The following is a 118,905-nucleotide window of genomic DNA, read 5'->3' as shown; positions in this document are numbered from 1 at the left end:
TTAAAAGCAGTGAGGTACTGCAGGCCTGGCCCACATAATTGTGGCCTGAAAGGCCCGGTGTGTGGGCCGTACCAGGATATGATTTAAATCAAAGTATCCACATTCGATCAGTACTGTTAGCCTCCTAGCTCCCTCTGCCTGGCTCCCATCAGACTTTGGAGCTGACTGAAAAAATTCTTGTTGGGGTCAAATCCCCAAGCCAGCTGCCTCCTTTTCTTCTTTCTTTTTCTGGCGTCCTGACTTTGTAATTTTCAAAAACTAGCTTGATATTAAAAGTAGCATTCCCTCAGTGCTCCGTCTACACCCCCTCCCCTCTGTGCTCCCTCATAAGCCACGCCCCCTCGCTTATATGAATGAGCGTTGTCTCTCCAGAAGTGGACCTCAGATCATCTCTTGCATTGTGTAGAAACTACGTCCTCTCATGTCTCATTCAGCGGTAAGTAAACTCACAGTATAAACTCCTAAAGTCATCGGTGACGCGCTTTGAGTGTGGGCTACAGCACGCAAGAGGTAGAGAGCGAACAGGGAGACAGGGAGGCGTGTGATTGGTTCATCAGTTTGGTACCTCGTTGCAGACATTGGTCAAAGTTTTTACAGACTTACAACTGATACAGATGACGGATTTTCTTTGTTCCTTTTTCAGAGAACATGAGTTATTAATTTCTGTCAGGACCTAAAGACAATTTCAACCAAAATCTTAAAAAGTGGATCTGGTGGAAACTACCATTACTTTAAAGTGACTGGGCCCGCTTACGTCAGTGACATTACAAAAACAAAAATGCTCATTTCATTTTAAGAAGAGACGGGCTACATTTGAGTAAAGAAACAATAAATAAAATTTGTGTTTGTTAGTTGAGGTGATGGTGATGGTGAGTATCAAGGTGTAACATTTAAATTGGTGATTGTTGCTTTAAATGAGGATGGACTTTGTTTTCTTTGCTAACCTCCACAGGCCCTCCCCCCATGAAACTGGGCCCCAGAAAGCTTTCCCCTTTTTCCCCCATTATGGGCGGCCGCCCTGGGTACATGTATGAAACGCTGTGCGATTGTTTGTTGTTCCAGAGGGTGGGGTGGTGGGGAGTGGGGCCCTGATGGAGAAGGCCCGGTCACTCTTGGCCCTTGATTGAGGAATGGCGAGCAGAGCCTTGGCTGAGGCCCTCAGGTTATGACCGTGAGGAGATCAGGTATGTACAAAAAAAAAAAAAGGCACACAGAACAGAGGAGGGTGCGTTTTTATTGTCTGTGAACAAGGTTTAAAGTTTTTATTGAAGTTCAGGCAGAAACATACATGATAATCCTTTATTGCTCATGGCATATCAGGTCGCCATCTGTGTCTCATTCTCACGTCTACACCAACGAGTGGAATCACATCATCATGTCTTCTTTTCAACTGTTTGACTTTATTCACCACACTGTGAGAGTACAGAGGGTGGACCGGAGGGGGAGGGAGGGGGGGCTGTTTCTCTTCACATGACACAAACACACATCTATCCCCAACCGTATCTGACAAATCAAAGCTGTAGATGTTTTTATTTATTCACTCAGACTCATTCAGTATCCGTTCCCAAGTAGTAGATCCTGATAGTACGAGTATATATTCTGTAGGTTCTGGTTTTATGGCTGAAAGCTTAAGGTTTTGGCTGTCGTAGGAACGGTGACACGGTCATTCTTCATCCAAAAACAACGAAAAACAACATGAAAGAAAAGTCTAAAAACCCTGCAAATTAAACATCCTGAATGCATTAGTATCGTTGTCTTTTTTTTTTTTTTCGTCTACTCATATCACTAACAGTTATATCGACATGGAGGTGACACACTCAAACTTAGGAGTTATTGCCTTAATATTTTTTGCATGACAAAGAAGAGGAGAAAGGAGGAGGGGGGAGGGGGGGTGAGTTTGTACATTTCCACACAACAAACTTGTCCAGACAAATGGCATGCAAGACATGAGAAGGAGACGCACTGAACGGGGGGAGTAGAAACATTTCAAACACTAGACTACATGGAGGTCGACCACACTTTATGTCGGGGGCATTACGGGGGGGGGGCGCATCGGGCAGACGGACGACAGGTCTGACACAGAAAAGTGTAACACTGTGTGCAAAAAGTTTGACATAAACATGAGACATGGTCGAACACAAAACGGCACACGACAGCAGTCTTTACATTTCTTTTTAAAATATGGCTTATCAAGTTATCACATGTATTTTTTTTGTTCTTTTAGAGACAGACACACAGTTAGCATAATAATTTCATATAATATCTTATGATTGTTCGCCCACCTCGAGGCTCGTAACGTATTTTATTTATTTTATGTACAAATAAGAGTGAAAGGGGAGATTATTTTTCAGTGCTGCGAGAAAGCTCGGCAGCTCTTCGCAGAGGACAGAAAAAGGAGTTTAAAACTGCTCAGACTAGAAGGATAAACCATCCAACGTTGTGTTTTTTTTTAGCCCCTCTGCTTTCACTGTTAGCTTCATCAGTGTAACAGAGCTAACGTTAGCATCAGTCAAGCTAACGTCCACCTAGCCTAGCTTAGTCTAACGGCTTCCATTCACACAGCTGGTTCACGCCTGGCTCATTCCCCCGCCATTAAAACTCGTGATTTGTCCAAACGTAAAAAAAAGACCAAAACAATGTTTTTATTTGAAGTAGCGGAGCTCAAAGTTCAGATCAAGTCATGTGGATGAAAAACAAACCCCTGATTTAAGCCAGCGCTGTGAATGTAGCCCTTGAACTAAGCTAGTTAGCGTTAGCATTCGTTGGCTCTCGCCTACTTCTTCAGCATGTCTTGCAGCGGGCCTGGCAGGTATTTCATCACTTGGTCCATGATGCTCTCCTCCTCCTCCTCGTCGCCGCAGCCGGCCGGCACGGCTTTCTTAGGCCGGGTCAAGCTGCCCTCAGCGGGCTGCTCTGCAGCTGCGGCGGCCTCAGCTTCGGCCTCCTCGCGCTTTTTCAAGCCATACTGTTGGTCAAACACAGAAAAGGAAATACTGCACACTTAGACAGATGCAGAGGGAATGTGCTCGAAACAGATAAGGATTGGTATGATATTGATAAATGATTTTGGTGTCAGGATTCATTTCAAAATTTTCAAAGGGTTAGGGTTAGTTTAAGAATATCGCCACGTTGTGCAGTGGTAAGTGCTGCTGCCTCACAGCGAGGAGGTTCCTGGTTTGAATCCCCGTCTGACAGGAGCCTCTCTGTGTGGAGTCTGCATGTTCTCCCCGTGCATGTGTGGGTTCTCTCCGGGTACTCCGGCTTCCTCACACAGTCCAAAGACATGCTCGTTAGGTTAACTGCTGACTCTAAATTGCTCGTAGGTGTGAATGTGAGTGTGGCTGGATGTCTGTCTCTATGGGTGCATCTCATGTCTCTTATTTTTTGTTTCCTTGCTCCTCAATCCTCGCTTGGACCAGAAGTCATTCCGTGCCGCCATGATGAAGGATGGTCTCCTATTTCGGCGCACAGGATGGAGGATGGAGGAACCATGAGACTACTTACAGAAAGCCCACCCTATTGAACATCACTCATTGATTGGACGCTGCAGAGGATCGGACTTCAGTGAAACTCATCAATAGTCCACCAGATATGTGAAATATATGAAAGAATTGTGCTTTTGACGATAAAAGCATGAAACTTGCCATTTTCAAAATGGCCGCCATTGGACAAAATTGTGATGGCCCTATAGCCAAAAAACCCACTTAGGCCATACTCTAACAGTGTGCCAAGTTTCATGCTTTTATCGTCAAAAGCATAATTCTTTCATATATTTCACATATCTGCTGGACACAACATTAGCGTAGTTTAATAGCGGAGAAAAGACAGACATTAAAAAAAGCTCTAAAGTCGCATGAAGGGTCGTAAGTACATCTCAGTATAACATACGTTCAGCTCCTCATCTGTCCTTTTGATCGTTTTACTGGTTTTGTGTTGTTAGCCCTCGTCTTTGTGTCTGTTTCTCTTTATGTGGTTTCCATCTGTGTCGTTCAAAGCGATTCTTTGGAATATGTCAAAAACCGAGGACACATGCTTTGGTTACATCTCTCTCTCGCTCTCTCTCTCTTTCTCTCGCTCTCTCTCTCTCTCGGGTTCACACTTTGTCAGTGTCTGTCAAAAAAAATGTGCTGGCCGGCGTTAGTTTGACAAGGGCACAAGTAAAAAAAAAAAAAAAAAAAAATCAGACCACCTTTGAAAAACTGTTGACACCAAAGCTGCAAAGAGAAAAGGATGCACTCTGTTTGCCTTTCACTTTCTCATTGACAGCCTGCAGGAGGGAGTGGAGCGAAAAACTTGGTTATTGTCAGAGCCGTTAAATTCCCCCAATAACATCTTTCTACATTATCATATTTGCTCTGTCATTCTCCTGTGTGAACATCCATAAAGACACAGAATAGACTATATACTGGAATAACACATTATATGGACATTTCTCACAGTATCTGCCACAGAGGGACGGAGCTGTGGAGGAGGCTGACGGAACAGAAACCTTTTGGTAACGAGCATGCTGGGAGTTGTTCCTCGCTCGCCGTTCTCCTCTGGGAGGACTTAAGGAGAATGAAGGAGTCGAGGAGCCCGGGGGGTGGGGGGGGGGGGGGGGGGCTGCTTTTTCATCCCGCTGATTCACCGTATTTCCCTAAGAGCCGCCCCACCCACAGACTATCTCTCTCTCTCTCTCTCCCTCTCTCTCTCTCTCTCGCTCTGTGTGTGTCTGCAGCCCGCCGGCCTCACGTGAGTGCAGAGGGGACTTAAAGCAAACACGATGCCATTAGATAAAGGATTCAGCAAGGATGCAAACACATGTATGGAGAATAAAGAGAGAGATATACGAAGTAAAAAAAAGACAAAAAAAAAGTCCAGGTTTGGGATTAGTAAAAAAAAGAAGAAAAGATGACTTAATACATCGTTTGAAGTTTGGTGTTTTGCATTCAAAGACCTAACAGAGGACATCTCTCTCTCTCTCTCTCTCTCTCCTACGACATATTTGAGGGGTACAGAGTGAGGGAGATCGATAACCTGCTCGTTAAATGGTCTTAAATGCCGATCATATGGGCGGAAAATATACCTAGACGGAGCACCTAGCATAACGGCTACATCGCTAGATCCCACAGCTCGAGGGTTGCCAAACCCCGCCCTACTCTGTTTCTGAATGTCTAGTAACGCTTCTTATGACAAAAAAAACGTATTCCGTAAGTCCGACTAAAGAGGGGGTCTAAGGCACAATTCATGTGTACTCCAGCAGCTTCTGCAAAGAACATTCAGGTTTTATCGATTTTAGCGACCCCTGTGGACAAACGTGATCCCCTCCTGTTCAAGCAACAGAAATATCATCCTTCTTTATTTTAAAGACAGGGTTGGTCATTTTCTAAAACTACCATGATTTTGAAAGTAGCATTCCCTCAGTGCTCCGTCTGCACCCACCACCTCCCCTCTGTGCTCCCTCATAAGCCACGCCCCCTCACTTACATGAACGAGCGCCGTCTCTCCAGAAGTGGACCTCAGCTCATCTCTTACATTGTGTAGAAACTACGTCCTCTCATGTCTCATTCAGCGGTAAGTAAACTCACAGTATAAACTCCTAAAGTCATCGGTGACGCGCTTTGAGTGTGAGCTTGAGCACGCAAGAGGTAGAGAGCGAGCAGGGAGACAGGGAGGCTTCTGATTGGTTCATCAGATTGGTACCTCGTGGCAGACATTGGTCGAAGTTTTTACAGACTGATACAGATGACAGATTTCCTTTGTTCCCTTTTCAGAGAACATGAGTTATTCATTTCTGTCAGGACATAAAGACAATTTCTACCAAAATCTTAAAAAGTGGATCTGGAGAAAATGACAGCCTTTAACTGTCTGTCACACAGCTCACAATGAATCTCTGTTGGTGTAAAAGTCTTAAAGGGCGGTTTTTGTCACATCGTCTGATAACTGCTCACCAGCAGAGGTTTCAGGAAATAAAAATAACAACGTAGAAATCCTGTCGCTGAAGGTCTCATTTGCTTTTATAGGCATCAGTATTAATTTCTAAGTGTTTGATGAGCACTTCACAGGAGCTTCAACAACGCTCTCTGTAAGGACCTATTATTGGATAGCTGTTTACATTTTTACCACAACACTCTGCCTGACCCCGACATTTCTGTCTGAATATTCAAACATATTCTTTTTCATCAAGGCCAAATATGTTCTTCGTCTGCTGCTTTCTACCCGTCTCTCTCTCTCACTCTTTTCTGCAGCTCCTTCCTCGTGCTCCACTGATCTATTTTATAACGGCTAAAAATAACATGAAAGAAAAACTAAGCAGTCTCTCTTCAAACACGCGTCTGCTATGAAAAGAGTCTCGCTGTCATGAAGCAAAGACGTGACGTCTCGTGGATAAAACACAAATCTATGAAATCATTTTTCATCTTTGCTTGTCAACTTTCCCATTTCTGTTAGCACTGATTAAGAATTCACTTTAGAAAGATTCCCTGTTTGTCTTTCTGTGTCTTGCTGGCTGATTTCCCGGCAGTGACAGCCTGATTTGTTTCTGGTGTTGGGTTAACGATGGGTCAGTAGCATTCTGTGTGTCATTGTGGTTGTACCTTATCCCTGATGCCTTGCCTCATGCCTTCCCTCTCAGCCTCCATCTTGGCATACTTGGCCTTCCTCTCCTCCTCCTGCTGCCTCAGGGCCTCCTGCCTCTCCTCCTCCTTCTTTGCTGCGTCGGGGTCTTCCTCCTTCTCCTCCCCGCCGAGCATCTTGCCCACATCAGGAGGACCTCCTGAGAAACGGAGACAAAAGAAGACATGCAATCAGTCTGTAGGACACAGTGAGATGAGCAATGAATTGTCTTTAAAGGATCAATCAGTGAGATGCAGAGCTGGCTAAACACTGAAGCTTCAGTGTCCATGACATGGCAACCTGCGTGAGCATGGACTCTATAGAGGAGGGGCGGGGGGAGACAGCTCTCTAATGTTATGAATTCTGACTGCAGTACCCATTTTAAACACTAGGGGTCAGAGCTACATTTTGCTCCTTTTAGGTTATGATATTTTATAGCTGTAATGTGTTTTCATAAAGCCACAATTCTTAACTTTTTCCATTTCAATAATGAGGATTGATGTTTCCTAATAGACTTTCATGTAAGTGTAAAATCCAACATTTTGCCCCCTGGCCACTATTAGCCAAGAAAAGGAACCATGACCTTTCAGTGCCTGACATCTTCACAGCCCCGCAATGAAGGAAACACAGAAGGTCAAATCCAGTCAGCATTTTACAGTTTTCTTTTTTTACGTAATATGCCTTTAACTAATGAAATGATTTTACACATACATCCCCGGCTCTGTGTGAGTTCGCCTGAGGTGAGCCCAGCAGCTTTCTCCTCACTACCTTACAGCTTAATTGTAACGTAGCGGCATGCCGTCCTCACCGACAATCCAGAGGAACCTACAAGACCTGAGAGCTCAGGAGCTCCCAGTAAAAGACTGTGTCTTCCTGTTTCAAAGGCCACTTTGTGGTCTCTGATTTGGTCGGGTTTAGTCTCTGTTTCCTTTCTATCTTAACATCTTTGTACGACTGACTCACAGCAGTGCGGATGTCCAGTCTGTCGTTCTGACATCTCGACCTCGACTGTGATATTGCTTAACAGCTCCACAGCATAGTAGTAAAGATCAACTCCGCCCTGTCAACAGGCTGAATGGAGACACTCCACCCTGGGTAACTGCAGAACAGTGTTGTGGAAACATAAGTGGCCTGTTGCTGTTTCTTTTCATGAAAGGAAGTTTCCAGTGTCTCAGCAAAGGATGAACTGTTTGTGCATATTCCAACACAGACTGCATAAAACATGGACGTAGTCTTCATTGGTTTCTGAAGCGGCATTTTTAAGCACAACATCGGTGGTGGCCATATTGGAAATGTTATTTAAACCCAACGTTTGATCGATCTAGAAACAAAGAAAGAGGTCTGCAAAAATTGACAAATATGGGTGAAAATGGAGCTTCATTGGATTTTCTTTTGGTGCAATGAGGAGGTTCCTGGTTTGAATCCCCGTCTGACAGGAGCCTCTCTGTGTGGAGTTTTCATGTTCTCCCCGTGCATGTGTGGGTTCTCTCCAGGTACTCCGGCTTCCTCTCACAGTCCAAAGACATGCTCGTTAGGTTAACTGCTGACTCTAAATTACCCGTAGGTGTGAATGTGAGAGCTGCTAGTTGCTTGTCTCTATATGTCAGCCCTGTGGTCGACTGGTGACCAGTCCAAGATGTAACCCCGCCTCTCGCTCAATGACAGCTATGATCGGCTCCAGCACCCCGTGACCCCGAATGGGACAAGCGGTACAGATAATGGATGGATGGTATTGACTGTTGGACAGAAACTTTGCTGTGAGAAGGATATTCCCGATGGGATAATAAAGTATTTTGCAGCCAGCCTCCAGTGGACACTTGTGGAACTGCAGTTTTGAAAACGTCCGCATTAGCTTCATGTTACAACACCAGAAGATGCTGCTTGATATAACTCCCTGCAGTGTAATCTCCACAATTTAAAAAAAGCTACAGCAGCCAATCTTCATATTTGGTTTGTATCAAAGACCTTTCCTTCAAGACAGGAAGTTAAAGATGATGCAGAGGTGAAAGCCCTGCTCGTATCAAATTTGAAAAAAATGTCTAAAAATCCATGTTAATGTACAACTTTTGTGTTTTTCTCGAAAGTAGGATCAATAAAACATAACACTTCTGTCCTCAGCAATTCAGCTCTGATGGTTTTGGTAAAGAAGGACAGAAAAGCAGACTAACTGGTGGTTTCTCTCTGCGGGATGATGATGCAGGACGAAGGACTAAAGGAGGGTGAGAGAGTGCACAGTACAGTACCAATCTGAATTTTTTGACTATTACACAACAAGGCACCGGAATATGTCTTATGCAAGACTTCTTACTGTCCCTGCAGGAGTGAAATAATGCCTCGTGATACCGAGGCAGGAAAACGCTGAGAGTAGCAGAGAAGTAAAGAGAAACCGGGGGAAAGCTGTCGGCGAGCGTTAACAGGGAAGGGAAAAAGGAAGAGAAAAGCCAGTGGACTGAAGGATTTGGACAAAGACAGGAACAGCTCGGAATGACGAGGAAGAAGACGACGGAGAGGGGGAAAAAATGAAAAAATAGAGAAGATATATTTAGGAAATCAAGGAGAGCATGAAGAGAGAAGGAAACTGTCAGGAAGGATTGAGTCCAATTAACTGAACTGTTCCAGTTAGCGGGATTACCAAACCGTTTCTGTGAGAGGGAGAGAGCTGAAAAGATGGAGGGACGGACAAAATGGAGGGAGTGACAAGAAGAAAAGCTACAAATTGAACGAGGGGGGGGGGAGAGAAGAAATGAGGTGTAAAGAATGAAAGGCAGAGGAGGAAGAGGAGGAGAAGGAGGGAAAGGTTGAGCGGCAGACAAAGGGCATCTGAGGAGAGAAAGCTAACATCCAAGAAAGAAAGGAAGACGGCGCGTGCTCAGCAGCTGCCCCCCGGTATCTTTAGTGTTTTGACTCATCAGCATTAAAAAAAATGAACTGCAGCAAAATGGGGAGAGATAAAAGACAGGAGGGAGAGGGGAGGATGAGGAGGGACGAGATGAGTGCAGGAGAGATGAAGGAGGAACAGAAAAGAAGAGAGGAGAGGAGATATAAAAACAATCCAGAAACGACACTCGCTAAGGCGAGGACGAGTTTCGGTAATAAAATCAGTGACTTTGCAGCGCTGTAGGAAACAATTCAAACTACACTGAATGACTTTTAAACTGAAATAAGCTAAATGGAAAAGGTCAGTAGAGAAAGTCGGATTCAAGTGTCAAGGACGGGGCCTAGTGGTTAGTTTGCACGACCCCAAAGTATCCGCGTTATCTAGTTACTCTATGTTGATGGTGTTTAAGTTGCCTGTACATCTAAACCCTTTGCCCTCCAGCCGGGATAGGGAAACATAACTGAGACAGCATGAAGAACAAAAAACGGCTGAAGAGACGGGGAAGACGGCCACCAACCGAGACTTCAAATTTAAAACATTTTTACAGCAGAGATTAACATTTTTACAGCCTGGTTAAAATAAAATAAAAACCTTTGTCTCGATCAAACCCTGGACCTTCCAGTTGAGAGACGACCGACTCTACCACTGAGCCACAGCCTCCATGTGCTGTATCAGCAGGTAACAAACAGCGCAGAGAAGCTGGTGTTGCAACATCTGTCCGACTGATACACAGACTTTTCTCTTTTACGAGAATGAGAGAGAAAGATGGAGAGGAGGAAACGGAGCTGAAGTGAACATACAGAGAGCGTCCATGCATGCACATGTGCATATAAATAATTACGTAGTTCCTTTTTAAGCTCTCATGCATGAGCTCTTTTGCAATTACTTTTCATGTGTGTATGGATGCATGTGCAGATTGTGTGTGTGTGTGTGTGTGTGTGTGTGTGTGTGTGTGTGTGTGTGTGTGTGTGTGTGTGTGTGTGTGTGTGTGTGTGTGTGTGTGTGTGTAAGCATGTGTGGATGTCTGCAAAATATCTGAGTATGACTGATGATAACATTTACAAGCTGTGGGTTTATTAGAAAGCAGCTTATTTCTTAAGGTTTAAATGTTAGTCTGTGAAACTTTAATCCCCCCTCACCCTGCAAACATTCAAACATATTGTATGGAGTTCATTTTTTTCACGTGTTGCTAGGAAACAGCTTTCATCCGAGGCTCATTTCCTGTCAGTTTCTGATACGAGCCAAAACTGCATAAATTGGAGCAATTAAGAAGAAGTGTCTGCAGCTTGGAAATGTTCAACTGTCCAATGATTCGCTTTTTTAAAAGTTTGATTTCAAGTCCCCGTGAAATTAAAAGTACATGTTCCCAGTTTGAATCCAGCGTTTCCTGTGTTTAATGTTCTTTATCTGCAGAACATATTCACATCAGAATAACTTTATTTTCTCTTCCTGTAAAACGCTTTAAATGTCTGATGACTCATGCTGCCTTCACGTGCTCCTTGGGAACATCGTACTTTGCAGTCGCAACGACGACATGCATGCATTCAAGTTCTCTCGCAGAATGAAGAACATCGACTGAGCGACTGAAAATTTGGCTGTAAACATGTTAATCTCTGCTGTAAAAACAGGCTTTTTAGAATAGGTGTGTATGTGACTTCCTGTGCTTCTGCAGCCAGCCTCTAGTGGACACTCGAGGAACTGCAGGATTTTTGCACTTCCGCATCTTCTATATATATATATAAGATATTTCAGAGGAGCACATGAAGGCAGCATCATCTTTATCTTAGAGGAGAAATACTGCAACCTGCATGATCGTGGATCCACAAACATCTTCATGTGAACACTCCTATGTTTCCTTTAAATGGAGCAGTGACTCACAGCCACCTCTAAGCCTCATTTTCAAAAGATTCCCTTTTTTTTTTTCAACTAATCCATTGCAAACCAAAATAACTCCGTCCGGCTTCCCAAAATCTTATTAGCACATTTAGATCGTCTTTGTTCAAATGTAAAAAAAGAGAGAGAGAGAGGATCCTGGGAGACAAAGCCTGAGTTATATTGAGCTACATATGATCCGGGGCTCCTGCTTTGTGAGAATTTAGAGATACAGCGGCGCTCTTTCAAACCAGAATAATTCTATTAGGGCTCTCGGGCATCATGTCAGCTGTGCCAAGCAACGTTTTGGATTCAAGTGCCTCTTCACCGTTTCCCTGCACGAGGTTTTTAGTCGATACTAAGGCTGTGTGATGGGAGGCTGACGAGTTGGCGTTTAGCCTTGTAACATTACTGATTGTAAGTCCACATCAAAATTGGGATTTTAGTGTGGCTGTTCGGCACTGGTGGTGAGCAAAAAAAAGATGTCAGGAAGCAGAAATCAATGCAAAATAAGGTGGTTGATTTATTAACCAAAAAACAGCACAAACAACAAAACAAAAGTCCCGGGTAATCTAATAAAACAACTAAATTACCTAAACTGAAAGAAACCACAGCCTCACAGCAAGCTGCCACTAACAAACCTTTCCCCCCCAGACTCTGGCTGAGTCTGGCTTTACACAAGAAAAAACCCAACTGGCCTCACTCTGTCCAATTAAGCTCAGGTGATTTCACTCAGCCTAATCACTCTGCAAGCCAGTGCAGGGAAGGTGGGGGCAGGTGAAAGGTATGGGAGAACCTTTTCACATTTTCCCCTCCCCTGAAAGCTCGCCATCAGGATGGCGAGACAGGAAGTCGGCCACAACATTGTCCCTTCCAGGTCGGTAATGGACCCTGAATCTGTAAGGCTGCATCTCAAGAGCCCATCTTGAAATGCGGTTGTTTGAGTCTTGCATTTTATGAAGCCACTGCAGGCCTCTATGATCTGTCTCCAGAATAAAGTCTCTGCCTAGCAGATAGTATTTAAAGGTCTCTAATGCCCACTTGATGACCAGACACTCCAGCTCAATAGCCGAGTACCTTGTCTCTCTTGGGGAGAGTGAGGTGATGCTGAAGAGCGACATGTTGATGGTTTATTTAAATGATGAAAGTTACAGAGAAAAAAAAACAACAAAATGACTCAATAAAAAAAAAATATTAATGTTTTTCAGACAGAACATTATTTAGAATGACGTCTTAAAGGAAGACTGTGCGACATGTTCCACATAAATAAATCATAAAGTCTGTCCTGTGTAAAAAAAAAAAAACCCTGTATCCAGTCACTCAGACGTAGCTAGCTCGCTAAGCTAACTAGCCAGCAACAATAGCTTGTGCTGCCTCCTTTCTCGATCCAAAAGCCTCCTAACGATTCAACATTGCCATCGACTGATTGCCAAGAACACATCTGAAAAAAAGAGTGACAGGCTCCACCTTAAATGTATATAGACTATACAAAAATCAAGAAATCTGCACAGATTGATTTGACAGTTCCGTCCCGAGGAATCATCTGCTTTTCTGGTTCCTCTCGCTCCAGCTGAACTCTCAGGCTCCTGCTTGAAGGCCTCTCTCTCCTGGACTTGCATCTGCCTCTGGATGAGGGCATACAGTTGATCCAGGCCGCCTTGTTCCTGTCCCCTGGAACCACCACTGTCTCCACCTGTAGCCAGGTCCTCCCTCGAACCCTGGTCACCTCGTAGAGCCCCTGGGTCATACTGCAGTGTTTGGCTTTCACTTTGCATGGCTTTCTGTGCGCTCCTGGTGATTGGGCGTCCGGGCTTCTTCTTCTGGCTCTCCAGTTTCAGTGACGAAAAAAAAATCCCACCACTGCCACCAAGTGTAACATTACTGATTGTAAGTCCACATCAAAATTGGGATTTTAGTGTGGCTGTTCGGCACTGGTGGTGAGCAAAAAAAAGATGTCAGGAAGCAGAAATCAATGCAAAATAAGGTGGTTGATTTATTAACCAAAAAACAGCACAAACAACAAAACAAAAGTCCCGGGTAATCTAATAAAACAACTAAATTACCTAAACTGAAAGAAACCACAGCCTCACAGCAAGCTGCCACTAACAAACCTTTCTCCCCCAGACTCTGGCTGAGTCTGGCTTTACACAAGAAAAAACCCAACTGGCCTCACTCTGTCCAATTAAGCTCAGGTGATTTCACTCAGCCTAATCACTCTGCAAGCCAGTGCAGGGAAGGTGGGGGCAGGTGAAAGGTATGGGAAAACCTTCACTCACCCACATCACTCTGCACGCTGCAATCAGTGTAGGGAAGGTGGGGGCAGGTGAAAGGTGTGGGAGAACCTTTTCACAAGCCTCCTTTCATCATTATTGGGTCATTCACACAGATAAGTCAACATCAGCGCAGATACAGAGACTCTCAGTGGATCGTTCTCCATCGTGCCAATCCAAAGACACATCACATGTTTAGAGTACTTAAATGGGCTTTCACTATCAGACAAAATAAAAAGCCAAGTAAGCTGACCAAGAAGAACAAGCTGCTCATCGTGTTTTGTCCGCCGCTGTCGCGCCAAAAAGTCGCACCGCTCACACCAAACTAAAAACCCGAGTTGTTGACTGACAGCCAATCAGAGTGATTTCTCTCCCCGACTGGTCACCGTCCATTCTACGATGTTGAAGCGAGCAAAAAGCCTCCGCTAGTTCTGACTCTACTTTTCACACCACAGTTGTCATGGAGACAGGACGGACGTGCAACGCTTTTCTTCTCACAGCGCCGAGCCATCGCTTTTTCTGCCCAGAAAAAAATAACGGCAGGTGACACGGGGCCGACTGCTTGGATATAAAAAGAAGCTATCTCTGTAATCCTTTCCTTCTGAGAATTATTTGCTCAATCTTTGTTGAATCCAAAGTCTTCCAAGTGCTCGAACTTTTGACAGCATCAGATAAACACGACTTATCTTCTCTTCTCCCACTCAAGGTTCTCCGGCAAATCCCCGCTCTGAATCCAAAGTGTGCCGGGAGAGCGGATGAGCATGAAGATCGAGGTTTGGCCTTCGGGGCAGAAGCCATTGTCTCCGCACGGCTTAAAAAATAAATGTGTCAGAAAAGGAGGCGAGGAAGTGCTCGCTCCATAATGCTTTGAGCTCGCTCAGGTGGAGCAGCTCAGAGTATCAGGGAGGAGACGGCTTTCATTTGCACTTCAACATATGAGGTGTTTTTTAAGTTGAAGTAAAGATTAGGGTATCAGTGTGTGTTTTAATTTCTGACCACAAATACTCTGCAAACACACACTGTCAAACTGATCAGTTACAACTTTATTTTAAAGCTTTAAAGGAAGAATATGTGATTTTTCACACTTAAATGTAATAGAAATCAAGTATATCCTCTGAAAATAACTCTGTGAGTCATGATTGTCTACAATGAGTGTAACACCCGAGTCCCACTGTCTGTGATGTTTTCAGAGCCGTAGCTTCAGTTTGTTTACATCGTTGGAACGGCGGCTGACTCCTCCCCTCGCGTATAAAGTTGTTTAATTGAGGGACTAGAGAAAAGAAGAATAACATACTGTACTCACTGCTGATTTTAATGTCACCTAAGTGTTTCTAGATCACGGTCATTTTGTTTAAATTTACATGCAGTGTGAAGATACGAGCATAATAAAGATCGCTAGCATTAGCATGCTAACACAACAATGCAGCGAGAGTTGTTTTGGTTTCATGCTGGTGCTCAAGGGCGACATCTGCTGGATCAAAAAATTGCATATTCTTCCTTTAAAGATCCTGTGACGAACTTTTGGCTTGTGTCCACTTCAGAGCCTCCTTTTAGTATTTTAATAATCTGAAAACACGACTGTAGTGTACGCTGTGTGTGGCGATATAGGTAATGGCTGTATGTTACCGGAAAAGTGTGTAATAAAGCCACATGAAAACTGTCCAAGCGTGGCGATATCGTTGGTGTTAATACGGTCAGAAACACTACACCATTCTGTGAAAAAGGGTTTCTTTATTTTTCAAAGAAATATGCAGGAAAGTGCCGTCCAATGATCCTCGGTTAATGTGACAACATTTGAACTGTTCAGGAGTTTCAGTTTAGTTGCTCTGGTTTCATTCAGTGTCAAACTGTTGTCACCTTCGATGATGAGGCATATGACTGGTCGCAACATGCCGACCCGAGGACGCCCTTAAGGCCCTAGTTGGACTGTCGTTGAGCGGTCGTCGCCCTAGTTTTTGTGGCGTGTTCAACGTGTTGAATCAGCGTTGGTCGGTGAGAGGAATCTCTCTGATTGGCTGTTAGGAGGTTTCATATTATCTCCAGCTCTCCTCACAGGTTCATGAAAGCCCCTTGAGCATGCCGCTGTAGTATCCATGCTTTCACCCATTAGTGCGGTTTCTCCTTATTTGTCTCCTCCGCCTCTTCTTTTCTGTTTCCACTAAAAGACCAAGGGCTGACAACACCAGCGCCATTTTCTACTTTTTATCAGACATTATTCTCCATTAGAAGTCTATCTATAATACAAGTGGTGACCGACAGCGGTGTGAAAATGGTCTTCTCGTATCATAACAACGGACTATCACCGCCTGCTGGCATGGAGAGTTATTTCCTCGCCACATGCGAGCCGTCGACTGTAGTCTTTGTGGTGTGTTCAAGTGCAACTTTTTGGCCACGACGTGAAGCGACGCCACAGGCGGCTTTCGTCGCCACTAGTTCTTTGCCGTCGGCTTGGTGCGTCTGGGTCTTAAAAGTCGAGTCTTCCACAATGACTGTCCTGCAATCAGTTTCCCATCACTGTAGCAAACACTGCTAACTTTCTGGATTTAGACTCGTCCTCAGGTCTGTGACTCTGAAATAGAGCTGTGCAGGCTTTGGAGAAGAAGACACCCGCTGACAGTCTGATGAGCTGCTCCTGAATGTTCAGCTCGTAGGTGGAAGCTCCAACTCAAAATACTTCACTGACATTTTTCTGCTTGACACGAGCTGCACATTACCTTTGACTTGTCAACTGAGTCGTCATGGGAGTTTTGAAAGTGAAAAACATTTAAAGTGCGTTTGTGTCATTATTTTTCATCACTGCTACCTACGGCTGCTGAACTGTAGAGCATTGAAAGAGGAAAGGCAAGGCAAGGCAAAGTGCTTCACACAAGACATCAAAAGCATCATGACAGAGGAAAAAAAAGAAACATTAAAATAGAAAATTTAAAAATCACTGAAATTATTATTATTAAATCTGAAAATATGTTCAAATAAAAATAGTTAAAATAAAATTAATTTAAATAAAAAAACTAAAAATAAATGTTTTAATTAAAGTAAAGAAATTAAGAGTTAAAAAAATAATAATTACAGTGCAGAGTAAAAGTTTAAAATCATATTAAAATTGTTTAATGAAAGGCAGCTGTAAACAGGTGTGTCTTCAACCTCGAATTAAAAGAGCTGAGAGTTTCAGCAGACCTGCAGTTTTCTGGGAGTTTGTTCCAGATATAGGGAGCATAGAAACTGAACGCTGCTTCTCCGTGTTTGGTTCTGACTCTGGGGACAGAGAGCAGACCTGTTCCAGACGACCTGAGCGGTCTGGATGGTTCGTAGTTAATCAGGAGGTCACTAATGTATTTTGGCCCTAAACCATTAAGCGCTTTATAAACCAGCAGCAGGATTTTAAAGTCTATTCTCTGACAGACTGGGAGCCAGTGTAAAGACCTGAGAACTGGACTGATGTGATCCATTTTCTTGGTTTTGGTGAGGACTCTAGCAGCAGCGTTCTGGATCAGCTGCAGTTGTCTGACTGATTTTTTAGGCAGACCTGTAAAGACACTGTTACAGTAATCAAGACGACTGAAGATAAAAGCATGGACAAGTTTCTTCCAGGTCCGGCTGGGACATAAGTCCTCTAATTTTTGATATGTTCTTCATGTGATAGTAGGCTGATTTTGTAATTGTCTTAATGTGGCTTTTAAAATTGAGGTCTGAGTCCATCACTACACCCAGATTTCTTGCCTAGTCTGTGGTTTTCAGACTTACTGACTGAAGCTGCGTGCTGACTCTTAGTTGCTCCTCCTTTGCTCCCAAAACAACAACCTCAGTTTTGTCTTTGTTCAGAGACGAAATAGCATCAAAGACTTCATGGCACCGGGATTACATGTTAACACTGACAGCTCTGAATCGATTGTGTCACTCATCAAGAATCTTTGTAAAAAAAAGTTTGATTCCCTTTGACACCTACACCATAGCCGTGGTTTCAGGCATTACTAGTTCTTATCTTCATTTGTTTAAAGGGGTCCTTAATGTCTAATGGTATAGTAAGGTGAATGTATCATTTCAGTCTCCACACATCTTACTGATTGCTCCATTAAAGCACTGAATTCATTCAGCGTACTCCTGACTGGATTTGGACAGATTCAGAAGCTGTTGAACTCCGACTCTGCGACACTCCTGGTTCTGACCGGACAGACATTAGAGCGATCACCTCCGTATTACAGACCTCTTTCAGGCTCTTTTCCCCTCTTCTGAAGTGAGTAAAGCAGTCGTCAGTATGTCAACACTTCTTGTCACTGCTCTGCTGATGCTCCCTGAGAGCAGGTTTCTGTTGAGGGCTGCATGTCCTCAGCTTATTTTTGGGGATGACACATTTGAGTTCGTTACAGTTAGAGGGAACAGAATCACCTGACTGCGTAGGTTTGCTGCTCGGTTCTATTTTTTGCAGGATTTAAACCCTATCTAGAGTCGACTAGCTCTCACAATTACAGGATATCTGCCTCTGTTAAATGTTGGAGAATCGCTCCTCGTGGCGACTTGACTTAAAGGGCACCTTTTGGAGGTTTTGATGCCAAGTGGATAAGGCAACATTTTTTATTAAGTGGAAATAAGGACAATGCAGGAGTGTTAAAAAAATCTGCAGTTCCTCAAGTGTCTGATTGAGATGGGCTGCCAAAACAAACAAATCCCCATCAGATCCCAAATTACAATGTCCAATTTAAAGGAGCAATATGGAACTATGACACCTAGTGTTTAAAATTGGTATTGCAGTCCAAATTCTAAACATTGTAGAGAGCTGTCTCCCCCCACCCCCTCCTCTCTAGAGTCGATGCTCACGCAGGTTGCCATGTGGTGGAAACTGAAGCTTCAGTGTTTAGCCAGCTCTGCATCGGTCTGTAAACCTTTCTGCGTTCTAACCTCTCTCCATTTTTCAAAAGCACCTCCAATATTGATCCTAGTTTGAGCACGTTTCTGCTCGTGGAGCTTATTAGAAACATGCAGAGGCTTTTTAGGTCGGGTACAATCACTACTATCTGAACCAGTTCTCTTGCCGCTTCCATCGCTGCAACACCTGTTGGTTTGACCTGATAACTGCTCACATATCTGGCAAACCGAGGGACGTCCAAAACCTCCGCCTACCTTCTCTGGTCCAAACAAATCCAGAGCATTCAGGACCAGAATCTAAAGTTAGAAGGACATACTGACTGCTGCATTGTTGTCAGAGAAACCAGCACTTCAACATAGCATGTTTCCTTAAAGTCTGATGATATAAGGTATCGTTACACCAACACTGTTGAGGAAACTTGTGGCTTATGACGACACGAGGTCAGAAACAGCCTTTACTCTCTCCTTCTTTCTGCCGAGCTCTCTCTCATCATTTATGACTTACATGGTTGGATGCATTATTTATGGCATCTTGACAGTCGACTGTCAAACACACCCGCACACTTTGTTCTCTAGGAGATGCTCAAGGTCAGTTTGATGCCTTGAATTTGATTTGCTGGAGTGATGCACAAGAAAAAGATGTGAAGGGTCGATGTGTGTGTGTGTGTGTGTGTGTGTGTGTGTGTGTGTGTGTGTGTGTGTGTGTGTGTGTGTGTGTGTGTGTGTGTGTGTGTGTACGTGTATGTGTGTGTGTCAGCGGTAACCCTTCAGACCAATCAAGCGATGCAGACTGATTCTCTCAGCCAATCACATTAGAGCTGTGCTAAATGTGATTGAGTGCACTTTGAGGAGACGAGGTGTCTTCTGTGTTCACTCCTGCTCAGACCACTCCGCTTTGTCACACTTCGATCGCAAAAAACGGCATCTATTAGTGGGAACTGAGGCACTCTCTGACACTCGAAGCCTCCATGTCCAAGTGTGATCAAATGTTTATTAAGTCAGGTTAAAGCATACAAAAATATGTACGATAGTTTGACTGCAAGAGATTGTAACACACTTTAAAGATGTAGAAGTTAGCTGTCGGTATCATGAGCTGTTTTCATACATGCACTCCTGAAAATGTCGACAACATTTCAGGACAGGCTGCCCCTCCAAACCGTACTGACCATCGGGGAGGGGTGTCTCAAGACGGCAGGATGTGACATAAATAGAATGCCATGGAAAAGGCAGAAAAAAAACAATGGAGTCTGACTCCATGATTTTTGCCTTTATATCAGTTGCAGCATTCACATTGCCAGTTGATCGTTTGCCTCGCGTGCAAACATGTTGGGTAGCAGTCGTTACACACTCTGGATCCTCCAATCAGAGGCAGTAACAAAGGCAAAGGGACAAAGGGAGGACGCTTCCTATACGTTATGTCGGAACCTGCACGACGGAACAGCTCCTCAAGGCTCCTCGCGATTCTGCAGCGCTGTAATACAGCGTGAAACGACACACTGGGACACCAATGTTACACCGTTGAGAATGCAATGTGTACACAGGCGCAATGACAGCGAAACTTTGTAATGGTGTCGCTGAATTGCAATCTGCTAGCGGCTAATGCTACGTGTGATTAGACATTCTACAATTCATTTAGCAGACACTTGTATCCAAAGCAACGGAAATCAGAGAGGAAACAATCTAAATGACCAGCTTTAAGTCTGATCAGACAAACAGGTACTGACAGGAAATGACCAGAGGCAGAGCACAGGTACTGACAGGAAGTGACCAGAGGCAGAGCACAGGTGCTGACAGGAAGTGACCAGAGGCAGATCACAACATCGACAGCTGTTTTTGAGATTTCTAATCAGCATCTAACCATCCTAAATATCATCAGCATCATCATCATTAAGTTAGTAGGTGTTCATAAAGAGCTAGGTCTTTAGCTTTTTCTTAAAGGTGCAAAGGGACTCTGCAGATCGAATGGAGTTTAGGAGTTTTTTCCACCACCGGGGGGCGACAGAGGAGAAGAGTCTAGTAAGAGACTTAGGGCCCTGTTGTGAAGGTTGGATCAGACGCCTTTCATTGGCAGAGCGTAGTGTATACCTGGATCAGAGAGTTTAGGTAAGGAGGAGACGTTTCTGTCGCTGTTTTGTAAGCGAGCAGAAGAACATATTCACAGTATAAAGAAAAGATTGGAAAAGAGAATACTAGAGAGCAGAAAAGAGAATAAAACCGCTTCATTGCATCCACAAAGAGCGCACTAGTCGAGCACCGGTCACCTGATATTACTGTCACCGACCCCGCCTACTTTCCTGAACATTTCCTGCTACTTTCACACAGCTTCACTCAGAACATATACTAAAGGGCTGGAAGGAAAAAGTCCAGGTGAGATGTTTGCCAAGCTCTGTGCATGTATGAAAATCACCAATAGACTCTTAATCCATGAGAAGAACAGAGGTTTTTGAACAACTTTTCTTAAAGACCCGGTACCTTCCTTTTGCAGCCTGGCACTGAAGTCCTGCTTTTTTTTGTTAGGGGACTATTTTCAGCTGTGGACTGATACACATTTAATGCACTGCTGAGTTCACCCGCAGGACAAAGTGTGTGAGAGATTCACTCAGTGCAAACTACGACTCACACCTTCGCTTTAAAGGAGATCCATTCTCCGGATCCATTTTTAGATGCAGACGATGTTGGACGTCCGTACTAAACCTCTGCAAAGTTAAAAATAAAATAAAACACAGTTGTTGGCATAAGCCTTTGGACGTGGTTGTTTACACACAAACACTTGGGGTCGAGTCTTGCCCGAGGACACATCAGACTGCAGGAGCTGGGGATCAAACCCCCGACCTTCCAGGGACGACAAACTCTACCAACTGATCCACGGCCGCCCCAGACACCTGCCTGTCCAACAGTAAGTGGACCAACTCCACGTCCACAAGTAAACCCTCGTTTTAGAACGAGCTTTATCCGCTTGGTGTTTCTCCTCACTGTGATTATATTTTTCTCTTCTTCACTGCGGACGGAGGAACGTGCTACGTACTACGGGTGAGCGTATGGCATCATTGACTGTTCTGTTCTCCGCTGTACTGTGTTGTTCAGTGCTGATCGTTAGAGCTAAAAGCTTAATTGTTAATTCTGCTTAGTTTCTTACGACTGTTGTTTCCAACACACTGTACGTTCAGACAAACAGAAGTAATCGAAAAGCACTCTTTCTCTCTAGCGACAAACCTGCTTAACAGTTTTGTTTATTTTAGCTACCTACTCTTAGCATAGCTTTGCAGTTTATTTACAATGGCTCCTGCTCTACGTGTCAGATGTTAAGTTACTCCTCGTCCTCCTTTAGTGATAATGATACATGTAAGAAATGTAGTTTATTTTTAGCTTTGGAGGCGAGGGTGTCTGAGTTAGAGAGACGGCTCCGCACCACTGAGTCAGAGTCATCGTATGCAGCAGTAGTTAGCCAGCCACCTGTAGCCGCTGTGGTAGCTCCCGAGCAGCCGGGAGCTACCACAGATGTGACTGTCCTTAATGACATCAGCCTGGCATCTAGCACCACTGTTAGGAATCTAGGAGTTCTTTTTGATCAAGATATGTCCTTTAGCTCTCACATCAGGCAAATTTCAAGAACAGCCTATTTTCACCTTCGTAATATATCCAAGATCAGGAATATCCTGTCGCAAAATGATGCAGAAAAACTAGTTCATGCATTTGTTACCTCCAGGTTGTATTATTGTAATTCTCTTGTCAGGGTGCTCTGGTAAGTCTCTGAAGATTCTTCAACTAGTCCAGAATGCTGCAGCTCGTGTACTGACTAGAACTAGGAAAAGGGACCACATTACTCCTGTGTTGGCTTCTCTGCACTGGCTCCCTATACAGTCTAGAATACAATTCAAGATCCTTCTTCTCACTTACAAAGCTCTAAATGGCCAGGCACCATCTTATCTTAAGGAGCTACTAGTGTCGTACTGCCCCTCGAGAACATTACGGTCCCAGAATGCAGGCCTGCTAGTGGTACCTACAGTCTCTAAGTGTACTATAGGAGGTAAAGCCTTCAGTTATCAGGCTCCTCTCCTCTGGAATCATCTTCCAGCCGGGGTCCAGGAGGCAGACACAGTCTGTATTTTTAAGAATAGACTTAAAACTTTCCTTTTTGATAAATCTTATAGTTAGGGCTGGTGCTGGTGTAGACCAGCTCCTAGTTATGCTGCTATAGGCTTAGACTACCGGGGGAACTGGCACCTTTAGCTCCTCTCTCTCTCTCTCTCTCTCTCTTTCTCCATCTCTCTCTCTCCCTCTCTCTCTCTCTCTGCATATACAGTACATCATATTACTGCATGTATCTATCTGTAAATCTCAGTCACTAACCACCTACTTTCCTGGGAGCTCTTGAGCTCTCTTAGGCTCCTCGAGATCGGTGGTTGACGGCCTGCCAGAACAAAGGCAGTTTTTTCTTACCACTGTAACTTTTGCTGCTTTGCTAAAGTGCTCATGATGGATAGGCCAGGTCTTTGTAACACAGCAATAAGTAAGGTCCTTTACCTGCTTTTTGTAACATAACAATGAGTAAGGTCTTTTTACCTGCTTTTTGTAAAGTGTCTTGAGATAACACTTGTTATGAGTTGACGCTATACAAATAAAAATTGATTGATTGATTGATTCTTTGCCACCACGTCCACGTCCGTCATATTCACTGGTTTGAATGGCATCCAATCCCTGAATTGTATCCACTCCTAACCTCACCTGCTGCACTGTCATTGGCTGGAGGAAACACACCAGCTCTGCCCAGAAACGTCCCGAGTAAACCAGAACAAACCAGAACAGTAAAATCCAGTCAGAGGACAGAGTCTCTGCAGACACAGTCACCACCACACATGTATGGAGGCCCAGAAGGGACAATGGAGCAGCTTCACTTTAGGAGAAGTCTGTATTTTATTTTGAAGGAACAAGCTGCTGACTGTAGCTTTAAAGGTAAATGTATTTCTACACTGAATCCCATCCCATACTGAGTGGGTCAGAGTGCTTTTTGCAACATGACAAAGACGCATTAGCTTGTTGATAATTCTGGATGTAATCCTCGCTGACAGTTACTGAAAAATAAAGCAAACAACGAGGCATCATGTCGTCTTTAATTCCATTTTTTCTTCCTCTGTCTCGTCTCCTTTTCAAGCCGCAGCAGTGACGAGCTTTCCAAACCCTCCCCTTCACAAGCACATCACTTTTTCAGAACAAATAAAATAAAAAAGCCAAATATTCGCGTCGTGTTCAAAGCCTCCGAACGGATTTAAAAATTAAAGATGTTTTGTTTTTCCTTTGAGTCTGCCACAAGGCTTCAGCGAGGACGAGGCTCTTCATCGTCATGAGCTATTTTTAAGCAGCACCGAGCACGCCGCTAACAAACCATGAAGGGTTATCCAGAGAGCACATACATTTTTACAACTTCTGGAGTCAGACTCAAAACACTCAGAGAGTCAATCATACTTTTTCATGCATGCATCTTCATCCTGCCGTCCAATATAACAACTGTAGCCTCTTTTTATCTTTGTGGTGCAAAAGTTTCCTTCAGTGTTAGCCAAACTCTCTTTTTTAATCCTGTAGTGAACCGTCTCCCACTTTGCCAAACCACACAAGATGAATCAATGTGACTTAACTAAGAAGTTACATTTTTCCTTAATGAGGTTATTGAAACCTCAGCCTTCACTTATTGGCTCTAGAGAATCGACTTCTCTGCTGATGTGGTCTCGGTCTGACTGCTGCCTGAGGACGTCAGGGTTTAATTGAGCTCCGCACCTAGGGACTAATGTCTCCCTCACTTACAACCCCCTCCCCCGCCTCCCCCTCCTGATCTGTCAAACTAACTTCAGCGTTCAGAAGTTAGGAAGTGCTGAGTCAGCGGAACTCAGAAGCACTCGGGAGCAGAAGTAATCAATGCAAGAGGAATCTACCGGGTTAGGAGCTGAGGGCTTGTATCATGACCCCCCGGAATAACAACAGTGCTCAAAGGATTAATAAAGGCCCAACTTTATCACAACTTCAAAATCATTTGGAAGAGTTAATGATACAGTTGTGACCAGGGGTGTAATGATACCTTATATGATCAGACATTAATGAAACATGCTCTGTTGAAGTGCTGGCTTCTCTGACAACAATGCAGCAGCCAGTATGTCCTCCTTCTAACTTTAGATTCTGGTCCTGAATGCTCTGGATTTGTTTGGACCAGTGAAGGTAGGCGGTTTTAAGGCACCCCCACACGGCCATTTTGGGCGCCCCTCAGTTTGCCAGATATGAGACCAGTTATCAGGTCAAACCAACAGGTGTTGCAGCGATGGAAGCGGGCAAGAGAACTGGTTCAGATAGAAGTGATTGTACCCGACCTAAAAAGCCTCTGCATGTTTCTAATAAGCTCCACGAGCAGAAACGTGCTCAAACTAGGATCAATATTGGAGATGCTTTTGAAAAATGGAGAGAGGTTAGAACACAGAAAGGTTTACAGACTGATGCAGAGCTGGCTTAACACTGAAGCTTCAGTGTCCACCACATGGCAACCTGTGTGAGCATCGACTCTAGAGAGGAGGGGGCGGGGGGAGACAGCTCTCTACAATGTTTAGAATTTGGATTGCAGTACCCATTTTAAACACTAGGTGTCAGAGTTACATACTGCTCCTTTAAAGAAAAGGATTTGTAAAGTTAACCATTTTGTGCATTTGTCTCCATATTGATGTTGTTGATAACATGTTTGAATGTTCTTTGGACAATGCATTTTGTAATTTGTTACAGACCATCATACAATTTGGGCAACGTGGTACAGTTTGTAATAAATTAGTTTTTTTTAAAGCCACCAGCTTGTTTGTAAGTTTTAACTTTGAAATAAACTCTAATTACACACAATCCAGAACATCATATCCAATGTGATGGATGATGCAGCTAATGTGGAAACTGCAGACAAGAGAGTGGAACAAACATCTGAACTCTGCAGAGTGTAGTCTGTGTGGCTCCGTGTTTGAGATTCATCTCACTGAAACATTTCTGTTTTCTTCCAACTATCTGTAACCGAAGACGCCTGGGAGGATTATAACGCACTGGCAGCATCCTCTGTTTCACGGAGACTTGTCCACTCCGTCTGTCGTCCCCCGGCACACTCAGCAAAAAGTACAGACTGACAGTTCAGCACATACAGACCCAAAACCAGAAGCCAAACAACCACAGGGTGGACAAAAGCAAGGTCGAGCAGTTTGAGAGTTATCCTTCAGTGCTCTCTGCAGGTTTAATACTTTCTTAAATTAAAGTCCTTTGACTCAGTTTCACTTTTAAAGACAGGTTTACAAACAGACTAAAGACTGACAGAGACATATGCCTTTAGTGGGCTCATGAAGGCACAGTGATGCTTTCAGCTTTAAGGTCACATATTATGCAGAATACACTTTACAGTAGCTCTATTAATCTCAGTCTGTGACACCTATTGAGCAGCGTTGTGAGATGTGCAGCTCAAAATCCTCCTTATTTATCTGATACTAGCGTCAGTAAAATCCCTAATTTCAGCCTCTGCCTGAAATGCTTCATTTCAGCTACTGTCTCTTTAAGACCCCCCTCCTCCCCACATGCCCACTCTCCTCTGATTGGCCAGCTCTGTTTGCAGTCGCAGCAACATTTGAGTGAGCTTCCGGATGGGCGTGTCCTACATTTTAGCTCTAAAACCTTGGCAGAACGTAACATTATATGTATTTATTTAAACATGGATCTCATTTAAAAGAAGTAGGAGGATGGCTGACAGAAAAGGTGTACAGAAAGATTTGGCCACAGCCACACCCTGAAATGCATCCAACTGACTGAAAAAAAAAGATTTCAATTACCATATATGGATGTTTCCACTGACAAGCACCAACCCTTAAACTGATAGCTTATTGATTAACTCTCTAATTGGTTTGTTTCATTATCTGATTTTTCCCCCCTTGGGGAGCTTTTAAGACACGGTTCGCAGTCAGCACTTCTGAATGAAGGAGGTCACAATGTGTCCCGGGCTGCATACGAGGACCAGAAGCAACAAAAAAAGTCTGCATTGACAGCAAAAAAAAAATCACCCTGATAGGCGTACATATTGATCACAAGTCACATAATTGCGCTCTCTCTTTCTTGCATCCTCTCTCACTCTCTTATCTTTCTCCGGCACACAAAAATCCATACCTTAAAGCCTCCATAATTCATCCCGCCTGGAGACACACACACACACACGTACATACATGCACATACACACTTTGTCCTTATACAATATCTATAAAACATCTCTGTGGCACAGGCAAACACCCACACTCTCAAATCTATTCCCACAGTCTGCAGGCTGAGTGCAGCGCGACTTTGAGTAAAAACAGCTTCAGATGCAGTGCAGTTGATTTAAGAATTCATAGCGCAGGCACACAGCCGCTATGCAGAAAGAGGCAGCGCCGGCGCCCTCTGCATCCCAATGAGGCACAATGGGACTCTGCTTGGACTCGGTGTCCCAACTGTAACTGCCCGACAACAGCTCAGCAGAACGGACGCCTGAGCAGCCTCTGCAAAATCATTGTTATAGCTGCTTTCCTGCCTTTCCCTATCAAGCTATAGCTGACAAGGAGGATGTATTACAGGGCTATAATGAGGACTAATTAGGGGGCAAATAATAGCTAAGATAATATTCTACAGGATAATACCTGAAGGCTTTAGAGGACAAAAGTCTCAGCGAAAAAAAGGCTCTTCTTGCCCGAGAAGACGCCGACAAATTGCTTTAAAAAAAGAAAAGACTGGCATGTTTTTTTTTTAACTAAAACAATGAAAGAACCAGGAGAACATCCTAACGCTTATGCACGCCTGCTTTTAAATTCTAACTCTGGAAAAAAGGGGATAAGATTAAGCACAAGAAGAAGAAGCTGCTGTCCCGAGAAGTGATATTTGTGTTTTACGGTACAGTTTATTGATGGGATACGACTAAACCTCTCCCTGCTGCTGCTACTGCTGTCCTGTTTCATCTGCAGCTGTCTCAACTTCCCTCACACAGATTTCACTTTTAAGGAATATGTGGCCGCACTTTTTCTCCAAAAGCATAAAAGTAGAGCAACAAACAATGAACATGTCGGGTCAGAACTCTGTCACGGCCAACGACTTGACTGACTGGATGACACTTTTACATAAAACATGTCCCAGAAGGACAGAAGGAGAGGCAGAGAGAGAGAGAGAGAGAGAGAGAGAGAGAGGGAGAGAGAGAGGGAGGTAGAGAGAGAAAGAGAGAAAGAGAGAGGGGGAGGGAAAGAAAGAGAGAGGGAGAGGGAGGGGGAGGGAGGGAAAGAGAGAGAGGGAGAGGGAGATGGGGGGAGTGAATGCGTAGCTGATGTGTGAAGTCAGGAGTTTGGTGCAGGACGGATTATCTCAGCCCAGCGTCCCCGTTACTAGCGGGGCCACTGCTCGTATAGTGCGGCTTTAAATCCTCCACACTGCAGTGCTGTTAAATCAACCTCCAGCGCCCGGCAGATACTCACCTCCCATCGCAGCTTTCATTACAAAATTCATGATGAAGCAGTTCTGTGTTCTCTTCCTTCACTGGTCACGTTATCAGGGACAGACCTGCAGCCGGAGGACAGAATACACAAGCTTTGACTGCATGAATACCTCTGTTAGGACATGCAGTTTCACTCCACTGATTTTCATACACAACACTTTGATGGGATAGGAGGGTGGGGAGGGTAATGATGATGCGTACAAGAAACGACCTCCAGACAGAGATCCATGCTTTGCAAAAACCTGCACAAATCACCAAAAGAAGAAGCTCTGTCACACAATATCTTTAACTTGTGTAAACCCTGCTCCTTCAGCAGTATACATTTACATCCAAATCAGCCTTACAGGAGATCACCTCCTCTTCAGGGAACGAGGAGGAGGATTAAACTCGCTCTACCCCTCAAGTGCAACACAGTGTCCCGAGTTTCTGTCGAGGCACCTGCGCCCTCGATTTACAACCACCGCTTCATCTTGTGTTGATTTATGCCGACGCCGCCTCTGACTGACTGAGCCTCGCGTGGAAGTAACTCACAGAGTGTTATAAAATCTAAAGGGCGAGGGAAAGTCAGGGTCAAAGAGGAGGCGTGATTTGTGTCCATGCACGAGGCTTCACACACAATCTGTAAGAGAAGTCAATGACTCTCGTAAGACGCTGTGAGGTACTGCAGGGTCTGACCTTGGACCTGTGCTTATCATTTGACACTTTGTGTTACGTTCACGTGCATGTATCCCCCATGATGACATCATATCTATTGAATTCAGTATTTTTTATCAGCTTGTCCTCAATTTAGGAAAAGATAATATGGGAATTTCCAAGTTAGTACAACCTAACTGCACTCAGATGTGAGTTTGCAGACCTCAAGTTCATTTGTCATAAACAACAAATCTAATCTTTGTAATACTCTTGACTCATTTAGGCTATATTTGATTTTCAAAGCTGAGTGCCTCATTGAAGCGAGTTTATTTCACTTAATTTGATTATTTTGTTGCACAATACACATGCCATCCTCGGCTAGTTTTGCAGCATTTGACAGCACCTTACATCCCCACTGCAGCAAATGCTCGCAGGAAAACAAAACAAATCCTCCTCCTTCTCAAACTTGCTGCACTCATTATTTCATCGCTGCTTCGTCCCCGGGTCATTTCCATCCTCTGCAGCAGCTGAGCGCCTTCAAATCATTTCCTGGTTCCCTTCCTCACTATCATCACCACCACCACCACCACCACCATCATCATCATCATCATCATGCAGCACCAGCAGCTTCTCCTCGCATGAACCCTTTTACAGTATTCACTCTCAGCTCCTTGTGCGGTGCAGCATTTCGGCACTATTACGCCAACGTCACCGCAGGCTACGTATGTTCCCTGTTAAATGACTGCACCAACACGCTGAGGCACGCTACATGCAGGCTGATCGGAGAGTGCATGGAGGCATCAGCACCTTTTGTAACCAAGTGTATGCACCTATCACCATCCGGTCCCGTACAGTAAAGCCACACACACACACCCTCACACAAACATCCGTGTCTCTGCTTGCTCGGACATCGTTTACCTTGTTTGGATCCTCCTCCAAGTCTTCAGCCCTCCAAAAAAGCCTCGTCGCAGCAGCAGCAGCAGTAGCGGTATAAGCACCCTCCTCCTTCTTCGATGGGGAGAAAGAAATCACAAGTTGTGGGTCTCAGCAGAGGGATTGTGTGTCAGTGTGCGGCTCTCAGTGTGCAGACATGCCGGTTGTGTCAGAGTCGGGCTGCAGCGGCGGAGGAAGAGAGTGTATTCCTGCAGGACGAGATGAGAGCATGCAGAGGGAGAGAGGGGGAGGGAGAATGAGGGAGCACATGAATGTAATATCACCCGAGAGCAGGTTCGGTTTTATTTGCACTATCTAAACAAATAAAAAAACATTTAAGAGCATTTAACAGGTTAAAGGTGCCCCTAAGACCCCCACACACACGCCTGTTCAAGTAGAAAATCTTATAAATAGCCAATCAGCAAATTTTCCTTCACATTCATAATTGTTATTCTGAGTCCATTTAGTCAAAACTGTAAGGTTCAATGGTTCTTTAATTTTTCTGTAAGTTTAATTTATCTTAAAATAAGAAGGACTAGCTGTATTGAAAGCAGGGATATCAAAAAATTACATGAGAACAATGAAAATTAAAACACACAAACATCTGGACTGATGTTGAAATAATACGATGTTAAGGTGTGAAGCAGCAGTGTTTGGTCACCTGGGGGCAGCAGAACAAATTTTACGTCAAATGTGCATAATTTGCATAATATTGTCTTAAAAAGACCGCAGAAATAATGGACCGCAGGGCTTCGCCTCAAGTGAAATGATTTAGAGCTCCCTCTGCTGACTTGTTGTGGTATAGGTCGTAGACTCCGCCTCCTCCATGTTAACAGATGGACATGGGTCAAACTCGAGCGTCAACCTCCGGTGTTGAAAACGAAGCCAATGTGGAAGTGCTAAATCCTGCAGTTCCTTGAGTGTCCACTAGAGGCTGGCTGTAGAAGCACAGGAAGTCACATACACACCCATTCTAAAAAGCCTGTTTTTACAGCAGAGATTAACATGTTTACAGCCTGGTTCAAAAAAGACAAATAGGTCTGATTAGCTCATGTCTCGATCGACACACACTGTACGGGGGGTGAATGTTTTGATGACTCATCAGTTTTGATTTGATGAAGGATGAGAGTTATTCACAATAAGGTGTGTAGCTGACCTGATTGACAGGTGGGCGCGGTGTAACGGTTTGTCAGGAGGTTTAAAACCCGCCTCAGCTCCAGCTCTCAGCCTGTCGTTAGGTTGACTGAAAGTTAGACTGAGACAGCATTTCCAGCATGGAGACCGCCATCGATGGGACTCCAGCGCCCCCTGCAGGGTTACGTCACTCACTAATATATGCAGTCTATGGTCAAACTATAAAATAAAAAATGCACGTTAGATACATTTCCTCAAACCCGGTTTGGTCATGATAGTTATTATAATGTCATTCTGTGTTCATGTCATGTGTTTTTTCAGAGAAGTTTCTTGATTATTAGTCATTTGATGCGTTAAAACGGTATAAATGTCGTGATTGTCCTGGCTTGCCCACATTCAAGACTGACCTGTGGCTCCTTTACCCGCATGTCATACCCCACTCTCTCTCTCTCTCCCTGGTTTCCTCTTTCCTCTGTCCTGTCAGATAAAGACAAAAAATCCAAACTAAAAAATAAACTTGGAGGGAAACTATTAAAGTTTCTCTTTGTGGCATCCTGTCCTTGGGACATTTCAAGCCTTTTATTTCATTTTCCGCTCTCAGACGAGGGATCTACTTTAGTGTAATGTCGGCGGTCTCAAAGGTCCCTTGAAAGTATTTTCTTGGCAGGCTGCAAAAGACTTAATGTGACGACGCTACAGCTACCCACAGAAGTCAATATCAGATTCTCCTCATCCTGTTCTCGAAACAGACACACCGCCTGGCGTCCATGTGGTCTTTTATTTTGAAAGGGCTTTTTATTTACTTTTTTTCTTTTGCAGTTTTTTGAATGAATGTATAGAAGTGAAGTGCATAAAAGTGCAATGTAAAAGTTTAGCAGTTATGTGTTGCTAAAATGCTTATTTTTCAAGGTTTCACTGACAAAGACTTGGTTAAGATAGCGAAATAAATCTGGAGTTTAATGATTGCTGTGTTTATTTATTAGACGTCAGATTTAGGTGATTAAATTACTCATACTAGCATAAGTCATTGCAAAAACCCTGGCTTAAAACCCGCCTCAGCTCCAGCTCTCAGCCTGTCGTTAGGTTGACTGAAAGTTAGGATGAGACAGCATTTCCAGCATGGAGACTGCTGCCAATGAGCCTCCAAAGCTTCCTGCAGGAACAGATGGCTGACGTCACTCAGGTTTCATCCATTAATATTTACAGTCATTAGGGGGTCGAGACATTTAGGGATCAAGACCAAGACACTTAGGGATCAAGACCGAGTCAAGACCAAGACATTTAGGTATCAAGACCAAGACACTTAGGGATCAAGACAGAGTCAAGACCAAGACATTTAGGGATCGAGACCTAGACAAGACCAAGACATTTAGTTATCAAGACCAAGACATTTTCGAGATCAAGACCGATTTAAGACCAAGACATTTAGGGATGAAGAGTGATGATCTTGACCGGTCATAATTTCCAATCCGGAGTCCGCCCAGTCTAAGACCGAGACAAGAGCGGGTAAAAATGTTTTCGAGGTGAGACTGAGACCCGAATTCTGAGCAGCCGCGAGTCAGGGACACCCCGACGATTGTCGGGAAGGTGGAATCGGACCCCCAGTCAGCCCGAAGCGAGAGAGTCCTGATATTCTTTGAAGGTGATAAAGGTGATGACACTGTGTTATGGTAGCACGCTACAGCGTTTTTAGACTCTAGCAGAAAGGACACATGAAGGGGACGGAGACTGGTGTATTTATCACATTAACCTAACCTTGTTGCTGAGGCTCGACTAAACTGTCTGCTAAAGTTGTTCCCGTTCCTGCAAATGCTCGAAATGTCCTTGCCTTTTCCTTGGTAGTAGCGTTGCCACAGACTGCACACAGAGAGGCAGACAAGCAGAGAGCACAGGGAGGGCCGAGGGGAGCTTAAACTGCTGTATCTCCCATCAATTAATCAGGACACGGGAGGCTGTGTCCAGTCAACATGCCGAGGCAAGAGCATCCATCACCTTGTTTATAGCCTAGAAACACACACGCACACACACACACACACAGTCCACTATCGCTCCTCAGTACATTTTTAGTTTATTTTTTTATGTGACTATGATTTATGTCCCCATGGTTTTAAGGTCAGAAGTTTGCAATGTTGCTCCTGACCCACATCCACTCTGTGATACTTTTGAGGCTGAGTGGGACAAAAAATGTTCCCCTCTAACTGTGTCTCTTCACACCTTTCTCCGCCGTACATCCTGTGGTGGTGTTTGGTCAGGGGTTCGATCCCCAGCTCCTTCAGCCACATGTCCGATGTGTCCTTGGGCAAGGCACTTAACCGCTAGTTGCTCCCGCTGCTTTGTTGGCAGCGTGTGAATGTATGTGAATGGGATTAGTTACTTTTGATGGTCACTTTACTCAGCAGCCTCTACCATCAGTGTGTGAATGTGTAGGTGTGACCTGCAGTGTAAAAGCACTTTGAGTAGTCAGAAGACTAGAAAACAATACAAGCTCAAGTCCATTTTATATTCCATCACTTTATCAACATTAGGGCATAACTTGCACCGAATGAACAACAAATCATCCAACAAAGCAACATGTTGTTTGCATATTTTTCTCTTTATTCCCACATGATCTTGTAGTTCTCCTGTGATGTGTGTACAGCTGCTCCCTGCTGTGCTCACGCTCAGAAACGGTGGGGCAGGGCTGTATCGTCCGCAGAGCAACACCATGGCGCTGACAGACCGCTGCTTGCACAGATTATGTGTAAAAGTACAAATTTTTAATGACGGCAGAATGTTGTTACCAGGATGTGGCAGAATCGCAATATGGAAAGGGCTTTGATGTTGAAGGTGGAGTCAGTAGCATCTTTCTTTGCAGCTTGTAAACACAACATACAAACTGGACCCCCCCTCCTCCAGAATCTCACCCTCACTGCAGGACGGAGTGTGTACGTATACTGCTTGTAGCTACACTGCAAGCTAACGCACACTAGCTAGCACAAGCTAACCGCCGGTGTTTGTCACCTGCCTGTCCAACAGGAAGCAGACCAACTCCACGTCCACGGGTAAAAGACAACACAAGGTTCACCCTCGTTTTAGAACGAGCTTTATCCGCTTGGTGTTTCTCCTCACTCTGATTATATTTTCTCTTCTTTGCTGCTACGTCCACGTCCCTCATATTCACCGGTTTGAATCGCGTCCAATCACTGAATTGTATCCTCTCCTAAACTCACCTGCTGCGCTGACATTGGCTGAAGGAAACACACCAGCTCCGCCCAGAAACGTCCCGAGTCAACCAGAACAAAGCAGAACAGTAAAATCCAGTCAGAGGACAGAGTCTCTGCAGACACAGTCACCACCACACATGTATGGAGGCCCAGAAGGGACAATGGAGCAGCTTTACTTCAGTATACGTCTATTTTATTTTATTTTATTGAACTCAAATCACACCAAATAGTTCTTATATTTAATAAATTATTTCTGAATTGAATCGTGGGCAACTTGTTCAAATAATCTTGTAACTGAGAAATGCACGGCCTCAGCGATTCATGTGTGATTTTGTCATTAAGTCATCTGGTGCAAAGCAACAGAAACTGAAGTACCGACATGTAATATCATGCACGATGAATCCCAGATCACCTCACATGGCCCTGAAATAAACTAATATGATGATGTCAGCTTAGCACCGTGTGCTTCTGTGAACACTTTGCACTTTTAATAGCACAATATTCAAACAGCCAGGTGGTTACCTGGCACCCTGCGCCGCTCCGTGTCTCTGTGTTATGTTCTGTGTGACTGTTGTTTCTTGCGTCTTTGTTAGTCTCACAACAGGAGTTCAAATGGTTGTTTTCCCTCAGTTGTGCACCTGTCAGCATGCGGTCTGTGTCCAGGTAGTGAGTCAGCGTGAGCGAATGCCAAGACAGAAAAGTTCCCAATCCATGCAGGAGCGACCGGAGTCTGAATGCTCTGAATGATGCTGTGAAAACCTGACGAGGCACACAGAGCGTTACGTGAATGTCATCTGAAAACTGCATTAGCATTTTATACCCAAAAATATGTATGGCAGAGCTCCGCGGGGACTGCATGCCATTCAAAAAAAGGGCAAATTAACATAGCAGTGCTGTCACATGAAAACACAGCTGTAGCACTGTCAGGAAGAAAGTTAGCTCGTTTGAGTGTTTTCGAGGGAAATGTTTTCCTCAGCATATTTACATTAACTTGAGGGAGGAAAGGAAAGCTAAAAACTTTTAGCCCAGAGCAACAACAGATTAAAAAACAAGCAGGTGGAGCCAACGAGGCAATCGACAACTTGAGGTGACACAGGGTTGAGGGAACTGTTGTAATGATTCATGCTAAGATAAAACAAAAAGTAAGAGATTACTGGAAGAGATCAGCTCCTCGAGAAAATGTTACACCTCTTACTTTGGTCTGAAATAATAAATATATGCAGATATAGAGAAGGCTAAATAGGCCAACATGAGACCGACTGTATTAAGGCTAAGCGTTATGCATCATTAGGGGCTGGGGCAGTGGTTTTTGCGCTGGCAGCCTGTTTGCAATCCAAAATCAATAGTGTAACCAACAGGTGTTGCAGCGATGGAAGCGGGCATGAGAACTGGTTCAGATAGAAGTGATTGTACCCGACCTAAAAAGCCTCTGCATGTTTCTAATAAGCTCCACGAGCAGAAGGGACAGCTCTCTACAATGTTTAGAATTTAGATTGCAGTACCCATTTTAAACACTAGGCATCACATATACATATTGCTCCTTTAAATGACACTGATAAACCCTTAATTATAAAGATAGAAGTTAGTTGTGTATTTGTCTTTAGGGCAGTGTTTTATCCCTCAGGATTGAGGGTCGTTGCTGCAAAGCAGAAAGTTGTAAAATGACTAACCGTCATCAGGTCTGCTGCTGAAGCTGTGGCCTCCGGACTAAGAGGAGTGGATATTGAAATACATCACCGAACTGGATGTTGAACTTCTGCCTGTTGGCACTACTGCAGCCAAATGAAAGGTGGCTTATGTCACATGACAGCACCTTATTATTACCGCTGCACCGTTTCTGGAGGCAGAGTGAAGCAAAAAAGGAAGCGATTTGGGTTTCTGCATCAGTAATCCTCAGTGAATGGCCTTTTGAAATCCTTTTTATGGTGCTTTTGAATGCATTTATTCACAATTACCTGCAGTCAGCACTAAAGCCTCTAACCTATTTGCCTTATTTGACCCTGAGTGTGAATACTGTCAGGGTTACTTCAGCTCATATTCGTCTTTTAAGTTTATTTTCCCAGAAATAAAAGTTAAAAAGAAGCGTCTAAATGGTTTTATTCTTATCATATCTCATCCAACACTCTCCTCTATGCAGGCAGAGAGCAGGAAAAGGGCCCCTGTAGCACCCCTGATTCTTATTGCATCAATCTCCGAACCATTTGGCAAACATCAGTGGTTCTCAACTGGGGGGTTGGGACCCAGAAGTTTTCAGTGGGTCATGAATGTGTGCAAGGAAAAAGGTCTTTGAAGCATTTTTAAAGGTTTATTTTTGGGCTTTTCATTCCTTTATTTTTAGAGGTAGGACAGTGGATGAATGCAGAGAGAGAGAGAGAGAGAGAGAGAGAGAGAGAGAGCGAGAGAGAGTGGGAGAGTGAGAGAGAGAGAGAGAGAGAGAGAGAGTGAGAGAGAGATTGAGATAGAGAGAGTGAGAGAGACAGAGAGAGTGAGAGAGTGAGAGAGAGAGTGAGCGAGAGAGAGAGGGAGAGAGAGAGTGAGAGAGAAAGAGAGAGATGGAGTGAGAGAGAGAGGGAGAGAGAGAGGGAGAGAGTGAGTGAGTGAGAGAGAGTGGGAGAGAGAGAGGGAGTGAGAGAGACCGAGAGAGTGAGAGAGAGTGGAACTGACATGCAACAGAGGAGCCACAGGCCGGAGTCGAACCCAGGCATGCCTGCTTGGAGGAACATAGCCTCTGTACATGAGGTATGGGCACTTAAGGAACATGTACTAAATCCCTTCCATTGTGTATTAATATGCCACGGCAGCAGAACGTTAGCTGAACGCCATGGGAACGCAGTCACTTTGTAATGTCTGTTGCGCACAGAAGAAGATGATTTAAAGGATGAAGCACGTGTGCAGCTGCAGCTAAAAGTCATCCCTTGAGGTTTGATGCGTGTAAAAAAGAACCTTTAATCATGTATACAGAAACACGCAGCTGACTGTCACAAACAGACGGCAGCTGCACGGCGCTGACGGGCTGATGGGCGAGAGCGGTGATAATAAAGAGCCTCTTAGAATAACACCTTCTGTAAATATAGAATAAACTGCTTTGTCTTTTTAAACATGTGGATCAAATGTTTCATGACACGTGTACCAGATCCAACATTGTCCCAATTTATTTTCATACATCACAACCCCATTTGTGAAAAAAGAATGTTTAGGCCCCGTGTCCACCTAGCGTTTTTTTCTGAGTGTCAGCGTCTTTTTTCAATCGTTTTCAATGAGCAGAGAGCGTTTGCTGCAGAAAGTGGCCGCCAGTGGCGATTCTGGACTCTGTTGGGGCCCTAGGCAAAAACCAATTGGGGGGCCCTCCAACCAGAGTTCATCATCATCATTGTCTGCCAGTGTCCCCATGCTTACTCCTCTTCCTCTTTTTTCCTGATTCTGTCTTCTCTCCTATAGACAGATAATTCCTCTTAATTTTTCTTTGTTGACCTTAATCGACAATCTTTGGTTTTCACAGCAATAATGCATGCAACGCTTAGCAAGGCAACAAGAGTGATTGCTGTCAGCACTTAGGGAGGTTTCCTGCTGTCGTTGCAAAATTTGCAAATATTCGGCCACTGCTTTGGTTAAAGTTTGTGAGACCTCAAGAGGCCCCTTACTGGTCTGGGGCCCCAAGCAGCTGCCTGTTCACATGCAGCGCCTCTGGAAAGAGTGCAGCACCCAACGTCTTTTCTTCTGAGCGCTCAACCTTTTTTTTTGTGCGGCCGCTTCGAGCGCTCAAGTTGAGAATCTTTCAACTTTTCAGAAAAGCGCTGTTGACATCACCGGTGCTTTTTTCCAAATGTATGATATTGCCTGTAGTTTTACCGCCAACGGATCGTCCTCCTCGCTCCGTGTCTGATGGGGAAATAAACGATCTCAAACATAAAACATGCAGTAAAAAGTAACGGAGCAGTGTCGGTCATACAGTGGCCGTTGTCAGCAGGCTGTTGTCATGGAGACAGGACGGACGTGCAGGGCTTTTCTTCTCAGCGCACCAACGCTTCATACAAGAGTTACCGAGCGCATAGGCAGCGCCTTTCTGCCGAAAAAAAATGCTAGGTGGACACGGGGCCTGATGTGATCGAAAAAAGCTCAAAGACAAATGTGGAGACTGAAACAATTCTCTGGAGACCCAGTTTGAAGTTTATGTCCAGAACCCGTTTCAGTAAAGTGTGGACAGTGGCAACAGCCTACGAGTTATAGCCTGATGTGCACCTCCTCAAAAATTAAAGTGGGGGCACCCACTGGTCTTGGAGGTTATGTTGCACGCCCGATATGCCGAGGTTGTGGTCCTCGTCGTTGCGGTTGTGTGATCGGGTCCTGCCTTGGCCTTTCGCTGCATATCATTTTAAACGACACACACTTGGGATTTTATCAAGATGCAAGTATGTTCACAGAAATACAACCCAGGTGGGACTCGAACCCACAATCCCCAGCTCCGGAGGCTGATGCCTTATCCATTAGGCCACTGGGTTTGTGATTGATTGATCATCGGTTCATTTCTGAATTTCAGACCTTTGATGGTTTCCTCCTGTAGCACCATGATCCACAGAGACATGAAAAATAACACAGATAATAATGATGACTGCTCTCATGATGACTGCTGGCAAACCGAGGGGCGTCCAAAACGGCCGTGTGGGGGTGCCTTAAAACCGTCTACCTCCTCTGGTCCAAACAAATCCAGAGCATTCAGGACCAGAATCTAAAGTTAGAAGGAGGACATACTGGCTGCTGCATTGTTGTCAGAGAAGCCAGCACTTCAACATAGCATGTTTCCTTAATGTCTGATCATATAGTAAGCTCACTTTATCATTTCACTCACTACACATGTGGACCTTTAAGACGCCTCTTTATAATCCTTGAGTCCTGCGGAGGTCAGTGAGTTCCTGTGTGCACAAACAAAAAAGTAAAAATCTCAATTTTAGACATTATTTTAATAAGTTATCTCCTTCAAATGAACCAACTCCACCGTCAGCCGAGTGGAATTAACACGCTGCAAGCTGGGCTGACGATTTCACAGATGTCATTGAGGGGGTTAAACAGGGGTTAAACTAATCATCCTTTGTTAAGTGTCTGCTCTTACCACCTACTCTCCTTGTGGACCCAGCATGCGTCTACACAGTAACCGTCCCAAAATAGCACAAAGGACTCGTACATCATTGCCTGTGTGCCGTTAAAGGTACCTATCACAGGACAGGAGGGATCTGCACTTCACTTCTAGGGGGGAAAAAAAAAATCAAAAGCAAGTTTCTTGGTTTTGAAAAATGCAAATCCACCAGCCTTTTTTTTTTAATCTCTGAGTGTGAAATTTACTCCCCTAAAAGTGCTTTATAAATTCCTCCGCTGCTTGCTCTGAGAATCGTTGAATCAGTGCAACGTCAGGTGACGTCCCGGTCATGTTTTTTTCAGTGAATCTCTCCATCTCTAATGCTCAGGAAAGGTATTCATATTTCAATACATTATTAATGACTTCACAGTGTATCCCTGTTGTTTTTTTCTTATGCTTCAAAGCTGTATCGTCGCCTACGTTTCTTCATGTTGTATTGGGTCCTTTCCGTCTGTACGTGAAGGGCAGAGTGGCCTCTGTCAGGCTCCTCGGTGAAGTCAGAGAGGAGGAGTCGTTAGCTTTGGATATTAGTCGTCTGTCCATCATCTCTGCTGCACTCTGAGCTCCCCAGAGACTCTGAATGAGGGAAAGGAGGTGGAGGAAGGGAGAGGGGGAGGGAAAGAAAAAGGGAAAGGAGGCGGAGGGATGGCATGTAATTGTGTGTGTGTGTGTGTGTGTGTGTGTGTGTGTGTGTGTGTGTGTGTGTGTGTCCATCAACCCGTAGAGGACCTCTGAAGTCCCAAACAGAGGGAGGTGTACTGCTGCATTGCGTAAAGGCTTCACTGCTCTACCGTGCAGCGAGCAGACCGACTGACTGACTGAGAGGGCTGAATGACTGACTGACTGACTGTTTGACCGCCTGCCTCCGGGATTTACTGTCGGCTGTAAACGGTCCGTGTGAAGTGAAAATCTCACAGGGCGGTGGGTAACCTTGCAGGCTTTCAGTGAAGTCGTCTCCTCACCACCACAGAGGACTCGACTGTGCCAGAAAATGAAACTTAGCAACTCAAAGATTTGAATAATAGACACCCACAGTGTCAAGTCTTTTCAGTACATGGTGTTCATGTCTTCAATAACAGTCCCACTCAGTGTCAATGGGATACAAAATTAGGCCACTCTTTAGGGCGGGGCTACCTTTTGATTGACATTTTGCTACCAATCGGCCTTTGAAAAAATCGCTTGTGCTCTTGTGCTGGATGAGTCTTGCTCTGAATGTGTTTGGCCAGCACGTCGTGGAGTGGGTGTGAGACATTGTCCAAGAGGCAGCGCAGCTTAGACAGCATCCTCCCCTTTGACGCTGCCCGTCAGAGAGTCCAGCTCCACCCCCACAACGTCGCTGGACATGTGATTCGGTTTATTGAGTCTGTTGGAGTCCGCTACCCTCAGCCTGCTGCCCCAACCCAGACTCCTAAAACATCCTCAGCATCGTCCTGCAGATGATAAAGGACCTCAGCCTCTTCAGGAAGTAAAGGCGACTCAGGCCCTTCTTGAAGATGGCCACCAGTTCCTTCTTCTTTCTCACGTTGAGCTGGACACGGTTTCTGCTCGCACCACGCATCAAAGTCGCCAATCACAGCCCCGTACTCGGCCTCCTCACCCTTGCTGACGCATGCGTCAAAAACCTTCTGAAGGTGGCAGGACTCGGTGTTGTAGTTGAAGTTAGCTATGTTGCAATCAAAGTTAGCATCCTAATGAAAATTAATACGTTTACATCAGTCTATATAAAATGTGGACGTAGCCTCGGTGACAGTCATGCATTGTTTTTGGAGCAGACTTTTGAAGCCAAATGATGACGGCTCCCTTGCTGATAATCCAGACCCCCATGTACAGATTCTACATTTCTATCTGTAAATAGAGATTAATAGAAGCCTTTATTGAACACATGAAGGTTAACAGTGCAGAGTAGAATCATTTGCATAACTCTATCTCAGAGCTAATAAGTTATTTACGGGCTTTATAGAATAACTACACTTTCAAAAATATCACTGTAATTTCAAATTACTGGCTAATAATTGAGTGTAGCAAAATCACAGAAGTATACTGTGATTGTTTTACAGTAATATACATGAAAATCACAGTATTACATTGTGTTTCTAGTGCTCTTTCTCCTGGTCGGCAGTTTGAATTTTAACGGTCCCAGCGCTGCGCGGTCACATCAGAACAGATTAGGCTTAAATTTGAATTCACAGAAATTTACGGTAACATTACAAATTATTACCCAACATGCATTGCAAAAGCTTCATCACAATAGTTTACTGTGAAAATTTACTGTGAAAACCTGGTGATTTCTAACAGTGTATGTTAAATCTACTCTGATGAATACAGTTCTCTGCTCCTGCTGTCCACTGCACTACCTTTGTGCTCATATTTGGTTGTGTTTGTGGGCGTAAATCCAGCTCCCGCTGTCCTGTCACGTTCCCCTCTTCCCTGCATTGCTCCGTGACAGTTCTACTGCACAAGCTTTCTGGGGCACGAAGCGCTCGGCTCTGGATGCTTTCCAAGTGTTTCTGTCGAGGAGAGAAGGGGGCCCAGCCTCCTGCAGTATTTTATTCCTATTTCAGACAGGTACAGGGAAAGACACAGAGCGGAGTGAAGGCAGCGAGAGATTTTTTTCACTGCTCCCATCGTGCAGTCGGAGTGTGCGGGGAAACACAGTCCAGTGACCGAAAACCACCGGGGCACAGGGAGGACACGAGGTCCTCGCTGAGTCTGTTGTACCTGTCATGTTTTTCCATCGACAGACGGCACTCAGTGTTACCTTCTGACGATGCTATGACTCACTCCCTGAGCAGCGCCCTTCCTCTCCTTTTGCTCCACATACACAAAAAAAAAAATCTAAACTTGTTTATGTTTTAAACACTAGAAAACTCTGGAGGGTTTCCAGTCGTCACGCTGAGCTGCTTCCTTTCTGCTCTCCCACAGGCCTGCTGCTGGACCTCAGGGAGCGCGTGATCTCTGACACCACAATATGGCAAGCTCGGTAATGAGCTCCGGTGAAAACAATGTAACTCCTCAGTTCAGGTGACTTACGTTTGAATGTGCTGAGTGTATCACTTCTTCCAGACATTTGCTGCAAACAGTATTAATTACTGGATGAAATGCTCGATGGTGACTCGGTTCACTGAACACACAAACAAATTAAACAAAAATATAAAGAGTGGAAATACAACAAGCTGCCACATGCATCATGAAATGTCAAAAAGAGAAAAAAGGCCGTTTAGACGGATCATTCAGGATCGTTGAAGTGGGGTAGTACGAGGTCTTTGTCAAAGTAAGATTAAGTCAAATATATGATCATGAAGGATATTAATGCTCTTCAGTCAGGAGCGGCGCCAGAGATTTTTCCGCCCCAAATTGACAAAATTTTGTCGCCCCTCATGGAGGGTATTTTGGCTTCACTTTTGTACGACAGGAGGAGCTGAAAGTGTGTCGTCCATCTTCTATATTTCTTACAGCCTGCTGAGAACGTCTCCCTTCCTCTGCTGAGTCTGCGTCAAAGTTTATCATCATGTAATGTTTTTAAAGGAAAATTAAGCTCCTCTGTGTCAATTTGCATTTAAAGCAAGACAGTCATATGATTCACTTTTGATTCAAAGCGATGGGTTGGTGTTGTCTTCTGATATTCAAACCGTCCTGTATGAGGATGGGTGTGGTTTTCTGCTCACTACGAGATTTAGCAGCAGAATATGACTTCCTCGTTTTCAGCTCCTAATCTATATTTTTCATCTCTATTCAATGGAGACAAATCAGACAAGAATTCACAACACAAGTCTTTTTTTTTTTATCTCCCTGTACTGAGAGAACATTTGAAGTGTCCAGCCCACTGTTGGTGTGAACTAATGTTGGAGTAGAAATGCTGGAGTGACTGCAGAGGAGCCGAACAGACTCCTGCTTCAGGTGAGTGAGGAGGAGCACGAGGAGACGGAGGGGAGCCAATGTGGAGAGTGATGCATGAGATATGAGACTCACCACCCCCATGCAGCTTTTAGAGTGCCTCCTCGGTTGTGTGTCTATGTGTGTGTGTGAGTGTGTGTGTGTATGTGTTTGTGCATTTATGCGTGTGTGTCCTCTTATGAGCATGGGAGCATCAGAGAGAGAGAGAGAGAGAGAGAGCCAACAAGTGAGAAAGAGTGCAGAGAAGAGACAGAGGGAAGTGTGTGCTCGTGTGTGTGTGTGTGTGTGTGTGTGTGTGTGTGTGTGTGTGTGTGTGTGTGTGTGTGTGTGCTCGTGTGTGTGTGTGTGTGTGTGTGTGTGTGTGTGTGTGTGTGTGAGAGGGAGAGAGAGTGTGTGTTTTTCTGTGAAGTCATCCTAATTAATAGCCGCTAGTGTTTGGCTGAAAGCGGGGCTCCTTAAATTAGAAACCCCTCTGTTGTCTAACTTGGAGGGATAAACTTGCCGTATTAGCACCAACGTTTTCCGGAGAGTCAGAGTAATGATATGTTAAATATCTTTGCAGAGCGCTTTCCCAAACAAAACACTACAAAGTAGAGGAAGTTATTGTTCAGAAAATGCTAAAGAGAAAAGACGTGTGCTGTCATTCAGCCATTTGTTTGCCTCCTATAACTGAATCAGCTGCAGGATTCTTTAAGCTTTGTCCTTATTGAAGGAGAATCTGCATCTACAAGAAAAAAGGGTGCAGATGATGGTATGAGTGTGTGTGTGTGTGTGTGTGTGTGTGTGTGTGTGTGTGTGTGTGTGTGTGCGTGCGTGTGTGTCGTGTGGTAATAGAGCTGATCACAGCTCGGTGCAGTGATCAATACTATCAGCTGCATGAGCTGCAGTCATCCTACCTACCTTCTATTTTATGTGTCAGTTACCCAAATCCTTCTTTTTCAAATGCTCTCTCTCTCTCTCTCTCTCTCTCTCTCTCTCTCTCTCTCTCACACACACACACACACACACACACACACACCTAGCATCCTAACACACACGCTCCATCTATCCCTCAGAGGATAAAGATTGTGCTGACAGAGCAATCTTACAGTAACCACCCATGGCTCCAGTCCAATGAGAAAGGGTGTGTCAATGTGTGTGTGTGTGTGTGTGTGTGTGTGCAGATCCCTCGTATGTCCGTTGCCATAGGACCGATGAGAGAGAGAGAGAGAGAGAGAGAGAGAGAGAGAGAGAGAGAGAGAGAGAGAGAGAGAGAGCAAGAAGTGTTCGACGTTTACACTGCTGAAATCACAATCCAATGTCCCAAAGTAAAATTTTTATGACTCCAATCTACGAAAAGAACCTCCTCTTTTTTCCTCATATTTTAATTTATATCAACAGGGACTGGGAAAAAAAATGTGTTTGGATGAATATTCGTCACATTGTGCTTCCTTAATGAACCAAAACTCAATTGATTCAAACATGGATTAAGTGTATCTGATGTCGATCAAAGCTGTCTGAGAGAAACACTTTCAAAGTGGACTTTGTGTTAATGAGAGAGCTTAGATTATTAAAATAAGACACAGAAAGTCACCTAACCACATCAAAGCTGGAACACTAACTGTTTTCAGACATGCACTTCCTGTTTAGTTTCTGGTCCTGAATGCTCTGGATTTGTTTGGACCAGAGAAGGTATTTTGCAACGTTCTCGGCAAGCGTTGAAATAGTGAGTTATGTCTGCTGTAGAAGAGATGGGAGAGAGTCTCAGAATCTGTGACATGACATGTGAGTGAAAATAAAAAATAAAAACGTGTCACTCAGGTCAGAGTGACATTTCTGAAGAAGTCTGAAGCGAGCAGCGACTGTGGAAGTCCAATTTTGTTCTTAAAAGTTTCCAGTGTAATGTAGGGTATTTACGCTCCTGTCTGCAATGTGTGACTCGCAGAGGCTGAATGGTGAAACGAAGTTGTTCCGCCCCTGATTCTCCGTCAGAGGTAGTGACAGAGGCGTGATTGGGGGAACGCGCGGGCAATGAAAAACTTTGTAGTGAAACAACAACAGACATTAAATATGATCAGACATTAATGAAACATGCTATGTTGAAATGCTGGCTTCTCTGACAACAATGCAGCAGCCAGTATGTCCTCCTTCTAACTTTAGATTCTGGTCCTGAATGCTCTGGATTTGTTTTGGACGCCCCTCGGTTTGCCAGATATAAGAGCAGTTATCAGGTCAAACCAACAGGAGTTGCAGCGATGGAAGCGGGCAAGAGAACTGGTTCAGATAGAAGTGATTGTACCCGACCTAAAAAGCCTCTGCATGTTTCTAATAAGCTCCACGAGCAGAAACGTGCTCAAACTAGGATCAATATTGGAGATGCTTTTGAAAAATGGAGAGAGGTTAGAACACAGAAAGGTTTACAGACCCATGCAGAGCTGGCTAAACACTGAAGCTTCAGTTTCCACCACATGGCAACCTGCGTGAGCATCGACTCTAGAGAGGAGGGGGCGGGGGGGAGACAGCTCTCTACAATGAATTTGAATTTGGACTGCAGTACCCATTTTAAACAATAGGGGTCAGAGTTACATTCACTCAAATGTAACTGTTGAAAATACGGCTGTGTACGACTCACACGACTCCTGTTTGCCGTGAAGCTTGCAGCCTTCTTCGAGTATCTTTCTACTTCCTTCTCCGCTGGGGATAGCAGGAGGTCAAACATGGCGGTTGAGAAAACTGCCACAGAAAAGCCACTTCCTTAAGTCCTCACAGGAGATCAAGTATCAAGAACCACATTGAGACAAAAGGAATAAGGAAGCAAAACGTTCTGTGGGAAATGTGGGCTGAATTCTGTGATGTTGAATCGACTTGAGGGGAAGCAAAGAGTGGCGAGGAAATAACCTGTTATGATGTCATTTATTGTTTTTTTTTTAATTTGTTAAAAACACTCGACTTCCTGACAGACACAGAACATACAAACACCAGATGTATCCTTCTCTCCTTCCTAACGGCTTTCTCTCAGCAGACCATGAATCAGTGTTTATTGATCAGGCTGTGTTTTGTGTCTCGTCCTGGAGAGGTGTACACACACACACACACACACACACACACACACACACACACACACACACAAACACACACACACACACACACAGACACACAAACTGCTGATAGCGAGCTTTCCAGAGCAGCGGAAATCAGTGAACACATTATGTGTACACTCAGAGGGTCCATGCATATTTGATGGCTATGAAAAGGTAAGACTGAGTGAGGCCGATGACGGCCTTTGTGCTCACTCTTAATACAACACAATATCTACTTCAGAAACAACGCAGCATTCTTCACAATAGCCCACATGTTGTAATTTGATGTGAATAATGCCATTACTCAGCGTTAGAAAAGTCTGATTCAAGGCGAAACAAGCTGCAGCCTTCATGCCCACCATGCAGGCAAACAGCAAAGAGGAAGTCTCTCATGTCCACAGTCTTTCCTGACATCCTTTGTGTGTACATTTCTCACATTATTCCACTTATTTAAAGTATTTGCAGCTCCAACAGGGTGTGAACTACAGTGAAAGTGTTAGTGTTACTTCTTTTGGCAACCGATGTCTAGACCTACAGTATCCCCCCCCCCCCCCCCCCCCCCCCCCCCCTACTGTAACAGCACTGTTTAGCCCGGCTGAAAACGCCCATGCAGCCTCTCCCTGCTCTCTCTGCATGTGACTTTGCAGATATGATGCGTGCCCTTGAAAGAGACCTTGGCTTGCATTGCAGTGATGGCAACGAGAGCGGCAGGCAGCCTGCTTACACTGCTGCCCCTCTGTGGACAACGTGGAGACTGTCATCCCTCTGCAGCAGGTCTTACAGCATGCCCTACAGTACGGTCTGCTTGAATGAGAGGAGGGGGGTTTTCTGAATGAGGAGGTTTAATAGTCTTAGGAGCGAGTTATAAGTCCTGATACTTTGCTTACTGTATGGTGGTGAAGAAGCTGATTCACAACCTCTGCAATGAAAGAAACAGAACTGATGCATTTAAACAATTTAAGCTCACACAGACGTCACATGTGTAAAAAAAAAGGAATAAAGAAGTGAAGCACTGTGTGTGTTAGGATAAGCTGTTAATGCTTATTTTAGACCAGTTCCGTGTCTTTGAAACCGCCCCCAGTTTGATAAATGAACCAGAAAAGACTGCAGGGCGTCGTAGACATGTGACTCCCTGAGGAAAAAACAGACAAATACCAACAGCAATCTTTAAAAAAAGAAAAAAGAAACCTGATTGCTTGCATGATAGTTAACAAGTCATTCAGAGTTTTGAATCTACCACTACGGCTGGCTACACTTGTTGAGTCTATGCCCGACATTTGGCTCCATTTTGGGGCTTGTTGCAACTGATTATTTGTCCAAATTATCCTCAAGTGTTCGGTGACAATTCAATAATTTTAGTGCAAGTCTGAGCCTCCCCTCAAACTGTTAATATCAGACATGTTTAACAGCACCAGGATAAATATATAGACCCAAACATGCAGGCTCACACAGAGGCAGAGTTTATTTTAACAGTCAGGGTCGGTACTCAGGTGATCACCCCACAGCATAGCGACGCAAACCAGGCTGGCTTTTCTCCCTCATTAGGTCACAAGGCCCTGGTTGCACCCACCCAAAGTCTGCAGCCTACAGAGGAAAAATCTCACTCTATATACCGAGAATGGTGCAAATTTAAAAACGTTCCCACCGAGCGATTGTTAAAGTTTCAGATTTGATCAGATTAAGTGTCACAGCACATTCTACGCCAGGATCTCAACGTGGAGCTGCTTTTCACCTCTTCAAATATCTGACAGTATCTATAAGTCTGCAGTTCTTCAGATGACCCACATGAGAGTGACAAAAAAAAACAGTATTTAAGAGGCTGCAGCACAAGAGAATGCATTCTCCCCAACACTTTCACAGCTTCATCCACAGCTGAGACAAAAAGTGAAACTTCTTCTTCTGGACTAAACAGAAGCTTAGGAAGAAACACAATCACCAATCCTTTTTAAAAAAGACAGAAGAAGACACTTCAGTGTTTCCTTGTATTGGCGTTTCCTTGCAGTGATTGTTGCTCTTATTATCTCCTTATCAATAATGCAGCAGGTACCGCGTTAAAGAGAGGGGACCAAAGGAAAGAGAAAAAGGGCAGAGCATTTAAGGGAAAGCAGATAAAAGCTCTGCAGAGCAGGAACAATTGATAATCTGCGTTTCTGGATGGGAAGTTGTTTATCTGCTTTGTTTGTTTGCTGCCGTCGTGTGTTTGTTCAGGCAGGGAAATCCTGGGCTCTCTGCTGGCGGTTATCTCACACGGCTGCTGAGATAAGCTGCTCTCTGTGCCCAAACCTGGCCTGTAAAAATGAAAGAAAGAATTACTTCTGGGGGATTCTTGATGCTGCTGCAACGTTCAGGTGTGTATCTGTATGTGTGGACGTAAGAGAGGGAGAGAGATGCTGTGTGGGTGTTCTGCATCATATGAGGACAGATGTAAGGATGCACGGTGCTGTTGCAGCACTTGTTGGTACATTGGCCTTTAGCTTATATAACACTTTTTTCTAGTCTTCTGACTATTCAAAGCGTTTTTACACCGCAGGTCACACCGACACATTCACACACTGATGGTAGAGGCTGCTATGGAAAGCGACCATCAGAAGCGCAGGACCAATTTGGGGTTAAGTGTCTTGCCCAAAGACACTTAGACATGTGGCTGCAGGAGCTGGGGATCAAACCCCTGACCTTCCAGTTGAGAGACAACCGACTTAGCCTCAGCCGCCCCATTTTGACTTGTTTATGTATGTATTGTATATCATATGTGATTCTTTATCAGTGTTTTCCTGACCTTTTTTTTCTTGGAGTCCGAACCATCAGCACAGACTAAACCTCTTGCATCGGTCTGTAAACCTTTCTGTGTTCTAACCTCTCTCCATGTTTCAAAAGCATCTCCACTATTGATCCTAGTTTGAGCATGTTTCTGCTCGTGGAGCTTATTAGAAACATGCAGAGGCTTTTTAGGTCGGGTACAATCACTTCTATCTGAACCAGTTCTCTTGTCCGCTTCCATCGCTGCAACACCTGTTGGTTTGACCTGATAACTGCTCTCATATCTGACAAACCGAGGGGCGTCCAAAACGGTCGTGTGGGGGTGTCTTAAAACCACCTACCTTCTCTGGTCCAAACAAATCCAGAGCATTCAGGACCAGAATCTAAAGTTAGAAGGAGGACATACTGGCTGCTGCATTGTTGTCAGAGAAGCCAGCACTTCAACATAGCATGTTTGATCATATTTAATGTCTGTTGTTGTTTCAAAGTTTTTCATTGCCAGCGCGTTCCCCCAATCACGCCTCTGTCACTACCTCTGACGAAGAATCAGGGGCGGAACAACTTCGTTTCACCATTCAGCCTCGGCGAGTCACACATTGCAGACAGGAGCGTAAATACCCTACATTACACTGGAAATTTTAAGAACAAAATTGTACTTCCACAGTCGCTGCTCGCTTCAGACTTCTTCAGAAATGTCACTCTGACCTGCGTGACACATTTTTATTGTGCTGCAAAGAGCTTTTCACTCACATGTCACGTCACATATTCTGAGACTCTCTTCTGTCCTCTCCCTCCCATCTCTTCTACAGCAGACATAACTCACTATTTCAACGCTTGCCGAGAACGTTGCAAAATACGGACACGTGGTAATATGTACCCACAGCTAAACATTTTTAAGATTGTTTTAACGCTGTCTTTTTTTTATATTTAATGCAACTTTAACCACATGTTGTTTTTGCTCAAACCACCAATCAGACACAGTGACTGCAGAGGTTAGAGGACAAAACTAGAATACACTGTGTCGTTTTCAATAAGCTCTTTAAAAAGGAGAGCTTTGCACTTTGTATGTTTTTTCATGTATCGCCTGTTTTTCACACCCATTCCATAAAGAAGCAGCAAACTACTAAATTAGAGGTTCATGGCGCCCTACATTAACCTTAAGTTGTACCTGATCTTTAACATGATCCGCGATGATCTTCAGTCCTGCTTGTGAGGGAACATTTTTACCATTACTCATAGATGATATATCAACTCACTGGCTTAAAGAATTAGAGAGTAGCTGTTCAGAGTCTCTCTTTTACCAATCGTTGCAACATCTTGTCAGCTGTCTCAAGTTATGAGTGTGCACAATCGTCCCATTCTTTAGTGTCCCCTGTGTACCTTCTAGGGTTTACACAATAGCAGATTTGAAACCTTTGGATCAAATGTAATACCATGGCAACTAATATAAGGTTATTTCTTGTTTTTAATTACCCCAAAAAAAATGCAGTTGTCTACTGTAACAGTCAGAATATTGCAGCAGTACCAAATAGCGCCACTAGGTGGTGCCTGTTATGTTTTGAGTTGCTATATAGAGAGTTGTTACTCTCTGACAGCCATCTTGCATGTGAGTTAAAGTGATGAGTCAGTACAGGTAATGTCTATATTATACTGTCAATGTACGATAAGTGAATATAGCGCCGTGGAGACCTGGCATTGTACGGTCGATATTAAATATCGTACAATAAAAGTGCCGTAAGGACTTTACTTTTTTTCAAATATCTGTATAATACTGTCTTTTTATGTATCCCGTTATCAATAATGTGGAAGTTGAGTTTGTAATACAAACCAGACCATAGACTGTAAATATGAATGTTTGAAGAATGCGTGATGTCACTCGTCTGTTCCTGCAGGGGGCGCTGGAGTCCCATCTATGGCGGTCTCCATGCTGGAAATGCTGTCTCAGTCTAACTTTCAGTCAACCTAACGACAGGCTGAGAGCTGGAGCTGAGGCGGGTTTTAAACCTCCTGACAAACCGTTACACCGCGCCTACCTGTCAATCAGGTCAGCTACACGCCTTATTGTGAATAACTCTTATCCTTCATCAAATCAAAACTGATGAGTCATCAAAACATTCACCCCCCGTACAGTGTGTGTCGATCGAGACATGAGCTAATCAGACCTATTTGTTTTTTTGAACCAGGCTGTAAACATGTTAATCTCTGCTGTAAAAACAGGCTTTTTAGAATGGGTGTGTATGTGACTTCCTGTGCTTCTGCCTCCAGCCTCTAGTGGACACTCGAGGAACTGCAGGATCTTGCACTTCAACACTGCAGGTTGCCGCTGGGAATAGACCCTTTGCTTATTTTGTAGATGTATGAACTGCTGGTAACTTATGTCACTTTGCCATGTCACTGAGAAAACCTTCATTTTATTATCAGGTGTTTGTTGTGTTGCTGAGACAGCAGCCAGTCCTGCATTGCAATGTCACTGTTAAAATCTACAACACAAAGAGCTTCACTGAAAATCTATCCCTCTGGACTCTCTCTCTCACACACACACACACACACACACACACACACACACACACACACACACACACACACACACACACACACACACACACTCACACACACACACACACACACACACACACACACACACACACGGTGGCGTATAGAAGTGCATTTGTAAGATCTCTGAGCTGAGTGGAAGGAGGAGGAGAGCAGAGGGGGAGATAAAGTAAGTGCATTTCAGTCTCTGTGCACGTCCTACTGCGTCACACACATACACACACACACACACATTCCTCCTCTCTGTGACTCACTCCCCACCCTCCTCCCCCAAACTCTGCTCAGCCTCCCAACAATCAATCTGTCCGTGCTCTGCTATCGGCCCTGCTCTTGCTTTCTTTCTGCTTCACTCTCCCCCTCAGCCCTCAGTCCCTTCAATAACTTTCTTTTCATCTTTCTCAACTTTTCTCTTTTTCTCTCGTGGCAAAGATCCCACCCGGGCCTCCTCCACCCATCTCTCCCTCGCAGGGTTCCCCTCCAAACCACCATCATGCCGTCTGTTCTTATGCAACCACAGCCATGGTTGTGTGTGTGGGGGGGGAGATAGCCCTGCAATGCAGCACAGTTATAAAATAGCGGCAGACATTATGGGGGCTGCAGCTGGGACAAAACTCTGCCACTTCCCCCGCTGCTGTGTGGTTACTGTGCGGTGTTGAAACACAACTTTGGACCCTTAATTTGACATGTGCTCCATGGCAGGCTGACTTTATGGCCCTTAACATGACCAGTATTTTAATGGCTGTTCTTCAAGGTCAAATCAGTGCAACCTGGAAGCTGGATTCATTCTAGAAACAACACGTCCCGCTCACAAGGTTCAAACAATAATAAGATGTTTTATTGTAACTTGAACCAAGTTTTAAAACAAGTTATAATACCAAAAAAGAAACAACTGGCACCCTCTTGTTATGGCATGTACAATGTTTCAGACTCAGCTGGCAGAATCTGTGAATCTGTCCTTATCAAACATGTCAGCGCACTGATTTGTCTGGTCTGACGATTTTGCTCAGCAGGTTTGACATTTGACAATGCTTCTAGGTGTTGACATCATTTACATGTGAGGCGTTGTCTCCAGGTTTCCTGAAGAAAAAGTGTACCGCTGTGCAGTGGCATAAAGCTATCCAAAATACAGCAATACCACTTCCCCCCAAGACTCAAGAGAATAAATACATCTTAAATGTTTATCTTGAGAGGTGAGCATTAGATTCAAGATATTAACTGTCACTTTAAATCTGGGTACAGATATGTAAAAATATTTTGTGTGTTGACTCCAATTAAATGGGTAATTATCAAATATAAAAGACAAATTAAGTAAAGTAAAATTGAAATAGAAAACAGAGTCACCTGCAATATAAATATGCATAATGTATAAATAACATACAAATAGAAAGAATATTTTTGAAATGTGTAGCATATGAGGAAGTATGGAAGCCCTAAGAGAACATTTAACCATGTTCTGTACATTATGATAGTTTTCTCAAGATCGCGATTTATTCGTCTTGTAATGATAATGATTAGACCCTTCAGGGTGCACAGTCTTTGTTGGGCCTTTTTGACAACCACAGCGCTGTGGATAGCCTTTGTCAGCTCCTTGTGAATGTTAACTCTCAGGTATTTAAATATTTCTTCTAACTCAAACGCTGTCCCGTTGATGCCCAAATTATCACAGATGAAAAAATTATTACCTGATATCAAGGTTTTAATATGAATCACCTTATGCCCACACACGCCCACGCACGCACGCACTGAACTGTGCTCTCAATGTTCAAAAGTACAACATAAAACACAAAATAAGCAAAGACTAATATGTACAAGACCAAATAGGACAGTAGTTCAATGTTGAGTAGTGCAAATCGCTGAAATTAACAAAATAGAATATGTTATTGTGTAACCTATGGGTTAATTCACATGAGAAGAGAAACACTTTAGTGCGACATTAATTCAGCTGATTTTTGTTCACACTTTGCTTTTATTTATTTATTTTGTTTTTACTCCTTTTACAGCTTTTGGTGTTTTATTCTGAAGGCAAGAATCACGAACGTCCGGTCTCGTTGACGTGGTTTTCTGTGTTACCTTGACAACATGAACCCGCTTCGCCTCCGTGCGCGTGCCCGATCCACATCGGGGTCCACAGATGCCCAGAAAACGTTGGCAGGTAACCGCAGGTACCTGAAAGCAAAAGAGGAAGAAGAAGAAGAGGAAGAAGTCGATGGTTTCGGCATGAAGACGGTGTCACAGGACAATTCAAGGTAATGATCGTTACTCTGAAAACACCGCGACGACGATAAGTGAAGGATTTATAACTTCAGCTGTAACCACAGGGAGGCTGTTCAGCTAATGTTAGCTAACTTTAATAGTTTATGTCTCCCGCCTTATAAAGTAAAGTCAGGACTTTAGGATGGCGTTGGCAGCTTGTTTCAAACTCTGTCAGTGTCGGCCTGCGTTGACGTTGCTGAAATGGGTTAAGACCGGTTTCCCTCTCCGGTTCATCAACGCGCTAGCCCAGCTTAGCATAACTTTGTTGCTAAAGTCACAGCGTAAGTTCGCCTGCGCTCATTGTCTATGGGAGACGAGCGAATTGGTTTGCAATGCATTGTGGGACGAACAGACATGAGGGTGAAATTTTAAAATGTTTCCTTATGCACATGAAGCATGATTTCAGCTTGAAGATGCGGGAGTGTTTACAACAAGGTTGACAGTGAAGTAGTGACAGTGATCCATATCAGTGGGTCCCAAAGTGACGGACGAGCCACCATGAGGGGGGTCCTGGGATACTTTCCAAAATATCGATTTAAAATCCTATTTTTTTTATTTTTTATATTTTACCCCCTAATGTCAAAAAACATACAAAAAAAGTAGTTCAATTTCTAATAATCAATTTCTAACCATTATTATATTATTATTATTACTATTATTATTATTATGGTCAGTAGCTTAGTCGTAAAAAATAAAACAGACTCATCCTAAAGTAAAGCTGCCATTATACCTTCTCGGCCTCCATACATGTGTGGTGGTGACTGTGGCCCTTTCCGAATAGCCACAGTTCAGTAGGCAGTATGTACTTTTCAGTAGGGAGTTTCAGTATACTGAACTTTCGTGGCCCCCCTAATATAATGGTAGGGGAAACACTGAATGAATGAAACCTTTATTGCCCCTAGGGGAATTTGCCTTGCACAGAGAGCTAAAAAACACAATACAAACAAACATTTACAGGACAGCACATAAGAACACATAAAAACACACTAAAGCATCACATGATTCAATGAGGGATTTCAGCAAGTTAAATAAAGTGCAGAGTGCCGAGTTCGTCCTGTATAATCAGTTCTTATTAAGCAGCTGAATACTGCGCGGTACAAAGGATGTAATGCCTCTTTTAGTCCTCATCCTGGGCATTCTGTACCTGCGCCCTGAATTCAAGAGTTCATACTCAGACCAAGGGGGAAACTGCAAACTGCTTTGTTTGTGCACCTTATCAATGCTTTATATATTCTTCCTTACGGTCATCTGGGTTCATACTTGTCATCAACATCTTTTCTGTCTGTCCGGTAGGCTATAACAGAATCTTGAGTTTCTGTGTGTGTGTGTATGGATGGACGGTGTTTACCTCCCTGTAGCGGACATTAGATGGCAGTATCTCATTGATAGAGAAATGCTAGACTGAGACCCTGCATGGTAACTTGTTAGAAGATAATTTTATGATTGTTTGAAGATTGTTATCTTGAAGCCATGCCTTTAAAAGATAAGTCAAGTAGATATTGGTCCTTGAGGTTTTGAATGAAATGCTATATAAAAGAGGAAGAGGTAACAGCCCAATCAAAGAAAACTGGAACTCATATCTGCCTTGTTGATATGGATTTCTTGAAGGACTTCTCTATAGAGAAGGACTGATTTGATCTTTAACATTTGGAGTCTTTAATTTCACAAGCAGGTTAACAGGTTTATCATGTATCATTTGTAGTGGGTGTGATCTTAATGAGAGTCATGTTGAGGTTCATGGCCGATAGCTTTGTTTGCTCTTAAGTTTCATCAGAGTAAATTTATTGTTGACTAACTCTGTGTGTGTGTGTGTGGTCCTCTCGAACGTGGTTCAATCTGTGACCTTTGCCAAGCAGGATGTCCTGAATGTGTCAACACTGACGTTAGTTTATCCAGTGTCACTTTATTTGTTCAGTTGGCTTGTTTAGGTGTTGCCAACATTGTCATCCTCTCACTTCAAACACAGCTGTATATTACAGATATGTGCTAAATAATAATTTGACGTGACTGCATTGCTGCAGTGACGCATATTTGGCATCACCTCTTAAACTGAACTGACTTCCACTGCCTCCTCTTCAATCTAATAAGGGCGTCACTAACTGATAAATCTCTATCTTAAAGGCGGTATTGTTCGCCACCAGTTCTTTGCCGTGGCAACTAGTGTTTAAGGCCCATTAGCGACCCCGCCACTTTCCCGCTGTTTGGGTTGTGTAATTACAGGTTTAAATTAGTGCTGGGCGATATGGCCTAAATTTGATATCAAAATATTTTTTTGCCTAATGTCGATATTCGACATGACTCGATATTTATCGCATTAAAGTTTTCTAAATGTAGCCTATAAAACTGAATCTCCACTGTATAAAAAAAATAATAATCACTGGCCCGACCTTTGTAACCGCTGGCCCAGGAACATTACTTTTGATTTGAAGAATAACAGTCACCAATTTACTCTTGAACCATTCTGATGCAAAAGTTAATTACAACTTATATTTAATTAATTGAGCTCTAATTATAAAAATATTGTGTATTTTTCTTATATTTATGTGCTCCTGTTTATTCACCATGCTGGTAACTGTAAGAGTCTACTTAATCTGATATTAATATGAGGCTGTGATAGAGCTGGAATCTCTCCTTCTTTCTTCTCTGTGAGAAACTCTTCATCCTTAGATCTTTACTTTAGGAGCTCTCTTAAGGGCTAAGATGCTTTGTGAATAACTTTTAGCTTTACCAGGATCTAGTCTTTAACTTTAACGTGTTCCAGCTCCTCCAGCTGTCTGTCACTGTGGCTGAAACTTTTTTCCGTTCTGTTTTCGTCACGCCCTGCTGTCACTCTAAACTTTTCGAGTGATTTGTTTTCTTTGAATGCTGATTTTAGCTCGGCTTTTGTCGGGATCTGATGGTTTCTAAAACCGTTTTACCAAACGTGTGTTTTAGTAGAGAAAACCTGCGCTAAGATCTGTGTGCGAGTGTACAACTCGAGTGTAGCGAGCGCGCTCTCGGAAGTGACAGCAGTGAAGCCGCCAGCTGAACGTGCAATCAGCTGGCCCGGACTCTGTCAATCATTCATCCGGGCCAGTTATAATGTCGAGCCCTGTGTTATGTGCCTTTTTTTTTGGAAGTAATTCAGCCTCGCTCTCATCTTTCTCTTTCTCCTCCGTGTTGGTCGCTTACAAGAGCTAGGCTACTCAGCGGCAGGAGTGGAGACTCCTCCGCCCTTTCCTCTCCGCGCAACAAGCACTGCTGCGGAAATCTCGCGGAGCAACGAAATATCGCGAGAAAAATTTGAAGTAGTTTAAAAAATAAAATCACTGTTCCCTTTTCCATATCAAGCATTAATTAAATATCGATCGAATCGAGCTTTACGATATATCGCCCAGCACTAGATTAAATCTGTCAAACTTTTATCGATCATTTTTTAAATTTATGTTGAGAAAAATTATGTTGTGATAATTGTGGTTATCGTTTTAACCCCTTGGCACATTAATTACTCCACTTAGTTCATGACTCTTTGAAGTCTTTCAAATTACTTTTAAACTATTTGTAATTATTTTCCTGAAAATGAATTATTTTGAAGATAAAACAACAAAGTCACATTGAACCATTTTGGTATTGTGGAGAAACAAGAAGCCTTTAGGTCCCTGAAATAATAAACTCAGTGCCTCTGAGACGTGGCAGTCTGCAGCAGGCTGCATCGATTTTATTGCTGTGTTTTTATTTGACCTCTGGCTACAGCTGTGTCTGATCAAGGTAGAGTGTTTAGGGCATTTAGGGACGCAGACAATCCTGACCAATGAGATGAAGGGATACAGATGGTGCAGTGTGTGAGTGGAGTTGAGGCCAATGTTCAACTGTTTCTCTATTTATGCTTATCTGTCTCAGTTTGTGGGCATGTGCAGGTATGGACAAAGGCTGATTGTTACTGCGATGATTAACAAAATGCAGGGGAATGAAAGTGAATGCCGCCCACTTAGACATTCAAAGTATAGTGTGGAGACCTGGCACGATGAACTCGTTTCACTAGGGATTCTGAAGACTCTTCAAATTAAATAACATGCATGTGCTGACGTAAGAGGAAACACCTTTGGAACAGAACACCGACAAAGTTGAAGTCAGCGTAGCAGAGTAAGCTCAAACTGTGTTCAGATTGATCTCCACCCTGTGTGAAAAATAAACAGTCATTTCAGTCTTTTAAATGAGGCCTGACACAGAAGGTTAGATGTATTTCTGTTATTATTCTCAAACTGGATCTACTGGATTCACTGGATCAGCTTTCATTGTCACGCCCGTACCTGAAGCCAGCCATAGAGAGGTTTTGGAAAAAAGGTGAGGCAGAAAAGAACAAAGAAGTCTGTCAGCTGATGCTTCAGTGATAACATTTTTACACTTTACAAACAATCTGCCAGCACCCAGGGAAGAGGAGGATTTGTTCTGTCTACCTGGGTAGGAACAGGTTTTTCCAGCTGAGAGGGGCCGAGAAGAAGTCTCTGTAAAGACCTTCAGGTGAAAGTTTAAAATTCAGGTTTTACGGAGGTAGCAGATTTAGACTAGAGCGGAGTAATGGTATCTCTAATTGACAATTTTGTAACTTTAATTGAGAGACCAATTTTTTATACATGAAAACCTCTGTATATTTATATTTTTTATTTTCATATATACTTTATCAATCCCTGAGGTGAAATTCTAGTTTCACACTCTGTTATTGAGAGACATGCAGACTGAGCTACTGCCGTCCGTATTGGTACTTAGTAGTGTTGTTGATCAACTCAGGTCCAAAACTCGACTGTGCACTACAGGTTGAAACCTGGCTTCTGCAATTTAATTGTTCTGTTGGCTGATCTGGGGGTAGGTGATGTTTGTGGTGCCAGCTTTCGTGTCCAAACCCTATAAAAAGCCATAAAATTAAAGTCCTCCACGGGGCATCATCTACAACGTCCCCCATCCTCTCCTGCCCCTTACCGTCTTCGGCATCTTCTGTCTCAGCAATCGTTTCCTGTGCTAACGGTTCAAACTGATACAGCTCTGGACCGCCATGGCCGTGGCCTACAGGAGACTCTGTAAGGAGAGAAGTCCTCGACTGCACACCACATTTTCTGTCGCAAAAGTATCACAGCTGCTTCTTGAGCAGTGGCGCTCCTTGTCAACAGGCGAGGCAGGCAACTGCTTGGGGGTCCAGGCCAGTAGGGGGCCCCCATGAGGGCTATAAAAACTTTAAACCATAGCATCCAGTGCTTGAAAATGTGCATATTTTGCAATGACTGTAGGAGACTTCCCTAAGATGGGCCCATCTGAAAGCATACACATTGTTGCGCTGCTACGTATTGCAATATTTCTATGAAAATGTAAGTTTGTGTGCCCTCAACAGACTTAAAGGGACTTCACCCGTTTGCATTAAGCTTTGTATCATTAGAAACCTGGTAGTATTTTTGAATGGCCATGCATCCCGCCCTCATTTTCCCCTGAGATGGGAAAGATCAGTGGGTAATAATGGATTTGAAGTGTCTAAAAATGTAAATTCTGGTTGGCGTTTTTTGTTTTGGATTTTGAAAATTTAAAAAAAATCAGAGAATCGAAAAAGACCAAGTACTTTAAGTTTTCTGTTGTATCTTTCATCACTACACTGATTTACACAAGTAGCTGTGAAGTAGATGTGGCTATCTCTACAAGCCGACTATCTCTACGAGCCGCAATATATCGGTGAGGCGGCTGCTGCGGCCTGTCGGCGGTGGTGAGGACAAATGTCTGAAAAGAAAACATGGCTGTATTTCATGGGTCGAAGGTGGCTCTACCTGCTGTCTACTCTACAGCTCTGATGCTGTCGATGAGTTGACCTGTTGGGACTTTTCTGTTTGTTGACATTTAAAGTAATCCTGAAGCTTTTGATTCAGTATCAGTGAGTAACTCTGACCTCTTACATCTAGACTCATTCCCTCTCTAACTTTGTAGCATTTAGCACATTTCAAAGTTCTGTAGTGGGCAGAGGAAGGCCCTGTCCTGGGGATGTAGTCACACTTTAAGTGTGGACCCTGATGACAACATTGCTCCTTGCTTCTTTTTTTTCTCCAACATCCAGCCAATCACAGGCTTGAGTCCAACCCAACCCAGCCTCTCTCTCATGCAGCCCCTCCCCCAGCTGTATGTGTATGTCACCCTTCCTCCCTCTCTTCCTTTCTCTCCTCTCGCTGCTCGCTGGCTCCTGCATGCCCTCCTTCCGTAGCCTAATGCGGCTGAGCTAAAGAGAGCAGCAAAAAGATAAAAGGATTGAGAAAAAAAATTTAAAAAAAGAACAGCAGAGGGCGATTTTAGCTGAGCATTTGCGGAGACGTGGGATGGAAATGCATCCGGGTTCTTTATTCATAAACCCTCATGTGAGTCAGATAGCCTCAGTCTTTATACACTCTCATTTATCTTTCATCTTTGTCCTCATGTCCTTCCTCTCTCAGTCTGCTTTACTCTGTCTGTACAGTATCTCTGTCTCTGCCTTCCTCCGTTGCTGTGTCATCTCTGCCTTTGCCGTCTGCATGTGTCCCTCCCTCCCCCCCCCCATACCATAACACTGGCCGCTGATGCTGTCTTGTGATGCTTGAGTGGAAGTCACAGTGTGCTGAATGAGAATCAAGTGACAGCACAAGAGTTAGTCCTGAAGGCGTTTTTTTTCTTGTTTGACCTGACACATGAGAGTTGGAGGAAGGCAGCACACGCTTCCTGTCATAATCTCACTGTAGCTCATCTGTGTGGCTGTTCTGATTTAAACTGGAACGGTTTGCAAAACTAAGATGATATCGACAGAGATGATGAACCTCATTAGGGTGCCATTAAAAAAAACCCTCATCCTGACAAGAGTAATGTTTTTTTAACAGCACTACAAATAAGCTTCTTCAGAGCAATAAAGACAGACAGGAAAACTTTTACGTTTATTGGTTTGAGCAGTAAAAAGAAGTTGTGAAGTTATCATTTCTTTATATATTGAGTGGAAGAAAATTACATTTTTAGTTGGACAGTGCTGCCACACATTCACACACTGACGGCAGAGGAGGCTAAAGTGTCCATCAGTATGAACTAATCCCATTCATACACATTCACACATGGCTGAAATAGCAGAGGGAGCAACTCAGGGTCGGCCTCTTGCCCAAGGACACGTCGACATCTGACACAACTCTACCACTGAGCCACAGCTTTTTCTCTAACATGTTCATGTTTGGAGCTAAAACCATTCTCTGACTTTCCTGTGATGAACAATAATAATTTAATTCAATTGATATCATAAACGTGTATTCAACTATTCGCTAAACGTAGGAGTACGAGCGTGTTTTAAAGTGTTAAGGGCCCTAGAGCCAGATGAGATTGTGTAGGCTCTTTTTGACAGAAACAATGCTTTCACAGTAATTATTAAAAAAAGAGAAAAGACACTGATGTGTAAAAGGCGTGCAACGAACAGTGTTGCATTAAAAACCACACAAGTGTAAAAAAAAAAAAAAAAAAAAACTGTGGTTGAAATTCCTCCCTCAATGTTTTCATCAGAGTAAATTTGATTTATGGTTGTACGATGACGAGTAATGCAGGTGGACACTTTCACAACCAAACTGAAAGTGTCCGCCTGAAACAAGTCCTTTTATATTTCAGGCAAACGTAAAGAACATATCACCTAAAGAAAACTTCTATTTCTGTATATTATCAAATGAGGTTCACCTGTAAAATTTTGTAAGCTGTGCACCTTTCACTTAAGAGAATCTCGATTGCTAAAGTCACAACGAGACAGAGAAGAAGAGCAGGTTTCAGTTTAATGTTTGTGGCTTTCGTCCCGTTCCCTCCTTCCTCCCTCCCATGCAAGTGACTTCGCTATCTGCAGGAACAAAAAGAGAGCATTTGCATGAGAAACCTGTCTTTCCAGAATGTTATTTGAGACACTAAAATGTTGTACCATTTTGTTTGCCTTTTAAGGAGTGAGTCTATTCTTTACCTGTAACCACTATTTTTATAGTCGACCAATAATCTGCTAGTATGAATTTCTAGGACAATGTTCTTCTTCATGAACTTCCAGTTGTCCGTGTACATAAAAAAAAAACTCCACCAGAACAGCTGAGTGATGCTGACAGTATCAAATACTGCAACAAATCTATAATTAAAAACACAAATATTGTGAGAATAACAACATAATGGAAGGTGTAAGATATTTTGATCTGAACAAGATCCTCAGAGTGAAGATTTATTTTTTAACATTTGAACTCTTTTTTTTTTTTTTTTACTTTCACACTCACTGAAGAGTTGTAATCGTCACAGAAACATATCTATACATATAGCCGGTGTTAGTCAGGTGTTCATTTAGACAACAAACCCTAAATGCAGGTAAGAAACCCAGGTGTGTTTAGAAAGGGAGGCTTATCAAACGTACTCACATGCAGAACACATGTTACATAAATGTGGTGGTGTCTTGATGAATGTACGGATACTATCCAAACACAAGCTGTTTTTTCTAAGATTTGTACAAACACAAGAATCTTCATCCTTCATCTACACCTGGGCAATGTTTCTAGAACAGGAGTTAAAACCCGCCAAGCTCCAAATCCAGGCCGACTTTCTGTTTGACGGGTTATTCTCAGAGGGCTATCCGCCATATATCCGGTATATGTTTATATCAAAATAGTCATGGAATTGAAAGTTGTTGTTTTTTTTAAAACATGTTTTAAAGTAGCTGCGGCTTCTTACTCCTGCTCCTTGCTGCAAGTAATGTTTTACAGAGGCACACACAAGCCCTATTTAGACCGCCATTTAAAGCCGTGATATTTACGCCCGTGTGACGTTTCGCATTCAATCAGAATGTCACAGAAACGTAATGGGGGGACGAAGAGATCCCCCCTCTGAACTGAGGAAGTAACAGACGCGTTCCAGAGAAGAAGCAGATTCAGCAGGGGAGCGCAGCGCTATGTGTGTGTGCATGTCTGACTGTGAGCTAGCTTTAGGCTAACTATGTAGCTTGTATGTAGTCTGCTGTGAGCTAGCGTTAGACTAACTACGTAGCTTGTATGTGGAATTATTTGAATCTCTTGATTTGGCTGGTAAAATATATGCTTCGCTGGTGGATCTTTTCATCTACCCACCCAAAGGTCAATGTTGGACCCCATGGTAAAAGTTTAAAGCAGCTTATTTTTTCTGTCTTGATCTAATATAATGCTGCAAGTTTGAGGGTCAACCTGACCATGTAAGACAACAGACGATGAACCTTTAGAATTCCATGGGCTCATGTTTTCTATCACACATTTATATTGCTGTTTCGTTCATAATATTGAAGAAAATGAACACTCGTGTCCACTTATATCACCTCAGTGTGTGTGTCGGTTGGGAATCCTCCTGTGTTTGTACGTTTGTTACTGGGAGCCAGTTTATCTGTGAAGGTGTCTTTGTCTTCCGAACAATCAGCCCCAGGAATTTAACTCAGTCAAAACATTGATTAAAGCAGCCTATAGTTGAAAACAAGTGTCTCTTCAACGCTTTCCGCAGACACAGGAAGTTTGGTTTTGGGGCTGCATGCCACTCTGCCACTAACATTCATATTACATGTTAGCATGTTTGTCTGCAGTTTCCTCGTGTTTGGAGGTCACTTAAAGCTCACACCTAAAGATGCTTGTTTCCTCTTCATTTTCTTCACTGGCAGCTGCAACAATGATGTGCAGAGGGAAGAGGGTGTGTCCTCCAGGATGTACATCATGTGTAACGAAAACACTGCAGATTAGCGAGCTTCTGTTTTTGACCCTGTGTGATCCATCATTTAATTTATTATGACGGACGGTTATCCAGGTGGATTTTTATTGAGATCTGCTGTCAGTATTTTGTAAACTCCCCTCCTTTTATAGAACATTACTCTTTGTTGAGCAACACAGAATGTGTGTGTGTGTGCGCGTGTGTGTGTGTGTGTAGCAGCATTCTTGAAGCAGCTGTACTCACATGACACACAACAGTCCTCGGAGAGGCAAATCTGTTGAGATTTTATTCATCTTCTTTGATAGAAGGCTCAGTATTCTCCTGTCAATGAACTGAATGCCATTCTTTGTTTTAGAGTAGTGCCTTCATTCTAGATTTGGGTAGGTCAGTTTTATACCGCAGGGCAAAAGAATGAGGAAATAAACCAGTCGAATCCATCATGGATCGTAAAATGCATAAAACACAGACTTTGGTATAGAATGGATCAAGCCATGGAAACCTAATATATCAATATTAACTTATTAACTGTTGTTTTCTATTCTTCCTCTTCATTCTTTTTCCCAGAAGGCAAAGGAGTGAAATAGAGAAAGTTCAGTCAGTGGACTTATCTAACCTAAGGGGGGGTTGTAAATTCCAAACACTAAATCCGCTCTGGATTCCAACATCCCTGTGACTTCCCACATCGGCTCAAAAATGTACAGCACACGATGTGTTTTCTCTAAAAAAGAACACCTCTAAATGTGCATGCTTGCTTTAATATTTTACATTTTAGAACTAGACTCTGAATGCTAAATTATGAAAATGTCATGCTGTGTTTAGAGCAGCAGGTGGCAGTATCTGTCCCTATGTTCATTCAGGGCTGTTGTAAAAAGCCTTCACGGAGTCCTGATAAGAGCAGAGCCAGAGTTCATGTTACTGCTATTAGACAGACCTGCTTTTCCAGTGGTGCCAAGAAAACCTGCTTTGAAATAAGTCTGTTGAAGCATTTTTGTGTCAGGTGAATTCTTAGCCGCTTATTAGCATACCAAACATGTTGTACTACGTCTACTACTAATACCTTCTGTACCACTGAAGTGTTTCAGAAGTCACAAGAAGACTCCTCCTACTAATATATTCAAAGGCAGGGTTATGAAGGTGTATGCTAGATGTTACATAGTTAAAGTTTAAGACACCCACATAAAAAGGTTTGAAAACGATCTGAACTATCTCAATGTGATTCACTCCGTCATTATTTCTCGAGGTCATAGTCCTGGCCGATCCCTCAACACGTTTTGAACACAGAGAGGAAAGGGATTTTTGTTGGTTAACTTAGAATGAATTAATAATTAAGCTGATTTAGTGCCTCTTGTCTGATAATTAAACCAGTGAATCTAAATGAAACGATTCTCCCTCCAAAGAAATGTCCTTCTGTCATGTGACCAGAGTGTACCAGGTGTGAGTGTGACATTTGCCTTGTCATGCAAAGCACTGCAGCATGTTTCCTGTCCTTGAAGAGTACATTAGCATATGTTGTTAACTGTAAATACAAACCATTTTTAGTGTAGCTTTGTTGTGTTTTCATGCAACAGCATCTGAATGATTGGAAGGCCCAAGTGAGTATGACCTGTGAGCGGGTTTGTACTGAAATAAAAGGATCTTAAAAAGCTCTTCAAAAACCATCTCTGGATCTCACTCTGTGTTTTCCTCCCTTGTTTTGCAGGAGCTCTACTATCTGAGAATGCAAAGAAACAGAGACAGAATGGAGAGGAAGAACATGGATGAGCAGAATCAGGTAGGACTGAGTGTCTTAAGATACTTGTGGAAATTAAAAACATTTTTAAGAAGCCTGTAGTTAAAGCCCAGAGTCGTGTGGAGACGTTAATATTCCTACAGAGGGAAGAGGAGAGTGTTTTTATGTGCTGAGCTAAATAATTAAAATCAACAAATGGTGTGTGTGTGTGTGTGTGTGTGTGTGTGTGTGTGTGTGTGTGTGTGTGTGTGTGTGTGTGTGTGTGTGTGTGTGTGTGTGTGTGTGTGTGTGTGTGTGTGTGTGTGTGTGTGTGTGTGTGTGTGTGTGTGTGTGTGTGTGTGTGTGTGTGTGTGTGTGTGTGTGTGTGTGTGTGTGTGTGTGTGTGTGTGTGTGTGTGTGTGTGTGTGTGTGTGTGTGTGTGTGTGTGTGTGTGTGTGTGTGTGTGTGTGTGTGTGTGTGTGTGTGTGTGTCTGTCTGTCTGTCTGTCTGTCTGTCTGTCTGTCTGTCTGTCTGTCTGTCTGTCTGTCTGTCTGTCTGTCTGTCTGTCTGTCTGTGTGATGGTTACATCTCTGTTTGATGAAGTGTCAGAGGAAGTTGAGGGTGTGTGTGGCCACATGCAACAGAGCCGACTACTCCAAGCTGGCGCCCATCATGTGTGGGATCAAATCCCACCCCGATGAGTTTGAACTGGAAGTCGTGGTGCTCGGCTCTCACCTCATCGATGACTACGGGTAAGATGAGAGTTGACGATGCACACTTGGTTTAGATCTGCATTAATCATGACCCTCTTGTCCTTAATTGATTTTTTTTCATTATGATTTTCTCTACTTTCCTTTCTGCAGAAACACTTTTCGTATGATCGAGCAGGATGACTTTGACATCAGCTCCAAGCTTCACACCATTGTGAGAGGAGAGGATGAGGCAGCCATGGTGGAGAGTGTTGGTCTGGCACTTGTCAAACTCCCTGATGTCCTACAGAGGCTGCGCCCTGACATCCTGGTCGTCCACGGCGACCGCTTTGACGCGCTGGCTCTGGCAACCGCTGCAGCGCTGATGAACATTAGAATACTTCACCTGGAGGGAGGAGAGGTGAGGAGGCAGCGCTCGTACATGAGATTGTTGACTTAGTGATATATCATAACTATAGTGTTGTACTTTTTACAGTGTACAGGGTGATATCTCTCTGTACATAACATGTAGATGATATAGATGTTTATAAAATCTTGACTCTACTTTTTTTTTACAAACTTTCCTCCGTTGCTCTTTCTTCCAGGTGAGCGGTACGATCGATGACTCCATCCGCCATTCCATCAGTAAACTGGCCCATTACCACGCCTGCTGCACACGCACGGCAGAGCAGCACCTCATCGCCATGTGTGAGGACCACTCTCGCATCCTGCTGGCCGGCTGCCCTTCATATGACAAGCTGCTGTCCACTAGTCGTCGAGAGGACTACATGGATGTGATCAAGAGCTGGCTGGGTACGTGGAGACACAGAAACATCATGTGAGACATTTGAGTTATACCTATGTTAACTGTGTTCATGTTGCAGGGGACAACGTGCAGGATCATGACTACATAGTGGCTTTACAACATCCAGTTACTACTGACATCCAGCACTCCATCAAGATCTATGGTCTGATGCTGGACGCTCTGATCTCCTTCAACAAAAAGACCCTCATCCTCTTCCCCAACATTGATGCAGGTTTGTACCCTTGCTGCTTCGTCAGTGTCTTGCTAATGCTAGATTTTTGTTTGCTTGAAACTTTATCGATTCATCTGTGTCCTGGCGATTTTTATGAAAACAGGAAGTAAAGAAATGGTGCGCGTGATGCGAAAGAAGGGCATCGAGCAGCACCCAAACTTTCGGGCAGTGAAGCACATTCCCTTCGAGCAGTTCATCCAGCTGGTGTGCCACGCCGGCTGCATGATCGGAAACAGCAGCTGTGGGGTACGAGAGGCCGGGGCCTTTGGCACACCTGTCATCAACCTGGGGTCACGACAAACTGGCAGAGAAACGGGTAGGTGTGACAGTAAACCAAATTATTACTCGCTTTCTCTGCCATCATCATCCCTCAGTCTAAAAAGTGAAATAACATAATGAATGTTCGTTTCTAGCAAACAGGCGATCAAACAGACCTGATCTGTATAAATATTCTGAAGTCATAAGTGACATTCTGAGACATCAGACCCAGCTTGTTACTCGTATATGAACCTGAAACAATGCCATGAGCCTAAGGTTGTTTATGTTAACAGCTGTGTTCATGACGTTTCCCTCTGTGCCAGGTGAGAATGTTCTTCATGTGAGAGACGCCGACTCTCAGAATAAGATCTACCACGCTCTGGATCTACAGTTTGGGAAGAGATACCCCTGGTAAGACCTGTGTGCTGCCTGTCTGTCTCTGAGTCTTTATCTTCCAGTGTTCCCTCTCTAGATCATCCTCAGTTTCTTTTTTTATATATATTTATTTTTGGGCTTTTTGGGCCTTTTAATGGAGAGATAGGACAGTGGATAGAGTTGGAGATCAGGGAGTGAGAGAGTGGGGAATGAAATGCGGGAAAGGAGCCACAGGCTGGATTTGAACCTGGGCCCGCCCGCCCGCTTCGAGGACTACAGCCTCCATACATGGGGCACGCGCACTAACAACTGCGCCACCAGCGCCCCAGATCATCCTCAGTTTTGAGGACTGTTAGGCTATAAAACACGGCTCTCCATTACCGCCCTGATTATCAGATAAAGGTATTTATGTGAATGGACTAGTTGTGAAAAAGTTCAGACCTATTTCAGGTACTTCATGAGTTTTTTTGATTTATACAAACTGCTTCATCTGTGTTTGGTGATGACGATTTCAAAATAAGGGCTCAATCTTTAATTTTCCAAAAGACTGACGGTGATAAAAAAAAATTATAATGAATTATAAACCTTCAGTGTATCTTAAATGAATGTTAGACTGTTTTGTGTATTTACGTGTTTTTGAAAAAAGAGAAACTCTGATATGAACATGTGTGTTTGTGCTCCCCATCAGTTCTAAGATTTATGGTGACGGCAACGCAGTGCCTCGAATTCTGAAGTTTTTGCGAACCATTGACCTGGACGAGCCCCTCCAGAAGACGTTCTGTTTCCCCCCTGTGAAAGAATCCATCTCCCAGGACATCGACCACATCCTGGAGACGCAGACGGCTCTGGCTGTCGACCTGGGAGGGACCAACCTCAGAGTGGCCATCGTCTGTCAGAGGGTAACCTGCATGGACTGTTAGCCTTTCTGATGTAACCATGTCTATTAGCCTTTGGTTTAACCTAAACTATGAATGCAGGGTGGCCGACTCCAGGTGCTCTTACTGATAAACATTTACAGCTAAGGGAGGGAAGTAACCAATCAATCTTCAGGCATCCTCGCTTAGAGACAAAAGTGAAGTTAAAAACCCTTCAGTTACGCAGGGCAACGTACAGCTACAGAGCTATGGTTTAGCTTTGCACACTTAGCTTCCTATCAAACAGGGAAATCTTAACCCTCTTCCTCCTCTCACTTCCTCCCTCTGTGTTCAGGGTAAGATCTTGAAAAAGTACGTGCAGCCCAATCCAAAGACCTTCCAGGCCAGGATGAAGCTCTTATTAAAGATCTGTGCAGATGCCACTCGAGACGCTGTCGGCCTCAACTGTAGATTACTGGGTGTTGGTAAGAAAAGAGAAACTCACGCTCACATTTACATCAAATAACAAACGCATGGTGAAGCTGTAATCTAAAAGCTCTTCCTCTACTTCTTCAGGAGTGTCCACAGGCGGGCGGGTGAACCCACAGGAGGGCGTAGTCCTTCACTCCACCAAGCTGATCCAGGAGTGGTCCTCGGTGGACCTGAGAACACCCATCTCAGACGCTCTGCACCTTCCTGTCTGGGTCGACAACGACGGCAACTGTGCCGCTCTGGCTGAGAAGAAGTTTGGTCAAGGCAAGGGGGTGGAGAACTTTGTCACCGTCATCACAGGAACAGGTGAGGGATTTCATTGATCCAGTTATTTAGTCTTTGATCTGCAGTGGAGTTCAAAGTGGCTTTAATCGTGACCTTATTTGGAAGGCACTGATAGGCAGAGTGTCCTGACTTCTTTCAGTTACTCATGAAGCACTTTTGTATTTCCTCTGACGGTCTGAGAAGTGTCTGAGTATCTGCTTTCTGTGTGTGTGCAGGTGTTGGAGGAGGGATCATCCATCAGAACGAGCTGGTCCACGGCAGTACGTTCTGCGCTGCAGAGCTGGGTCACATCGTGGTCTCACTGGACGGCCCCGAGTGTTCCTGTGGCAGCAGAGGATGTGTGGAGTCCTTCGCGTCCGGCATGGCTCTGCAGAGAGAGGCCAAAAGGCTGCACGATGGTGAGACGCTTGTTTACATCTGCGTAAAGGTCGGGGAGGGAGTGTCAGTTTAACTCAGTAAATGAAGCTGAGATTATGAAAGTGTGTTTGTTCACTCTGACACAACTTTTACACATTAAATGTGTGTAAAAACAGTTCCTAAACATTTTTGAAAACAGAAGTTTAGACTCACTAAGAGGTTTGTTTGATTCATGGGTTGAAGGAACTCTTTGTCCATTTATGATCTCTGAATGACCTGAAGTTTCTGCACCCACTTATTAGTAACTGTCGGTTTGATATTATAAATAAATAAAAAACATTATCCTCAGTGAGTCCCTGTGATTGGCCAGTTGTGCAAGCTGACCCTGATTGGTTGATTGATTAAGACCTGACAAGTTTAAAAAAAAAAAAAAAAGAAGCTTTATACAAAGGAGGACAGTTCAGACACACATTTAGGGCCTGTGTCCATCGATGGCACTTTCTGTGACCTCAGTTTCAGAGCACTAAATAAATATTTGCTCCTTTAAATGTTCAAGGTAATATCATCAAGGCAAAAAAAAGTAAATGAATCATGTCCTGACATCAGCAGCAGCTCTAAACCTGAAACTGCTCCTTCAAAAAGAAGAGTTTCTCCTCTGGTAGCAGATGTCCCGCCCCGTCTTGATTTTGATTGGCTGGTGAGGGGGAAAGTGACATTGACGAGGGCAGCGCTTTTGGAAAAGTTGAACTATTTCCATCTGATAGTGCTGTGAGCACAGGCTTTGTGTCGAAAATGTCGCCGCTGCCATTGCAAACAGCGCCATCAATGGACACAAGCTGTTAGGTAAAGCAAATGTAATATTGTTAGTAACGTGCAACGATCAAATTAACTATTGTCAACAACATTTATGATGTCACATACTATAGATACAGCTTTTTGTCCACATGCCAATATGCGTCATGTCATTATTATTTACATGCTCTCATCGTGTGTGTCCGTCAGAGGAGCATCTGAAGGTGGAGGGGATGGATATGAAGCTGGCTGAGCCAATCACGGCTGCACACCTCATCAGTGCAGCCAAACTGGGGAACTCCAGAGCTGAGGCTGTTCTCAACAAAGGTGAGAGCAACAAGAAAGAATGCACATTGTGCTTTTTTCTGTGGAAACATTTTAAATAAAGTAGAAAATTCTAGTGAGTCTCTGATGGCTGATTTCTCCCTGTCTTCCTCTTCCTCTCTCCAGCCTCCACAGCGTTGGGTATGGGCATCGTGAACATCCTCCACATGATGAACCCCTCTCTGGTGATTCTGTCGGGGATCTTGGGCTCTTACTACCAGGCCCCGGTGCAGAACATCATCTCGGAGAAAGCCCTCGTCTCGGCCCAGAACATCAAGGTGGTCGTGTCTCAATTGGAGGAGCCCGCTTTACTCGGAGCAGCCAGCATGGTGTTAGACTATGCAACAAGGAGGATATATTGAAGATTTTAAGTCCTCATTTCCTAAACAGAGCTACATACAGGAGAACTGCACAGATTTTAAAAAAAGACCCTGCAGTGCTCAGATACATAAGCATGTCTAAGGGAAACTCTTTGAAGGCTTCAGTCACAATGCGTTCAAACTATCATGTGCCATGAGTTCAATACATTTTAAAAATGTATAGATGAACAGATGTTGCTGGGTATCTAGCCTGCGATACATCTTCTGCAAAATGGGTCCAATGCAGGGACCAGATATCCCACCACCCTTTTTTTTCACCCCTCATGTTGTCAAAGTGAAATTCTGAGAGCGTCACTAAGCGATCAGCGACGCCACCTCAAACAGAAATACTCAGCCCACAGAGGGACTCTCACGCTCTGCTTGTTTCGTCATGCAGGACGAAGAAGCTTGTTTCATACGTGACCAAAATATTTCTGAAACATTCTTCTGAAGCTTCCCTGAAAATCTTTTTGTTTTACTCTCCTCTTCAAATTTGTTATTTTCAACCTTGGGATGAGAGTTTCTGTTAAAATGTTACATTTCCATGTCTTGTTATTGATTAAATTATTTGAGGTGTCTGGAGGGGAAATTAAGATGGATTTCACAATCTTAAAGGTTTTATAGGTAATTTAAGGAAAATAAGTTAAAGAACTTCTCTGGAATAAAGAAATGTTACGAGCTGCTACGGAATAAAGAGGATTCTGATTCACATTATGTTTTTAACATATTATTTACCACAGACCTTATGATTTCTGTTTTTTCATGCCTTCTTGGGAAATGCTTTATGTGAAAAGAATGATGTGCTTTATGTGTATGTATACTTAACTGTTGTATACATGACATGTTTATTGTTAATTTTAAAAGTTTTTTTTTTTAAATGTGGTTTCTGTCCAGATAAATAAAACGTAATGTTTTTGACCTACATGCTTGATGGACTTCCTATATTTAAACGAGGGCTGTCAAACAGTTAATTATTTACAATTGTGATTAATCATATGTTAAAGGTGACATATTCTCCTCCTCTTCAACCAGTTTAAATAAGTCTCAGAGCTCCCAAAAACATGTGTGTGAAGTTTCTTGTTCTAAATCCACTCTGATCCTGTATTTGATCATGTCTATAAACCCCTCTATTTCAGCCCTGCTCAGAACAGGCTGTTTCTGTGTCTGTACCTTTAAATATGTAAATGAGCTGTGTCTGACCACGCCCCCTCTCCGGAAGGGCTTGGGTGGCTCGGTCTTTCTCGCTCCATGTCCTATTGTTTACGGTGAGAAGGCAGACTCAGAGGGCAGAACAAACACCTAGCTGTGGGAGTGTCACCCACCTGGGGGAGGAGTTACTGCCCTTTGTGATGTCATGAAGGGAAAATCTCCAAACGGCCTGTTTGAGCACACATTTTCTGAAAAGTGGAGCAGGAAGAAGACAGAGAGGATGGACTTTTGTCATCATTGAGGGGTTTGTACACGGACTAGAGACACATATTAGAGTTAGAGATATATAAAGTCAAAGCATAATTCAACCTGAACTACTGTAGAAAACACTTGACTCAGCGTCCTCTGGTTTGACAGTCGTGCAGCATGAGTGCTTCTCTTCCACTAGTTTAAATAAGTCTCAGAGCTCCTCAAAACGTGTGTGAAGTTTCTTGTTCTAAATCCACTCTGATCCTGTACTTGATCATGCCTATAAACCCCTCTATTTCAGCCCTGCTCAGAAAAGGCTGTGTTAGACCAAATTTCTGTTTTTATTGTGCAAAAATGTGAAAATGATACAAGTGCAATACTGTAATTGTGACCTAGTCGAACGTTCTCAAGAAACCAAAACAAATCAAACGGCATGAATAGAGAAGAGAAGCCGAAGTTCAAAGATTGTAACACTGCAGCTTTGAGATCTTTAAGAAGGATTCTGTGTCTTCACACAAATGTGTTTCCTCCACGCTGAATACCTCGAGTCAAGTGAGTCCTTTCTTGTCACCTGAGCTCTTTGTTAATAATTTACCATCAGGACAATATACTCGGGCTGGAAATGTTACCCAGGTGCTTAACTATTTTTATAGCAGAGTGGAAAGGAGAAGGCTGAATACTCTGCTGGTGTTTGACAGAAGGACGCGGTTCTGAGAGAGCCAGTCTAGTTAATTCCGTTAAGTCCGTTCTGCATTTGTTGTGAATTGTCATATTATGTTTTAACAAAATAAAGATTACATCAGCTGAACAGTTTTAGGGGAAAAAGGAACATTTTTGAAAACATAATAATAATAATAATAATAAGATTACGAGAAAATTACATCACATCACAGAAAACTGCATAAAGGTAAAAACAGGTGTGCAAAAGGTAAATGAGTCGGTAAATTTAAACAATAATAGATATTAGAAGAAGGACTCCTGATGGATAAAGTGATCAACAGCAATAACATGAATAAAGGGACAAAAGAAATACAAATAATTTAAAAAGATTGATATGATAGACAGGACCCTTGTTCTTTTTCAGCTAATTCTTGCTAAGTCCTGTGTTATGTATGGGGTTTTTATTCTATATTAAATATATGAAATAATTTGTATGTGTATATTTATGATGAAATGTAATTTCGCCTCACAGACTGCGGACTCGTCTCACAGCTCATGACAGCACGTAGCGGATCATGGGACCCGTATGCGGGAGGGTTCACACATTTGATTGGTCCAATTTTGAGGCAGCTCTTCCACGATTGGCGCGTTTCACCATCAGTTAAAAATACTCTTTTGTGATTGGCTATTTCTCTGTTTCCGCTTCGCTAGCCTTGAGGTTTCTTCTTTTTTTTTTTTTTTTGGTTCGTCCTTCTTCCCGTTGAGCTAATCGGTCTCGGTCTCAGCCGCTACACCTGCAACAACCGTTTTTCTGACATTTCTCCGCTCACAAATCAACACAACATGGACGACTTTGACATGCTCAACGCTCCCTCTGCTGGGAACGGGGTCGGCTCGGAAGAGGACCCCGCTGCCGCTTTCTTGGCCCAGCAGGAGAGCGAGATCGCGGGTATTGAAAACGACGAAGGCTTCAGCATCCTGGACGGCGGAGACGTGCCTTCATCGCTTGGAGACTCTAACGGTGAGACACCGGAGACTGTTTACCTCCTTTTTAAAAACGGGTTATCTAGTAATTTAGCTTTAAATCGTTCTAAAAGGAAACTTTGATCTTGACGAGAACTGGCGTCATTTTGTCCCCATTCAGACAGACATGCTAACGCTAGCTGGTTAGCATAGCATAGCAGCCGTGAGACGTAGACACGTACGGTCACGTAAAATGAAACACTCGGGATAATTGTACGATATTTATGTGACCTTTATTACTTCTGCTGCTTACAGCAATGTGTCTGATAGCATTAGCGGTGTCCTTATAAGACGTGTCATTCATTGCCTCCTTTAAAGCTGCAGTAACGTTATTTTGCTGGCTGCACGACACACAGAGAGGCAGAAGAAGAAGAAGTGACTGATAAGAAACTACAAAGACATATTGAAAATCACGAGAAACATGAGCTACACCCAGAAAACATCTAACATTAGCAGTAAACCACTTCTTGTTTAATATTTCAGTTCGAGAATCACAGATACAATATTATTAATTCTAGATATGAATGATCATTTTGAGCTATTTTGAAAATCCTGAGGTAAAACTCACTGGATCTTTAAAGGGTCAACCAGTAAGATGTGTAGTGAGTGAAATGATAAAGTGAGCTTACTATATGATCAGACATTAAGGAAACATGCTATGTTGAAGTGCTGGCTTCTCTGACAACAATGCAGCAGCCAGTATGTCCTCCTTCTAACTTTAGATTCTGGTCCTGAATGATCTGGATTTGTTTGGATCAGAGAAGGTAGGCGGTTTTAAGGCACCCCCACATGGCTGTTTTGGACGCCCCTCGGTTTACCAGATATGAGAGCAGTTATCAGATCAAACCAACAGGTGTTGCAGCGATGGAAGCGGGCAAGAGAAGTGGTTCAGATAGAAGTGATTGTACCCGACCTAAAAAGCCTCTGCATGTTTCTAATAAGCTCCACGAGCAGAAACGTGTTCAAACTAGGATCAATATTGGAGATGCTTTTGAAAAATGGAGAGAGGTTAGAACGCAGAAAGGTTTACAGACCGATGCAGAGCTGGCTAAACACTGAAGCTTCAGTGTCCACCACATGACATCCTGCGTGAGCATCGACTCTAGAGAGGAGGGGGGGAGGGGGGGGGGGGGGTTTAGAATTCCGTCAACATCGCATCCGATAACGATGTTAGATCGGATCTGTCATCTCTACTTAAAACCCGCCTCAGCTCCAGCTGTCAGACTGTCGTTAGGTTGACTGAAAGTTAGACTGAGACAGCATTTCCAGCATGGAGACCTCCATCGATGGGACTCCAAAGCCCCCTGCAGGAACAGACGGGTGACGTAACTCATGCTTCGTCCATTCATACTTACAGTCTACGGTTATTTGCCAGCTCACCTCCATGTCACAAGAGGAAACTGATGGAGCTTAATGACCTTTGGACAAGACTGCCTCATTTCCTTGAAGCTGTAGATTCATAATGGCTTCAAAGTGCTGACATATCATGTTGTGAAATCTGTGTATGAAAATCTTGAAAATACAGTCAAAGTCAAAGATTTCTTGGTCTTGTCATGATAACAAACTGTTTCTTCCCAGTTTGTGACGTCATATTTTTAAGGATTTATTTGTTCATATGATATCTAATCTAACTTTTTCTCTTCTTCTTTCTTTGTAGATGGCACTGTCAACGGAGAGCTTCATGGGGTAATACTTCTTCACATACTTCCTCTGTTTCTGTGTTTATTTACTTTATTTAAAAAGACATTTTCACACCTTACACATATAGAGTAGGTCATCCTACAATTAGAAGGTTTGATCTCAGCTCACTCAGTCGACATTACGAAGTATCCTTGGACTGTGTGAATCACTTTGAGTGACCATTCACCATTACCATTTCTTAAACAAAAAGTCGATGATGATTTGTTCTCTAAAAGAAGAGCTTTTACATGCAGCCTCTTAAGAGCTGTCTGATTGGATCTCAGCCCACTCTGCACCTGCAGAGGCTTCTTTTCAGGATGCTGTTATTGTTTTGATGAGTGGCCAAACCATGCTGCTAAAGTCACATTTAATACAGTAATGTTGGATTAGCATTGCCACGTGAACACGTCCCTGCTTCTCAGACTGTGTTATCATCATTCTCATAATATATCGTCATTGTTTCCAGATCATCATTTTGATTCAGATATTATAAGCCAATAGAAAACTGCATGCAATGACTTTCTATGTGAGAAAAAGGCACATAGAAGGTCTGAAGATTGGTGAAGAAACAAAGGCGGCTCTGAGAACTGTATCAGGGATTTTAATGTCTGTCTGTTAGTTTCCTCCAACTTCCCTTTCCTGTGCTGTCATTGCAACATTTTCTGCCGTTTGCACAGTCAGGACTTCTTCCTGGCAGTGAGAGAGGCTCAGCTGATAAAACTCAGAGGGGGACAAACTTGATTTATAGAGCTTCTCGAATGGCATTCAACTACATTTAAAGAACAGATTGCAAAATGGAGTCAGGATAGGAACTGTAGCTAAACCAGAGGATTCCAGATTGACTTTTGACTCTTGTGACTCGCAGGTTTCATCATCTCATGTAAATGACTCTGACTAAAGGACTTTTAATGAAGTAACCTATCACCACCTCCTTGTATCTCAGGAAAGCAACGGCCCATCAGACGCCTATGCAGCCATTTCCAGTGCAGACCGGCTGCAGGCCGAACCTGAAAGCCTACGCAAGTGGAGGGAGGAACAAAGCGAGAGGCTGGAGGTGCTAGGTAAGCGCAGACCAGAGTATTATATCCTATGAGAAACCGGACAGATCTGCCTCTGGTGTCTCCAAAGATCTCATGAGATCGAAAACCAAGACATTCTTGCCTTATTCCCTCCAGTGTGTCTTACCCTGTAATGAAACACTTCCACATTGTTAACCTTTCCCTCTGCATCTTCCTTTCTTCTTCATCCTCAGATGATAACTCGCGCAAGCAGGAGTCAGAGTGGAAGGAGAAGGCCAAGGTGGAGCTGGAGGAGTGGCACGCCAGGCAGAACGAGCAACTGGAGAAAACCAAAACCAACAACAGGTACTGGCCCAACAGAGGGGCAAAGACGGGGAATAAAAACAAGCCCAGTTGAGGATTTGTAAGATTCACAAAAACAACCACGTGTTAGTTAGAATACTGATGTAGGGTTTAAACAGCTCTAATATAAAACCGGGCGTCTCGGATTCAGCCTCAGGACGTGTAACAGAATACAGAGGTTCAGCTCAGAGTGCAGGACAAGAAACAGATCCACCTCAACTTTCAGCTTTAAAAACACAATGTGCTGTGTTCTCACATTAACCCTGCAGGTAGTAGATCAAATCCTCGTATAGGAAACGATGCTAACTAGCATCTAAACCATAACAAATATTTCCTGTTAGCTCGATGTCTGCTGAAATGTCCTGTCAGCATTTCTCTCTGCGGTATATCTCTTGATAAGAAGGGAGGACACATCAAACAGACACGCCATGCTGTTGCCATGGTACTTTCAGAAGCTGTCTGACGGTTTGCGCACGCAGGAAAGACAAGCCCTGAAGTTTTGGAATTGGCTCATGGCTCTGTTTCACTGTGTGACAGTAGGCACTCATACGTACAAACATGCTGACAGTAAACTGACTTGAGAATCAGACGTGTGACTGAAGTCGCTCAGTGTATGCTCGCCTTTCATACTCAGCTGAAACATGTGAAGAGTTCAGTTTTCTTTGTGTAATGACAAATGTTGCAGAGTTTCCGTCTGAGTTTTTCCTGCACTGTAATGTAGCCCAGATGCCCGATGAATAATAAAGCACCTGCGACCACGAGTCTCCTCTCTTCTAACCGCCCTGCACGCTGTGGGACACGGTGCTTCATGTAACAGTTAACCTCCATTATTAATCTATTTCCTCTTTTCCAAGAGAATCAAACCTTTCAATATCAATAACCTGTCCTTAAATACTGCATGCAAAAGGAAGATCACCTCCAGTTGGAACATTTGAACCATTTGTCTGACCAACATTATTTATCAATTTGATCCAATGATGAGCGAGTGACTCCTCATAGTAGAGAAGCTGTAATGAGCAAACGTTTAAGACCCATTCGGGGAAATTTAGTTGTTCCAACAGCTCACAAAACACAGGAATAGAGTCAGCAAAAATAGCAAAAAGTTGGTTCTAGTTGCAGCAAAAGATGAGACAGAACTTTATTAATCGTGGATGAAATACTTGAACATAAAACAATGATTCAGTTTACAAACTAATGTGAAAGTAAATAATCGTATTCTCTTTCTTCTGTGAAGATCAGGCGCTGTTTGTCCAATCACAGGAGTCGTGTAATTAAAGATTTGCTCTTCCACGTCTTCCCAAACACACCTGAGCCTTTGATTACATGTCTTAGCATATGATGTGTGTGCTAACCTATAACACTTGTGTTTTCCATCCTCTCCTCCCTTTTACCGCTCTCTCTCTCTCTCTCTCTCTCTCTTCTCTCCTGCCTTCTTGCTGCTCTGTCGTTTGGGCCGATGTTTGTCCAGGGTGCTGGATGAAGACTTCTACAAGCAGCCCTTCTCTGAGCTCATTGGTTATGTGTATGTCGCTCCAACTAACATCCTCCCTCCTCATTTTTTCTTACATTTCTTTTCTCCATCATCATGTCATCATCCACTTCCCGACATCGGCTCATTGACGTCACCTTCCTGTTTTTAATGTTGGCATTAGAAATCTCCCATGTGTTCCTTTTATTAACACGGAGCTCTAATCGTTGCACTCTGGCTCGTTTTTCTTCTTTTTTTTTTTTAAATACAAACTGCAGTCGCTCATTTTCATCCCACATGTTTGCATGTTTATCGTGAGTTGGTGTCAGGTCCAGTCCACATGTAGGCAGGTAAACCTCCCGTCCAAACACGCTAAGTTCTCCCAGAACATCTTCGTCCACATGAAAACGCAGAAACTCACCGTTACGGCCGTCATGAGCACGCCAAGTCAGCAACACTTCCAGGCGACGTCATCACAGTCTGTCCTTCATGCGCGGGGGGGCGAAGCAGCTCGCTCAGAGACAACAGAAGACATTTTCTCCCCGTTCCTCTGTAATGACCATTTCATTTTTAAAGTTGTCCCACCAACAGGAAGTCCAACCGGGTCTCTTCTAAAACTGCAGATGTAGGCGTTGGGGTTTGTATGAATCAGCAGTGACCTCCGTCATCCAATCGGGCGTCTCTGCTCGTCAACATAGTGGGAGAGTAAATGTGTGAGCGTGTAAAAAGGCCAGTTAGCATCGTTAGCACCAGCGCTAGTTTAGCTACGTCTGCACAGCGTCTGTTTTCCCCGTCTTCACAGAAACACCTTTAAAAAAAGAGTTTCTGAACATCTTCACCCTGAAATGAGTTTTACAAAAGGAGCGTGTTCAGTGACGTTAAGCGCCATTTGCATACAAAAGGTCAAAACGCTACGTGTTCAAAAATACCTGCCTACATGTGGACGAGGTCTGAGTTAACAGAATGACTGCATGCCCACACACACACACACACACACACACACACACACAGTCATTTAACCCTTTCATAGCTCTGCCTGTGTTGATTCTCCTCCATCACTCTGTACTGTCTCCATTCACTTTGCTAACACATGACGTATGTTTCCTGCTGATGTTGATTGTATGATCTCTTAAAGTTGTTTTGTGTCTCTTTAACGGGTTATGCACACGAATGAACCTGCAGAATTTTAAAGTCAGGAGTAGGATGCTTGTAGATTTGGTTTGAAGCATTTGTGTGATTTTTATTGGACTCTGGATTTTCATAGAGATCCTCTCATTGTCTTCACATCTTGTGTTTATGAGATGAGATTTTACTGTACATGTGCAGAGGAGGCTTCGCTCTCTGGCGTTTCCTCCTCCTCAATCTCTATAAGTCAGACTTCCATAAGTGTCACCCTAACTTCCTCTATGTCCTAACTCTAGCTTAAGGTCATTTAAATATTCAAATACACATGTCACCAGTAACAGTAATCCATTCATTGCATGTTAAATTATTTTTTTACAGTTTAAAAAATGTCGGGCACAGACCTCCCAACTCCTCAGCAGCTTCTTTAAGCTGGTCCGCTATGTTTCCTGCGGTGTGATGCTCATCAGAACTGCATTTCTGTAGGGTCTGATCGGTACCCTTGGCACCCCAACAGAAGGGTACAGATCCCTTTATTCTGGTACCATTCCCAACTGTTGACGGTGGAAACGCCAATAAACGGGTACCGAACCGAACTGAACCGCTTGGTGGAAACAGTGAACTATTGTAACCGTTGACGGTGCGTGTTAACTGAATAACAACGTCAACAATGAGTTCCTTGAGTAATTGTATCCATCCCCAATCTATAGTGCGTACTACCACGATCCAGAGTTAATGTCGTTCAAATCAAATCTGTCAACCTGAAGTGGTGAAATCATCTCTAAACAGTGAAGCTGAATGTTTACATTGAATGTATTTTATAAACTATACGTTGACTGACGCTCAGGTGGTTTAGAAGTGCTGACTTGTAAGATTGATTCAGAAATGTCAACATGTCGGTAACGCCGCTGGTCGTGCTCCTGTTACACAACTGCTTCAAACTGTTCCATGCTTTAGTGAGACACCAGCTACTTAGTAGCTTCTGCACTCCTGCAGGCTAACGTGCTTATTTGCCCAGCTAGCTTTCGAGTAGCGTTCGATGTGCAGCCTTTGGTTTGGCGATCAGATCGCTTTGGGACGCTCATCGGTCTGCATCGTGGTGTCCACGTTTTATTTTTGTTTTTCAAGGTTGTGTTAAGAGCAGCCTGTAGCGCCATTTATTTTAAAATGCAAAAAATGTCTTCAAGATACAATGTTTGACCACCGACCAATCACACTCGAGAAGGGGCGGGGCTTCTGAAATCATCTTTGTGAATAACAATGGCGGAAGAGACGCTTGTCAGTTTCCAGGTGAAGAGCTGCTGCTGAAGTCAGGACACGACTTATTTACATCATGTTTTCTTGATATAAATTAAAATATGAAGCAGACGGAGAGATAACCAAACTGTCACGTCTGAGGGAAGCAGAAGTTACATTTTGTAACCTAGCAACAATGAGCGCCGGTGAGAAGCGCTCTGAGACTGAGGCCCTATTAGATTAAGACGGTGTCCAGGAGTTTGACTGAGTTTTTAGTGAATTAAAAATCGACGTTCCTTCTGATAGGTAAATAATAAAGTTGTTTTTTTTATTTGCACACCTCGATGCAGATGATGCAGCATCGTGTGAAGTTGCTGCAGGAGACACAGAATCACATCATGAGTCTGTTACAGGAAGTGCACGGGCCTCATTTATAAACACTGGGAACAAATGATGTGACCGACACCTCCCACGCTGTCAGAATGTGACGAGCGAGCTCAACAATGCAGTAAACATCTGATAGAGAACGTGGAAGCTGGCCGAATCATTTGTGAACGCTGAGAGACAGTTTTATAAATGAGACCCTTTCCCATAATGCATCATGTTTATGACTGATTGACTGACTGAAATATTCAGTGTGGCTGTATTATTGACCTCTCAGCAAATCAAAGGCTGCACACGTGTCTGACTTAGAACCCTTCAGGAGAAAAAGATGTCGCTCTCGCATGCTTGGCTTTCAACATCTGCATTGAGCTCATTTCTTTTTTTTGTCTTTCATTTTCTAACCCCCCCCCCCCCCCCCCCCCTCTCTCTCTCTTCTAAATTCTGACTTGTGAAACTGTTTCTCCCTGTTTTCTTTTCCTATGCACCTTAAAGCACACACATTAACCATCCTTGCTACCGCCTAGACCAGTTAAGTAAAAATACAAAATCCCAGAACCCCCACATATTGTTCTGTATTTGTGACAGGGGGATAGATGCAGTTTTGTGTGTGTGTCTGTGTGTGTATATATGTGTGTGTGTGTGTGTGTGTGTGTGTAAGTGTAAGATAATGAACACGCACAGATACCTAGTGTGCTTAAATCCACTGCCTAGTCGGGGGTTTGTTCTGATGTCCCCTCTGTGATGTTGTGCTCCTGCCAGTCCCTCGTGTGATGTTGTAGTCGGTTGTGACGGTGAATGTTCATTGGCTACCCCATCCCCATCTCGCTCTGTCGTAGTCTGAAGCTGAGTTTGTGCTTGAAGGTCGGGTGGGACATCCTTATAGGGGGGGAGTACCCTCGCAGTGGGACTATCATACGTCTGTGGGTGTGATGAGAGCTTTATGTTTGTTAGCGATCTGTGGCTCAACGTTTTCACTTTCTCTTCTTTTGGTGAAGTTATGGTTAACATTAGATGTCTTATTTATCTTTATTGAGGGATTTTCTCGATGCTTTATAAGACTACAACCTTCACCAGTTAGACATCCACAGATCCTTTAACTTCTTATAACACGTTAAATCAAAGTTAACTCTCTCTCTTCTTTGAAGCCACGCCTCCAGACAGCCTGCTTGGCAGCCGCAGCACGATGCATGGCTCAGGCCGAGCGGTGCTTCAACTTCTTTTGAGCTTTATTTAAAAAAGAAAAACAGAACCAGACAAGTGTAAGGATGAGCGAATCCTCCCTATGCTCGGGTTCTTGGAGAGCAAAGAGAACATTGTAAACATGCAGCCACAGGGCGAGGGGAAGTGTAACAACCCCCCTCCCCCCCTTCAGCTCTGTGCTGAGCTAGGTTTTTAACATAACTCTGGTAAACTTGTTTTCTTTGTTTCTCTCATCAGTGTTCTACATGTAGCACCCTGTAGTGTTGTGGAAAGGTGACATTCAGGTTCACTGTGATGTGGGGCAGAGTTAGGGGCGGGGGGGCGGGGGGCATGCCACGGGTAAAGACAGATGGATGTTCTGTGTGATCGTTGGACCCTGAGGTCGACTCTGCTGAACCGACAAACCCAACCAATCACAGGCTGGATTTTAGATAATATTTCTTTAAGGAAGGGAATCTCTTTGATCTGAATCTAATCTGGACTTTAAAGTTCCTGTGAGGAAATCGAGGCCACGTTTACACGACAACGTTTCGGGTGCCTGAAAACAACACAAACTTTTAAAAACGCGGCACCGCCTCCGTCGTCTTGTCGATTTGGAAATGCACCGTGTCACCCACACGCATCACGGCTCAGTCAATAACCACGCGCGAGTATGTGGACTACAACAATGGCCGACTTCAGAGTTCTGTTTGTGCCGCTCACTCCCAGTCGACATTTTCTTGGAATTTCCTTTTTTGCAGTTTAGGGTCGACTCATCGTTCATCCATTAGTCCGTTTTTTTTACGTTTACACCTCACCGCTCAGTTGAAAGAAGTGTAAGTGACCATGTGCGTGTTTTTTCATTAGGAAGTCACACCGCCAACTACTGGTCCTGCATGTATACTACAGCGTTTTTGGTCGCCTTTGCAAATCCATGTGCACGTCGGTTGCTTTCAAAACGTTGTCGTTTGAACTCGGAAAACGAAAAATGTTGTTTGTGGAACGTTCTGATGTAAACGTGGCCTCAGATGGCGTTCCCCGTAGACGAAGCAGCATCTTTTTTTCTCCTTGTTGATGCATACGGACAGATATCTCATCCCGCTCTCTTTTAACATGTAAATCTGCAAACATGTTGAATCGTTGCCATGGAAACTGAAAAGGACCGTTCTGGCTGGGTTCTGTCAAACGCCTCGGCTGACACCTTCCTCGCCGCAGTGTTCACAGACATTAGAAGTAATCCTCCTGCTGACGCTCTGCTTCTGTAGGTCGTATTGAGGCATCAGTCCGGTTCATGAGCGTTTAAAAACTCCTCACAGGAGCGTTGACGTAACCAACCTGACATCAGACAAATGTTAAGTTTTCAACCAAGAGGGAGGTGTTTGGTTTCAGCAGAGGACTTTCTCAGGGCTGTTTGTGCATTTCGGTTTTTCATGATCCTCTTCCTCCACTGACTGTTCTCTACTCCCATCTCCTCTCTCTCCTCTTCCCTGTTGCATGTAGGGCGGCCGAGGAAGCCATTGTTTCAGATCTGGATGAGAACAACCCCGGCACTGAGTGGGAGCGTGTGGCTCGGCTCTGCGACTTCAACCCCAAGTCCAGCAAGCAGGCTAAAGACGTGTCCCGCATGCGCTCCGTCCTCATCTCCCTGAAGCAGTCCCCGCTGGTCCGCTAGGCAGTCCGGGCGGCTCAAGGGCGTCATTCCATATCATTCTCATCTTACACCAAATCAAACGAGCGATATCCCAGCATCTGAATCCCGAAGACGAGGAGGATCACATCCCTCCTGTTCATATCTGAACGCCATGCACGGCCCTGTGGAGGGCTGTAGAGATTATCCTTCAAGAACCAGCTCGCCACGTCCTTCACCTGTGTTCACCTCTTTCACAGACCAATCAAGACCTCTTAATGCCGCTTTCATAAACACACAGAGATCATGCCCGTTAGATCAACCAGAGGTCTGATGCTCTGTGGAGTCGTGTAACACTGCAGTGAGGACGGTGAGTGTGGGACACTAAAAAGGGAAGGGCTGATTGTTTGGGCCTCGAGCTACACTACAACCAGAAAACATGCCCCCCCCCCCCCCCCAAACAATATCACTCCCACGATGCTGTACTCTCAACTCTCTGACCTGTAAATCTAAAGAATCCTCCTCTGACATCCCGGGTTGGACTGATGTGTAACCATTGGTATTCCCCTCCCCCGATGCGTCACTTCATGTTCCTCGTATATAAAGAATGATCCTCAGAGCTTTTCTTTATTCTTTTTTTTTAAGGACCAAACTTTAAAATCAAAACTCCAAATTCAGTGTGTGTACTTTGAGCTGTGTGCGTAGACCCCACGTGTGGCATATTGTGTAACATTTTCCGATCTATGCATTTCCTTTTGCCCCTCCCCCTCTCCAGTCAGGAAGTGAACCGAGTCCAGTAATTACAATAAACGTGACCCGTCTGTGTGTGTGTTTGAACCTCGGCCGTGTGTGTATGTGCTCTATGCGTGTACCTATGTACATATACAAAAAGGCAATATATATACAGTATATAAAACATTAATGTCACTGAAACTAGACAGTTTTAAAGAGAGAGAGACATATTAGCCAGCTGTTGCTTGACCATCTGTGTTCGTTGTCCATTTGATTTCAATAGAAATAAAACCTCAATGAAAATCTTCCTCCTGTCGTTCTTCCACACCATCTCTCTTTTTGCTGGTTGGTCGGAGAATGTGACGGCACTCAGTCCACCTTCACACCGTGCGCGTCCTGGAGAGATGGTGATTTTTAAACGGCATCTTTTATCGAAGCTTTAAAAACATCTGTCCCCTGAAGGAGCGCGCGCTGGAGGTTTCCACGTCAGAGAATCCACAGGACCACTCGGTAAGAGTTTAATTGTAAATAAAGTAAATGAACAGAGCAAAAACATGAAGCAGCAAACTCCTCTGACTGCACTGATGATGGCCGAGGACTGAAGCATGTGCTGCTTCACCTCTTCACACTGTGAGCACCTTTATTTCTGACCACTCATTCTAAAGAGACGGTTTTTGCGTTCGTCTCTGCCAAAGGACTTTTTTTTTTTTTTTTTTTTTTTTTTTTTGTGCAGGTATCTCCCCTGAGTGGCCGCAGTTTCACACCATCCTGACATATTCAGGTGAAGTTAGAACATAATTTCTGAGACAATATTCTGGTTAGTTTAGACGTTACACTCTTATTAGTTAAGATGAAAATCACTGTGATGACAAAACTTCAGTTATAAAATAACTAGTTTATGTGTACGGTTTATTGTGGACTTTACACCAAAACGTACACGAAGCTGATGCAACAGGCCACTTGTCTGTGGTAACCAAAGACTAAAAAATTACTGGACGAAGTCTGAGTGACGTCACCCGTCTGTTCCTGCAGGGGGCGCTGGAGTCCCATCGATGGCGGTCTCCATGCTGGAAATGCTGTCTCAGTCTAACTTTCAGTCAACCTAACGACAGGCTGAGAGCTGGAGCTGAGGCGGGTTTTAAACCTCCTGTCAAACCGTTACTCCGCGCCCACCTGTCAATCAGGTCAGCTACACGCCTTATTGTCATTGCATCGATTGTCACACTGTGACATTCATTCATTTTTCAACACTGGAGGTTTGCCGCTTGGTGTAGGCATCGAAAGTGATTAGCAAGAGTGCAGGAGATGGTTTGGGTTGCTTGGCAACAGCTCATTATCAGTTAAGATGTGGAACTACACGTAGTTGAGTTAGTGGTGTTACGCAGAGCCGACAGGGGAAACCAGTCGTCGCATGAATGTTACCCTCCCCGTACTCCCTCCCAATGATGAGACAAAAACCAAACAGTCCACAATAATTTATTTATTTTTCACTTCACACAAAACACTTAGTTCAGGGGGAGCAGTGGCCCAAAAATAATAAACAAAAATTCTTCATCCAAAGAAAAACCCAAACTATTTTACCTCAAAAATAAAATAAAGAAATTACAGACCGCTTACCTCCCTCCCTGACGGAGAAACAGGAGAAAAGATTCAGCCAAAGAAAACCTCTACTCTCCCCTACAACCGAACCAGGACATCAGAATTATTAACCTCTTACAAAAACACACTACACTCTCAAATCAGTCTGCCTGACGCCGACATTCAACAATCTCTCTCTGCATGTCGGCCTCGTTGGCAGGGAGGACGAGAGAGGCGGTGTTTCATCCTCCACAGCTCCCTTTTAAAACCTGCACCCTCTGCTCTCCAACCACACACAGGCCACAGCACCAGCTCCTGTCCAGTCAACTGCTGGGGCACACTTTCAGCCTTTGTCCAATCACTGGCGGGTACCTGCAGCATGGCACACGGACAGACGCACCAACGAGGAAACGGCACAAATCCACACAGAGGCAGATCAAGCTAATAAACACACGTCACATTACACAGACATGACTGTGGAGTTAACAATATATATCTTATGTGGATTACATAACTACTATAACAAAGTAATATCACACTCCTTTGTCTGAGTTGCTATGAGCCAATCACAGCAGTGCTCTCTCTCCCTCTTGTGCAGGGGCGTGTCCAGAGGGAAGGCCCCCTCCCCCCTCATGAAATCTGATTGGCCACCCCGAAATCCAAATCTATGATTGGCTATTTTTCTAATCATTCAGGGACTTAAGTACACATCAACTATTCTGGCTGATCTCAACAGGCTGAAGTACTTTCAGGTGTGAATAAATATTTTGCTCTTTCCATAAAAATGTCCAAGGAGACACATCGTCTAACATTGAAATGGACATAAATGCCAATAAATTAATATTTGTAAGTTTGACAGCGTGCAAGAGTTTGCATGCAATTTTCTAAATATTTGAAATTGTGACTTTACCCATCTTTGATTTTGAGTCCCTAAAGAATCAAGCTAAGAAGATTTATATGTTGCCAAATTGTATAATGTGCTTATCATTAGGGTCTGCACGCCAAACGGTGGTTAGCGCGAGGAGGTGCCTGGTTTGAATCCCCGTCTGACAGGAGCCTCTCTGTGTGGAGTCTGCATGTTCTCCATGTGCAAGTGGGTTCTCTCCAGGTACTCCGGCTTCCTCTCACAGTCCAAGGACATGCTCGTTAGGTTAACTGGTGACTCTAAATTGTCCGTAGGTGTGAATGTGAGTGTGTCTCTATATGTCAGCCCTGTGATTGGCTGGTGAACAGTCCAGGGTGTAACCCCGCTCCAGCTCCAGCCCCTCTGCGACCCCAAACAGGAAAAAGCGGTATAGATAATGGATGGATGGACATATCATTAGTGGGGATATAAAGGGTAGAAAAACCTCATGCCACCCCTGCATAAGTGAGTGGGCAACCCCAGTTGAAAAAGTCTGGACACGCCCCCGCTCGTGTGATTCAGCTCAACGATCGCATTGCAAGTCTTTTATTGCCACTAAGGTTTTAGGGACAGGAATGACTAACCTTCACCTTAAAGCCCACTCTCCATCACCTTCAAAATATAAATTAAAATACAAATAGGAAATGTACCAACACGATCTATAGCTAGCATTAAAACGGCGATATTTATATTAGGAATAAAAAGTCGTCTTTGATTTTCTTAACGTCAAATATACCAACGCATGACTGAAGGAGAGAAGTGTCCTCCCTCGTCGCGTCACACACAGAGTGAGATCTGGCCCACACAATCCAAACCATTTCAACGAGCTGTATCACAAACTGTTAGATAGGTGCCAACATCAGGTCAGATGTATAAAGTGCTGCCTTCAAGTGCTCCTCGGAAAACATCGTACTTACCAGTTGTGCAGTAGTAACTTAGTAAGTTATCGCGCAGAATGCGACTGAGCTTCAGGTAAACGTTATCAATGTTAACATTCTCACCTGGCATGATTTAGAGCAGGGGTGGGCAACTGGCGGCCCGGTGGCCACATGTGGCCCCCATCAACCCTCAACATGGCCCTAAGGTAAATTTTTACTTATCAATTAATTAGAAACATGAAGAACACATGACAAATACTGACATAAATCATGAAACCAGAAATATGTCCATAATAATATTTGATCACTGGTATATGTTGAGTTAAATTGAGACATAATTGACTGTTATCGTTTTTGTATACTACAATTTGGCCCTCTGGCAGTGAGAATTAAATTAATGTGGCCCTTGCTGTGACCAAAGTTGCCCATCCCTGATTTAGAGTTTCCCTTCTTTCTACAGCTGATCGATGCACCAACTGAAATGTGCAACTACTAAAATAAATGATAGCTGCTATGAACAATATATATAGATTTTTTTACTGTCTATTGTTGACTCTCTGTCTGAGTTTTCCCTGCTGAAATGACGTGCAAACGTCACAACTGAACTCGGCTAACTTTGAAATTTCCCGCTCGTAGATAATGACGACTTTGGAGGGAAGTTCATGAGCTCATAACGCATTAATACAGTAAACACGGGGGCGCCGGTAGCCTAGCAGGAGCCCTATGTGCGGGACGCTAGTTCGAGTCTAACCCAGCCTGCCCAATGAAATGGCTGGGCTCCTTACAGGCAGAGTGAGTGGACCCTCTGTAGCGATCAGTAGCGATAGCCTCCTGGCTAACAGTCGCGTCCTCGGCCTCAATCCAATCAGCATTTAGCATTTTCCGACTGAAAAAAGTTTGTTATAAAGTTCTTGTTTTGGGGTTAAATGGGGTCAAATGTCCAAGTCCAATTTATTTACTGCCTTCCTCATTTTAGTGCAGGTCCTGGTGTGGGTTTACAAAGTCGGACATTACTGATCTAACATTTAGGTCCAATGAGCCCGCCCATGACGTTAACTTTCCCCTTTTCCCCCCTTAAGGGCGGACTTGGTCCTCCTTTCCCGATGTCATTCCCCTCTCTCTCTCTCTCTCTCTCTCTCTCTCTTGCCCTGATTTCCGGCCTGGCCTGCAGCGTTTGATTCTTACAGCTGTAAGAAGGGGAATTCTTGTGGACACCACAAAAGACATTCTATACGACTGTAACAGGGACAGCTGGTATAAACGAGCGAGAAGGAATAAGCCCCTCCCTTTCTTTAACAATAAAGATGATGCTTCAAATATACGGAGCCCCTCAAGGGGAAAACATTTTAAAGAATATGTTTCTGGTGCTCACGAGAAAATGCAGTATCTGGTCCTGATGTCCCCTTAGGGTCTTCGTACAAATAACGTACAAGCGATTCACTTTAATTTTGGACGAACCAACAACCGAACTTTAAAGTCACACAAAACAAAATGTAATATCTCTAAATGGGCTTTTTTTTTTTAAATTAGATTTGTTTACAGCCCAGGCATTGAAGCATCCTCCTCCATTCACTTCTGTGGTTTAAATGAGCGACAGGTGTCATGGCCGCCCCCTTGATTGGCGTATCATTTGGGGTAAATTCATTTAGAAGCTAAGAAGCTAAGTCCACACGTAGGCGGGTATTTTTTAAACATTTATTTTTCTCAGTTTTTTGACCTCTCGTACTCAAACTGCGTTATAGGTCACTGAAAACACTCTTTGGGGAAAATTCCTTCCAGAGTGAAGATGTTCAGAAACTCTTTTTTTGTAAGGTGTTTCTGTGTAGACAAAAAAACAGAGTTTAGTTCTTGTAACGCCACCCTATGCGCCGGTTTCACCTCCGTGAGATGTCATTGTGCGACACTGTCTCTTTAGTTTAAATGAGATTAGTGCGACGGCCGACGTAACCAAACTAGCGCTTGAGATAACGATGCTAACTGGACTTTTTACATGCTCTCTCACACACACACACACACACACACACACACACACACACACACACACAGTTACTCTCCCGCTATGTTGACGAGTAGAGACGCCTGAATGGACGACTTTTTAAAATGAAACCAAAAAATTGTTAAGAGATCGTTTCTAACGTTCAAATCACCATGACTGTGATCCCGATTCTGTTAGACCAGGAAAGGCAACTTCCATTCCGTGTTAGCATCAAGCTAACAAGCTAAGATGTGTGAGATCTGGAGAATAACGCACAAACTGGCGCCGCCATGATAGTTTCACTGAAGCCTTCAAAGAGTTTCCCTTAGACATGCTTATGTATCTGAGGACTGCAGGGTCTTTTTTTTAAAGCTGTGCAGTCCTCCTGTACGTAGCGGTGTTTAGGAAATGAGGACTTAAAATCTTCAATACATCCTCCTTGTTGCATAGTCTAACACCATGCTGGCTGCTCCGAGTAAAGCGGGCTCCTCCAAGTGAGACACGACCACCTTGGTGTTCTGGGCCGAGACGAGGGCTTTCTCCGAGATGATGTTCTGCACCGGGGCCTGGTAGTAAGAGGCCAAGATCCCCGACAGAATCACCAGAGAGGGGTTCATCATGTGGAGGATGTTCACGATGCCCATACCCAACGCTGTGGAGGCTGGAGAGAGGAAGAGGAAGACAGGGAGAAGTTAGATTTACTCCTGTTTTAATAGCAAAAGTAGACACATTCCACTTCCATAAGTTCTGTGTGTGTGTGTGTGTGTGTGTGTGTGTGTGTGTGTGTGTGTGTGTGTGTGTGTGTGTGTGTGTGTGTGTGTGTGTGTGCTCTCACCTTTGTTGAGAACAGCCTCAGCTTCGGAGTTCCCCTGTTTAGCAGCACTGAACAGGTGAAGAGCCGTGATTGGCTCAGCCAGCTTCAAATCCCTCCCCTCCACCTTCAGCTGCTCCTCTGACGGACACACACGATGAGAACAGATTAATCATTAATGAGACCTTTGGTATGAAAATAAAGGTTAGAGATTTGCAGGGGGGTGGGCGGTTGAAGCATAGTGCCTGATGCTATGATGGAAGTTTTTTGCCCCGGCCATTTGCTCAAGGTGAATCATCTTCTGCATTCACAGCTCATCCTGATTAGTACAGAGTGGCAGCAAAAACTCAGAGTGAAGTCGGGGTGAAACATGGAACACACAAGTGCAGCTCACGTGTGAAAAACACCGTAATAGATGTTTTTCTTTCTCGCTCCCTCAGGACTTTTTCACACTTCACCTACTGCACGCTCCAAACATGTCCTTTCTCCCCGGCAAGGTCAACCCGCCTCCCCTTAACGTCTCCCGACTGTCCTTGGTGATTCTTCTGAACTCTTCCTGCCCCCCGTTTTTCTGAGAAAATGTTTTAACTTTAACGTCAAAACACGAGTCAGTACATTTTGTCAAGACGATGTTCACTTTTCAAGACACTAGCTCCTCAGAGTGCAGCTCAAAGCGCTGTATATCTGAAATATTCACATGTTATTTTGATCCAGACTGTCGCCACCTTTGGCCCCTTTTTCTTGGCAGCCTTGGTTTTTTTCTTTTTTCGTGCAGACTCGTCTTTCCTCTCATGCAAACCAGAGATTCACATTGTTCTCAGAAAGGGAAAATGGACTTCAGCTTGTTCATTCCTTTTCTAGTCTTCTGACTACTCAAAGCTCTTTTACACCGCAGGTCACACCTACACATTCACACACTGATGGTAGAGGCTGCTAAGTAAAGTGACCATCAGTATTAACTCATCCATTCATACACTGATGGTAGAGGCTGCTGAGTAAAGAGTCCATCAGTATTAACTCATCCATTCACACACATTCACACACTGATGGTAGAGGCTGCTGTGTAAAGAGTCCATCAGTATTAACTCATCCATTCATACACTGATGGTAGAGGCTGCTGAGTAAAGAGTCCATCAGTATTAACTCATCCATTCATACACTGATGGTAGAGGCTGCTGAGTAAAGAGTCCATCAGTATTAACTCATCCATTCACACACATTCACACACTGATGGTAGAGGCTGCTGTGTGAAGAGTCCATCAGTATTAACTCATCCATTCATACACTGATGGTAGAGGCTGCTGAGTAAAGAGTCCATCAGTATTAACTCATCCATTCACACACATTCACACACTGATGGTAGAGGCTGCTGTGTAAAGAGTCCATCAGTATTAACTCATCCATTCATACACTGATGGTAGAGGCTGCTGAGTAAAGAGTCCATCAGAATTAACTCATCCATTCACACACATTCACACACTGATGGTAGAGGCTGCTGTGTAAAGAGTCCATCAGTATTAACTCATCCATTCATACACTGATGGTAGAGGCTGCTGAGTAAAGAGTCCATCAGTATTAACTCATCCATTCACACACATTCACACACTGATGGTAGAGGCTGCTGTGTAAAGAGTCCATCAGTATTAACTCATCCATTCATACACTGATGGTAGAGGCTGCTGTGTAAAGAGACCATCAGTATTTACTCATCCATTCATACACCGCCGACGAAGCAGCGGGAGCAACTTGGGGTTAAGTGTCTTGTCAGAGGACACATCGGACATGGGGCTGCAGGAGCTGGGGATCGAACCCCCGACCTTCCAGTTAGGAGACAACCAGGGCTGACCCAAAAGGATGTAACATATTTCTTAAGCCCCATTTTAAAGTTTTAAAATGACCTGATTTTGAAATCTGGTAGCATCACACACATCAGGAGAATCTAAACCGATATTCTTCTCTATGATGTCATCATGCCATCATTTCATCACAGACTACAGGACTTCATTAAGATTATCATGAAGGAGTGCACCACCTCATGTGGCCTCAAGAAAAACAAAACAAAAGTTTGGGTGAAGAAAAGTCTAGAGGGATGTGGACAACATGGATTCTTCAGCGAGAGCTGGAGGTCAGACTTTAAATGTCAGATGTATCTCAGACGTCCAGTGAACCTGTACCGGTTGCCATTTGCCGCCAGTCACCATAACTACTGTCCTCCATGTTCTCTCGGGTTTTTGTAGTCACACACAACTTCCCTCAAACCCTTTAATGACGTTTAATGGTTACGATTTTTAAAGGTCCCATATTATGCTTTTTCTGGTTTTATATGCTCTTTAGTGTGTTTTCCAAGTGTCCTGTGCATGTTTAGGCACATCTATGTGCAAAAATTCAAAGTCCGTGGAAACGTGGCTTCTCCTACGTTCTCCTGTTAGCTGTAGCATTAGCTGCATGTAACGCTCGGTTCTACCCCCCCCCCTCGATAAAAATGTGTCAGTCCGACGTCATTGTCAGTGTGATATCACTGATCTAAGCCCATTGGCTCGTTGTGGCAAGCCCTGCAGCTCATGTTGCACGCCCGTTAACTTCTGTAGCACGGCCACGATATGCCGTAGCCTGCGGTAGCACAGTAGTGCTAAGGTGCTAATGTTTATGCTACCCTCGGACGGAGCCAGTGGCTGCATTCCCAATATGGTAAAAGAGGCGGGACATTTCCGAGAACCGTGCTGAGCGACTGACCAATTACGGCAGAGCCGACAGGCCGACCAATCAGATCAGACTTGGCACACGTGGGGACTCTGAACGTGGGCACTTCAGAGCCTTAGAGAGAGAGTCAGAAGCGAGCCGGTGCATGGAGCGGCAGTACATGAAAACAGACACTTTTTTTTAGTTTAGCTATTGTGAACATACTTTAGTAGGTACATAGATTAAATATATGAACCCCAAAAAGGGCATAATATGGGCTCTTTAAATCCTAAATATCAAACATGTTTGATATAAATCAGGGCGGCCTCGATGCTCGTAAATAAATATTGGATCTTTTTTTTTTTTCCTTGGCTTTTTGTGCCTTTATTCGAGAGATAAGAGGATGGAGTCGCAAATCAGAGAGAGAGAGAGTGGGGAATGACATGCGGGAAAGGAGCTGGACTTGAACCTGGGCCGCCCGCCTAAGGGCCTACAGCCTCCATACATGGGGCACGCGCACTAACCACTGCGCCACCAGCGCCCCTTAATATTGGATGTTTATACCGCTCACACTACAAAAATATTTTTGGGACGATAATCAATTCCGAGCAGCCTCGAGTCGGGAACACCCCGTGACTGTCTGAAAGGGGAAATCGAAGTCAAATCAGCCCCATTGTCCTGCAGTCTGAGCCAGACTTTAGACTCAATACATGATATATAAAAACACAGTAGTGCTGATTGTTCACAGGACACATTCTCCCACTACATTTGGAAAATCTTAAACCAGGTATAGTCCTGATAAAAACAGAAGTCTCACCATCGTGCAGCCTTTTGGCCTCTCTCTGCAGAGCCATGCTGGACGCGAAGGACTCCACACATCCTCTGCTGCCACAGGAACACTCGGGGCCGTCCAGTGAGACCACGATGTGACCCAGCTCTGCAGCGCAGAACGTACTGCCGTGGACCAGCTCGTTCTGATGGATGATCCCTCCTCCAACACCTGCACACACACAGAAAGCAGATACTCAGACACTTCTCAGACCGTCAGAGGAAATACAAAAGTGCTTCATGAGTAACTGAAAGAAGTCAGGACACTCTGCCTATCAGTGCCTTCCAAATAAGGTCACGATTAAAGCCACTTTGAACTCCACTGCAGATCAAAGACTAAATAACTGGATCAATGAAATCCCTCACCTGTTCCTGTGATGACGGTGACAAAGTTCTCCACCCCCTTGCCTTGACCAAACTTCTTCTCAGCCAGAGCGGCACAGTTGCCGTCGTTGTCGACCCAGACAGGAAGGTGCAGAGCGTCTGAGATGGGTGTTCTCAGGTCCACCGAGGACCACTCCTGGATCAGCTTGGTGGAGTGAAGGACTACGCCCTCCTGTGGGTTCACCCGCCCGCCTGTGGACACTCCTGAAGAAGTAGAGGAAGAGCTTTTAGATTACAGCTTCACCATGCGTTTGTTATTTGATGTAAATGTGAGCGTGAGTTTCTCTTTTCTTACCAACACCCAGTAATCTACAGTTGAGGCCGACAGCGTCTCGAGTGGCATCTGCACAGATCTTTAATAAGAGCTTCATCCTGGCCTGGAAGGTCTTTGGATTGGGCTGCACGTACTTTTTCAAGATCTTACCCTGAACACAGAGGGAGGAAGTGAGGGGATCATCATCACACAGAGGGGCGCAGTGGGACTCCAACGTTAATTTAAGCTTGGGGATACATTTTGGTGCTCTTAAAGCAGTCTTTGCAGGTTACCCTCTGACAGACGATGGCCACTCTGAGGTTGGTCCCTCCCAGGTTGACAGCCAGAGCCGTCTGCGTCTCCAGGATGTGGTCGATGTCCTGGGAGATGGATTCTTTCACGGGGGGGAAACAGAACATCTTCTGGAGGGGCTCGTCCAGGTTGATGGTTCGCAAAAACTTCAGAATCCGAGACACTGAGTTGCCGTCACCATAAACTTTAGAGCTGATGGGAAACAGAAACACACTCAGTTATGCAATATTCGATCCCATGCCGATGGTATGATTGTGCAATTGGACGATTATTTTCCATAACAAAACAAGGTGAACCAAACCCGGACCAACCAACTGAACAGGATTATAGCCTTGGGCAGAGAAGTGCATAAAGTACTGACTCGCTGATTATCTTTAACTTTAAATGGTGATATACATTCTTCACCTGTTACTTAATAATGCTTAGCTAATACTTAGCGCCCTCTGCAGACTCATCCTGGTATTACACCAACGTTTACGTCATGATCTGAAACTTTGCCACCGTGAGAATGCTCTAGAGAGGATAAAGAGGATAAAGACAGAGGCAGCACACAGGTCTTACCAGGGGTATCTCTTCCCAAACTGTAGCTCCAGAGCGTGGTAGATCTTATTCTGAGAGTCGGCGTCTCTCACATGAAGAACATTTTCACCTGGCACAGAGGGAAACGTCATGAACGTCATGAACACAGGAATAATGCATGTTTTATAATAAAGATCAATTATTAATAAATGTTCACCACAAGGAAATAGATTTTAACAAATTCATAGCATTCTGGGAATTTTCCTTTATAACCAGGAAAGTTTGGTTTTATTTGATGTTTTCACCATTTGTTCATGTTGTATTTATCTTTAACATTATTTCTGGTTAACATTTGGAGGTATGCATGTAAGGGGCCCGTGGCATTTTTACAAACACCCTCTATATGGGTTACATACTGAGTCTGATGTCTCTATGAGAACGTCACCCACAACATTTTAATGAGTCGCTAAAGATAAAAGATCGACATTTATAAAAGTTGTAAAAAAGTTTAAAGTTTAGTAAAAGTATAATTTATGCTACCATGAATGATGTTGTTTAAACTTTAAGTCCGATTGTTTTTATCCCATGGTGCACCCTTTCATATCAGGACTTCCTGGACTACTTTTATTTTGTATTATCACCTGCCAAACTTAAGAGAACACTTAAGATTACTCATCAGAGCCTCGTGGCACTCTCTCCATCCATCGTAAATCAAAGTAATGACCTGTCAAGTTTACTTTCTGACGTGGGCGAGCCTTAAAGACCTTTGACTCTAAAAGAAACAGCTTCATAAATATATAAAGAAGAGAGACAACAGGAGTGCTTCTGGTATCCCTCAAACCCCGGTGCTCATGGAAGGGGAGACCTTTAAAAAGTGGAGGAAAACTTGAGACCAAAAGTATAAATGATCCAGGTCCAGGACTCAGAACATAAAAGTCCTTTAACTCATAGGGCTAGAAAGATTTAAAATACACCAACTCTGGTGACACCTGTGGTGACTGCAGAGAATTTCACCTGTCGATAAGGAGCTGCTGAATTTTCCCGATCGCTTCCTGGTGCGTTTCAGGATGTCAGTGGTCCAGTTTGATACACTGCGCTATACTGGAACCACAGATTAAAAAGAAGAACACCAATTTCTGCAAAGCAATTGATCCTGAACAGCAGCTGGCAGTATGTTGGAGGTAGGGACACTGAAGAAATACACACATGCACACGCACACACACACACACACACACACACACACACACCGGAATGGATGCGAAAAAACATGAAATCAAAGCCGTTTATGACGGGACGAGTCAGCGTGCTAACACAACGTGAGATTGTATTTTTTTTAATTTTTTTTAAACGTGCCGACGACAGAGACTGACTGTGTGCAAAGAGCTTTCCTCAGGACGACAGATCTACTCTAAATCTCTCAGATGTTCTGCTCCGTGTTATAAATCTTAAACTCTTTATGGATCATTTTCAGGAGGAATGCTCACACTGATTTTTGCAGGTGTTGAAAGAGTCTTTGCACCCTCTCTAAGATCTAGCACAGCATAACTGACATTGCTCATTTCCAACCCAAGCGGCATATTTCCCCCGTTTGCACCCCAGCCTGCTCACAATGATCCAAACATGTCCTATCTCCCCGGCAAGGACGACCTGCCTCCCTTAACAGTTGAATGATACCAACTCTCCAGGTTGTGGAGGTTTAATTAAGCAACTAGGCTCATGTTTTCATGTGTTATTTTCAAGCAGACTGTAGCCTTGGTTTTGCTCTTTGATGTTGCAGGCTTGCCAAATCCACTCAAATAGTCAATCATCCCATTTGTACTTTAGAACAGATTTAGCACCATTCATCAGTGATGTTTCAAAAAGTCTGATTAAGTTTACAAAGAACCTAACTCAAACACACACGTTCAATCTTTTCATTTCCCTTTGCTTTGTCAGTTAGAAAATCAGGACTACGACTATGGCATTGGCAGTAACTACAGATGTGTTTTTTCTGTCACACCTACCCGTTTCTCTGCCAGTTTGTCGTGACCCCAGGTTGATGACAGGTGTGCCAAAGGCCCCGGCCTCTCGTACCCCACAGCTGCTGTTTCCGATCATGCAGCCGGCGTGGCACACCAGCTGGATGAACTGCTCGAAGGGAATGTGCTTCATCGCCCGAAAGTTTGGGTGCTGCTCGATGCCCTTCTTTCGCATCACGCGCACCATCCCCTTACTTCCTGTTTTCATAAAAAAAACGCCAGGACACAGATGAATCGATAAAGTTTCAAGCAAACCAAAGTCTAGCATCCGGCAGGCAGAGTCAGTGGCATCTTTTAAACCACTTCTTAAAACTCACTTTTATAGACTTGCTTTTATGTGATTTCTCCTTTAAAGATCTATCTCTTCCTTTTATTAATTTTATTTATTTTACCCTTTTTATCTTTCTCTTCTTTAAATGTTTTAGCCTTTAAATATATCCCTTCCTGTATTAATTTTACTGCTGTTAGTCTTTTTAAATTCCTACTCCTTTTATCGTTTAACTCTTCAGCTCTCTGTTGCTTTATTCATTTAACCAATCTCCTGTTTATCCCTTCTTTTTATCTTCATTCTGTGTTTACAGCCTGTGATGTGATGTCGTCCCACTCTCCCTCAATTTAAATTTTGTTCTCTCCTGGTTGATTCTAAACTAATTTTCCTTCATTGTATTGAACTGTGTCTCCATACCTGCCTGTTGAATCTTTATTATTCCTGTTATTTGCATTTATACAATTTTGCCCTCTCTGTTTGGCCCCTCTGTTGATCTCTGTTCTGTTGTCGTGTTGCTGTATTTGCTTTGTCTGTCACAGCACTGTAAACATTTGTTTTTAAAGGTGCTATATAAATAAAACTATTATTATTATTATTATCCCAAAATGTCTTAACCTTTGTGATTCTAGAAAACAGAAAGACACTGACGAAGCAGCAAGGGTACAAACCTGCATCAATGTTGGGGAAGAGGATGAGGGTCTTTTTGTTGAAGGAGATCAGAGCGTCCAGCATCAGACCATAGATCTTGATGGAGTGCTGGATGTCAGTGGTAACTGGATGTTGTAAAGCCACTATGTAGTCATGATCCTGCACGTTGTCCCCTGCAACATGAACACAGTTAACATAGGTATAACTCAAATGTCTCACATGATGTTTCTGTGTCTCCACGTACCCAGCCAGCTCTTGATCACATCCATGTAGTCCTCTCGACGACTAGTGGACAGCAGCTTGTCATATGAAGGGCAGCCGGCCAGCAGGATGCGAGAGTGGTCCTCACACATGGCGATGAGGTGCTGCTCTGCCGTGCGTGTGCAGCAGGCGTGGTAATGGGCCAGTTTACTGATGGAATGGCGGATGGAGTCATCGATCGTACCGCTCACCTGGAAGAAAGAGCAACGGAGGAAAGTTTGTAAAAAAAAAGTAGAGTCAAGATTTTATAAACATCTATATCATCTACATGTTATGTACAGAGAGATATCACCCTGTACACTGTAACAAGTACAACACTATAGTTATGATATATCACTAAGTCAACAATCTCATGTACGAGCGCTGCCTCCTCACCTCTCCTCCCTCCAGGTGAAGTATTCTAATGTTCATCAGCGCTGCAGCGGTTGCCAGAGCCAGCGCGTCAAAGCGGTCGCCGTGGACGACCAGGATGTCAGGGCGCAGCCTCTGTAGGACATCAGGGAGTTTGACAAGTGCCAGACCAACACTCTCCACCATGGCTGCCTCATCCTCTCCTCTCACAATGGTGTGAAGCTTGGAGCTGATGTCAAAGTCATCCTGCTCGATCATACGAATCGTGCTGCTGCAGATGTTGAATAAATGATAGTTTGCACTATTAATGCAGACCCAGTGTGCAGTGCCAACCATACAGTGCTTCACTATTCTGCAACAAGGAGGATGCTACTGTGCCCGCTGGTCTTACCCGTAGTCATCGATGAGGTGAGAGCCGAGCACCACGACTTCCAGTTCAAACTCATCGGGGTGGGATTTGATCCCACACATGATGGGCGCCAGCTTGGAGTAGTCAGCTCTGTTGCATGTGGCCACACACACCCTCAACTTCCTCTGACACTTCATCAAACAGAGATGTAACCATCACACACACACACACACACACACACACACACACACACACACACACACACACACACACACACAGATCATTTGTTGATTTTAATTATTTAGCTCAGCACATAAAAACACTCTCCTCTTCCCTCTGTAGGAATATTAACTTCTCCACACGACTCTGGGCTTTAACTACAGGCTTCTTAAATTTTTTTTGATTTCCACAAGTATCTTAAGACACTCAGTCCTACCTGATTCTGCTCATCCATGTTCTTCCTCTCCATCCTGTCTCTGTTTCGTTGCATTCTCAGATAGTAGAGCTCCTGCAAAACAAGGAAGGAAAACACAGAGTGAGATCCAGAGATGGTTTTTGAAAAGCTTTTAAGATCCTTTTATTTCAGTACAAACCCGCTCACAGGTCATACTCACTTGGGCCTTCCAATCATTCAGATGCTGTTGCATGAAAACACAACAAAGCTACACTAAAAATGGTTTGTATTTACAGTTAACAACATATGCTAATGTACTCTTCAAGGACAGGAAACATGCTGCAGTGCTTTGCATGACAAGGCAAATGTCACACTCACACCTGGTACACTCTGGTCACATGACAGAAGGAAGCTGGTCATGATCGAGGATGTTTGAGGATGTTTTAATTACCATCTGGTTTCTCCAGTTAGGGGGCCACTCGTTGGTCAAATGCCCGTGAAGGAACTTTTTATTATTTGCCTTGTTTCTGGCTAAATAAAGTTGCTGTCTTTCTGTGTTCTGCTGAGCAAAGACAAGCCCCAAATTCCTCACAAAGTATCTGACTATCTGATCATTGTCATTGAACCCCCCTAACTATAAACCCCCTCTATTTCAGCCCTGCTCAGAACAGGCTGTTTCTGTGTCTGTACCTTTAAATATGTAAGTGAGCTGTGTCTGACCACGCCCCCTCTCTGAAAGGGCTTGGGTGTACTCGGTCTTTCTCGCTCCATGTCCTATTGTTTACGGTGAGAAGGCAGACTCAGAGGGCAGAACAAACACCTAGCTGTGGGAGTGTCACCCACCTGGGGGAGGGGTTACTACCCTTTGTGATGTCATGAAGGGAAAATCTCCAAAACGACCTGTTTGAGCACACATTTTCTGAAAAGTGGAGTAGGGAAAAGACGGAGAGGATAGACTTTTCTTATTATTGGGGGGTTTGTAGACGGACTAGAGACACATATTAGTGTTAGAGAAACATGGTGAAGTGGATTTAGTAGAATATGTGAGCCTTAAAGAACAAATCAATATCAGCATCCTACATGTAGAATATAACATTGTCTGCATATAAAGATTTCCAATTGAATCATAAGATAAAAAAGTTGTTGGATCCTTCATAGACAAAATAATTATCAACATTTTTCTTAATATTCTACTGATGATTCTCATCAAGCTGAGTAAGTATGTATCATATTTAAGTAGACCAGGCTCGAATAACTGCAAAAGGTGAATAAAGGTACACCGCCCAACGTTTCCAGCAAAGAGCACACAAAAAGATTCATTCTTAGCAGTTTAAAATGCAAATCGCTACCCTACTCTAACTTTACCATGTGACTATTTGAATTTACCTCAGACAATGGCACCTTTGGGCAGCTGAAGAGATGACTGATGCTGCCATTCACACGAGAACAGAACAAGGATTAACTTCATTCATGACAAAATTTTACATTTCAATCAGCAACTGACTGAAAAATAAAACAACTAATCCAGTGAGACTCAAGTCAACATTTGAACTTGTTGTCTGGGAACGCATGAAAACTGTTTGTCATAAACGGGTTGAACCAGATTCCCAAGGCCCATGAAAAAATACTTTGGCAACCCTTGCATGCTTTAAAGCTGTGTGACTGTGTAGGGTAAGCAGGAGCAAATATCCTGAAAGACTTTGAGATATAAAGGATAACGACTTTTCATGTTTGAGGTGTTTGTTCAGCATCTGAAGAGGTGCCAACTACAGCTCATCTACAATACACACTATGTTGACATTTAGTACAAGCTTTTATAAGTCTCCTTCCAAAAAGTCACCTGGTTACTAAACTGTCAAAACAAATTATGTTGCTGGTTTGAATAAGTCCCTGTTGGACCAAGTCATGTGTTAGGGACGCCTCCAACACCTCCGTGTCGGTCAAAAATAAAATAAAAGTTTGAAAACGAGTCCAGGGATTAAACCCAATGTGAAATTGCAAGAGTCTGCAGTTCCTCAAGTGTCCACTTGGGGCAGGCTGCAGAATCCCCGGAAGTCCCACGATCCAAAAATATTTTTTACAGCATTTATCAACATGTTTATCGGTATAAAGAGTTGGGTTTTTTGGCACACACTGTACAGAGTTCAGATTTGTATATCTTGTGCATTTTTACTTCATTAAGCCAACGAGTTATTTATAAGTTTGCTTTATAAGTGGCTTGAGGCTCACCTCAGCTTTTTGCATGTTTCAAGGTTGATCAAAGTTTGGTTGAGTAAGCAATTCCAATAAGGCGAGCGCCATCATTAGGCTTAAAAACTCCACTTCAGAAACCTTGTAATGAGCTCACTGAGACCAGGGGTGGTATGTAAATAAAAGGAGGCCCACTCCAAACATTGAGAGAAGAGAGTGTAGTCAAAATTAGTAAACATAAATTAATTATATAGTGCGTTTCAGGGGGTGGTAATCTGTCAACAGTTGTGAGCATTCATTAAAAACGGGTTCCAAGTTGTATTTTTTCATCTCTTTTTCCTGGCCTAGGATCGCAGGCCGGTGGAAGTGAATGTAAGTCCTTAAACTTTAGCCAAGCAGGTAACCGGAGGCGTCCATCTTATTTGTTTTCTCAAGTTCCCCCCTCGGATTGGACAGCTGACGCCTTCTGTCATGTTCTCGTTATTTCTGATAAACTCTATTGACACATCACTGTTCAGTAAAGTCAACTCAATCTGCACTGTTTCACACTTGACATGCGACATTCTCAACAATCACCTGATATCACCTCCTTCTAATTAGAGGTCTATTTAAGCTGCAGGATTTCCGTTCTCTCCTGCTCTGACCTGCACCCATACTGCACTCTTGCTCAGCCCCACCACCACTCCAGCATCCACCTGTAGACTCCGACTGGGGGGTTAAAAATATCCCATCACTCCTCAAACCTCCAGGCTCCTGAGGTCGGAGCCCGGACGCCAAACAAAAACTGTGTTCTGCTGCAAGAAATGTTTTAAACGATACAAATGTGAGCTCTCTGACTGAGCTACAGATGTGCAACCATCGCTCCTGCCCTTTAGCTAACGGAGTGAGCGACATCACAACAGTAGTGTCACAGACTTTAGAGATGCTAAGAAACTTTTATCATCTCTTAACTTTAGAAACTATTTCACCTAAATTACAAAGATAGATAGATAGATAGATAGATAGATAGATAGAAGTGAAAATTACACGTTCGCGATGCTAATTATGTTAGCCAGTTAATAGACAAATACCATTATGTGTTAGCTAACAAACTGAGATGCACATCCTGGCCCATCTGTGTGACGTCCATGTTTTTACAGGGGGTGGTTTGACATCTGTGCCTGGGTCCTTTTTTATTTCCTGGCTGTAAAAGCTATGACATCAAGAAATGAGCTGTCCAAATATTTACAGATTAAGTTGAAGTCATCTCTTTAATCTACGGTGTTTATTTAAGTGGTCACTAGTGAACAGCTGCCACTTCTCACACCAGAAAAGAGTCATAAGTAGAGCTGTCAGCCTTAACTAGTTAATCACGATTAACCTCATGGTATTTTGTCCCTTCAGGCTCACCATAGATAGTCATCCTCAGTGTCTCCCTGTAGTCTCAGTTATGTAAAAGAAGGACACTGCTGCATCTTTGAATGTCTCATTTCACTTTAACAAACTCTCAGACAGATCAGCTGACGAGTCCAAAGTAATATCCACCTTATGACATCACACATTGACCTTATGACATCACACATTGACCTTATGACATCACACATTGACCTATGTTACCGTTCATTTGAGCTGTGACATCAGTTTGGGACCCCTAACCACTTCCTGTTTCTGCGCTTAACTTCATGTCCTAACCTTCCATCTACCAGAAGGGCCTTACTTTATTTCAAAATAAAAGCAAACAGCAAGTAGAGTACTCCCAGATTAAGACAGGACAACATTTCAAAATAAAAGCATAATTGAATGCAAATAGCAAGTAAAGTACTCTCAGCTTGAGACAGAATCCATTTTCAAAATAAAAGCATGGTTCAATTCAAACAGCAAGTAAAGTACTCTCAGCTTAAAACAGAACACAATTTCAAAATAAAAGCATGGTTCAATTCAAACAGCAAGTAAAGTACTCTCAGCTTAAAACAGAACACAATTTCAAAATAAAAGCATGGTTTAATTCAAACAGCAAGTAAAGTACTATCAGCTTAAAACAGAACACAATTTCAAAATAAAAGCATGGTTCATTTCAAACAGTAAATAAAGTACTCTCAGCTTAAGACAGAACAATATTTCAAAATAAAAGCATGGTTCAATTCAAACCGCGAGAAAAATACCATACAGTACATCAATTCAAAATAAAAGCCTAACAATTTTTACGTGCAAAATAATTGAATTTCAAACTTTTTTTTAGGCCTACATATTCTTAGATTTGGTGGTGATCTTAGTAATGACCAAAATTCACAGAAAAGTCATGACAGTGAGGCTGCCTTAGTTTTCTATGGAAAAAATAAAAATAAAAAAATAAGTCAGGTGTTGTGGACCAAAACCTGCGACTTCACCTGAATCTCATTTAGCACCCTTTGACTTCTACTCAAGCATCACTACACAGCATCAGCAGCCAGAGGGAATAACCCAACCACAGATGAAGACAGAGGTATATGACACACAGATAAACAGACACCGTGAGACAGAAAGGAAGCAAGATGAATGGATAAAGAGAATTAATGTGACTCACTTTAACGTTTATGAACAAGGAAGCCGCACGTTTTTCTTTCCAACACTTCGCAGATTCTCGTCAATTTAGCTTTTGGACAATCCTTTTTTTTTTTTTAATCTCTTTATTGCTTTCTTTCGGCAGTGAGAGACTGGCATGCAACAGCCAGCAGGCAGGGTGGAGGAGAGAAGGAAGAGAGGAGGGTAGAGTACGCATAACCATACGGCTGGAGGAGGGGAGTGGCCGTATGAGGGTTGGGTTGGGTTGGTTAGAGGCTTGTCGTTGGTTGAATTAAAGCCATAAAAAAAGTCCAATGCGATGTGTTGACATCAAGACTAAAACTTTAAGTGTGTCTTCACCCACAGGTTGGTGCCGGGTGTGAAGAAACTCAGGAAATAATCTCACTGAATGCATGAAGAATAGCTGCAAGAGTTTATTAAAACACCACCCTTGTGATGTTGCATCCCCTCATTTTTCATATTGACAATATGAGGTAATGCAGGGCAGCAGTGGTTAGAGCTGTCCCCTCACAGTGAGGAGGTTCCTGGTTTGAATCCCCGTCTGACAGGAGCCTCTCTGTGTGGAGTCTGCATGTTCTCCCTGTGCATGTGTGGGTTCTCTCCTGGTACTCCGGCTTCCTCCCACAGTCCAAAGACATGCTCGTTAGGTTAACTGCTGACTCTAAATTACCCGTAGGTGTGAATGTGAGTGTGGCTGGATGTCTGTCTCTATATGTCAGCTCTGTGATCGACTGGCGGCAGTAGCTCAGTCTGTAGGGACTTGGGTTGGGAACCGGAGGGTCGTCGGTTTAAGTCCCGGCACGGATCAGTTCCAGAAATTGGTCTGGTAGCTGGAGAGGTACTGCACTTCCTGAGCACTGCCGAGCCGCCCCAAACCCCAAAACTGCTCTGGAGCGCTCGCTGTGTGCAGCCCCCTCACTCTAAGACCTCTCCATTAATGCATGTTCCATAGGATCCTGTTTGTGCATGTGTGTGTATTTCGGCCTTTGTGTTCATGTTCATTAAACAGATAGTCTCTTGATTTGCCGGGCTTCACTGAGAAAAGCAATCTACTCATTACTCCTAAATTGTCAGCGACATCAAACAGGCTTTCTGGATTTTTTTCTGAAACAAAAAAAAAATCTGTTTCTCGCCCAATGACAGCTGGCTCCTGAACAGGAAAAGTTGTAATAATAATGGATGGATGCAGTTCCCTTCCTTATCCGTACATTTTGAATAATTTGTCACTTGGATTTGTTTCCTTTTTCTTCTGTTTTGCTGCAGTTTGTAAAGTTTTCCTCCTGCTGAACCTGGAAATTAATCCAGCGAAGGTTCGAGAGAAAATGAGCTGGTGGAAGTTCACATGAAATCATCCTGCAGGACAAGATTATTATATAAAGAGAGAGAGAGCTGCATTGTGTGAAAAGAATTCAGAGGAGTTAAACAATGAATGGGAATAACCTGGGAAGAATCTGAGACAAGAGGTTTGATGAAGAGGGGTAAAGTGTTTACAGAAAAGATAATCGAGGACGAACCGGTCTGACTGGATCGCTAAAGGATAACACACGATGCAGGGCGTTGATCCCTGGAGGGTTTGTTTGGTGATTTCAAGGTGTGGATTAAAGTATCTAATTTCAGAAAATCATCAAATGTCAAATGTTTTTTTTCTGCTTTTAATCACCACAGCAGCACATCTTGGATTTCATGATTTAACTTGTTGCTGCTCATCTCTAAGGACATTCTGCTTAAACAGGTTGTGAATCTTTCACTTACACGTTTCTAACTTGAATCAAGTTAATCAGGAGTGACACAATAGTGAGGTACTTATTTAACCCTTTAATTCTTTGGAGTTCTGGACGATTGACGTAGGCAGCTTTGAAAACTGAATGTTACACGTTTCCTTTTTGTGCAAAGTGAACAAAATCACCTTTTCAACAAAGTCACTTGGGACCTGGGAGGTAGAGCTAGGACAGAGTACATATTAGCCCATCAAGGGTGTGTCCGGAGGAAAGGCCAGGGGTGGCATGTGCCCCCCTTAAGCTCTTATTGGGCACCCAAGGTCCCACCCAAATTTTCCGAATCTATAATTGGCTATTTGCCAAATCAATTATTCTGTCTCTTTTCAACAGGCTAATTCTTGTACTGTCAGTTGTAGTTAAATACTCTCTCCATAACATTTCCAAGGAGAAACTCCTGCTTTCCAGAGTTTTCATGAAATCTTCTAAGTGCTTTAAATTGTGACTTTGCACATCTTTGTTTGAGTCCCTAAAGAATCAAGCTAAGAAGATTTATGTTGCCAAATTTTATTTGTGGGGATGGAAAGGGTTAGAAAAAATTACAGGACAGGGCATGCTTTATAGCATGGCAGAAAAGAAAAGGTTAAACTTTCCTATTTCAAAATGTTGCAAAGCTGTCACTGTGCAGAGCAGGTGTGTCTATGTGGAGCTTTCATAATTATACAGAACTCCTGAAAACTTCCTGAACTTTTTACTGTGAGCGGCCTGTGTGAACGCAGACACATTTTTCACTCTGACTTTTTCCTGCAAGTCCAGAAGTACATTTTCCACGTGAAATCGGGGCGATCCGATGTGAGAACGTCTGGGGACGTATTCAGAGCCAGGAGTGCACATGTGAAAAGGCGTAAGTGACTGGTTTAAAAAATGATGCACTCCCGTTCTTGGAAACAAACCTGACGCTGGTGTGATAGTACCTGTTTTGGATTGTCTGGGCACTAAACAAGGACATGTAGGCGCTGTTGTCTAGGGAACAACAGACGTGGAAAATTACAGCCGAGGCCGAATGACATTTAAAGAAACCTTGATGTATTTTTAGGAGTGTCAAAAGAACCAGTTAGACTGGAATCTGGATTCAAATGTTCATTCAACTGTCCAAACTGAGGTGTAGTCATCTCCCTCTCTGTGAACACAGGATACTAGAATGTATAAAACACGACGGATAGTCTCAGTGATGTCATGCACTTGTGTCTGAGGTGTAGTTTGCTTTATTGAAAATGTTGTCTCCAAAGAGCTTTCGGACAAAAGAAACAGACTAAGAGGTGGAGAGGAGGTGGGACTTTTCACGTTTTTCACTGTTCACATAAAGGGATTTCTAACATGCAGAAAACTGAAAAAATATTTGCAGGAGGAGCTGCATGTGTGAACGCAAACAGCCACATTTTTGATCAGACTTCACCCGGAGTTTGTCCTCCAGCCTCCTCGTATTTATTCTGCAGAAAGTCAGAGTGAGCTGATGTGAGAACGCAGCAGGATATAATCAGGAGAATTCACCTGGAGCGAGTGGGAGACGTTTATTCCCTGTGATTGGTACACGACCATAGACTGTCTGTTGGCAGCAACAATCTCTTTGCATGTAATTAAACTGCTTCTCCTATGGGTAGAAGAAGAGGGTGTGAGTTCAGGAAATCCTCAGGGAAAGTCAGGATGTGGGAGAGTTTAGGCTCGCTATAACGACCGCTTCACGAGCATGAAACACATTTCTGCTGCTGTTTGAAACACACCTGGTACTCCCAAACTGTAGGACATTTCTTTCCATCACATTCTGTTTTTAGGGTTAGGGTTAGGGTGAGGTCCTACATCATTTAGACCTGGGGTTATACAAAATAAAATAAAAACAATAGCGTCGTCCTAATTAATGTAGCCTACTTGTGCAAAATATGACTTTATTGCTTCCAGTCCTTTTTTACTTTTTTACGATTGAATGACTGCATGCTTTTATTTTGTAAGAACTTCCGGCTCACGTTGAACTAAACAACGCGGAAATCCGGGAACACCGGGTGGAAGAGACGTGTGCATCACATTTACTGATCCCCGGTCTGCTTTCAAGGCGCCACTCTCCACCCGTCCATCTCTCCGCTTCATTGCCACCTTATCTGGTTGTTACCTGTCCGTATTTAGTGATCGAAATGCCGCTAAAGTTTGAGCTGTGCCCCGGTAGGATGATCGGAGGAAACCATCCGTGCTTCATCATCGCTGAAATCGGACAAAACCACCAGGGAGACATTGAGATTGCCAAAAAAATGATCAAAATGGCAAAGGTAATAAAAGTGCACACCTTTCGGCTTATTTTAAATGTGGATTTAAATGATTTTTCTGCCTCTTTAACGCCAAAAAACACGACGGGGGACGAATGTTTTTCACAGAACTCCATTTAAAAAAGCGCCGATTAAATGTGTCGCGTTTGAATCATTTTAATGAATGAAAGACAAGTTTTTGTTGATCATATATTAGTAATATATATATAATTTAATAGACTTCAGACTGTATTAAGTCTAATAGACTCAAGACTGTATAAACTTCGCAATTTGCCTCAGGTTAAAAAAAAGATAATTATTAGTGTAGTAAAATTACCAGATTTGTAAATGGGGTTTGGCACTTCATGTCTGTTGGCGACTGAACAGCTTTGACTTTTTTTAAATAAACTTTATTGAATTATGGAAATGTACAAACAATCAAAAATACCAATATTTAACAATATAAATATAATATACATATTCAATGTACAGTCTGTGGATATAAAAGTATAACAAAAATCATATAATATATATAATATAATTATTTATAATCAAATAATGTAGAAAAAAGTTCTGAATAAACAGAAATCATTGACAGATTTACCACGAGTGCTTGAGTGATATGAGAGACAATAATCGGAATCATTAAATCGTTGTTTAATACTTAAATCTAAAATGAATTCTTTTTTTTCACACTATAAAGTGATTATAAAACAAATAAAACCTGAAGGAGAATTGCGGTTATTAAATACGTTTTCCTCCAGTTTGTATTTAAATGCATACCCCTCCTCAGGAACCTGCCTGTAAGAGTAGAGCTTTACTGGGGTGCCTGTGGCCTAGTGGTTGGTGTGTGCGCCCCATGTGCAGAGGCTGTGGTCGGACCTGGTCTGTTTGCATCCGACCTCTGGCTCCTTTCTGACTCTGTCCACTGTCCTGTCCTGTCTCTAAATAGAGGCATCAAAAAGCCCCATAAATAAACAGCTTTACTGGGGCACCTGTGGCCTAGTGGTTTGTGCGTGTGCTTCATGTGCAGATGCTGTTGTCCTCCACCCAGGTTCAATTCTGACCTGTGTCGTCCCCCGGTTTCGAACTCTGTCCACCGTCCTGTCTCTAAATAGAGGCACACAAACGCTTTACATTTGTTGCTTTCTATAATGTGAAAGGAATCTACAGGAACTCTAAAATAAATAATCTTAAATTGTCAGTAATACTTTCCGAGCCCGCCTCGTTATTCATCCCTAACTGATATCCACCTTCACAGGACTGTGGAGCCGATTGTGCCAAGTTCCAGAAAAGTGAATTAGAACATAAATTCAACAAGAAAGCCCTGGAGCGCAAATATGAAACCAAAAACTCCTGGGGGAAAACTTATGGTGAACACAAGCGCCACCTGGAGTTCAGCCATGAGCAGTACAGGGAGCTGCAGAGCTACGCGGAGGAGGTGGGGATCTTCTTCACCGCCTCAGGGATGGATGAGGTAAGAACAAGACTCTGTGTGAATGTTTCTTGACAGTTTGTGAAAGGCGTTTAGTTCACCTGGGATTATTCCTTCTTTAGATGGCAGTGGAGTTCCTGCATGAGCTCGATGTGCCTTTCTTCAAAGTGGGCTCTGGAGACACCAACAACTTCCCGTATCTGGAGAAAACGGCCAAGAAAGGTGAGGCCCATCATCTGCAGGTGAATGTGTAGGATCGAGCCATCAGGGGTAATTTAACGTTGAGTTAAGTAGTGATAAAAATGTCTCGGTTTCCTGTCAGAGTATGTAAAAAAGAAAGAAAGGTGTCTAAAATGTTGTTCTTGTAAGTGCGGGCTGTCACAGCTCTGTGGGACATGACGTTTCAGGACGGCCCATGGTGGTGTCCAGTGGGATGCAGTCGATGGAGACGATGCGTCAGGTCTACAAAACGGTGAAGAAACACAACCAGAACTTTGCCATCCTGCAGTGCACCAGCGCCTACCCTCTGGAAGCCGAAGACGTCAACCTCCGAGTGATAACGGTGAGGTGACGCCAGCAGCTGATTTTCATATGTTTAATAATGAACATTTAAAAAGTAACAGAAACAATCAGCTGTGATGACATCAGACGGGTATATGTTAGGCAGGAAGTGAACTTTTTGTCCTCACGTTGAGGTGTTGGAAGCAGGAATAAAAGAACCAGACTAAAAGTGTGAGTGACTTTGACTGTGATGGTTAGATGACTGGGTGAGAGCCTCCCAACTCTGCTGCTCTTTGGGGCGTTCCCAGTCTGCTGTGGTCAGTACTGAACCTATCAAATGTGCCCAAGGAGGGGAAGTAGTGAACAGTGACAAGACATGTGGGCAGCCAAGACCAGTCTCTGATGCTAAGCTAAGCTAACTGACTACTTTGCAACAGCTACGACAGCTATATCTTTCTCAGTCAGTCCTGTGATACTTTGTCACTTTTACCAGTCTTTTATTGAGAGTCTCCTTTGTTTTTCATTTATCTGTTGGTTCAACAGCCTCTCAGTTAAAGACAGAAACAGCCTTACAGGAATTGTTCAAATCTGTTCTAAGATCATCGGCTTGAAACAAGAGAGATTGAAACTCTTATTGTAACCAGCAGATCCTCAGAAAGGCTCAGAGTATTTTAGCCTCTTCTGGTCACGCACTCTTTGGTGAATTTTGTCTGCTGCCATCACCGTTATGTTTTACCTGCCTGTCAAACTAACCGCTACTCTAAATCGTTCATCCCCTCTGGGATCAGATTACTGAATGCTCCTTAGTGATTTTATCTTTTGGCACCACATATCTTTTATCTATTCTTTTATTTGACTGATCATTCTAGTGTTTTCATTTCGTCTTCAGTCTGGCTGACTTTTAATCAGTCTGTCCAATATCAGTGTCTCCTTTATCTATGTTTTAACTCTTGTGTAGGCTAATCTGTTGCTTGTACGTCAACTTGTCTTTGTTCGTGTTTCTTTCTCATGTGTACGAGCTGCTCCACACCAATTGCCCCAAGAGGGATTAATAAAGTTAATTGAATTGAACGACAGTATGTCATTAAATATCCGAGCAGTTATGTTCATAGCGGTTTATGTTCTAGCTTTATTCACTAAATAACGCTTTGGCAAAAAGGAGGTCGCTAAGGATGATTTAGTTCCTGTTGGATGAAGGAAGGCTAGCGCTGTCTGCATGTTTTCAGTCTTCATGCTAAGCTAAGCTAACTCACAGCTGGCTGTGAGATAAACCAAGAAGTTTATCAGTCCCATAAATCTAATCGTCTAAACTCTTCAAGACAGCAAATAAGTAAATCACGCAGAGTGTCAGATTAAGGAGGATAGAAAAACTCATCCTGGCCAGTTGTGTCTTGTAGGAATACCAGAAGGAATTTCCAGACATTCCCATTGGATATTCCGGCCACGAGTCCGGGATCGCTATATCAGTCGCGGCTGTAGCTCTGGGGGCGAAGGTCATCGAACGTCACGTGACCTTGGACAAGACGTGGAAAGGAAGCGACCACGAAGCTTCTCTGACACCCGATGAGCTGACTGAGCTGGTTCAGAGCGTCCGGCTGGTGGAGAGGTCGATGGGGAGCGGCCTCAAGAAGATGTTACCGTGCGAGAAGCCGTGCCATGACAAGGTGGGAAATCGTCTCTCTGCAGGGAAACACAGAAAAAACAGTTTGATGCTTTTTTTCACACGCCGCATCTTCTTTTTAAACATTGCTGTACATATATAAACAACACAACAGAAGGTCAACACTTTGTATTTTTTTATTTTCAGGTCTAATCACAGATTTTTTTTCCTCAACTGTTTATAGTTTCTTGTTTAAATGTCACATATATTTTTATCCCTGCACGGGTTATGTACATTTCTTGTATAAGTCTTTTTTTAATTGCACAGTTTAAGTTTGATTCATCTAGAGGTATTCTTTAAATCTTTTTTCAGGTTAATATATATGTATGAGGGAGGGGGGCGTCGGTTTTGTGGTTAATTTGTAACAAATGTTTCATGTCATGTACGTCTTTGTAACCTGCTACTGGATGCTTTAAATTTCTATCTATTTGTCTGTCTGTCTATCTATCTATCTATCTATCTTCCAGTTGGGTAAATCAGTGGTGGCCAAGGTCCAAATCCCCAAAGGAGCGACGCTGACTCTGGACATGTTGACGGTGAAGGTGGCCGAGCCGATGGGCGTCCGAGCCGAGGACATCTACGAGCTGGTGGGGAAGAAGGTGACGGAGGGTGTGGAGGAGGACCAGAGCGTCACACCGGAAGTCGTTGATAAATACGGCAAGAAGGCCAAGTGCTGAGGGAGGCCGAGAGTTTTTGTATTTGAAGAGGATAATCGGATAAACGCCATAATCGGATCTTTTGTCTTTTGAGATTTCCTCGTTTGTTCTCCTTTGCCAAAGAATTTAAAATGTTCCAAAAGTCGCCTTAATTTAATTGAATTTGACTCCGCTAACGGGCTCTTCGTTAAACTCTGTGTTGCCTCACATCAGGTGGTAGTTTCATCTGGTTTTGAAACATTAAATGAATATTGAGCCTCTCATGACGCAGCAGTGACATCACAGGGCGTGAGGGTCAAACAGTCAGTGTCTCATCATGTCTCAGAGCGATACACAGACACCTCCAGTCCTTTAAATATGAGTGATCCGGCTGGGTTTGTACTCGTAGAGCGTCTTTGAGAGAAGCTAAATAAGACCCTGCAGCCACCGTGACACCAGTTAGATTCAACTCTGAGAGGAAATGTGCACACGCTCGTCTGCAGAGATTCTTTAGAAGTCGTGTGTTTGCACGTTTCCTCGGTCATCTGCAGGCTCCCTAAAGCAGCTTGTCTCCTAATCAGGTTGTTCACACACATTTATCAATCTTATCATTTGAGAATATCACTGGAATCTAATGAAGGGTGAGAAGATGAAACGTCTCAATAAAATATTTCACCTATTACCTCTTGTTTCCTTCTTTGTGCAACAACACTACGCAGCGTTTTGATCTGCAGTCGGCCATGTTTGTATCGTAGCTATTCTGTTAGCATGGATCAAATGTTTGAATATTTGCTGTACCTCGTGTTTAGCAACCCTCAATTTAAATTATAAAAAGCGATATAATAGGGTGCCGGTAGCCTAGTGCGGGGGTTCCCAAACTTTCCAGGTCGTGACCCCCAAAATAAGGGCGACATAGACTGAGGACCCCCCCCCCCCCACACACACACACACACACACACACACACACACACACACACACACACACACACACACACACACACACACACACACACACACACACACACACACACTGTTCATTAAAGGCAGTGCTGGTCATTTCCTCAAACTAGCATGATTTTGAAAGTAGCATTTCCTCAGTGCTCCGTCTACACCCGCCCCCTCCCCTCAAAAGCCACGCCCCTCACTTACATGCACGTGCGCCGTTGCTCCAGAAGCGGACCTCGGCACATGCTTTGAGTGTGGGGTAGAGAACGAACTCAGAGCACACAGAAGACTACACACACATGGACGATGTCAGCGTAAAATCTGAATTAGAACAAAGTGAAACAATCAGACAACAAAATATAAAAAAACTATAAAACATCGCAGCAAGATCAGGCAAGAGCTCAGACCAAAAAGGGATTTTTACTAAGTTGGTAAAGTGCTAAAAAAAAGCAACCAAAGGCCTAACTGCTATTAAATATATGAATTGCAACAGGGACAAATGAGACCTGGAGTCTTTTAGTGTTCGTCACAAGCGCTAAAACGAGGGCCTGAGGGTCAAAGGTCAAACTCACTGTGAAGGGGCAGTACAGCCTTAGCTCTCCTCAGGACCTGCTGCTTATAAAAGGTCAGAAGATGCAGCCTGACGCTAGCAAGATATCCGGGAGGTCATGTGGTATTTTGACCACTAGATGGCGATGTGTGTCTGGTATCTTTAATCCTGAGCCTCAACACAACCTGCCTGACAACACACAAAGAACCTTTCTGTGTTTAAGTTTAAAAACAAACTCTGGCTAGGAAAGTTTACCTGTCCAGACTTTAAGTGAATATCAATGTTAGATAGATTTTTTTTAATTAGGATTCATTTCCAAGATGTGTAAAAAAACACCACATGTCTTTGAAGGATTAGGAAACATCTCTTCTTCTGTATTTTCTGCGTCTCTTTTTTTTTCTTAAACTGATGACTGGTTATTTTACCACTGTGCGCCGAAGAGAGTCACTGCTGGTCTGCTGCGAAGGCCACAACTAATCCTGCCCTCTGCCATTGAAGATCAGAGGATTTCCAAGAGATTATGAAAAGTTGTCAAGTCTTTAGGCCTTTACTTTCACGGTGTTATGTGCTCGCGGGAGAGCGGGCCTCTCGGACAGTGATATCATGATCGTCATCGTCGAGAGCTACCAGACAAACATCTCCAGCTGCTGAACTTACTCCACAGTGGTGAGATATAAATGTGTCATGTGCGGTTATAAGAGGAAACAGGTGTGATACTGGTGCAGTGAGCGTCGGTTTGTAGCTCCGCTTCAAAACAAGAAGCTCACACTGTGTAACCTACGTCAGCTGTAACAGAAATAAAAGCCCTTAAAGGGGACATATTATGAAAAATCCACTTGTACAGTGTTTCTGAACATATATTTGGGTAACCTGAGTGTCTACTGACCCACAAAATGTGAAACAAACCCATCCAGTCCTTTGTTTGTGGTCTGCATAAGTCTTACAACACAGAGAAAAATGCTCTGTTTCAAATGTGCTCTCCTTGTGATGTCACAGTGGGATTCTGGTAAAGAAAATACCCTCCCCTCCCCTGATATCTCCACCCATGGACTCCACCCCCAGACTAGAACAAAACTTTTGCGCAGGTCCGCCATTTTTATTCTCGCTAGCGAAGGATTGATGTCTACTGAGAAAACTCAGGGGGGGCTCATTGCATTTAAAGAGACACACACACCAAAACGGAGCGTTCTGAGAGAGCTGGTTTATACAGGGTCACAAACCTCCTCTGGTGCTTGATTCATGTTATATTTTGACCAAAGCACAGCACAGATGTTTCATTTAGACCACAGGGGACTGTTTGAAAAGCTGGAGAAAGGGGATAATATGTCCTCTTTTATACAACATTCAAACTGGACCCCTCCTCCTGGGCTCATCGCCATCACAAGCCCGTACTCACTGCAAGCTACCTGAGAATATTACATTTGTTGCAATGGAAAAACTGGCTAGCACAAGCTAACCACCGGTGTTTGGCACCTGCCTGTCCAACAGAAAGCAGACCAACTCTGCATCGCTCTTCATCTCAAGCCGCTCCTTAAGTACCCAAATGTGGGTAAAACGATCCTTTCACCTCACTGTGATTATATTTTATTTTCTAAGCTGCTACATCCTCATCCGACTGACAACAATGCAGCAGCCAGTATGTCCTCCTTCTAACTTTAGATTCTGCTCCTGAATGCTCTGGATTTGTTTGGACCAGAGAAGGTAGGCGGTTTTAAGGCACCCCCACACGGTCGTTTTGGACGCCCCTCAGTTTGCCAGATATGAGACCAGTTATCAGGTCAAACCAACAGGTGTTGCAGCGATGGAAGCGGGCAAGAGAACTGGTTCAGATAGAAGTGATTGTACCCGACCTAAAAAGCCTCTGCATGTTTCTAATAAGCTCCACGAGCAGAAACGTGCTCAAACTAGGATCAATATTGGAGATGCTTTTGAAAAATGGAGAGAGGTTAGAACACAGAAAGGTTTACAGACCGATGCAGAGCTGGCTAAACACTGAAGCTTCATTGTTCACCACATGGCAACCTACGTGAGCTTCGACTCTAGAGAGGAGGGGGCGGGGGGGAGACAGCTCTCTACAATGTTTAGAATTTGGACTGCAGTACCAATTTTAAACAGTAGGTGTCAGATTTACATACTGCTCCTTTAATATCTTAGCCTTCTTAGCCATACTTGATGTGTGCTAGCTCATAATAACATGTTTCTGTGCAAGGAGGCGGGCAGCTAGTTTTCAGTGGTACAAACATTTTCTGATACATCAGTGTCACCGAGTGGTGATGTGTGTGTGTGTTTGAAACAATCTCAATATGCAATAATTAATAACATCTAAAAAGAGACATTACATTTTTTTTGTCACAAATAATATTATACCTTACTCTTCTTCCCTCTAAGTTTTTGTGTGGATTCATTGAACAGGTCTCAGGCCTCTCCTGGGCTGTCCCTGCTCACTTAGAAAGGGTCTCTAACAACTTAGCAGCTATTTCAGGCACAAGCTTTATCCACTAAGCTGCTGCTAAACCAGCCTTCACAGACGAGCAGGAGCCTCTCTCTCTCTCTCTCTCTGTCTCTCTCTGTTTCCCCTGCCTTACCTGTGAAAAGCCGCCTCTCACCCTTACACTCACAACATCTAATGATATAATGGATTGTGCAAATAACAGCCTGATGCGATATCAATGTTCTCATTAATAACTCTCTTATTGCTGATGTCTGTGTTCACTTGTTATGAGGCTTCACCTTTCAGCAGTGACCCCGCGGCTGTGTCCGAGTCAACTCTCTCCACATCCTGTGAATCTTTTTTTCAACGAGAGGATCATAAACTTAACTTGAAACATTCCAACAATCAAGGTGTGGGTTCTCTGGCATGTCAGGAGCCTCTGTCTGATTTCATGTTCTGCATGCAATGTACCTTGGCCTGCTTTGAAAGAGGGTTAGGTTATCGGTTACACAACAAGTTTAGCCTCTTCGGGACCTTGGAAAGCCACTAATATAGCAGCTATGGCCCATATACAGAACCTGTACTGGTAACAACTCTAACACCTCTTCGACCCCACTGTGTGTGTCACCTTTACTGCAGCATTGCACTTCTATATGATAATATTATGTAATGTTTTTTAGACAGAGAGTACACAACACCTGTCACTATTAATCACTACTAATGGAAATATATCTAATTTCCTCATGCACGACAGTTGCAGAGAATCAACCTGGAAATGGAGATTATAACACCTGAAACATCTTAAAGCTCATGTGCAGAATATTTGACTTAGCGTGCCTTTCGCTCCCGGAGGCTGAAAGTGGGCTTGACAGGCCGAGAAGCAGACAGTCTGTCGGCCACCCAGAGCAGCATTTTGCCTGCAAGGGAAAGTTAGCGGCCCACTCCATTAAGTATGCTTCTGTTTAATTGGATAAGAGCAGTGGGAGGTGAGAAACAATGGATAGGTCTGGTTGGATTTAACCCCATGCAGGATAACGTGGCACATCCTCACATAAATCCCAATCTTTGCAGGATTTATTTTACAGCGTTTATTCAATTGTTGTACAGAAAAAAACCCTGCTTTTTTTTTAACTTTTATAACACTGCCCTTGTGCAACCATCTCTCTCTCTCTCTCACACACTCATGCACTGGCACACACACTCTGCAGAGGGTTGTGCTACGTCACATCATTTCAAAATCACCTCCAGGTGGCTACTTAAGCTTACAGTTCCCAAAGCCTCACCTGACTTTAGTGTGTGAATGCAGCAAACACACAGCAGACACACTAGCTCAATCACATTTTTTTTTAAATTGAAGGGCGCCGGGCAAGCTCTGAGTATGCACACATTGTACAGAGGAAATAGTCCAAGTCGCAGCAGCCATGGGTTCGAATCCGACACCCTACATTGTAGCATCATCCACAACTCTGTCCTCCAAACATTTCCTCTCTCTCCTCAGCTGTCTCATCCATTAAAGGCAAAAAGCCCCTAAAACAATAATTTAAACAAACAATTTGAGGGAAGAATGATGCAGGGAGACTTAAATATCTGCTATAACTACATTTCTGAGGCTCATGCCCTCGACTGGACTCGAGCCACATAAGCACGTGTCAGTTTTTTTTTTTTTTTTTTTACAGCGCTACATATGACGGATGGAGCAGCTGTTGCATCAAAAGCCAATTACAGACATGCGCAAAGTGACGGACAGGGGGCGAGGTGACGTCACTCCCAACAACTGGCTGTTTATGAACGAAACACGTAGTGCACACTTCAACCTCTCTTCAGGTCTTTGAGATTTAGAAATAAGTGGCAAAATGCTAAAAATATATATATATATATTTATTTAAGCCTAAAGTCCAACTTTATATTCGAGGATTAAAATGCAAATGATGCAAAAAAATAAATAAAAAGCAAAATGATGTGTGAAATG

At 43.6% G+C, this 118,905-nt stretch overlaps 5 protein-coding genes, 1 long non-coding RNA gene and 1 other non-coding gene across 14 annotated transcripts; 4 read left to right on the top strand and 3 right to left on the bottom strand.

Annotated features, from left to right (window-relative positions):
- Nucleotides 1–1,216: 1,216 nt before the first annotated feature.
- cplx2a (complexin 2a) lies at nucleotides 1,217–29,790 on the bottom strand. Its single transcript, XM_061064970.1, has 4 exons — nucleotides 29,534–29,790; nucleotides 27,963–28,047; nucleotides 6,576–6,754; nucleotides 1,217–2,965 (listed from the first exon to the last, which is right to left on the bottom strand). The coding sequence occupies exons 2-4, from the start codon at nucleotides 27,991–27,993 to the stop codon at nucleotides 2,774–2,776; spliced, it is 402 nt and encodes a 133-aa protein (XP_060920953.1). The 5' UTR covers nucleotides 27,994–28,047; nucleotides 29,534–29,790; the 3' UTR covers nucleotides 1,217–2,773.
- An 8,521-nt stretch (nucleotides 29,791–38,311) lies between these two features.
- On the bottom strand, nucleotides 38,312–38,384 carry trnar-ccg (transfer RNA arginine (anticodon CCG)). The gene has a single exon. It is a non-coding gene; the product is annotated as a tRNA-Arg (tRNA).
- Nucleotides 38,385–53,362: 14,978 nt separating this feature from the next.
- gne (glucosamine (UDP-N-acetyl)-2-epimerase/N-acetylmannosamine kinase) lies at nucleotides 53,363–71,680 on the top strand. 3 transcript variants are annotated; one of them, XM_061064449.1, is made up of 14 exons: nucleotides 53,363–53,525; nucleotides 64,928–64,999; nucleotides 65,540–65,688; nucleotides 65,800–66,046; nucleotides 66,231–66,438; nucleotides 66,510–66,662; nucleotides 66,766–66,978; nucleotides 67,244–67,331; nucleotides 67,984–68,194; nucleotides 68,505–68,634; nucleotides 68,726–68,947; nucleotides 69,142–69,324; nucleotides 70,286–70,402; nucleotides 70,526–71,680. In XM_061064449.1, the coding sequence occupies exons 2-14, from the start codon at nucleotides 64,946–64,948 to the stop codon at nucleotides 70,759–70,761; spliced, it is 2,211 nt and encodes a 736-aa protein (XP_060920432.1). In that variant the 5' UTR covers nucleotides 53,363–53,525; nucleotides 64,928–64,945; the 3' UTR covers nucleotides 70,762–71,680. The 3 variants fall into 3 exon arrangements, with proteins under 3 accessions (XP_060920432.1, XP_060920414.1, XP_060920422.1); XM_061064431.1 differs by lacking the exon at nucleotides 53,363–53,525 and adding an exon at nucleotides 59,704–59,897; XM_061064439.1 differs by lacking the exon at nucleotides 53,363–53,525 and adding an exon at nucleotides 64,536–64,820.
- Nucleotides 71,681–73,552: 1,872 nt separating this feature from the next.
- clta (clathrin, light chain A) lies at nucleotides 73,553–84,931 on the top strand. Of its 3 annotated transcripts, XM_061064892.1 has the most exons (7): nucleotides 73,553–73,837; nucleotides 75,497–75,525; nucleotides 76,463–76,580; nucleotides 76,772–76,883; nucleotides 78,349–78,402; nucleotides 81,583–81,618; nucleotides 83,770–84,931. In XM_061064892.1, the coding sequence occupies exons 1-7, from the start codon at nucleotides 73,660–73,662 to the stop codon at nucleotides 83,939–83,941; spliced, it is 699 nt and encodes a 232-aa protein (XP_060920875.1). In that variant the 5' UTR covers nucleotides 73,553–73,659; the 3' UTR covers nucleotides 83,942–84,931. The 3 variants fall into 3 exon arrangements, with proteins under 3 accessions (XP_060920875.1, XP_060920882.1, XP_060920888.1); XM_061064899.1 differs by lacking the exon at nucleotides 81,583–81,618; XM_061064905.1 differs by lacking the exons at nucleotides 78,349–78,402; nucleotides 81,583–81,618 and having other exon boundaries at nucleotides 73,554–73,837.
- A 1,162-nt stretch (nucleotides 84,932–86,093) lies between these two features.
- Nucleotides 86,094–104,924, bottom strand: LOC132994239 (bifunctional UDP-N-acetylglucosamine 2-epimerase/N-acetylmannosamine kinase-like). 4 transcript variants are annotated; one of them, XM_061064478.1, is made up of 15 exons: nucleotides 104,772–104,924; nucleotides 100,082–100,153; nucleotides 99,688–99,836; nucleotides 99,321–99,567; nucleotides 98,929–99,136; nucleotides 98,705–98,857; nucleotides 97,754–97,966; nucleotides 95,792–95,879; nucleotides 95,212–95,422; nucleotides 94,961–95,090; nucleotides 94,648–94,869; nucleotides 94,271–94,453; nucleotides 90,799–90,915; nucleotides 87,589–90,624; nucleotides 86,094–87,555 (listed from the first exon to the last, which is right to left on the bottom strand). In XM_061064478.1, exons 2-14 carry the CDS (start codon nucleotides 100,133–100,135, stop codon nucleotides 90,389–90,391), a joined length of 2,211 nt encoding a protein of 736 aa, XP_060920461.1. In that variant the 5' UTR covers nucleotides 100,136–100,153; nucleotides 104,772–104,924; the 3' UTR covers nucleotides 86,094–87,555; nucleotides 87,589–90,388. The 4 variants fall into 4 exon arrangements, with proteins under 4 accessions (XP_060920461.1, XP_060920469.1, XP_060920453.1 ...); XM_061064486.1 differs by having other exon boundaries at nucleotides 99,688–99,830; XM_061064470.1 differs by lacking the exon at nucleotides 104,772–104,924 and adding an exon at nucleotides 100,260–100,617 and having other exon boundaries at nucleotides 99,688–99,830.
- On the top strand, nucleotides 95,878–98,631 carry LOC132994579 (uncharacterized). The gene is made up of 2 exons (XR_009676718.1): nucleotides 95,878–96,930; nucleotides 97,769–98,631. It is a non-coding gene; the product is annotated as an uncharacterized LOC132994579 (long non-coding RNA).
- Nucleotides 104,925–108,540: 3,616 nt separating the features above from the next.
- On the top strand, nucleotides 108,541–113,692 carry LOC132985410 (sialic acid synthase-like). The gene is made up of 6 exons (XM_061052758.1): nucleotides 108,541–108,803; nucleotides 110,041–110,256; nucleotides 110,337–110,436; nucleotides 110,622–110,776; nucleotides 112,113–112,379; nucleotides 112,843–113,692. Exons 1-6 carry the CDS (start codon nucleotides 108,672–108,674, stop codon nucleotides 113,050–113,052), a joined length of 1,080 nt encoding a protein of 359 aa, XP_060908741.1. The 5' UTR covers nucleotides 108,541–108,671; the 3' UTR covers nucleotides 113,053–113,692.
- The last annotated feature ends 5,213 nt before the right edge of the window (nucleotides 113,693–118,905 follow it).

The sequence above is a fragment of the Labrus mixtus genome, chromosome 2 (genome assembly GCF_963584025.1).
Source record: "Labrus mixtus chromosome 2, fLabMix1.1, whole genome shotgun sequence".
Taxonomy (NCBI): Eukaryota; Metazoa; Chordata; class Actinopteri; order Labriformes; family Labridae; genus Labrus; species Labrus mixtus.
Note: the sequence above shows the minus strand (reverse complement) of the source record. Positions and strands in the feature narration are given on the sequence as shown.

Excerpts from the sequence above, each read along its gene's own strand:
- LOC132994239 (XM_061064461.1), bottom strand. The coding sequence starts at position 100,292 with ATGCAACAGCATCTGAATGATTGGAAGGCCCAA. Across the intron at positions 98,858-98,928 it reads TGTGATCAAGAGCTGGCTGG|GGGACAACGTGCAGGATCAT; the intron begins GTACGTGGAGAC and ends TTCATGTTGCAG. Across the intron at positions 95,880-97,753 it reads ACAAACTGGCAGAGAAACGG|GTGAAAATGTTCTTCATGTG; the intron begins GTAGGTGTGACA and ends CCTCTGTGCCAG.
- cplx2a (XM_061064970.1), bottom strand. The coding sequence starts at position 27,993 with ATGAATTTTGTAATGAAAGCTGCGATGGGAG. Across the intron at positions 6,755-27,962 it reads AATGAAAGCTGCGATGGGAG|GAGGTCCTCCTGATGTGGGC; the intron begins GTGAGTATCTGC and ends TCCGTTTCTCAG. Across the intron at positions 2,966-6,575 it reads GGCAAGGCATCAGGGATAAG|TATGGCTTGAAAAAGCGCGA; the intron begins GTACAACCACAA and ends TTTGACCAACAG.
- gne (XM_061064431.1), top strand. The coding sequence starts at position 59,859 with ATGGAAATGCATCCGGGTTCTTTATTCATAAACCCTCAT. Across the intron at positions 59,898-64,927 it reads CTTTATTCATAAACCCTCAT|GAGCTCTACTATCTGAGAAT; the intron begins GTGAGTCAGATA and ends CTTGTTTTGCAG. Across the intron at positions 66,663-66,765 it reads CTTCCCCAACATTGATGCAG|GAAGTAAAGAAATGGTGCGC; the intron begins GTTTGTACCCTT and ends TTATGAAAACAG.
- clta (XM_061064892.1), top strand. The coding sequence starts at position 73,660 with ATGGACGACTTTGACATGCTCAACGCTCCCTCTGCTGGGAACGGGGTC. Across the intron at positions 78,403-81,582 it reads TCTGAGCTCATTGGTTATGT|CACACACATTAACCATCCTT; the intron begins GTATGTCGCTCC and ends TGCACCTTAAAG. Across the intron at positions 81,619-83,769 it reads CCTTGCTACCGCCTAGACCA|GGCGGCCGAGGAAGCCATTG; the intron begins GTTAAGTAAAAA and ends TGTTGCATGTAG.
- LOC132985410 (XM_061052758.1), top strand. The coding sequence starts at position 108,672 with ATGCCGCTAAAGTTTGAGCTGTGCCCCGGTAGGATGATCGGAGGAAAC. Across the intron at positions 108,804-110,040 it reads AAATGATCAAAATGGCAAAG|GACTGTGGAGCCGATTGTGC; the intron begins GTAATAAAAGTG and ends CCACCTTCACAG. Across the intron at positions 110,777-112,112 it reads TCAACCTCCGAGTGATAACG|GAATACCAGAAGGAATTTCC; the intron begins GTGAGGTGACGC and ends TGTGTCTTGTAG.